Here is a 144179-nt window from a genome sequence, read left to right as displayed (position 1 = left end):
ACTTTGGCCTGACTTCGACCTGCTGAACCTGGTGGCCACCTGCGTCTGTCCTCGATCAGTTGACTCTGTTACTTTCAAGGGCCTCCCCTGTACCTGGTGATCCTGGTCCCCAACTGGACCTCACCTGGACGTGGTGACACTTGTCACCACCGGGGACTCACCTGGACCTGCTTACTGTATTCCATACCTGGGCCCGAAGTCGACCTTTTGTCCATTTTCCCCAAGCCGGCCTCACATGGACCTGTTGGCTCTGATCCCCGCCGGGGCCTCACCTGTATCTGGTAACTCTGATCCTCACCTGGGCCTCATCTGGACCTAGTGACTCTGGTCCCCACCTGGACTTCACCTGGATCTGGTGACTCTGGTCCCCACCTAGACCTCTCCTGGACTTGGTGTCTTTCGTGCCCACTTTGACCTAACTCAGAACTGCTGAATCTTGCCCCACATAATACGCACCCAGACCTGGTGACTCTTGTCCCCAGCTATTCCTCAATTCAACCTGATGAATCTGGTCCTCACGTGGAACTCACATGTACCTGGGACTCAGCTGGATAGAGTGGCTCTGGTTCCCACAAGGGGCTCACCTGATACTGGTGACTGTGGTCTTATTCTATGCCTCAACAGGACATAGTGATTCTGTTCCCCATCTGGGCCTGCATGGCCCTAGTGACTCTGGTTCTCACTCAGGCATCTTTGGGACCTGGATACTCTATTCCACACCTGGGCCTCACTTTGACCACAGACCTCTGGTCCCATTCTGGGCCACAAACTAAACTAGTTACTCTGGTTCGCCTCTGAACCTCACCCTTACCTGGTGACTCTGGTCGACCCTTGGGCTTCACCTGGGCCTGGTGAGTCTGGTCCTTAGCTGGTCCGCACATGGATGGTGACTGGTTGCCAAGTGGGCCTCACCTGGACTTGGTGAATCCTGTTGCCACTGCGCCTCACCTGGACCTATGACTGTGGACCCACCTGCACCTCACCTGGATCTGGTGGCTCTGGTTCCCATATGGGGCTCTCCTGGACCTGGTTCCTCTGGTCTCCATCTGGCCTCACCTGGAACACAATGACTCTGATCCATATTTGGGCCTCTCCTGGACCTGTTGTCTCTGGTCCTTACCTGGGCATCATTGGGACCTGGATACTCTCTTATATGCCTGGGCCTCACCTGGAACTGTTGACTGTGGTCCCACCTGCGCCTCCCCGAGACGAGGTGACTGATTCCCACAGGGACCTCACCTGGTCCTGGTGACTCAGGTCCTCATATGGGCATCATGGGACCTGGTTTCTCAGTTCCACATCGGGGCCTCACCTGGACCTAGTGATTCTTGTCCCCCTCTGGGCCTCACACTGACGTGGTGACCCTGGTCCCCATCTGGATGTCACCTGGAACAGGTGATTCTAGTACCCCTCTAGGACTCAACCAGATCTGGTGACTCTGGTCCTCAAATGGGCGTCACCTGGACCTAGTGAATATGCTCCATCTGGGCCTCATTTGGACCTGGTGACTCTGGTCCCTCCCTGGGCATCTGCAGGACATGGTTCCACTGCATGGCCTGCAAGTTGGCCTCACCTGGACCTGGTAACTCAGGTCCCTACCTGGGCATCATCGGGACACTCTTCTTCTGCATTGCCTGCAGGGTGGCCTCACCTGGACCTGGTGAGTAGGGTTGCCACTTGGGCCTCACCCATACCTGGTGACACCGGTCCCCACGTGGGCTTCACTTGGATCTGGTGAATCTGGTCCTTACCTGGTCTTCACCCGGAACTGGTAACTCTGGTCACAACCTGGGAATCACCTGGGCCTGGTGAATCTGATCCCCATCTGGGCCTCACCCAGTCCTGGTGACTTTGTTCCCCACCCGGACCTGATTGCTGTGGACACCTTCTTGGCCTTACCGGGAAGTGGTGACTTTGATTGTAGCTGGGCCTCCCGCAGATCTGGTGACTCTGGTCCCCACCTGTGGACCATTATGACCTGGATACTCTGTTTCACACCTGAGCCTCACCTGGACATGATGACTCTGGATCCCCTCTGGGCCTCACCCTGACATGGTGACTCTGGTTCCCATCTGGATATCACCAGAACCGGGTGACTCTGGTCCCCACCTGGAACTCACCTCTATCTGGTGACTCTGGTTCTCAGTTTGGCCTCACCTGGGCCTGGTGTCTCTCGTCCCCACGTTGACCTAACTCAGAACTGCTGAATCTTGCCCCACCTAGGCCGCACCCAGACCTGGTGACTCTTGTCCCCAGCTATGCCTCAATTCGACCTGATGAATCTGTTCCTCACGTGGGCCTCACATGGACCTGGGACTCAGCTGGATAGAGTGGCTCTGGTACCCAAAAGGCGCTCACCTGATACTGGTGACTCTGGTCTTATTCTATGCCTCACCAGGACCTAGTGATTCTGTTCCCCATCTGGGCCTGCATGGCCCTAGTGACTCTGGTCCTCACCCAGGCATCATTGGGACCTGGATACTCTATTCCACACCTGGGCCTCACTTTGACCACGGACCTCTGGTCCCATTCTGGGCCTCAAACTAAACTGGTTACTCAGGTTCCCCCTCTGGGCCTCACCCTTACCTGCTGACTCTGGTCACCCCTTGGGCTTCACTTGAGCCTGGTAAATCTGGTCCTTACCTGGTCCGTACCTGGATGTGGTGACTGGTCGCCACCTGGGCCTCACCTGGAATTGGTGAATCCTGTTGCCACCTGCGCCTCACCTGGACCTTGTGCCTGTGGTCCCACGTGGACCTCACCTGGATCTGGTGGCTCTGGTTCCCATATGGGGCTCTCCTGGACCTGGTTCCTGTGGTCTCCATCTGGCCTCACCTGGAACACAATGACTCTGATCCATATTAGGGCCTCTCCTGGACCTGTTGACTCTGCTCCTTACCTGGGCATCATTGGGACCTGGATACTCTCTACATACATGGGCCTCACCTGGACCTGGTGACTGTGGTCCCACCTGGGCCTCACCTGGACGAGGTGACTGGTTCCCACAGGGACCTCACCTGGACCTGGTGACTCAGGTCCGCATATGGGCATCATGGGACCAGGGTTCTCAGTTCCACCTCGGGGTCTCATCTGGACCTAGTGATTCTCGTCCCCCTCTGGGCCTCACCCTGACGTGGTGATTCTGGTCCCCACCTGGATATCACCAGAACCGGGTGACACTGGTCCCCCTCTGGGACTCACCTGGAGCTGGGGACACCGGTCCACAACTGGGCCTCAACAGGACCTGGTGAATCTACTCCTCACTAAGGCCTCGTCTGGACCTTGTGACTCTTTTCCCACCTGGCATCAATGGGACATGGTTACTCTTCCCCACCTGGGCCTCACATGGACATGATAACTTTGCTCCACACTATGGCCTCAACTGGTCGTGATGACTCTGGCCCCCGACCTAGGCCTCAATCTGGACCTGGTGACTGTGGTCCCCACCTGGGTCTCACCTGGACCTGGTGACTCTCGTTCCCACATGAACCACACCATGTCCTGGTGACTGTGTTGTTCTTGTAGAATCACTTTTAACTGGTGACTCCAGTCCCCACTAGGGCCTCACGTGTATCGGGTGACTTGGCCTGCAGGTTGGCCTCACATGGACCTGGTTAGTGGGGATGCCACTTGGGCCTCACCCATAGCTGTTGACTCAGGTCTCCACGTGGGCCTCTTGGACCTGGTGAATCTGGCCCTTACCTGGTCATTCCCAGACCCGGGGACTCTGGTCACCACCTGGGCCTCACCTGGAACCTGGTGAATCCGGTCCCATTCTGGGCCTCACTCAGTCCTGGTGACTTTGTTCCCCACCTTGACCTGATTGCTGTGGTCTCTTTCATGGCCTCACCTGGACCTGGTGACTCTGATCCTATCTGCGTGTCACCCAGACCTGGTGACTCTGGTCCTCACCTGGGCATCATTGGTACCTGGTGACTCTGTTCCACACCTGAGCCTCACCTGGACATGAAGCTCTGGACTCTCGAACCACTCTGGGCCTAACCCTGACCTGGTGACTCTGGTCTCCATCTGGATGTCACCTGGACCAGGTGATTCTGGTACCCCTCTCGACCTCAACCAGTTCTGGTGACTCTGGTCCTCAACTGGGCCTCACCTGGACCTATTGAATATGCTCCATCTGGGCCTCATTTGGACCTGGTGACTCTGGTCCCTACCTGGGCATCATCGGAACATGGATCCACTGCATGGCCTGTAGGTGGTACTCAGCTGGACCTGGTAACTCTGGTCCCTACCTGGGCATCATCGGGACACGGTTCCTCTGCATGGCCTCCAGGTTGGCCCCACCTGGACATAGTGAGTGGGGTTGCCACCTGAGGCTCACCCATGCCTGGTGACACAGGTCCCCACGTGGGCCTCACATGGACGTGGTGTATCTGGTCCTTACCTGGTACTCTCCCGGAACTCCTAACTCAGGTCCCCACCTGGGAATCACATGAACCTGGTTAATCTGGTCCCCATCTGGTCCTCATCCAGTCCTGGTGACTTTGTCACCCCACCTGGACCTGATTGCTGTGGACTCCTTCTCGGCCTCACCTGGAACTGGGGACTCTGATCCTAACTGGGCCTCACCCAGATCTGGTGACTCTGGTCCTCACCTATGGACCATTATGACCTGGATACTCTGTACCACACCTGAGCCTCACCTGGACATGATGACTCTGGATCCCCTCTGGGCCTCACCCTGACATGATGACTCTGGTCCCCATCCGGATGTCACCTAGACTAGGTGAATCTGGTATCCCTCTAGGCCTCAACTTGACATGGTGACTCTGGTCCTCACCTGGGCCTCACCGGGACCTAGTGAACATGCTCCCCACCTGCGCCTCATCTGGACCTGGTGACTCTGTTTCTACCTGGGCATCATCGAGACATGGTTACTGTATTCCCCACTGGGACTTACCTGATCCTGGTAACTCTGGTCCTGACTTTGGCCTCTTCTCTACCAGGTGACTCTGGCTCCACCTGGGCCTCACCTGTAACTGGTGACTCTGATCCTAAGCATGGCCTCACCTGACCTGGTCTCTCTGGTTCCATCGGGACCTCACCTGGACCTCATGTCTCTGGTTCCACCTGGGCCTCACCAGGACCTGGTGTCTCTGGTACCCACCTGGGTACCATCAGGATGTGGTTACACTGTTCACTAACAGTGACCCAGCTGGACCTATTAACTCTGGTCTTTTCCTGGGCCACACCTGTACATGGTGACACTGGTGCCCACATGGGCCTCACCTGGACATGGTAAGTTGGATCCCCACCTGGTCCTCACCTGTAACTGGTGATTCTCGTTCCCACATGGAATCATGTGGACCTGGTGGCTGCAGTGTTTCTAGCTTCTCATGTACCTCGTGACTCTGGTCCCCACCAGGGCCTCACTGGGACCTGGTGAGTGTGGTTGCCCCCTGCACCTCACCTGGACCTGTTGATTCTGGTCTGCACCTGAGTCTACCTTGGATCTGGTGACTGGGGTCCCCACCTGGGCTTCACCTGGAATTGGGGACCCCGGTCCCCATCTGGGCCTCACCTGGCCCTGTTGACCATGGTCCTCAACTGGGCAAAATTTGGGATCCGGTGACTGTGTTCCACAACTGGACCTCACCTGGACCAGGTGACTCTGGTCCGCCTCTGGGTGTCACCGTGCCCTAGTGACTGTGAACCCAACTTTGGCCTGACTTGGACCTGCTGACCCTGGTTGCCACCTGCGCCTGACCTCCAACTGTTGACTCTGGTTCTTTCAAGGGCCTCCCCTGTACCCGGTGATCCTGGTCCCCACCTGGGCCTCACGTGGACGTGGTGACTCTAGTCACCGCCGCGGACTCACCTGGACCTGCTTACTGTGTTCCACACCTGGGCCTCAAGTAGACCTGTTGACCATGGTCCCCAAGCCGGCCTCACATGGACCTGTTGCATCTAATCCCCACCGGTGCCTCACGTGTACCTGGTAACTCTGGTCCTCACCTGGGCCTCATCTGGACCCAGTGACTCTGGTGTCCACCTGGGCTTCACCTGGATCTGGTGGCTCTGGTCCCCACCTGGATTACACCTGGATTGGTGACTCTGGTCCCCACCTGGACCTCTCCTGGACTTGGTGACTCTCTTTCCAACATGGACTTCACTTGGATCTGGTGACTCTGATCCTCAGTTTGGCCTCACCTGGACATCGTGTCTCTCGTCCCCACTTTGACCTAACTCAGAACAGCTGCATCTTGCCCCACCTAGGCCGCACCGAGACCTGGTGACTCTTTCCCCAGCTATGCCTCAATTCGACCTGATGAATCTGGTCCTCACGTGGGCCTCACATGGACCTGGGACTCAGCTGGATACAGTGGCTCTGGTTCCCACAAGGGGCTCACCTGATACTGGTGACTGTTGTCTTATTCTACGCCTCACCAGGACTTAGTGATTCTGTTCCCCATCTGGGCCTGCATGGCCCTAGTGACACTGGTCCTCACCCAGGCATCATTGGACCTGGATACTCTATTCCACACCTGGGCCTCACATTGACCTGGGACCTCTGGTCACATTCTGACCTCAAACTAAACTGGTTACTTTTGTTCCCCCTCGGGGCCTCACCCTTACCTGGTGACTCTGGTCACCCCTTGGTTTTCACTTGGGCTAATTGAATCTGGTCCTTAGCTGGTCCGCACCTGGATGTGGTGACTGGTCGCCACCTGGGCCTCACCTGGACTTGGTGAATCCTGTTGCCAACTGCGCCTCACCTGGACCTTCTGACTGTGGTCCTACCTGGACCTCACCTGGATCTGGTGGCTCTGGTTCCCATATGGGGCTCTCTACGAACTGGTGCCTTGGTCTCCATCTGGCTTCACTTAGAAAACAATGACTCTGATCCATATTTGGGCCTCTCCTGGATCTGTTGACTCTGGTCCTTCCCTGGGCATCATTGGGACCTGGATACTCAATATACCTGGGCCTTACCTGGACCTGGTGACTGTGGTCCCACCTGGGCCTCACCTGGACGAGGTGACTGGTTCCCACAGGGACCTCACCTGGACCTAGTGACTCAGGTCCTCATATGGGCATCATGGGACCTGGTTTCTCAGTTCCACATCGGGGCCTCACCTGGACCTAGTGATTCTCGTCCCCCTCTGGGCCTCTCCCTGACGTGGTGACTCTGGTCCCCACCTGGATATCACCAGAACCGGGTGACTCTGCTCCCCCTCTGGGTCTCACCCGGAGCTGGGGACACCGGTGCTAAACAGGGCCTCAACAGGACCTATTGAATCTACTCCTCACTTTGGCCTCGTCTTGACCTTGTGACTCTTTTCCCACCTGGCATCAATGGGACATGGTTAGTCTGTTCCCCACCTGGGCCTCACCTGGACATGATAACTTTGCTCCACACTTTGGCCTCAACTGGTCCTGATGACTCTGATCCCCCGACCTAGGCGTCAATCTGGACCTGATTGCTGTGGACTCCTTCTTAGCCTCAACTGGACCTGGTTACTCTGATCCAGATTGAGGATCCCCAATCTGGGCCTCACCTGGCCCTGTTGACCATGGTCCTCAACTGGCAAAATTGGGACCCGGTGACTGTGTTCCACCCCTGGACCTCACCTGGACCAGGTGACTCTGGTCCCCCTCTGGGTCTCACCATGCCCTAGTGACTGTGAACCCCACTTTGGCCTGACTTGGACCTGCTGTTTCTGGTTGCCACCTGCGCCTGACCTCGAACTGTTGACTCTGGTACATTCAAGGGCTTCCCCTGTACCTGGTGATCCTGGTCCCCCCTGGGACTCACCTGGACGTGGGGACTCTTGTCACCACCGGGGACTCACCTGGACCTGGTTACTGTGTTCCACACCTGGGCCTCTAGGGGACCTTTTGACCATGGTACTGAAGCCGGCCTCATATGGACCTGTTGCCTCTGATTCCCACCGGGGCATCACGTGTACCTGGTAACACTGGTCCTCATTTGGGCCTCATCTGGACCTAGTGACTCTGGTCCCCACCTTGGCTTCACCTGGATCTGGTGACTCTGGTCCCAAATTGGACCTCTCCTGGGCTTGGTGTCTCTCTTGCCCACTTTTTTTTTTAATTTTATTTATTTATGATAGTCACAGAGAGAGAGAGAGGCAGAGACACAGGCAGAGGGAGAAGCAGGATCCATGCACCGGTAGCCTGATGTTGGATTCGATCCCAGGTCTCCAGGATCGCGCCCTGGGCCAAAGGCAGGCGTCAAACCACTGCGCCACCTAGGGAACCCCTCTCTTGCCCACTTTGATCTAACTCAGAATTGCTGAATCTTGCCCCACCTATTACGCAACCAGACCTGGTGACTCTTGTCCCTAGCTATGCCTCAATTCGACCTGATGAATCTGGTCCTCACATGGACCTCACATGTACCTGGGACTCAGCTGGAAAGAGTGGCTCTGGTTCCCACAAGGGGCTCACCTATACTGGTGACTGTGGTCTTATTCTATGCCTCACCAGGACCTAGTGATTCTGTTCCCCATCTGGGCCTGCATGGCCTTAGTGAATCTGGTCTTCACTCAGGCATCATTGGGACCTGGATACTCTATTCCACACCTGGGCCTCAACTTTGGCCAGGGACCGCTAGTCCCTTTCTGGGCCTCAAACTAAACTGGTTACTCTGGTTCCCCCTCTGAACCTCACCCTGACCTGGTGACTCTGGTCACCCCTTGGGCTTCACCTGGGCCTGGTGAATCTGATCCTTAGCAGGTCCGCACCTGGATGGTGACTGGTCGCCACCTGGGCCTCACCTGGACTTGGTGAATCCTGTTGCCACCTGCGCCTCACCTGGTCCTTGTAAGTGTGGTCCCACCTGGACCTCACCTGGATCTGGTTCCTCTGGTTCCCATATGGGGCTCCCCTGGACCTGGTTCCTGTGGTCTCCATCTGGCCTCACCTGGATCACAATGACTCTGATCCATATTTGTGCCTCTCCTGGACCTGTTGACTCTGGTCCTTACATGGGGATCATTGGGACCTGGGTACTCTCTTATATACTTGTGCCTCACCTGGACCTGGTGACTGTGGTCCCACCTGGGCCTCACGTGGACGAGGTGACTGGTTCCCACAGGGACCTCACCTGGACCTTGTGACTCAGGTCCTCATATGGGCATATTGGGACCTGGTTTCTCAGTTCCACATCGGGGCCTCTCCTGGACCTAGTGACTCTCGTACCCCTCTGGGCCTCACCCTGACGTAGTGACTCTTGTCCCCACCTGGATATCACCAGAACCGGATGACTCTGGTCCCCCTCTGGGACTCACCCGGCGCTGGGTACACTGGTCCTCAACTGGACCTCAACAGAACCTGGTGAATCTACTCTTCACTTAGGCCATGTCTGGACCTTGTGAATCTTTTCCCACCTGGCATCAATGGGACATGGTTACTCTGTTCCCCAACTGGGACTCACCTGGATATGATAACTTTGCTCCACACTTTGGCCTCAACTGGTCCTGATGACTCTGGTCCCCCCACCTAGGCCTCAATCTTGACCTGGTGACTGTGGTCCCCACATGGTTCTCACCTGGACCTGGTGACTCTCGTTCCCACATAAACAACACCTGGACCTGGTGACTGTGGTATCCTTGTGGACTCACATTTACCTGGTGACTCCGGTCCCCACAAGGGCCTCACCTGGATCTGGTGACTCTGGCCTGCAGGTTGGTCTCACATGGACCTGGTGATTGGGGTTGCCACCTGGCCTCACCCATACCTGGTGCCTCAGGTCTTCACGTGGGCCTCTTGGACCTAGTGAATCTGGTCCTTACCTGGTCCTCTCCCAGACCCGGGGACTCTGGTCACCACCTGGAACTCACTTGGACCTGGTGAATCTGGTCCCCTTCTGGGCCTCCCCCAGGCCTGGTGACTTTGTTCCCCACCTGGACCTGATTGCTGTGGACTCTTTCTTGACCTCACCTGGAACTGGTGACTCTGATCCTATCTGCGCATCACCCAGACCTGGTGACTCTGGTCCTCCACTGGGCATCATTGGTACCTGGTGACTCTGTTCCACACCTGAGCCTCACCTGGACATGATGACTCTGGAACCTCTCTGGGCCTCACCCTGACCTGGTGACTCTGGTCCCCATCTGGATGTCACCTGGACCAGGGAATTCTGGTACCCCTCTAGGCCTCAACCAGATCTGGTTACTTTGGTCCTCAACTCGGACTCACCTGGACCTAGTGAATATGCTCCATCTGGGCCTCATTTGGACCTGGTGATCTGGTCCCTACCTGGGCATCATCGGGACATGGTTCCACTGCATTGCATGCAGGTTGGCCTCACCTGGACCTCGTAACTCTGGTCCCTACATGGCCGTCATCGGGACACGGTTCCTCTGCATGGCCTTCAGTTTGGCCTCCCCTGGACCTGGTGAGTGAGGTTGCAACCTGGATCTCCCCATACCTGGTGACACAGGTCCCACGTGGGCTTCACTTGGACCTGGTGAATCTGGTCCTTACCTTGTCCTCACCCATAACTGGTAACCCTTGTCACCACCAGGAATCACCTGGACCTGGTGAATCTGGTCCCCATCTGGGCCTCACCCAGTCCTGGTGACTTTGTTCCCCACCTGGACCCGATTTCTGTGGACTAATTCTTGGCCTCACCAGGACCTGGTGACTCTGAGCCTATCTGAGCGTCACCCAGACCTGGTGATTCTGGTCCTCACCTGTGCATCATTGGTACCTGGAGACTCTGATCCACACCTGAGCCTCACCTGGACATGATGACACTGGAACCTCTCTGGGCCTCACACTAACCTGGTTACTGTGGTCCCCATCTGGATGTCCCCTGGACCAGGTGACTCTGGTACCGCTCTAGGCCTCAACCAGTTCTGGTGACTCTGGTCTTCAACTGGGCCTCACCTGGACCTAGTGAATATGCTCCATCTGGGCCTCATTTGGACCTGGTGACTCTGGTCACTTCCTGGCATTCATCGGGAAATGGTTCCACTGCATGGCCTGCAGGTTGGCATCAGCTGGACATGGTAACTCTGGTCCCGACCTGTGCATCATTGGGACATTGTTCCTCTGCGTTGCCTGCAGGTTGTCCACATCTGGACCTGGTGAGTGCGGTTGCCAACTGGGCCTCACCCATACTTGGTGACACAGGACCCCACGTCGGCCTCAGTTAGACCTGGTGAATCTGGTCCTTACCTGGTCGACACCCAGAACTAGTAACTCTGCTCACCACCTGGAAAACAGCTGGACTTGGTGAATCTGGTCCCCATCTGGGCCTCACCAAGTCCTGGTGACTTTGTTCCCCACATGGACCTGATTGCTGTGGACTCCTTCTTGGCCTTACCTGAAACTGGTGACTCTGATCCTAACTGGGCCTCACCCAGATCTGGTGACTGTGGACCTCACCTGTGGACCATTATGACCTGGATACTCTGTTCCACACCTGAGCCTCACCTGGACATGATGACTCTGGATCCACTCTGGGCCTCAGCCTGATATGTTCACTCTGGTCCCCATCTGGATGTCACCTAGACCAGGTGAATCTGGTACGCCTCTAGGCCTCAACTAGAACTGGTGACTCTGGTCATCAACTGGGCCTCACGGGGACCTAGTGGACAAGCTCCCCACCTGCGCCTCATCTCGACCTGGTGACTCTGGTTCTACCTGGGCAAATTCGGGACATGGTTACTCTATTCCCCACTGGGACTGACCTGATCCTGGTAACTCTGGTCCTGATTTGGCCTCTTCTGTACCAGGTGACTCTGGCTCCACCTGGGCCTCACCTGTAACTGGTGACTCTGATCCTAAGCATGGCCTCACCTGACCTGGTCTCTCCGGTTCCCATCGGGACCTCACCTGGACCTCATGTCTCTGGTCCCACCTGGGCCTCACCAGGGCCTGGTGTCTCTGATACCCAACTGGTTAGCATCAGGATATGGTTACACTGTTCACTAACAGTGACACAGCCGTACCTATTAGCTCTGGTCTTCACCTGGGCCACACCTGGACGTGGTGTCTCTTGTCACCACCGGGCACTCACCTGGACCTGCTTACTGTGTTCCACACCTGGGCCTCAAGTAGACCTGTTGCCCATGGTCCCCAAGCCGCCCTCACATGGATTGTTGCCTCTGATCTCCACCAGGGTCTCATGTGTACCTGGTATCTCTGGTCCTCATCTGGCCTCATCTGGACCCAGTGACTCTGGTCCCCACCTGGGCTTCACCTCGATCTGTTGACTCTGGTCCCCTCCTGGACTTCACCTGGATCTGGTGACTCTGGTCCCCACCTGGACCTCTCCTGGACCTGGTGACTCTCTTTCCAACATGGACCTCACCTGGATCTGGTGACTCTGGTCCTCAGTTTGGCCTCACCTGAACCTGGTGTCTCTCGTCCCCACTTTGACCTAACTCAGAACTGCTGAATCTTGCCCCACATAATACGCACCGAGACCTGGTGACTCTTGTCCCCAGCTATGCCTCAATTCGACCTGATGAATCTGGTCCTCACGTGGGTCTCACATGGACCTGGGACTCAGCTGGATAGAGTGGCTCTGGTACCCAGAAGGGGTTCACCTGATACTGCTGACTGTGGTCTTATTCTATGCCTCACCAGGACCTAGTGATTCTGTTCCCCATCTGGGCCTGCATGGCCCTAGTGACTCTGGTCCTCACCCAGGCATCATTGGGACCTGGATACTCTATTCCACAACTGGCCCTCACTTTCACTAGGGACCTCTGGTCCCATTCTGGGCCGCAAAGTAAGCTGGTTACTCTGGTTCCCCCTCTGGGCCTCACCCTTACCTGGTGACTCTGGTCACCCCTTGGGCCTGGTTTCTGGTCCTTAGCTGGTCCGCACCTGGATCTGGTGACTGGTCGCCACCAGGGCCTCACCTGGACTTGGTGAATGCTGTTGTCACCTGCGCCTCACCTGGACCTTGTGACTGTGGTCCCTCCTGGACCTCACCTGGATCTGGTGGCTCTGGTTCCCATATCGGGCTCTCCTGGACCTGGTTCCTGTGGTCTCCATCTGGCCTCACTTGGAACACAGTGACTCTGATCCATATTTGCGCCTCTCCTGGACCTGTTGACTCTGCTCCTTACCTGGGCATCATTGGTACCTGGATTCTCTCTTATATACCTGGGCCTCACCTGGACCTGGTGACTGTGGTCCCACCTGGGCCTCACCTGGACGAGGGGACTGGTTCCCACAGGGACCTCACCTGGACCTGGTGACTCAGGTCCTCATATGGGCATCATGGGACCTGGTTTCTCAGTTCCACATCGGGGCCTCACCTGGACCTAGTGATTCTCCTCCCGCTCTGGGCCTCACCCTGACCTGTTGACTCTGGACACACCTGGATATCACCAGAACCGGATGACTCTGGTCCCCTTCTGGGACTCACCCGGAGCTGGGGACAGTGGTTCTAAACTGGGCCTCAACAGGACCTGGTGAATCTACTCCTCACTTAGGCCTCATCTGGACCTTGTGACTCTTTTCTCACCTGGCATCAATTGGACATGGTTACTCTGTTCCCCACCTGGGCCTCACCTGGACATGATAACTTGGCTCCACACTTTGGCCTCAACTGGTCCTGATGACTCTGGTCCCCACACTTAGGCTTCAATCTGGACCTGGTGACTGGTCCCCACCTGTTTCTCACCTGGACCTGGTGACTCTCGTTCCCACAGGAACCACACCTGGACCTGGTGACTGTGGGGTTCTTGGAACTCACATTTACCTGATGACTCCAGTCTTCACTTGGGCCTCACCTGGATCTGGTGACTCTGGCCTGCAGGTTGGCCTCACCTGGACATGGTGTGTGGGGTTGCCACCTGGGCCTCATCCATACCTGTTGACTCAGGTCCCCACGTGGGTCTCTTGGACCTGGTGAATCTGGGCCTTACCTGGTCCTCTCCCAGAAATGGGGACTCTGGTCACCACCTGGGCCTCACCTGGACCTGGTGAATCTGGTCCCCTTCGGCCTAACCCAGTCCTGGTGACTTTGTTCCCCACCTAGACCTGATTGCTGTGGACTCCTTCTTGACCTCACCTGGAACTGCTGACTCTGATCCTAACTGGGCCTCAACCAGATCTGGTTACTCTGGTCCTCACCTGTGGACATATGACCTGGATACTCTCTTCCACACCGGAGCCTCAACTGCACATGATGACTCTGGAACCTCTCTGGGCCTCACCCTGACCTGGTGACTATGGACCCATCTGGATGTCACCTGCACCAGGTGATTCTGGTACCCCTCTAGGACTCAACCAGATCTGGTGACTCTGGTCCTCAACTGGGCCTCACCTGGACCTAGTGAATATGCTCCATCTGGGCCTGATTTGGACCTGGTGACTCTGGTCCCTACCTGGGCATCATCGGCACATGGTTCCACTGCATGGCCTGTAGGTTGGCCTCACCTGGACCTGGTGAGTGGGGTCGCCACCTGGTCCTCACCCATACCTGGTGACACAGGTCCCCACGTGGGCCTCACTTGGACCTGGTGAATCTGGTCCTTACGTGGTCCTCACCCGGAACTGGTAACCTGGTCACCACCTGGGAATCACCTGGGCCTGGTGAATCTTCCCCATCTGGGCCTCACACACTCCTGGTGACTTTGTTCCCCACCTGTACCTGATTGCTGTGGACTCTTCTTGTCGTCACCTGGACCTGGTGACTCTGATGCTAACTGGGCCTCACCCAGATCTGGTGACTCTGGTCCTCACCTGTGGATCATTATGACCTGGATACTCTGTACCACACCTGAGCCTCACCTGGACATGATGACTCTGGATCCCCTCTGGGCCTCACCCTGACATGGTGACTCTGGTCCCCATTGGATGTCACCAGACCAGGTGAATCTGGTACCCGTCTAGGCCTCAACTAGACCTGGTGACTCTGGTCCTCAACTGGGCCTCACCGGGATCTAGTGTATATGCTCCCCACCTGCGCCTCATCTGGACACGGTGACTCTGGTTCTCGTGGGCATCATCGGGACATGGTTACACTATTCCCCACTGGCACTGACCTGATCCTGGTAACACTGGTCCTGACTTTGGCTTTTTCTGTTCCAGGTGACTCTGGCTCCACCTGGGCCTCACCTGTAACTGGTGACTCTGATCCTAAGCATGGCCTCACCTGACCTGGTGACTGTGGTTCCCATCGGGACCTCACCTGTCCCTCATGTCTCTGGTCCCAATTGGGCCTCAACGGGACCTGGTGTCTCGGTACCCACCTCGGAAACATCAGGATATGGTTACACTGTTCAATAACAGTGACCCAGCTGGACGTATTTACTCTGGCCTTCACCTGGGCCACAACTGGACATGGTGACACTGGTTCCCACCTGGGTCTCACCTGGACATGGTGAGTCAGATCCCCACCTGGTCCTCACCTGTAACTGGTGATTCTCGTTCCCATATGGACATCATATGGACCTCGTGGCTGTAGTGTTTCAAGCTTCTCATGTAACTCGTGACTTTGGTCCGCACCAGGGTCTCACCGGGACCTGGTGAGTGTGGTTGCCACCTGCACCTCACCAGGACCTGGTGATTCTGGTCTGCACCTGAACTACCCTGGATCTGGTGACTGTGGTCCCCACCTGCGCTTCACCTGGATTTGGGGACTCCGGTCCCCATCTGGGTCTCACCTGGCCCTGTTGACCATGGTCCTCAACTGGGCAAAATTGTGACCCTGTGACTGTGTTCCACAACTGGAACTCACCTGGACCACTTGACTCTGGTCCCCCTCTGGGTCTCACTGTGCCCTAGTGACTGTGAACCCCGCTTTGGTCTGACTTGGACCTGCTGACCCTGGTTGCCACCTGCGCCTGACCTCGAACTGTTGACTCTGGTTCTTTCAAGGGCCTCCCCTGTACCTAGTGATCATGGTCCCCAACTGTGCCTCAACTGGACGTGGTGACCCTTGTCACCACCGGGGCTCACCTGGACCTGCTTACTGTGTTCCACACCTGGGCCTCAAGTAGACCTGTTGCCCATGGTCCGCAAGCCGGCCTCACATGGACCTTTTGGCTCTGATCCCCGCTGGGGCCTCACGTGTATCTGGTAACTCTAATCCTCACCGGGGTCTCATCTAGACCTAGTAACTCTGGTCCCCACCTGGGCTTCACCTGGTCTGGTGACTCTGGTCCCCACCTGGAAATCACCTGGATCTGGTGACTCTGGTCCCCACCTGGACCTCTCCTGGACCTGTTGACTCTCTTTCCAACATGGACCTCACCTGGATCTGGTGCCTCTGGTCCTCAGTTTTGCCTCACCTGGACCTGGTGTCTCTCGTCCCCACTTTGACCTAACTCAGAACTGCTGAATCTTGCCCCACCTAGGTCGCACCCAAACCTGGTGACTCTTGTCCCTAGCTATGCCTCAATTCGACCTGATGAATCTGGTCCTCACGTGGGCCACACATGAACCTGGGACTGAGGTGGATAGAGTGGCTCTGGTTCCCACAAGGGGCTCACCTGATACTGCTGACTGTGGTCTTATTCTATGCCTCACCAGGACCTAGTGATTCTGTTCCCCATCTGGGCCTGCATGGCCCTAGTGACTCTGGTCCTCACCCAGGCATCTTTGGGACTTGGATACTCTATTCCACACCTGGGCCTCACTTTGACCAGGGACCTCTGGTCCCATTCTGGGCCTCAAACTAAACTGGTTACTCTGGTTCCCCCTCTGGACCTCACCCTGACCTTGTGACTCTGGTCACCTGTTGGGCTTCACTTGGGCCTGGAGTTTCTGGTCCTTAGCTGTTCCCCACCTGGATCTGGTGACTGGTCGCCACCTGGGCCTCACCTCGACTTGGTGAATCCTGTTGCCACCTGCGCCTCACCTGGACCTTCTGACTGTGGTCCCACCTGGACCTCACCTGGACGAGGTGACTGGTTCCCACAGGGAACTCACCTGGACCTGGTGACTCAGGTCCTTATATGGGCATCATGGGACCTGGTTTCTCAGTTCCACATAGGGGCGTCACCTGGACCTAGTGATTCTTGTCCCCCTCTGGGCCTCACCCTGACGTGGTCACTCTGGTCCCCACCTGGATATCACCATAACCGGGTGACACACCCGGAGCTGGGGACACTGGTCCTCAGCTGGGCCTCAACAGGACCTGGTGAATCTACTCCTCACTTAGGCCTCATCTGGACCTTGTGACTCTTTTCCCACCTGGCATCAATGGGACATTGTTACTCTGTTCCCAACCTGGGCCTCACCTGGACATGATAACTTTGATCCACACTTTGGCCTCAAATGCTCCTGATGACTCTCGTCCCCCCACCTAGGCCTCAATCTGGACCTGGTGACTGTGGTCCCCACCTGGGTCTCACCTGGACCTGGTGACTCTCATTCCCACATGCACCACAACTGGACCTGGTGACTGTGGTGTTCTTGTAGACTCACATTTACCTGGTGACACCGGTCCCCACCAGGGCCTCAACTGGATCTGCTGACTGTGGCCTGCAGGTTGGCCTCACCTGGACCTGGTGATTGGGGTTGCCACCTGAGCTTCATCCATACCTGGGGACTCAGGAACCCACGTTGTCCTCTTGGACCTGGTTAATCTGGTCCTTACATTGTCCTCTCCCAGACCCGGGGATTCTGGTCACCACCTGGGCCTGACCTGGACCTGGTGAATCTCTTCCCCATCTGGGCCTCACCCAGTACTGGTGACTTTGTTCCCCTCCTGGACCTGATTGCTTTGGACTCTTTCTTGGCCTCACCTGGAACTGGTGACTCTTATCCTCTCTGCACGTGACTCAGGCCTGGTGACTCTGGTCCTCACCTGGGCATCATTGGTACCTGGTGACTCTGTTCCACACCTGAGCCTCACCTGGACATGATGACTCTGGAAACTCTCTGGGCCTCACCCTGACCTGGTGACTCTGGTCCCCATCTGGATGTCACCTGGACCAGGTGATTCTGGTACCCTTCTAGGCCTCAACCAGATCTGGTCTCTGGTCCTCACCTGGGCCTATGCTGGACCTAGTGAATATGCTCCATCTTGGCCTCATTTGGACCTGGTTACTCTGGTCCCTACCTGGGCATCATGGGGACCTCGTTCCACTGCATGGCCTGCAGGTTGGCCTCACCTGGACATGGTAACTCTGGTCCCTACCTTGTCATTATCGGGACCCGGTTACTTTGCATGGACTGCAGGTAGGCCTCACCTGAACCTGGTGAGTGGGGTTGCCACTTGGGCCTCACCCATACCTGGTGACACAGGCCCCTACGTGGGCCTCACTTGGACCTGGTGTATCTGGTAATTCTGGTCACCACCTGGGAATCACCTGGACCTGGTGAATCTGGTAACTCTGGTCACCACCTGGGAATCTCCTGGACCTGGTGAATCTGTGTCCTCATCTGGGCCTCACCCAGTCCTAGTGACTTTTTTCCCCTCCTGGACCTGATTGCTGTGGACTCCTTCTTAGCCTCACCTGGAACTGTTGACTCTGATCCTAACTGGGCCTCACCCAGATCTGTTGACTCTGGTCCTCACCTGCTGGATCAATATGACCTGGATACTCTGTTCCACACCTGAGACTCACCTGGACATGATGACTCTGGATCCGCTCTGGGCCTCTCCCTGACATGGTGTCTCTGGTCCCCATCTGGACGGCACCTAGACCAGGTGAATCTCGTAGCCCCTCTAGACCTCAACTAGACCTGGTGACTCTTGTCCTCTACTGGACCTCAACGGGGCGTAGTGAATATGCTCCCCACTTTCGCCTCATCTGGACCTGGTGACTCCGGCTCCACCTTGGCCTCACCTGTAACTGGTGAATCTGATCCTAAGCATGGCCTCACCTGACCTGGTGACTGTGGTTCCCATCGGGACCTCACCTGGACCTCATGTCTCTGGTCCCAACTGGGCCTCAACTGGACCTTGTGACTGTGGTCCCACCTGGACCTCACCTGGATCTGGTGGCTCTGGTTCCCATATGGGGCTCTCCTGGACCTGTTTACTGTGGTATCCATCTGGCCTCGCCTGGAACACAATGACTCTGATCCATATTTGGGTCTCTCCTGGACCTGTTGACTCTGGTCCTCACCTGGACATCTTTGGTACTTGGTGACTCTGTTCCACACCTGAGCCTCACCTGGACATGATGACTCTGGAACCTCTCTGAGCCTCACCCTGACCTGGTGACTCTGGACCCATCTGGATGTCACCTGGACCAGGTGATTCTGGTACCCCTCTAGGCCTCAACCAGGTCTGGTGACTCTGGTCCGCAACTGGGCCTCACCTGGACAGATTGAATATGCACCATCTGGGCCTCATTTGGACCTGGTGACTCTCTTCACTACCTGGGCATCATCGGGACATGGTTCCACTGCATGGCCTTAAGGTTGGCTGCACCTGGACCTGGTAACTCTGGTTCTACCTGGGCATCATCGGGACGTGGTTACTCTATTCCCAGTGGGACTGACCTGATCGTGGTAACTCTGGTCCTGACTTTGGCTTCTTCTGTGCCATGTGACTCTGGCTCCCCCTGGACCTCACCTGTAAGTGGTGACTCTGATCCTAAGCATGACCTCACCTGACCTGGTGACTCTGGTTTCCATCGGTACCTCACCTGGTCCTCATGTCTCTGGTCCCAACTGGGACTCACCAGGACCTTGTATCTGGTACCCACCTGAGTAGCATCAGGATATGGTTACACTGTCCACTAACAGTGACCCGGCCGGACTTATTAACTCTAGTCCTCACATGGTCCACACTTGGGCATGGTGACACTGGTTCCCCCCATGGTCTCACCTGGACATGGTGACTCAGATCCCTACCTGGTCCTCACCTGTAACTTGTAATTCTCGTTCCCACATGGACATCATGTGGACCTGGTGGCTGCAGTGTTTCTAGCTTCTCATGTACCTCGTGACTCTGGTCCCCACCAGGGCCTCACCGGGACCTGGTGAGTGTGGTTGCCACCTGCACCTCACCAGGACCTGGTGATTCTGGTCTCCACCTGAGACTACCCTGGATCTGGTGACTGTGGTCCTCACCTGGGCTTCACCTGAATTTGGGGACCCCGGTCCCCATCTGGGCCTCAACTGGCCCTGTTGACGATGGTCCTCAACTGGGCAAAATTGGGACCCGGTGACTGTGTTCCACAACTGGACCTCACCTAGACCAGGTGACTCTCGTCCCCCTCTGGGTCTCACTGTGCCCTAGTGACTGTGAACCCCACTTTGGCCTGACTTGGACCTGCTGACCCTGGTTGCCACCTGCGCCTGACCTCGAACTGTTGACTCTGGTTCTTTCAAAGGCCTCCCCTGTCCCTGGTGATCCTGGTCCCCAATTCGGCCTCAACTGGACGTGGTGACTCTTGTCACCACCAGGGACTCACCTGGACATGATTACTGTGTTCCACATTGGGCCTCAGGTAGACCTGTTGACCATGGTCCCCAAGCCGGCCTCACGTGGACCTTTGGCTCTGATCCCACCGGGGAATCACGTGTACCTGGTAACTCTGGTCCTCACCTGGGCCTCATCTGGACCTAGTGACTCTGTGCCCACCTGGGCTTCACCTGGATCTGGTGACTCTGGTGCCCACCTGGACTTCACCTGGATCTGCTGACTCTGGTCCCCTTCTGGACCTGTCCTGGACCTGGTGACTCTCTTTCCAACACGGACCTCACCTGGATCTGGTGACTCTGATCCTCAGTTTGGCCTCACATGTACCTGGTGTCTCTCGTCCCCACTTTGACCTAACTCAGAACTGCTGAATCTTGCCCCACCTAGGCCGCACCCAGACCTGGTGACTCTTGTCCCCAGCTATGCCTCAATTCGACATGATGAATCTGGTCCTCACGTGGGCCTCACATGGACTTGGGACTCAGCTCGATAGAGTGGCTTTGGTTCCCTCAAGGGGCTCACCTGATACTGCTGACTGTGGTCTTATTCTATGCCTCACCAGAACCTAGTGATTCTGTTCCCCATCTGGGCCTGCATGGCCCTACTGACTCTGGTCCTCACCCAGGCATCATTGGGACCTGGATACTCTATGCCACACCTGGGCCTCACTTTGACCAGGGACCTCTGGTCCCATGCTGGGCCTCAAACTAAACTGGTTACTCTGGTTCCCCTCTGGGCCTCACCCTTACCTGGTGACTCTGGTCAACCCTTGGGCTTCACTTGGGCCTGGTGAATCTGGTACTTAGCTGGTCCGCAGCTGAATCTGGTGACTGGTCGCCACCTGGATCTCACCTGGACTTGGTGAATCCTGTTGCCACTTGCGCCTCACCTGGACCTTGTTACTGTAGTCCCACCTGGACCTCACCTGGATCTGGTGGCTCTGGTTCCCATATGGGGCTATCCTGAATCTGGTCGTTGTTGTCTCCATCTGGCCTCCCCTGGAACACAATGACTCTGATACATATTTGGGCCTCTCCTGGACCTGATGACGCTGGTTCTTACCTGGGCATCACTGGGACCTGGATACTCTCTTATATACCTGGGCCTCACCTGGACCTGGTGACTGTGGTCCCACCTGGGCCTCACGTGGACGAGGTGACTGGTTTCCACAGGGACCTCACCTGGACCCGGTGACTCTGGTCCTCATATGGGCATCATGGGACCTGGTTTCTCAGTTCCACATTGGGGCCTCACCTGGACCTAATGATTCTTGTCCCCCTCTGGGCCTCACCCTGACGTGGTGACTCTGGTCCCCACCTGGATATCACCAGAACCGGGTGACTCTGGTCCCCCTCTGGGACTCACCTGGAGCTGGGGACACTGGTTCTCAGCTGGTTCTCAACAGGACCTGGTGAATCTACTCTTCACTTATGCCTCGTCTGGTCCTTGTGACTCTTTTCCCCCCTGGCATCAATGGGACATGGTTACTCTGTTCCCCACCTGGGCCTCACCTGAACATGATAACTTTGATGCACACTTCGGCCTCAACTGCTCCTGATGACTCTCGTCCCACCAGCTAGGCCTCAATCTGGACCTGGTGACTGTGGTCCCCACCTGGGTCTCACCTTGACCTGTTGACTCTCGTTCCCACAGGAACCACACCTGGACCTGGTGACTGTGGTGTTCTTGTAGACTCACATTTACCTGGTGATCTCGGTCCCCACTAGGGCCTCACCTGGATCTGCTGACTGTGGCCTGCAGGTTGGCCTCACCTGGGCCGGGTGAGTGGAGTTGCCACCTGAGCTTCACCCATACCTGGTGACTCAGGTACCCACGTGGTCCTCTTGGACCTGGTGAATCTGGTCTTTACATGGTCCTCTCCCAGACCTGTGGATTCTGGTCACCACTTGGGCCTCACCTGGACCTGGTGAATCTCTTCCCCATCTGGGCCTCACCCAGTCTTGGTGACTTTGTTCCCCACCTGGACATGATTGCTTTGGACTCTTTCTTGGCCTCACCTGGAACTGGTGACTCTTATCCTCTGTGCGCGTGACTCAGGCCTGGTGACTCTGATCCTCACCTGGGCATCATTGGTACCTGGTGACTCTGTTCCACACGTGAGCCTAACCTGGACATGATGACTCTGGAACCTCTCTGGGCCTCACCCTGACCTGGTGACTCTGGTCCCCATCTGGATGTCACCTGGACCAGGTGATTCTGGTACCCCACTAGGCCTCAACCAGATCTGGTGTCTCTGGTCCTCAACTGGGCCTCGGCTGGACTTAGTGAATATGCTCCATCTTAGCCTCATTTGGACCTGGTTACTTTGATTCCTACCTGGGCATCATGGGTCCTGGTTCCACTGCATGGCCTGCAGGTTGGCCTCACCTGGACCTGGTAATTCTGTTCCCTACATTGGCATTATCGGTACCCGGTTACTTTGCATGGCCTGCAGGTAGGCCTCACCTGGACCTGATGAGTGGGGTTGCCACTTGGGCCTCACCCATACCTGGTGACACAGGCCCCTACGTGGGCCTCACTTGGACCTGGTGTATCTGGTAACTCTGGTCACCACCTGGGAATCACCTGGACCTGGTGAATCTGGTAACTCTGGTCACCACCTGGGAATCACCTGGACCTGGTGAATCTGTGTCCCCATCTGGGCCTCACCCAGTCCTCGTGACTTTTTTCCCCACCTGGACCTGATTGCTGTGGACTCCTTCTTAGCCTCACCTGTAACTGTTGACTCTGATCCTAACTGGGCCTCACCCAGATCTGTTGACTCTCGTCCTCACCTGTGGACCATTATGACCTGGATACTCTGTTCCACACCTGAGACTCCCTGGACATGATGACTCTGGATCCGCTCTGGGACTCTCCCTGACATGATGACTCTGGTCCCCATCTGGAAGGCACCTAGACCAGGTGAATCTGGTACCCCTCTAGGCCTCAACTAGTCCTGGTGACTCTGGTCCTCTACTGGGCCTCAACGGGACGTAGTGAATATGCTGCCCACCTTCGCCTCATCCGGACCTGGTGACTCTGGCTTAACCTGGGCCTCACCTGTAACTGGTGAGTCTAATCCTAAGCATGGCCTCACCTGACCTGGTGACTGTGGTTCCCATCGGGATCTCACCTGGACCTTTGTCTCTGGTCCCCACCTGGGTAACATCAGGATATGGTTACACTGTTCACTAACAGTGACCCATCTGGACCTATTAACTCTGGTTTCACCTGGGCCACACCTGGACATGGCGACACTCGTTCCCACCTGGGTCTCACCTGGACCTGGTGACTCTCGTTCCCACATGAACCACACCAGGTCCTGGTGAATGTGTTGTTCCTGTAGAATCACTTTTAACTGGTGACTCCAGTCCCCACTAGGGCCTCACGTGAATCGGGTGACTTGGCCTGCAGGTTGGCCTCACATGGACCTGGTTAGTGGGGATGCCACTTGGGCCTCACCCATAGCTGGTGACTCAGATCTCCACCTGGGCCTCTTGGACCTGGTGAATCTGGTCCTTACCTGGTCCTCTCCCAGACCCGGGGACTCTGGTCACCACCTGGGCCTCACCTGGACCTGGTGAATCTGGTCCCCATCTGGGCCTCACTCAGTCCTGGTGACTTTGTTCCCCACCTTGACCTGATTGCTGTGGACTCTTTCATGGCCTCACCTGGACCTGGTTACTCTGATTCTATCTGCGTGTCACCCAGACCTGGTGACTCTGGTCCTCACCTGGGCATCATTGGTACCTGGTGACTCTGTTCCACACCTGAGCCTCACCTGGACATGAGGCTCTGGACTCTCGAACCACTCTGGGCCTAACCCTGACCTGGTGACTCTGGTCTCCATCTGGATGTCACCTGGACCAGGTGATACTGGTTCCCCTCTCGGCCTCAACCAGTTTTGGTGACTTGGGTCCTCAACTGGGCCTCACCTGGACCTATTGTATGTGCTCCATCTGGGCCTCATTTGGACCTGGTTACTCTGGTCCCTACCTGGGCATCATGGGGACCTGGTTCCACTTCATGGCCTGCAGGTTGGCCTCACCTGGACCTGGTAACTCTTGTCCCTACCTGGGCATCATCGGGACATGAATACACTGCATGGCCTGCAGGTTGGCCTCAGCTGGACCTGGTAACTCTGGTCCCTACCTGGGCATCATCGGGACACGGTTCCTCTGCATGGCCTCCAGGTTGGCCTCACCTGGACCTAGTGAGTGGGGTTGCCACCTGGGGCTCACCCATACCTGGTGACACAGGTCCCCACGTGAGCCTCACTTGGACGTGGTGAATGTGGTCCTTACCTAGTCCTCACCCGGAACTCCTAACTCGGTTCCCCACCTGGGAATCACATGAACCTGGTTAATCTGGTCCCCATCTGGTCCTCATTCAGTCCTGGTGTCTTTGTCACCCCACCTGGACCTGATTGCTGTGGACTCTTTCTTGGCCCTCACCTGGAACTGGTGACTCTGATTCTAACTGGGCCTCACCCAGATCTGGTAACTCTGGTCCTCAGCTATGGACCATTATGACCTGGATACTCTGTTCCACACCTGAGCCTCACCTGGACATGATGACTCTGGAACCTCTCTGGGCCTCATCCAGACCTGGTGACTCTAGTCCTTACCTGGGCGTCATTGGGACCATGATACTCTCTTATATACCTGGGCCTCACCTGAACCTGGTGACTGTGGTCCCACCTGGGCCTCACCTGGACGAGGTGACTGGTTCCCACAGAGACATCACCTGGACCTGGTGACTCAGGTCCTCATATGGGCATCATTCACCTGGTTTCTCAGTTCCACATCGGGGTTTCACCCGGTCCTAGTGATTCTCGTCCCGCTCTGGGCCTCACCGTGACGTGGTGACTCTGGTCCCCACCTATATATCACCAGACCCGGGTGACTCTTGTCCCCCTCTGGGACTCACCCGGAGCTGGGGACAGTGGTCCTCAACTGGTCCTCAACAGGACCTGGTGAATCTACTCCTCACTTACGCCTCGTCTGGACCTTGTGACTCTTTTCCCACCTGGCATCAATGGGACATGGTTACTCTGTTCCCCACCTGGTCCTCACCTGGACATGATAACTTTGCTCCACACTTTGGCCTCAATTGGTCCTGATGACTCTGGTCCCCCCACCTAGGCCTCAATCTAGATCTGGTGACTGTGGTCCCCAGCTGGGTCTCACCTGGACTGGTGACTCTGGTTCCCACATGAACGACACTGGCACTGGTGACTGTGGTGTTCTTGTTGACTCATATTTACCTGGAGACTCCAGTCACCACTAGGTCCTCACATGGATCGGGTGACTCTGGCATGCAGGTTGGCCTCACCTGGACCTGGTGAATGGGGTTGCCACCTGGGCCTCACCCATACCTGGTGACGCACGTAGCCACGTGGGCCTCTTGGACCTGGTGAATCTGGTCCTTACCTGGTCCTCCCCCAGACCCGGGGACTCTGGTCCCCAACTGGGCCTCACCTGGACCTGGTGAATCCGGTCCCCATCTGGGACTCACCCAGTCCTGGTGACTTTGTTCCCCACCTGGACCTGATTGCTGTGGACTCTTTCTTGGCCTCACCTGGAAATGGTGACTCTGATCTTTTCTGCGCGTCCCCCAGACTCTGTACCTCACCTGGGCATCATCGGGACATGGTTCCACTGCATGAACTATAGGTTGGCCTTACCTGGACCCGGTAATTCTGGTCTCTACCTGGGCATCATAGGGATATGGTTCCACTGCATGGCATGCAGGTTGGATTCACCAGGACCTGGTGACTCTGGGCACTTCCTGGGCATCATCCGGACATGGTTCCACTGCATGGCCTGCAGGTTGGCCTCACCTGGACCTGGTAACTCTGGTCCCTACCTGGGCATCATCGGGACACGGTTCCTCTGCAAGGCCTGCAGGCTGGCCTCACCAGGACCTGGTGAGTGTGGTTGCCACCTGGGCCTCACCCATATCTGTTGAACCAGGTCCCCACGTGGGCCTCTTGGACCTGGTGAATCTGGTCCTTACCTGGTCCTCTCCTAGACCCGGGGACTCTGGTCACCACCTGGGCCTCAGGTGGCCCTGGTGAATCTGGTCCCCATCTGGGCCTCACCCAGTCCTGGTGACTTTGTTCCCCACCTGGACCTGATTGCTGTGGACTCCTTCTTGGCCTCACCTGGAACTGGTGACTCTGATCCTAACTGGGCCTCATCCAGATCTGGTGACCCTGGTCCTCACCTGTGGACCATTATGACCTGGATACTCTGTTCCACACCTGAGCCTCACCTGGACATGATGACTCTGGATCCCCTCTGGGCCTCAGCCTGACATGGTGACTCTGGTCCCCATCTGGATGTCACCTAGACCAGGTGAATCTGGTGCCACTCTAGGCCTCAACTTGACTTGGTGACTCTGGTCCTCAACTGGGCCTCACCGTGACCTAGTGTTTATGCTCCCCACCTGCACCTCATCTTGACCTGGTGACTCTGGTTCTACCTGGGCATCATCGGGTCATGCTTAATCTATTCCCCAATGGGACTGACCTGATGCTGGTAACTCAGGTCCTGACTGTGGCCACTTCTCTACCAGGTAACTCTGGCTGCACCTGGGCCTCACCTGTAACTGGTGACTCTGATCCTAAGCATGGCCTCACCTGACCTGGTGACTGTGGTTCCCTTCGGGACGTCACCTGGAACTCATGTCTCTGGTTCCACCTGGGCCTCACCAGGACCTGGTGTCTCTGGTACCCACCTGGGTAGCATCAGGATATGGTTACATTGTTCACTAACAGTGACCCAGCCGGACCTATTAACTCTGGTCTTCACCTGGGCCACACCTGGACATGGTGACACTGGTTCCCACCTGGGTCTCACCTGGACATGGTGAGTCGGATCCCCACGTGGTCCTCACCTGTAACTGGTGATTCTCGTTCCCACATGGACATCATGTGGACCTGGTGGCTGCAGTCTTCTAGCTTCTTATGTAACTCGTGACTCTGGTCCCCACCAGGGCCTCACCGGGACCTGGTGAGTGTGGTTGCCACCTGTACCTCACCTGGACCTGGTGATTCTGGTCTGCACCTGAGAATACCCTGGATCTCGTGACTGTCGTCCCCACCTGGGCTTCACCTGGATTTGTAGACTGCGGTCCCCATCTGGGCCTCACCTGGCCCTGTTGACCATGGCTCTAAACTGGTCAAAATTGGGACCCGGTGACTGTGTTCCACAACTGGACCTCACCTGGACCAGGTGACTCTGGTCCCACTCTGGGTCTCACCGTGCCCTAGTGACTGTGAACCCCACATTGGGCAGACTTGGACCTGCTGACCCTGCTTGCCACCTGCGCCTGACCTCGAACTGTTGACTCTGGCTCTTTCAAGGGCCTCCACGGTACCTGGTGATCCTGTTCCCCACCTGGGCCTCACCTGGACGTGGTGACCCTTGTCACCACCGGGGACTCACCTGGATCTGCTTACTGTGATCCACACCTTAGCCTCAAGTAGACCTGTTGACCATGGTCCCCAAGCTGTCCTCACATGGACCTTTTGCCTCTGATCCCCGCCGGGGAATCACGTGTACCTGGTAACTCTGGTCATCACTGGGCCTCATCTGGACCTAGTGACACTAGTCCCCACATGGGCTTCACATGGATCTGGTGACTCTGGTCCCCACCTGGACTTCACCTGGATCTGGTGACTCTGGCCCCCTTCTGGACCTCTCCTGGACCTGGTGACTCTCTTTCCAGCATGGACCTCACCTGGATCTGGTGACTCTGGTCCTCAGTTTCGCCTCACATGGACCTGGTGTCTCTCGTCTCCACTTTGACCTAACTCAGAACTGCTGAATCTTGCCTCACCTAGGCCGCACCCAGACCTGGTGACTCTTGTCCCCAGCTATGCCTCAATTCGACCTGATGAATCTGGTCCTCACGTGGGCCTCACATGGACCTGGGTCTCAGCTGGATAGAGTGGCTCTGGTTCCCTCAAGGGGCTCACTTGATACTGGTGGCTGTGGTCTTATTCTATGCCTAACGAGGACCTAGTGATTCTGTTCCTCATCTGGGCCTGCATGGCCCGTGTGACTCTAGTCCTCACCCAGGCATCATTGGGACTTGGATACTCTATGCCACACCTGGGCCTACATTTGACCAGGGACTTCTGGTCCCATTCTGGGCCTGAAACTAAACTGGTTACTCCGGTTCACCCTCTGGGCCTCACCCTTACCTGGTGACTCTGGTCAACCCTTGGGCTTCACTTGGGCCTGGTGAATCTGGCCCTTAGCTGGTCCGCAGCTGTATCTGTTGACTGGTCGCCACCTGGATCTCACCTGGACTTGGTGAATCCTGTTGCCACCTGCGCCTCACCTGGACCTTGTGACTGTGTTCCCACCTGGACCTCACCTGGATCTGGTTGCTCTGGTTCCCATATGGGGCTCTCCTGAACCTGGTCCGTGGTGTCTCCATCTGGCCTCACCTGGAACACCATGACTCTGATACATATTTGGAGCTCTCCTGGACCTGATGACGCTGGTCCTTACCTGGGCATCATTGGGACCTGGATACTCTCTTATATACCTGGGCCTTTCCTGGACCTGGTGACTGTGGTCCCACATGGGCCTCACCTGGACGAGGTGACTGGTTCCCACAGGGACCTCACCTGGACCTCGTGACTCAGGTCCTCATATGGGCATCATAGGACCTGGTTTCTCAGTTCCACATCGGGGCCTCACCTGGACCTAGTGATTGTCATCCCCCTCTGGGCCTCACCCTGACGTGGTGACTCTGGTCACCCCTGGATATCACCAGAACCGGGTGACTCAGGTCCCCCTCTGGGACTCACCCGGAGCTGGGGACACTGGTCCTCAACTGGGCCTCAACAGAACCTGGTGAATCTACTCCTCACTTAGTCCTCGTCTGGACCTTGTGACTCTTTTCCCACCTGGCATCAATGGGACATGGTTACTCTGTTCTCCACCTGGGCCTCACCTGGACATGATCACTTTACTCCACACTTTGGACTCAACTGGTCCTGGTGAATCTGGTCCCCCCACCTAGGCCTCAATCTGGACCTGGATACTGTCGTCCCAACCTGGGTCTCACCTGGACCTGGTGACTCTCGTTCCCACATGAACCACACCTGACCCTGGTGAGTGTGGTGTTCTTGTAGACACATATTTACCTGGTGACTCGGGTCCCCACTAGGGGATCACTTGGATCTGGTGACTCTGGCCTGCAGGTTCGCCTCACTTGGACTTGGTGAGTGGGGTTGCCACCTGGGCCTCACCCAAACCTGGTGACTCAGGTCCCCACGTGGGCCTCTTGGACCTGTTAATCTGGTCCTTACCTGGTCCTCTCCCAGACCCGGGGACTCTGGTCCCCAAATGGGCCTCACCTGGACCTGGTGAATCTGTTTCCCATCTGGGCCTCACCCAGTCCTGGTGACTTTGTTCCCCACCTGGACCTGATTGCTGTGGACTCTTCTTGGCCTCACCTGGAACTGGTGACTCTGATCCTATCTGCGAATCACCCGGACCTGGTGACTCTGGTCCTCACCTGGGCATCATTGGTACCTGGTGACTCTATTCCACGCCTGAGCCTCACCAGGACATGATGACTCTGGAACCACTCTGGGCCTCATCCTGACCTGGTGACTCTGGTCTCCATCTGGATGTCACCTGGACCAGGTGATTCGGGTACCCCTCTAGGCCTCAACCAGATCTGGTGACTCTGGTCCTCAACTGGGCCTCACCTGGACCTAGTGAATATGCTCCATCTGGGCCTCATTTGGACCTGGTGACTCTGGTCCCTACCTGGGCATCATCGGGACATGGTTCCACTGCATGGCCTGCACGTTGGCCTCACCTGGACCTGGTAACTCTGGTCCCTACCTGGGCATCATCGGGACATGGTTCCATACATGGCCTCCAGGTTGGCCTCACATGGACTTGGTAATTCTAGTCCTTACCTGGGCATCATCGGGACATGGTTCCTCTGCATGGCCTGCAGGAAGGCCTCACCTGGACCTGGTGAGTGGCGTTGTCACTTTGGCCTCACCCATGCCTGTTGACACAGGTCCCCACGTGGGCCTCAATTTGACCTGGTGAATCTGGTCCCTACCTGGTCCTCACCCGTAACTCCTAACTCGGGTCACCACCTGGGAATCACATGAACCTGGTTAATCTGGTCCCCATCTGACCTCATCCAGTCCTGGTGACTTTGTCACCCCATCTGGACCTGATTTCTGTGGACTCCTTCTTGGCCTCACCTGGAACTGGTGACTCTGATCCTAACTGGGCCTCACCCAGATCTGGTGACTCTGGTCCTCACCTGGGCATTATTGGTACCTGGTTACTCTCTTCCACACCTGAGCCTCAACTGGACATGATGACTCTGGAACCTCTCTGGGCCTCAGTCTGACATGGTGACTCTGCTCCCCATCTGGAAGTCACCTAGACCAGGTGAATCTGGTACCCCTCTTGGCCTCAACTTGACCTGGTGACTCTGGTCCTCAACTGGGCCTTACCGGGCCCTAGTGAACATGCTCCCCACTGCGCCTCATCTGGACCTGGTGACTCTGGTTCTACCTGGGCATCATCGGGACATGGTTACTCTATTCCACACTGGGACTGACCTGAACCTGGTAACTCTGGTCCTGACTTTGGCGTCTTCTGTACCAGGTGATTCTGGCTCCACCTAGGCCTAACCTGTAACTGGTGACTCTGATCCTATGCATGGCCACACCTGACCTGGTGACTGTGGTTCTCATCGTGACCTCACCTGGACCTCATGTCTCTGGTCCCAACTGGGCCTCAACAGGACCTGGTGTCTCTGGTATCCACTGGGTAGCTTCAGGATATGGTTACACTGTTCACTATCAGTGACCCAGCTGGACCTATTTACTCTGGCCTTCACCTGGGCCACACCTGGACATGGTGACACTGGTTCCCACCTGGGTCTCACCTGGACATGGTGAGTCAGATTACCACCTGGTCGTCACCTGTAACTGGTGATTCTCGTTACCACATGGACATCATATGGACCTGGTGGCAGCAGTGTTTCTAGCTTCTCATGTACCTCGTGACTTTGGTCCCCACCAGGGCCTCACCGGGACCTGGTGAGTGTGGTTGCCACCTGCACCTCACCAGGACCTGGTGATTCTGGCCTTCACCTGAGACTATCCTGGATCTGGTGACTGTGGTCCCCACCTGTGCTTCACCTGGATTTGGGGACTCCGGTCCCCATCTGGGCCTCACCTGGCCCTGTTGACCATGGTCCTCAACTGGGCAAAATTGGGACGCGGTGACTGTGTTCCACAACTGGACCTCAACTGGACCAGGTGACTCTGGTTCCCCTCTCGGTCTCACTGTGCCCTAGTGACTGTGAACCCCGCTTTGGCCTGACTTGGACCTGCTGACCCTGGTTGCCACCTGCGCCTGACTTCCAACTGTTGACTCTGGTTCTTTCAAGGGCCTCCGCTGTACCTAGTGATCCTGGTCCCCAACTGGGACTCAACTGGACGTGGTGACTCTTGTCACCACCGGGGACTCACCTGGACCTGCTTACTGTGTTCCACACCTGGGCCTCAAGTAGAACTGTTGCCCATGGTCCCCAAGCCGGCCTCACATGGACCTGTTGGCTCTGAACCCCGCCGGGGCCTCACGTGTATCTGGTAACTCTGATCCTCACCTGGGCCTCATCTGGACCTAGTGACTCTGATCCCCACCTGGGCTTCACCTGGATCTGGTGACTCTGGTCCCCACCTCGACCTCTCCTGGACCTGGTGACTCTCTTTCCAACATGGACCTCACCTGGATCTGGTGCCTCTGGTCCTCAGTTTGGCCTCACCTGGACCTGGTGTCTCTCGTCCCCACTTTGACCTAACTCAGAACTGCTGAATCTTGCCCCACCTAGGCCGCACCCAGACCTGGTGACTCTTGTCCCCAGCTATGCCTCAATTCGACCTGATGAATCTGGTCCTCACGTGGGCCTCACATGTACCTGGGACTCAGCTGGATAGAGTGGCTCTGGTTCCCACAAGGGGCTCACCTGATGCTGCTGACTGTGGTCTTATTCTATGCCTCACCAGGACCTAGTGATTCTGTTCCCCATCTGGGCCTGCATGGCCCTAGTGACTCTGGTCCTCACCAGGCATCATTGGGACCTGGATACTCTATTCCACACCTGGGCCTCACTTTGACCAGGGACCTCTGGTCCCATTCTGGGCCTCAAACTAAACTGGTTACTCTGGTTCCCCTCTGGGCCTCACCCTTACCTGGTGAACTGGTCACCCCCTTGGGCTTCATTTGGGCCTGGTGAATCTGGTCCTTAGCTGGTCCGCACCTGGATCTGGTGACTGGTCGCCACCTGGGCCTCACCTGGACTTGGTGAATCCTGTTGCCTCCTGCGCCTCACCTGGACCTTGTGACTGTGGTCCCTCCTGGACCTCACCTGGATCTGGTGGCTCTGGTTCCCATATGGGGCTCTCCTGGACCTGGTTCTTGTGGTCTCCATCTGGCCTCACCTGGAACACAATGACTCTGATCCATATTTGGGCCTCTCCTGGACCTGTTGACTCTGGTCCTTACTTGGGCATCATTGGGACCTGGATACTCTCTTATATACCTGGGCCTCACCTGGACCTGGTGACTGTGGTCCCACCTGGGCCTGACCTGGACGAGGTGACTGGTTCCCACAGGGACCTCACCTGGACCTGGTGACTCAGGTCCTCATATGGGCATCATGGGACCGGGTTTCTCAGTTCCACATTGGGGCCTCCCCTGTACCTAGTGATTCTCGTCCCCCTCTGGGCCTCACCCTGACTGGTGACTCTGGTACCCACCTGGATATCACCAGAACCGGGTGACACACCCGGAGCTGGGGACACTGGTCCTCAACTGGGCCTCAACAGGACCTGGTGAATCTACTCCTCACTTAGGCCTCGTCTGGACCTTGTGACTCTTTTCCCACCTCGCATCAATGGGACATGGTTACTCTGTTCCCCACCTGGGTCTCACCTGGACATGATAAATTTGCTCCACAGTTTGGCCTCAACTGGTCCTGATGACTCTGGTCCCCCCACCTAGGCCTCAATCTGGACCTGGGGACTGTCGTCCCCAACTGGGTCTCAGCTGGACCTGGTGACTCTCGTTCCCACATGAACCACACCTGGACCTGGCGACTGTGGTGTTCTTGTATACTCACATTTACCTGGTGACTCCGGTGCCCACTAGGGCCTCAGGTGGATCTGGTGACTCTGGCCTGCAGGTTGGCCTCCCCTGGACATGGTGAGTGGGGTAGCCACCTGGGCCTCACCCGTACCTGGTGACTCAGGTCCCCACGTGGGCCTCTTGGACCTGGTGAATCTGGTCCTTACTTGGTCCTCTCCCAGAGCCGGGGACTCTGGTCACCACCTCGGCCTCACCTGGACCTGGTGAATCTGGTCCCCATCTGGGCCTCACCCAGTCCTGGTGCCTTTGTTCCCCACCTGGACCTGATTGCTGTGGACACTTTCTTGGCCTAACCTGGAACTGCTGACTATGATCCTATCTGCGCGTCACCCAGATCTGGTGACTCTGGTCCTCACCTGGGCATCTTTGGTACTTGGTGTCTCTGTTCCACACCTGAGCCTCACCTGGACATGATGACTCTGGAACCTCTCTGGGCCTCACCCTGACCTGGTGACTCTGGACCCATCTGGATGTCACCTGCACCAGGTGATTCTGGTAACCCTCTAGGCCTCAACCAGATCTGGTGACTCTGGTCCTCAACTGGGCCTCACCTGGACCTAGTGAATATGCTCCATCTGGGCCTCATTTGGACCTGGTGACTCTGGTCCCTACCTGGGCATCATTGGGACATGGTTCCAGTGCATGGCCTGCAGGTTGTCCTCACCTGGACCTGGTGAGTGTGGTTGCCACCTGGGCCTCACCCATACCTGGTGACACAGGTCCCACGTGGGCTTCACTTGGACCTCGTGAATCTGGTCCTTACCTGTTCCTCACCCAGAACTGGTAACTCTGGTCATCACCTGGGAAATACCTGGACCTGGTGAATCTGGTCCCCATCTGGGCCTCACCCAATCCTGGTGACATTGTTCCCCACCTGGACCTGATTGCTGTGGACTCCTTCTTGGCCTCACCTGGAACTGGTGACTCTGATCCTAACAGGACCTCACCCAGATCTGGTGACTCTGGTCCTCACCTGTGGACCATTATGACCTGGATACTCTGTTCCACACCTGAGCCTCAACTGGACATGATAACTTTGCTCCACAGTTGGGCCTCAACTGGTCCTGATGGCACTGGTACTCTCTTAGGCCTCAATCCGGATCTGGTGACTGTTGTCCCCACGTGGTTCTCAGCTGGACCTGGTGACTCTCGTTCCCACATGAACCACACCTGGACCTGGTGACTGTGGTGTTCTTGTAGACTCACTTTTACCTGCTGTCTCCGGTGCCGATTAGGGCCTCACGTAGATCTGGTGACTTTGGCATGTAGGTTGGCCTCACCTGGACCTGGTGAGTGGGGTTGCCACCTGGGCCTCACCCATACCTGGTGACTCTGTCCCCACGTGGGCCTCTTCTAGCTGGTGAATCTGGTCCTTACCTGGTCGTCTCCCAGCCCCGGGGTCTCTGGTCACCACCTGGGATTTACCTGGACCTGGTGAATCTGATCCCCATCTGGGCCTCACCCGGGCCTGTTGACTTTGTTCCCCACCTGTATCTGATTGCTGTGGACTCTTTCTTCGCATCACCTGGAACTGGTGACTCTGATCATATCTGCCCGTCACCAAGACCTGGTGACTCTGGTCCTCACCTGGGCATCTTTGGTACCTGGTGACTCTGTTCCACACCTAGCCTCACCTGGACATGATGACTCTGGAACCTCTCTGGGCCTCATCCTGACCTGGAGACTCTGGTCCCCATCTGGATGTCACCTGAACCAGGTGATTCTGGTACCCCTCTAGGCCACAACCAGGTCTGGTGACTCTTGTCCTCCACTGGACCTCACCTGGACCTAGTGAATATGCTCCATCTGGGACTCATTGGACCTGGTGATTCTGGTCCTTACCTGGACATCATGGGGACATGGTTCCACTATATGGCCTGCAGGTTGACCTCACCTGGACCTGGCAACTCTGGTCCCTACCTGGGCATCATCAGGACATGGTTGCACTGCATGGCCTGCAGGTTGGCCTCACCTGGAGCTGGTGAGTGGGGTTGCCACATGGGCCTCCCCCATGCCTGGTGACACAGGTCCCCAAGTGGGCCTCAGTTGGACTTGGTGAATCTGGTCCTTACCTGGTCCTCAACCAGAATTGGTAAGTCTGGTCACCTTGGAACATTATGGTCTGGATACTCTGTTCCACACCTGAGCCTCATCTGGACATGATGACTCTGGATCCCCTCTGGGCCTCAGCCTGACATGGTGACTCTGTTCCCCAACTGGATGTCACCTAGACAAGGTAAATCTGGTACCCCTCTAGGCCTCAACTAGACCTGGTGGCACTGGTCCTCAACTGGGCCTCACCGGGACCTAGTGAATATGCTCCCCTCCTGCGCCTCATCTGGACCTGCTCACTCTGATTCTACCTGGGCATCATCGGGACATGGTTACTCTATTCCCCACAGGACCTGACCTGATCCTGGTAACTCTAGTCCTGACTTTGGCCTCTTGTGTACCAGGTGACTCTGGCTCCACCTGGGCTTCACCTGTAACCTGTGACTCTGATCCTAAGCATGGGCTCACCTGACCTGGAGACTGTGGTTCTACCTGGGCATCATCGGGACATGGTTACACTATTCCCCACTGGGACTGATCTGATCCTGGTAACTCTGGTCCTGACTTTGGTCTCTTCTGTAACAGGTGAATCTGGCTCCACCTGAGCCTCACCTGTAAATGGTAACTCTGATCCTAAGCATGGCCTCACCTGACCTGGTGACTGTGGTTCCCATCGGGACCTCACTTGGACCTCATGTCTCTGTTCCCACCTGGGCCTCACCAGGACCTGGTGTCTCTGGTGCCCACCCGGGTAGCATCAGGATATCGTTACACTGTTCACTAACAGTGACACAGCCGGACCTATTAACTCTGGTCTTCACCTGGGCCACACTTGGACATGGTGACACTGGTTCCCACCTGGGTCTCACCTGGACATGGTGAGTCGGATCCCCACCTGGTCTTCACATGTAACTGGTGATTCTCGTTTCCACATGGACATCATGTGGACCTGGTGGCTGCAGTGTTTCTAGCTTCTAAAGTACCTCGTGACACTGGTCCCCACCAGGGCCTCACCGGGATCTGGTGAGTGTGGTTGCCACCTGCACCTCACCTGGACCTGGTGATTGTGGTCTGAACCTGAGACTACCCTGGATCTGGTGACTGTGGTCCCCACCTGGGCTTCACTTGGATCTGGTGACTCTGGTCCCCACCTGGGCTTCACCTGGATTTAGGGACTCTGGTCCCCATCTGGGTCTCACCTGGCCCTGTTGACCATGGTCCTCAACTGGGCAAAATTGGGACCCGGTGACTGTGTTCCACAACTGGCCCTACCTGGACCAAATGACTCTGGTCCCCCTCTTGGTCTCACCGTGCCCTAGTGACTGTGAACCCCACTTTCGCCTGTCTTGGCCCTTCTGACCATGGCTGCCACCTGCGCCTGACCTCGAACTGTTGACTCTGGTTCTTTCCAGGGCCTACTTGGACCTGGTGATCCTGGTGCCCACCTGGGCCTCTCCTGGACGTGATGACACTTGTCACCACCGGGGACTCACCTGGACTTGGTTACTGTGTTCCAAACCTGGGCCTCAAATAGACCTGTTGACCAAGGTCCCCAAGCCGGCCTCACAAGGACCTGCAGCCTCTGATCCCCACCGGGGTCTCACGTGTACCTCGTATCTCTGGTCCTCACCTGGGCCTCATCTGGACCTAGTGACTCTGGTCCCCACCTGGGCTTCACATGGATCTAGTGACTCTGGACCCCACCTGGAAGTCACCTGGATCTGGTGACACTGGTCCCCACATGGACCTCTCCTGGACCTGGTGACTCTCTTTCCAACATGGACCTCACCTGGATCTGGTGACTCTGGTCCTCAGTTTGGCCTCACCTGGACCTGGTGTCTCTCGTCCCCACTTTGACCTAACTCAGAACTGCTGAATCTTGCCCCACCTAGGCCACACCCAAACCTGGTGACTCTTGTCCCCAGCTATGCCTCAATTCGACCTGATGAATCTGGTCCTCACGTGGGCCTCACATGGACCTGGGACTCAGCTGGATAGAGTGGCTCTGGTTCCCACAAGGGGTTCACCTGATACTGGTGACTGTGGTCTTATCCTATGCCTCACCAGGACCTAGTGATTCTGTTCCCCATCTGGGCCTGCATGGCCCTAGTGACTCTGGTCCAAACCCAGGCATCATTGGGACCTGGATACTCTATTCCACAGCTGAGCCTCACTTTGACCAGGGACCTCTGGTCGTTTTCTGGGCCTCAAACGAAACTGGTTACTCTGGTTCCCCCTCTGGGACTCACCCTTACGTGGTGACTCTGGTCACCCTTTGGTTTTCAATTGGACCTGGTGAATCTGGTCCTTAGCTGGTCCGCACCTGGATGTGGTGACTGGTCGCCACCTGGGCCTCACCTGGACTTGGTGAATCCTGTTGCCAACTGCGCCTCATCTGGACCTTCTGACTGTGGTCCTACCTGGACCTCACCTGGATCTGGTGGCTCTGGTTCCCATATGGGGCTCTCCTCGACCTGGTGCCTTGGTCTCCATCTGGATTCACTTGGAAAACAATGACTCTGATCCATATTTGGGCCTCTCCTGGATCTGTTGACTCTGGTCCTTCCCTGGGCATCATTGGGACCTGGATACTCTCTTATATACCTAGGCCTTACCTGGACCTGGTGACTGTGGTCCCACCTGGGCCTCACCTGGACGAGGTGACTGGTTCCCACAGGGACCTCACCTGGACCTGGTGACTCAGGTCCTCATATGGGCATCATGGGACCTGGTTTCTCAGTTCCACATCGGGGCCTCACCTGGACCTAGTGATACTCGTCCACCTCTGGGCCTCTCCCTGACGTGGTGACTCTGGTCCCCACCTGGATATCACCAGAACCGGGTGACTCTGGTCCCCTTCTGGGTCTCACCCGGAGCTGGGGACACCGGTGCTAAACAGGGCCTCAACAGGACCTATTGAATCTACTCCTCACTTTGGCCTTGTCTTGACCTTGTGACTCTTTTCCCACCTGGCATCAATGGGACATATTTAGTCTGTTCCCCACCTGGGCCTCACATGGACATGATAACTTTGCTCCACACTATGGCCTCAACTGGTCCTGATGACTCTGGCCCCCGACCTAGGCCTGAATCTGGACCTGGTGACTGTGGTCCCCACCTGGGTCTCACCTGGACCTGGTGACTCTCGTTCCCACATTAACCACACCAGGTCCTGGTGACTGTGTTGTTCTTGTAGAATCACTTTTAACTGGTGACTCCAGTCCCCACTAGGTCCTCACGTGTATCGGGTGACTTGGCCTGCAGGTTGGCCTCACATGGACCTGGTTAGTGGGGATGCCACTTGGGCCTCACCCATAGCTGGTGACTCAGGTCTCCACGTGGGCCTCTTGGACCTGGTGAATCTGGTCCTTACCTGGTCCTCTCCCAGTCCCGGGGACTCTGGTCACCACCTGGGCCTCACCTGGACCTGGTGAATCCGGTCCCCATCTGGGCCTCACTCAGTCCTGGTGACTTTGTTCCCCACCTTGACCTGATTGCTGTGGTCTCTTTCATGGCCTCACCTGGACCTGGTGACTCTGATCCTATCTGCGTGTCACCCAGACCTGGTGACTCTGGTCCTCACCTGAGCCTCACCTGGACATGAAGCTCTGGACTCTCGAACCACTCTGGGCCTAACCCTGACCTGGTGACTCTGGTCTCCATCTGGATGTTACCTGGACCAGGTGATTCTGGTACCCCTCTCGACCTCAACCAGTTCTGGTGACTCTGGTCCTCAACTGGGCCTCACCTGGACCTATTGAATATGCTCCATCTGGGCCTCATTTGGACCTGGTGACTCTGGTCCCTACCTGGGCATCATCGGAACATGGATCCACTGCATGGCCTGTAGGTTGTCCTCAGCTGGACCTGGTAACTCTGGTCCCTACCTGGGCATCATCGGGACACGGTTCCTCGGCATGGCCTCCAGGTTGGCCTCACCTGGACATAGTGAGTGGGGTTGCCACCTGGGGCTCACCCATGCCTGGTGACACAGGTCCCCACGTGGGCCTCACATGGACGTGGTGTATCTGGTCCTTACCTGGTACTCTCCCGGAACTCCTAACTCAGGTCCCCACCTGGGAATCACATGAACCTGGTTAATCTGGTCCCCATCTGGTCCTCATCCAGTCCTGGTGACTTTGTCACCCCACCTGGACCTGATTGCTGTGGACTCCTTCTCGGCCTCACCTGGAACTGGTGACTCTGATCCTAACTGGGCCTCACCCAGATCTGGTGACTCTGGTCCTCACCTGTGGACCATTATGACCTGGATACTCTGTTCCACACCTGAGCCTCACCTGAACATGATGACTCTGGATCCACTCTGGGCCTCAGCCTGATATGTTCACTCTGGTCCCCATCTGGATGTCACCTAGACCAGGTGAATCTGGTACGCCTCTAGGCCTCAACTAGACCTGGTGACTCTGGTCATCAACTGGGCCTCACGGGGACCTAGTGGACAAGCTCCCCACCTGCGCCTCATCTCGACCTGGTGACTCTGGTTCTACCTGGGCAAATTCGGGACATGGTTACTCTATTCCCCACTGGGAGTGACCTGATCCTGGTGACTCTGGTCCTGACTTTGGCCTCATCTGGACCTGGTGACTCTGGCTCCACCTGGGCCTCACCTGTAACTGGTGAATCTGATCCTAAGCATGGCCTCACCTGACCTGGTGACTGTGGTTCCCATCGGGACCTCACCTGGACCTCATGTCTCTGGTCCCAACTGGGCCTCAACTGGACCTTGTGTCTGTGGTCCCACCTGGACCTCACCTGGATCTGGTGGCTCTGGTTCCCATATGGGGCTCTCCTGGACCTGTTTACTGTGGTATCCATCTGGCCTCGCCTGGAACACAATGACTCTGATCCATATTTGGGCCTCTCCTGGACGTGTTGACTCTGGTCCTCACCTGGGCATCTTTGGTACTTGGTGACTCTGTTCCACACCTGAGCCTCACCTGGACATGATGACTCTGGAACCTCTCTGGGCCTCACCCTGACCTGGTGACTCTGGACCCATCTGGATGTCAACTGGACCAGGTGATTCTGGTACCCCTCTAGGACTCAACCAGGTCTGGTGACTCTGGTCCGCAACTGGGCCTCACCTGGACAGATTGAATATGCACCATCTGGGCCTCATTTGGACATGGTGACTCTCTTCACTACCTGGGCATCATCGGGACATGGTTCCACTGCATGGCCTTAAGGTTGGCTGCACCTGGACCTGGTAACTGTGGTTCTACCTGGTCATCATCGGGACGTGGTTACTCTATTCTCAGTGGGACTGACCTGATCGTGGTAACTCTGGTCCTGACTTTGGCTTCTTCTGTGCCATGTGACTCTGGCTCCCCCTGGACCTCACCTGTAAGTGGTGACTCTGATCTTAAGCATGGCCTCACCTGACCTGGTGACTGTGGTTTCCATCGGTACCTCACCTGGTCCTCATGTCTCTGGTCCCAACTGGGACTCACCAGGACCTTGTATCTGGTACCCACCTGAGTAGCATCAGGATATGGTTACACTGTCCACTAACAGTGACCCGGCCGGACTTATTAACTATAGTCCTCACCTGGTCCACACTTCGGCATGGTGACACTGGTTCCCCCCATGGTCTCACCTGGACATGGTGACTCAGATCCCCACCTAGTCCTCACCTGTAACTTGTAATTCTCGTTCCCAGATGGACATCATGTGGACCTGGTGGCTGCAGTGTTTCTAGCTTCTCATGTACCTCGTGACTCTGGTCCCCACCAGGGCCTCACCGGGACCTGGTGAGTGTGGTTGCCACCTGCACCTCACCAGGAACTGGTGATTCTGGTCTCCACCTGAGACTACCCTGGATCTGGTGACTGTGGTCCCCACCTGGGCTTCACCTGAATTTGGGGACCCCGGTCCCCATCTGGGCCTCAACTGGCCCTGTTGACCATGGTCCTCAACTGGGCAAAATTGGGAACCGGTGACTGTGTTCCACAACTGGACCTTACCTGGACCAGGTGACTCTGGTCCCCCTCTGGGTCTCACTGTGCCCTAGTGACTGTGAACCCCGCTTTGGCCTGTCTTGGACCTGATGACCCTGGTTGCCACCTGCGCCTGACCTCGAACTGTTGACTCTGGTTCTTTCAAAGGCCTCCCCTGTCCCTGGTGATCCTGGTCCCCAATTCGGCCTCAACTGGACGTGGTGACTTTTGTCACCACCGGGGACTCACCTGGACATGATTACTGTGTTCCACACCTGGGCCTCAGGTAGACCTGTTGACCATGGTCCCCAAGCCAGCCTCACGTGGACCTTTGGCTCTGATCCCCGCCGGGGGCTCACGTGTATCTGGTAACTGTGATCTTCACCTGGGTCTCATCTGGACCTAGTGACTGTGGTCCCCACCTGGGTCTCACCTGGACCTGGTGACTCTCATTCCCACATGAAACACACCTGGCCCTGTTGACTGTGGTGTTCTTGTAGAGTCACATTTACCTTGTGACTCCGGTCCCCACTAGGGCCTCACCTGGATCTGGTGACTCTGGCCTGCAGGTTGGCCTCACCTGGACCTGGTGAGTGGGGTTGCCACTTGGGCTTCACATATACCTGGTGACTCACGTCCCCACGTGGGCCTCTTGGACCTGGTAAATCTGGTCCTTTCCTGGTCCTCTCCCAAACCCGGGGACTCTTGTCACCACCTGGGCCTCACCTGGACCTGGTGAATCTGGTCCCCATCTGGATGTCACCTGGACCAGGTGATTCTTGTAACCCTCTAGGACTCAACCAGTAGTGGTGACTATGGTCCTCAACTGGGCATCACCTGGACCTAGTGAATATGCTCCATCTGGCCTCATTTGGACCTGGTGACTCTGGTCCCTACCTGGGCATCATCGGGACATGGTTCCCCTGCATGGCTTGCAGGTTAGCCTCATTTGGACCTGGTGACTCTGGTTCTTACCTGGGCATCATCGGGACATGGTTCCACTGCATGGCCTGCAGGTTGGCCTCACCTGGACCTGGTAAATCTAGTCCCTACCTGGGCATCATCGGGACATGGTTCCTCTGCATGGCCTGCAGGTTGGCTTCACCTGGACCTGCTGAGTTAGGTTGCCACCTGGGTCTCCGCATAACTGGTGACACAGGTCCCACGTGGGCTTTGCCTGGACCTGGTGAATCTGGTCCTTACCTGGTCCTCACCCGGAACTGCTAACGCTGGTCACCACCTGGGAATCACGTGGGTCTGGTGAATCTGGTCCCCATCTGGGCCTCACCCAGGCTTGGTTACTTTGCTCCCCACCTGGACCTGATTGCCGTGGACTCCTACTTGGCCTCACCTGGAACTGCTGACTCTGATCCTTACTGGGCCTCACCCAGATCTGGTGAATCTGGTCCTCACCTGTGGAGCATTATGACCTGGATACTCTGTTCCACACCTGAGCCTCACCTGGACATGATGACGCTGGATCCCCTCTGGGCCTCACCCTGACATGGTGAGTCTGGTCCCCATTTGGATGTCACCTAGACCAGGTGAATCTGGTACCCCTCTAGGCCTCAACTTGACCTGGTGTCTCTGGTCCTCAACTGGGCCTCACCGGGACCTAGTGTTTATGCTCCCCACCTGCGCCTCATCTGGACCTGGCGACTATGTTTCTTCCTGGGAATCATTGGGACATAGATACTCTATTCCCCACTAGGACTGCCCTGATCCTTGTAACTCTGGTCCTGACTTTGGCTTCTTCTATACCAGGTGACTCTGGCTCCACCTGGGCCTCACCTGTAACTGGTGACTCTGATTCTAAGCATGGCCTCACCTGACATGGTGACTGTGGTTCCCATCGGGACCTCAACTGGACCTCATATCTCTGTTCCCATCTCGGGGTTACCAGGACCTGGTGTCTCTGGTATCCACCTGTGTAGCATCAGGATATCGTTACACTGTTCACTAACAGTGTCCCAGCCGGACCTATTAACTCTAGTCTTCACCTGGGCCACACCTGGACATGGTGACCCTGGCTCCCACTTGGGTCTCACCTGGACATGGTGAGTCGGATCCCCACCTGTTCCTTACCTGTAACTGGTGATTCTTGTTCCCACATGGACATCATGTGGACCTGGTGGCTGCAGTGTTTCTAGCTTCTCATGTACCTTGTGACTCTGGTCCTCACCAGGGCCCCACCGGGTCCTGGTGAGTGTGGTTGCCACCTGCACCTCACATGGACCTGGTGATTCTGGTCTGCACCTGAGACTACCCTGGATCTGGTGATTGTGGTCCCCACCTGGGCTTCGCCAGGATTTGGGGACTCCGGTCCCCATCTTGGCCTCACCTGGCCCTGTTGACCAATGTCCTCAACTGGGCAAAATTGGGACCCGGTGACTGTGTTCCACAACTGGACCTCACCTGGACCAGTTGACTCTGGTCCCCTCCTGGACTTCACCTGGATCTGGTGAATCTGGTCGCCACCTGGACCTCTCCTGGACCTGGTGACTCTCTTTCCAACATAGACCTCACCTGGATCTGGTGACTCTGGTCTTCCGTTTGGCCTCACCTGGACCTGGTGTCTCTCGTCCCCACTTTGACCTAACTCAGAACTGCTGAATCTTGCCCCACCTAGGCCGCACCCAGACCTGGTGACTCTTGTCCCCAGCTATGCCTCAATTTCACCTGATGAATCTGGTTCTTACGGGGGCCTCACATGAACCTGGGACTCAGCTGTATAGAGTGGCTCTGGTTCCCACAAGGGGCTCACCTGATACTACTGACTGTGGTCTTCTTCTATGCCTCACCAGGACCTAGTGATTCTGTTCCCCATCTGGGCCTGCATGGCCCTAGTGACTCTGGTCCTCACCCAGGCATCATTAGGACCTGGATACTCTATTCCACACCTGGGCCTCACTTTGACCAGGAACCTCTGGTCCAATTCTGGGCCTCAAACTAAACTGGTTACTCTGGTTCCCCTCTGGGCCTCACCCTTACGTGGTCTTCACTTGAGCCTGGTGAATCTGGTCCTTACCTGGTCCGCACCTGGATATGGTGACTGGTCGCCACCTGGGCCTCACCTTGACTTGGTGAATCCTGTTGCCACCTGCGCTTCACCTGGACCTTGTGACTGTGTTCCCACCTGGAACTCACCGGGATCTGGTGGCTCTGGTTCCCATATGGGGCTCTCCTGGACCTGGTTCCTGTGGTCTCCATCTGCCCTCACTGGGAACACAATGACTCTGATCCATATTTGGGCCTCTCCTGGACTTGTTGACTCTGGTCCTTACCTGGGCATCATTGGGACCTGGATATTCTCTTATATAACTTGGCCCCACCTGGCCCTGGTGACTGTGGTCCCACCTGGGCCTCACCTGGACTAGGTAACTTGTTCCCACAGGGACCTCACCTGGACCTGGTGACTAGGTCATCATACGGGCATCCTGGGACCAGGTTTCAGTTCCACATCGGGGCCTCACCTGGACGTAGTGATTCTCGTCCCACTCTGGGCCTCACCCTGACGTGGTGACTCTGGTCCACACATTGATATCACCAGAACCGGGTGACTCTGGTCCCCCTCTGGGCCTCACCCTGACTTGCTGACTCTGTTCCCCACCTGATATCACCAGAACCGGGTGACTCTGGTCCCCGTCTGGGACTCACCCGGAGCTTGGGACACTGTTCCTCAACTGGGCCTCAACAGGACCTGGTGAATCTACTCCTCACTTAGGCCTCTTCTGGACCTTATGACTCTTCCCACCTGGCATCAATGGGACATGGTTACTCTGTTCCCCACCCTGGCCTCAACTGGACATGATAACTTTGCTCCACACTTTGGCCTCAGCTGGTCCTGATGACTCTGGTCCACCTCCTAGGCCTCAATCTGGAACTGGTGACTGTGGTCCCCACCTGGGTCTCACCTGGACCTGGTGACTCTCGTTCCCACATGAACAACAACTGGACCTGGTGACTGTGGTGTTCTGGTAGACTCACATTTACATGGTGAATCTGGTTCCCGCTAGGGTCTCACCTGGATCTGGTGACTCTGGCCTGCAGGTTTGCCTCACCTGGACCTGGTGAGTGGGGTTGCCACCTGGGCCTCACCCATACATGGTGACTCAGTTCCCCACGTGGGCCTCTTGGACCTGGTGAATCTGGTCCTTACATGGTCCTCTCCTAGACCCGGGGACTCTGGTCACCACCTGGGCCTCACCTAGACCTGGTGAATCTGGTCCCCATCTGGGCCTCACCGGTCCTGGTGACTTTGTTCCCCACCTGGACCTGATTGCTGTGAACTCTTTCTTGGCCTCACCTGGAAGTGGTGACTCTGATCCTATCTGCGTGTCACCCAGACCTGGTGATTCTGGTCCTCACCTTTGCATCATTGGAACCTGGTGACTCTGTTCCACACCTGAGCCTCACCTGGACATGATGACTCTGGAACTTCCTTGGACCTCACCCTAACCTGGTGACTCAGGTCCCCATATGGATGTGACCTGGACCAGGTGATTGTCATACCCCTCTAGGCCTCAACAGATCTGGTGACTGTGGTCCTCAACTGGACCTAACCTGGACCTAGTGAATATGCTCCATCTGGGCCTCATTGTGACCTGGTGACTCTGGTCGCTACCTGGGCATCATAGGGACATGGTTCCACTGCATGACCTGCAGGTTGGCCTCACCTGGACCTGGTAACTCTAGTCGTCACCTGGGCCTCATCTGGACCTAGTGACTCTGGTCCCCACCTGGGCTTCACCTGGATCTGGTGACTCTGGTCCCCACCTGAAATTCACCTGGATCTGGTGACACTGGTTCCCACCCGGACGTCTCCTGGACCTGGTGACTCTCTTTCCAACATGGACCTCACCTGGATTTGGTGACTCTCGTCCTCAGTTTGGCCTCACCTGGACCTGGTGTCTCTCGTCCCCACTTTGACCAACTCAGAACTGCTGAATCTTGCCCCATCTAGGCCGCACCCAGACCTGGTGACTCCTGTCCCCAGCTATGCCTCAATTCGACCTCAGGAATCTGGTCCTCACGTGGGCCACACATGGACCTGGGACTCAGCTGGATAGAGTGGCTCTGGTTCCCACAAGGGGCTCACCTGATACTGGTGACTGTGGTCTTCTTCTATGCCTCAACAGGACCTAGTGATTCTGTTCCCCATCTGGGCCTGCATGGCCCTAGTGACTCTGGTCCTCACCCAGGCGTCATTGGGACCTGGATACTCTATTCCACACCTGGGCCTCACTTTGACCAGGGACCTCTGGTCCCATTCTCAGCCTCAAACTAAACTGGTTACTCTGGTTCCCCCTCTGGGCCTCACCCTTACCTGGTGATTCTGGTCACCCCTTGGGCTTGACTTGGGCCTGTTGAATCTTGTCCTTACTGGTCCGCACCTGGATGTGGTGACTGGTCGACACCTGGGCCTTACCTGGACTTGGTGAATCCTGTTGCCACCTGCGCCTCACCTGGACCTTGTGACAGTGGTCCCACCTGGACCTCACCTGGACCTGGTTGCTCTGGTTCCCAAATGGGGCTCTCCTGTACCTGGTTCCTGTGGTCTCCATCAGGCCTCACCTGGAAAACAATGACTCTGATCCATATTTGGGCCTCTCCTGGACATGTTGACTCAGGTCCTTACCTGGGCATCATTTGGACCTGGATACTCTCTTATATACTTGGACCTCACTTGGACCTGGTGACTGTGGTCCCACCTGGGCCTCCCCGGAACGAGGTGACTGGTTCCCACAGGGACCTCACCTGGACCTGGTGACTCAGGTACTCATATGGGCATCATGGGACCTGGTTTCTCAGTTCCACATCGGGGCCTCACATGAACCTAGTGATTCTCGTCTCCCTCTGGGCCACACACTGACGTGGTGACTCTGGTCCCCACCTGGATATCACCAGAACCGGGTGACTCTAGTCCCCCTCTGGGACTCACCCGGAGGTGGGGACACTGGTCTTCACCTCGGCCTCAACAGGACCTGGTGAATCTACTCCTCACTTAGGCCTCGTCTGGGCCTTGTGACACTTTTCCCACCTGGCATCAATGGGACATGGTTATTCTGTTCCCAACGTGGGCCTCAACTGGACATGATAACTTTGTTACACAGTTTGCCCTCAACTGGTCCTGATGACTCTGGTCCCCCCACCTAGGCCTCAATCAGCACCTGGTGACTGTGGTCCCCATCTGTGTCTCACCTGGACCTGGTGACTCTCGTTCCCACATGAACCACACCTGGACCTGGTGACTGTGGTGCTTTTGTAGACTCACATTTACCTGGTGACTGCGGTCCCCACTAGGGTCTCACCTGGATCTGGTGACTCTGGCCTGCAGGTTGCCCTTACCCGGGTTGGTGAGTGGGGATTCACCTTGGCCTCACCCATACCTGGTGACTCAGGTCCCCACGTGGGCCTCTTGGACGTGGTGAATCTGGTCCTTACCTGGTCCTCTCCCAGACCCGGGGACTCTGGTCACCACCTGGGCCACACCTGGACCTGGTGAATCTGGTCCCCATCTGGGCCTCACCCAGTCCTGATGACTTTGTTCCCCACCTGGACCTGATTGCTGTGGACTCTTTCTTGGCCTCACCTGGAACTTGTGACTCTGATCCTATCTGCGCGTCACCCAGATCTGGTGACTCTGGCCCTCACCTGTGGACCATTATGACCTAGATACTCTGTTCCACACCTGAGCCTCACCTGGACATGATGACTCTGGATCCCCTCAGGGCCTCAGCCTGACATGGTGACTCTGGTCCCCATCTGGATGTCACCTAGACCAGGTGAATCTGGTACCCCTCTAGGCTTCACCAAGACCTGGTGACTCTGGTCTTCAACTGGGTCTCACCGGGACCTAGTGAACATGCTCCACACCTGCGCCTCATCTGGACATCGTCACTCTGGTTCTACCTGGGCATCATCGGGAATGGTTACTGTCTTCGCCACTGGGACTGACCTGATCATGGCAACTCTGGTCCTCACTTTGGCCTCTTCTGTACCTGGTGACTCTGGCTCTACCTGGGCCTCACCTGTAACTGGTGACTCTGATCCTAAGCATGGCCTCACCTGACCTGGTGACTATGGTTCCCATCGGGACCTCACCTGGAACTTTGTCTCTGGTCCCCACCTGGGTAACTTCAGGATATGGTTACACTGTTCACTAACAGTGACCCAGACGGACCTATTAACTCTGGTCTTCACCTGGGCCACACCTGGATATGGTGACACTGGTTCCCACCTGGATCTGACCTGGACATGGTGAGTTGGATCCCCACCTGGTCCTCACCTGTAACTGGTGATTGTCGTTCCCACATGGATATCATGTGGATCTGGTGGCTGCAGTGTTTCTAGCTTCTCATGTACCTCATGACTCTGGTACCCACCAGGGCCTCACCGGGACCTGGTGAGTGTGGTTGCCACCTGCACCTCACCTGGACCTGGTGATTCTGGTCTGCATCTGAGACTACCCTGGATCTGGTGACTCTGGTCTCCACCTGGGCTTCACCTGGATTTGGGGACTCCGGTCCCCTTCTGGGCGTCACCTGGCCCTGTTGACCATGGTCCACAACTGGGCAAAATTGGGACCCGGTGACTGTGTTCCACAACGGGACCTCACCTGGACCAGGTGACTCTGGTCCCCCTCTGGGTCTCACCGTGCCCTAGTGACTGTGAACCCCACTTTGGACTGACTTGGACCTGCTGACCCTGGTTCCCACCTGCGACTGACGTCGTACTGTTGACTCTGGTACATTCAAGGGCCTCCCCTGTACCTGGTGATCCTGGTCCCCCCTGGGCCTCACCTGGACGTGGTAACATTTGTCACCACCGGTTACTCACCTAGACCCGGTTACTGTGTTCCACACCTGAGCCTCAAGTAGACCTGTTGACCATGGTCCCAAAGCCGGCCTCAAATGGACCTGTTGCCTCTGATCCCCACCAGGGACTCTCGTGTACCTGGTAACTCTGGTCCTCAACTGGCCTCATCTGGACCTAGTGACTCTGGTCCCCACCTGGGCTTCACCTGGATCTGGTGACTCTGGTCCCCACCTGGATTACACCTGGATCTGGTGACTCTGGTCCCCACATGGACCTCTCCTGGACCTGTTGACTCTCTTTCCAACATGGACTTCACCTGGATCTGGTGACCCTGGTCCTCAGTTTGGCCTCACCGGGACCTCGTGTCTCTCGTCCCCTCTTTGACCTCACTCAGAACTGCTGAATCTTGCCACACCTAGGCCGCACCCAGATATGGTGACTCTTGTCCCCAGCTATGCCTCAATTCGACCTGATGAATCTGGTCCTCACGTGGGCCTCACATGGACCTGGGACTCAGCTGGATAGAGTGGCTCTTGTTCCCACAAGGGACTCACCTGATACTGGTGACCTATTCACCAGTTGTCTTATTCTATGCCTCACCAGGACCTAGTGATTCTGTTCCCCATCTGGGCCTACATGGCCCTAGTGACTCTGGTCCTCACCCAGTCATCATTGGGACCTGGATACTCTATTCCACAATTGGGCCTCACTTTGACCAGGGACTTCTGGTCCCATTCTGGGGCTCAAACTAAACTGGTTACTCTGGTTCCCCCTCTGGGCCTCACCCTTACCTGGTGACTCTGTTCATCCCTTGGGCTTCACTTAGGCCTGGTGAATCTGTTCCTTGTGTGGTCCGCACCTGGATCTGGTGACTGGTCGCCAACTGGGCCTCACCTGGACATGGTGAATCCTGTTGCCCTCTGTGCTTCACCTGCACCTTGTTACTGTGGTCCCACCTGGACCTCACCTGGATCTTGTGGCTCTGGTTCCCATATGGGGCTCTCCTGGACCTGGGTCCTGTGGTCTCCTATGGCCTCACCTGGAACACAATGACTCTGATCCATATTTGTGCCTCTCCTGGACCTTGACTCAGGTCCTTATCTCGGCATCATTGGGACCTGGATACTCTCTTATATACCTGGGCCTCACCTGGACCTAGTGACTGTGGTCCTACCTGGGCCTCACCTGGACGAGGTGACTGGTTCCCACAGGGACCTCACCTGGGCCTGGTGACTCAGGTCCTCATATGGGCATCATGGGACCTGGTTTCTCAGTTCCACATCGGGGCCTCACCTGGACCTAGTGATTCTCGTCCCCCTCTGGACCTCACCCTGACGTGGTGATTCTGGTCCCCACCTGGATATCACCAGAACCGGGTGACTCTGGCCCCCCTCTGGGATCACCCGGAGCTGGGGACACTAGTCCTCAGCTGGGACTCAACAGGACCTGGTGAATCTACTCCTCACTTAGGCCTCGTCTGGACCTTGTGACTCTTTTCCCACCTGGCATCAATGGGACATGGTTACTCTGTTTCCGGCCTGGGCCACACCTGGACGTGATAACTACTCCACACTTTGGCCTCAACTGGTCCTGATGACTCTGGTCCCCCCACCTAGGCCTCAATCTGGACCTGGTGACTGTGGTCCCCACCTGGGTCTCACCTGGACCTGGTGACTCTCGTTCCCAGATGAACCACACCTGGACCTGGTGAATGTGGTGTTCTTGTAGACTCACATTTTCCTGGTGACTCCGGTACCCACTAGGGCCTCACTTGGATCTGGTGACTCTGGCCTGCAGGTTGGCCTCACCTGGACCTGGTGAGTGGGGTTGCCACCTGGGCCTCAGCCATAATTGGTGACTCAGGTCCCCACGTGGGCCTCTTCTACCTGGTGAATCTGGTCCTTACCTGGTCCTCTCCTAGACCCGGGGACTCTGGTCACCACCTGGGCCTCACCTGGACTGGTGATTCTGGTCCCCATCTGGGCCTCACCCAGTCCTGGTGCCTTTGTTCCCCACCTGGACCTGATTGCTGTGGACTCCTTCTTGGCCTCACCTGGAACTGGTGACTCTGATCCTATATGCGCGTCACTCACCTGGTGAATCTGGTCCTCAACTGGGCATCATTGGTACTTTGTGACTCTGTTCCACACCTGAGACTCACTTGGACATGATGACTCTCGAACCGCTCTGGGCCTCACCCTGACCTGGTGACTCTGGTCCCCATCTGGATGTCACCTGGACCAGGTGATTCTTGTACCCTTATAGGGCTCAACCAGATCTGGTGACTCTGGTCCTCAACTGGGCCTCACCTAGACCTAGTGAATATGCTCCATCTGGGCCTCATTTGTACATGGTGATTCTGATCCCTACCTCGACATTACCGGGACATGGTTCCACTGCATGGCCTGCAGGTGTGCCTCACCTGGACCTGATAACTCTAGACCCCACCTGGGCATCATCGGGACATGGTTCCTCGGCATGGACTGTAAGTTGGCCTCACTTGGACCTAGTGAGTGGGCTTGTCACCTGAGACTCACCCATGCCTGGTGACAAGGTCCCACGTGGGCCTCACGTGGACCTGGTGAATCTGGTCCTTCCCTTGTCCTCACCCGGAACTGGTAACTCTGGTCATTACCTGGGAATCACCTGGACATTGTGATTCTGGTCCCCATTGGGCCTCATCCAGTCCAGGTGACTTTGTTCCGACCTGGACCTGATTGCTGTGTCCTCCTTGGCCCTCACTTGGAACTAGTGACTCCGTTCCTAACTGGGCCTCACCCAGATCTGGTGACTCTGGTCCTCACCTGTGGACCATTATGACCTGGATACTCTGTTCCACACCTGAGCCTCACCTGGACATGATGACTCTGGATCCCCTCTGGGCCTCAGCCTGACATGGTGCCTCTGGTCCCCATCTGGATGTCATGTAGACCAGGTGAATCTGGTACGCCTCTAGGCCTCAACTAAACCTGGTGACTCTGGTCCTCAAGTGGGCCTAACCGGGACCTAGTGAATATGCTCCCCACCTGCACCTCATCTGGACCTGGTAACTCTGGTTCTACCTGGGCATCATCGGGACATGGTTACTCTATTCCACACTGGGACTGACCTGATCCGGTATCTCTGGTCTTGACTTTGGCCTTTTCTGTACCAGGTGACTCTGGCTCCACCTGGGCCTCTCCTGTAACTGGTGACTCTGCTCCAAAGCATGGCCTCACCTGACCTGGTGACTGTGGTTCCCATCGGGACCTCACCTGGACCTCGTGTCTCTGGTCTCACCAGGGCCACACCAGGACCTGGTGTCTCTGGTACCGACCTGGGTAGAATCAGGATATGGTTACCCTGTTCACTAAACGTGACCCAGCCAGACCTATTAACTCTGGTCTTCACCTGGGCCACACCTGGACATGGTGACACTGGTTCCCACCTGGGTCTCACCTGGACATGGTCAGTCGGATCCCCACCTGGTCCTCACCTGTAACTGGTGTTTCTCATTCCAGCATGGACATCATGTTCACCTGGTGGCTGCAGTGTTTCTAGCTTCTCATGTACCTCGTGACTCAGGTCCCCACCAGGGCCTCACCGGGACGTGGTGAGTGTGGTTGCCACCTGCACCTCACCAGGACCTGGTGATTCTGGTCTGCACCTGAGACTACCCTGTATCTGGTGACTGTGGTCCCCACCTGGGCTTCACCTGGATTTGGGGATCCCGGTCCCCATCTGGGTCTCACCTGGCCCTGTTGACCATGGTCCTCAACTGGGCAAAATTGGGACCCGGTGACTGTGTTCCACAACTGGGACTCACCTGGATCAGGTGACTCTGGTCCCCCTCTGGGTCTCACCGTGCTCTAGTGACTGTGAACCCCTCTTCGGCCTGATTTGGACCTGCTGACCCTGGTTGAAACCTGCGCCTGACCTCGAACTGTTGACTCTGGTTCTTTCAAGGGCCTCCCCTGGACCTGGTGAACTGGTCCCCACCTGGTCTTCACCTGGATCCGGTGACTCCGGTCCCCACCTGGACCTCTCCTGGACCTGGTGACTCTCTTTCCAACATGGACCTCACCTGTATCTGGTGACTCTGGTACACATTTTGGTCTCACCTGGACCTGGTGTCTCTCATTCCCACTTTGACCTAACTCAGAACGGCTGAATCTTGCCCCAACTAGGCCGCACCCACACCTGTTGACTCTTGTCCCCAGCTATGCCTCAATTCGACCTGATGAATCTCGTCCTCACGTGGGCCTCACATGGACCTGGGACTCAGCTGGATAGAGTGGCTCTGGTTCCCAGAAGATGCTCTCCTGGACCTGGTGACTGTGGTCCCACCTGTGCCTCACCTGGACGAGGTGACTGGTTCCCACATGGAACTCATCTGGACATGGTGACTCAGGTCCTCATATGGGCAACATGGGACGTGGTTTCTCAATTCCACATCGGGGCCTCACCTGGACCTAGTGATTCTCGTCCCTCTCTGGGCCTCACCCTGACGTTGTGACTCAGGTCCCCACCTGGATATCACCAGAACCGGGTGACTCTGGTACCCCTCTGGGACTCACCCGGAGATGGGGACACTGGTCCTCAACTGGGCCTCAATAGGACCTGGTGAATCTACTCACACTTAGGCCTCGTCTGGACCTTGTGACTCATTTCCCACCTTGCATCAATGGGACATGGTTACTCTGTTCCCCACCTTGGCCTCACCTGGACATGATAACTTTGCTCCACACTTTGGCCTCAACTGGTCCTGATGACTCTGGTCCCCACACATAGGCCTCGTCTGGACCTGGTGAGTGTGTTCCCAACCTGAGTCTCACCTGGTCCTGGTGACTCTCGTTCCCACAAGAACCACACCTGGACCTGGTAACTGTGGTGTTCTTGTAGACTCACATTTACCAGGTGACTCCGGGCCCACTAGGGCCTAACCTGGATCTGGTGACTCAGGCCAACAGGTTGGCCTCACCTGGACCTGGTGAGTGGGGTTGCCACCTGGGCCTCACCCATACCTAGTGACTCAGGTCACCACCTGGGCCTCTTGGAACTGGTGAATCTGGTCCTTACCTGGTCCTCTTCCAGACCCAGGGACTCTGGTCACTACCTTGGCCTCACCTGGATCTGGTGAATCTGGTCCCCATCTGGACCTCACCCGGTATTGGTGACTTTGTTCCCCACCTGGACTTGATTGCTGTGGACTCTTTCTTGGCCTCACCTTGAAGTCTTGACTCTGATCCTATCTGCGCGTCATCCAGAAATTGTGACTCTGGTCCTCACCTGGGCCTCATTGGTACCTGGTGACTCTGTTACATACCAGAGCCTCACCGGGACATAATTACTCTGGAACCTCTCTGGGACTCACCCTCACCTGGTGACTCTGGCCCCCATCTGGATGTCACCTGGACCAGGTGTTTCTGGTACCCCTGTAGGCCTCAACCAGATTTGGTGACTCTGGTCCTCAACTGGGCCTCACCTGGACCTAGTGAATATGCTCCATGTGGGCCTCATTTGGACCTCGTGACTCTGGTCCCTACCTGGGCATCTTCGGGACATGGTTCCACTGCATGGCCTGCAGGGCCTCACCTGGACCTGGTAACTCTGGTCCCTACCTGGGCATCATGGGGACACTGTTCCTCTGCATGGCCTACAGGTTGGCCTCAACTGGATCTGTTGAGTGGGTTTGCCACCTGTGCCTCACCCATACCTGGTGATACAGGTCCCCACGTGGGGCTCACTTGGAACTGGTGAATCTGGTCCTTACCTGGTCCTCACCCGGAACTGGTAGTTCTGGTCACCACCTGGGAATCACCATGACCTGGAGAATCTGGTCCCCATCTGGGCCTCATCCAGTCCTGGTGACTTTGTTCCCCACCGGGACCTGATTGCTGTGGACTCCTTCTTGGCCTCACCTGTAACTGGTGACTCTGATCCTAACTGGGCCTCATCCAGATCTGGTGACTCTGGTCCTCACCTGTGGATCATTATGACCTGGATACTCTGTTCTACACCTGAGCCTCACCTGGACATGATGACTCTGGATCCCCTCTGGGCCTCACCCTGACATGATGACTCTGGTCCCCATCCGGATGTCACCTAGACTAGGTGAATCTGATATCCCTCTAGGCCTCAACTTGACCTGGTGACTCTGGTCCTGAACTGGGCCTCACGGGGCCCTTGAAAATGCTCCCAACCTGCGCCTCATCTGGACATGGTGACTCTGGTTCTACCTGGCATCATCGCGACATGGTTACTCTATTCCCCACTGGGACTGACCTGATCCTGGTAACTCTGGTCCTGACTTTGGCCTCTTCTGTACCAGGTGACTCTGGCTCCACCTGGGCCTCACCTGTAACTGGTGACTCTGATCCTAAGCATGGCCTCACCTGACCTGGTGACTGTGGTTCCCATCGGGACCTCACCTGGACCTCATGTCTCTGGTTCCACCTGGGCCTCACCAGGACCTGGTGTCTCTGGTACCCACCTTGGTAGAATCAGGATATGGTTACACTGTTCACTAACAGTGACCCAGCCGGACCTATTAACTCTGGTCTTCACCTGGGCCACACCTGGACATGGTGACACTGGATCCCACAAGTGCCTCACCTGGACATTGTAATTCGGATCCCCACCTGGTCCTCACCTGTAACTGGTGATTCTCGTTCCCACATGGACATCATGTGGACCTGGTGGCTGCAGTGTTTCTAGCTTCTCATGTACCTCGTGACTCTGGTCCCCACCAGGGCCTGACCGGGACATGGTGAGTGTGGTTGCCACCTGCACATCACCTGGACCTGATGATTCTGGTCTGCACATGAGGCTACCTTGGATCTGGTGACTGTGGTCCCCACCTGGTCTTCACCTGGAATTGGGGATCCCGGTCCCCATCTGGGCCTCACCTGGTCCTGTTGACCATGGTCCTCAACTGGGCAAAATTTGGGAACAGGTGACTGTGTTCCACAACTGGACCTCACCTGGACCAGGTGACTCTGGTCCCCCTCCGGGTCTCACCGTGCCCTAGTGACTGTGAAGCCCACTTTTGCCTGACTTGGACCTGCTGACCCTGGTTGCCACCTGCGCCTGACCGCCAACTGTTGACTCTGGTTCTTTCAAGGGCCTCCCCTGGACCTAGTGATCCTAGTCCCCAACTGGGCCTCAACAGGACGTGGTGACTCTTGTCACCACGGGGGACTCACCTGGACCTACTTACTGTGTTTCACACCTGGGCCTCATGTAGACCTGTTGACCATGGTCCCCAAGCCGGCCTCATAGGGACCCGTTGCCTCTGATTTCCACCGGGGCCTCACGTGTACCTGGTAACTCTGGTCCTTACTTGGGCCTCATCTGGACCTAGTGACTCTGGTCTCCACCTGGGCTTCACTTGGATCTGGTGACTCTGGTCCCCACCTGGACTTCACCTGGATCTGGGGACTCTGGTCCCCACCTCGACTTCACCTGGATCTGGTGCCTCTGGTCCTCATGTCTCTCATCCCCACTTTGACCTAACTCAGAACTGCTGAATCTTGCCCCACCTAGGCCGCACCCAAACCTGGTGACTCTTGTCCCCAGCTATGCCTCAATTCGACCTGATGAATCTGGTCCTCACGTGGGCCTCACATGGACCTGGGACTCAGCTGGATAGAGTGGCTCTGGTTCCCACAAGGGGTTCACCTGATACTGGTGACTGTGGTCTTATCCTATGCCTCACCAGGACCTAGTGATTCTGTTCCCCATCTGGGCCGCAAGGCCCTAGTGACTCTGGTCCTCACCCAGGCATCATTGGGACCTGGATACTCTATTCCACACCTGGGCCTCACTTTGACCTGCGACCTCTGGTCCCATTCTGGGCCTCAAACTAAACTGGTTACTCTTGTTCCCCCTCTAGGACTCACCCTTACGTGGTGACTCTGGTCACCCCTTGGTTTTCACTTGGGCCTGGTGAATCTGGTCCTTAGCTTGTCCGCAAATGGATCTGGTGACTGGTCGCCACCTGGGCCTCACCTGGACTTGGTGAATCCTGTTGCCAACTGCGCCTCACCTGGACCTTCTGACTGTGGTCCTACCTGGACCTCACCTGGATCTGGTGGCTCTGGTTCCCATATGGGGCTCTCCTCGACCTGGTGCCTTGGTCTCCATCTGCATTCACTTGGAAAACAATGACTCTGATCCATATTTGGGCCTCTCCTGGATCTGTTGACTCTGGTCCTTCCCTGGGCATCATTGGGACCTGGATACTCTCTTATATACCTGGGCCTTACCTGGACCTGTTGACTGTGGTCCCACCTGGGCCTCACCTGGACGAGGTGACTGGTTCCGACAGGGACCTCACCTGGACCTGGTGACTCAGGTCCTCATATGGGCATCATGGGACCTGGTTTCTCAGTTCCACATTGGGGCCTCACCTGGACCTAGTGATTCTCGTCCCCCTCTGGGCCTCACCCTGACGTGGTGACTCTGGTACCCACCTGGATATCACCAGAACCGGGTGACTCTGGTCCCCCTCTGGGACTCACCCGGAGCTGGGGACACTGGTCCTCTGCTGATCATCAACAGGACCTAGTGAATCTACTCCTCACTTAGGGCTTGTCTGGACCTTGTGACTCTTTTCCCACCTGGCATTAATGGGACATGGTTACTCTGTTCCCCACCTGGGCCTCACCTGAAAATGATAACTTTTCTCCACACTTTGGTCTCAAGTGCTCCTGATGACTCTCGTCACCCCAACTAGGCCTCAATCTGGACCTGGTGACTGTGGTCCCCACCTGGGTCTCACCTGGACCTGGTGACTCTCGTTCCCACATGAACCACACCTGGACCTGGTGACTGTGGTGTTCTTGTATACTCACATTTACCTGGTGAAACCGGTCCCCACTAGGGCCTCACCTGGATCTGCTGACTGTGGCCTGCAGGTTGGCCTCACCTGGACCTGGTGAATCTCTTCCCCATCTGGGCCTCACCCAGTCCTATTGACTTTGTTCCCCACCTGGACCTGATTGCTTTGGACTATTTCTTGGCCTCTCCTGGAACTGGTGACTCTTATCCTCTCTGCGCGTGACTCAGGCCTGGTGACTCTGGTCCTCACCTGGGCATCATTGGTACCTGGTGACTCTGTTCCACACCTGAGCCTCACCTGGACATGATGACTCTGGAACCTCTCTGGGCCTCATCCTGACCTGGTGACTCTGGTCCCCATCTGGATGTCACCTGGACCAGGTGATTCTGGTACCCCTCTAGGCCTCAACCACATCTGGTGTCTCTGGTCCTCAACTGGGACTCGGCTGGACCTAGTGAATATGCTCCATCTTGGCCTCATTTGGACCTGGTTACTCTGGTCCCTACCGGGGCATCATGGGGACCTGGTTCCACTGCATGGCCTGCAGGTTGGCGTCACCTGGACCTGGTAACTCTTGTCTCTACCTTGTCATTATCGGGACCCGGTTACTTTGCATGGCCTGCAGGTAGGCCTCACCTGAACCTGGTGAGTGGGGTTGCCACTTGGGCCTCACCCATACCTGGTGACACAGGCCCCTACGTGGGCCTCACTTGGACCTGGTGTATCTGGTAATTCTGGTCACCACCTGGGAATCACCTGGACCTGGTGAATCTGGTAACTCTGGTCACCACCTGGGAATCACCTGGACCTGGTGAATCTGTGTCCCCATCTGGGCCTCACCCAGTCCTAGTGACTTTTTTCCCCACCTGGACCTGATTGCTGTGGACTACTTCTTAGCCTCACCCGGAACTGTTGACTCTGATCCTAACTGGGCCTCACCCAGATCTGTTGACTCTGGTCCTCACCTGCTGGACCATTACGACCTGGACAATCTGTTCCACACCTGAGACTCACCTGGACATGATGACTCTGGATCCCCTCTGGGCCTCTCCCTGACATCGTGACTCTGGTCGCCATCTGGACGGCACCTAGACCAGGTGAATCTGGTAGCCCCTCTAGACCTCAACTAGACCTGGTGACTCTGGTCCTCTACTGGGCCTCAACGGGACGTAGTGAATATGCTCCCCACCTTCGTCTCATCTGGACCTGGTGACTCTGGCTCCACCTGGGCCTCACCTGTAACTGGTGAATCTGATCCTAAGCATGGCCTCAACTGACCTGGTGACTGTGGTTTCCATAGGGACCTCAACTGGACCTCATGTCTCTGGTCGCACCTGGGCCTCACCAGGACCTGGTGTCTCTGGTTACCACCTGGGTAGCATCAGGATATGGTTACACTGTTCACTAACAGTGACTCAGCCAGACCTATTAACTCTGGTCTTCACCTGGGCCACAGCTGGACATGGTGACACTCGTTCCCACCTGGGTCTCACCTGGACATGGTGAGTCGGATCCCCACCTGGTCCTCACCTGTAACTGGTGATTCTCGTTCCCACATGGACATCATGTGGATCTGGTGGCTGCAGTGTTTCTAGCTTCTCATGTAACTCGTGACCCTGGTGTCACGGGGACCTGGTGACTGTGGTTGCCCCCTGCTCCTTTCTTGGACCTGGTGATTCTGGTCTGCACCTGAGACTACTCTGGATCTGGTGACTGTGGTCTCCACCTGGGCTTCACCTGGATTTGGGTACTCCGGTCCCCATCTGGGCCACACCTGGCTCTGTTGACCATGGTCCTCAACTGTGCAAAATGGGGACCCGGTGACTTTCTTCCACAACTGGAACTCACCTGGACCAGGTGACTCTGGTCCCCCTCCGGGTCTCACCGTGCCCTAATGATTCTGAACCCCACTTTGGCCTGACTTGGACCTGCTGACCTTGGTTGCCACCTGTGCCTGACCTTGAACTGTTGACTCTGGTTCCTTCAAGGGCCTCCCCTGTACCTGGTGATCCTGGTCCCCACCTGGGTCTCACCTGGACGTGGTGACTCTTGTCACCACCAGGGACTCACCTGTACCTGGTTACTGTGTTCCACACATGGGCCTCAAGTAAACCTGTTGACCATGGTCCCCAAGACGACCTCACATGTAGACGTTGCCTCTGATCCCCACCGGGGCCTCACGTGTACCTGGTAACTCTGGTCCTCACATGGGCCTCATCTGGACCTAGTGAAACTGGTCCCCACCTGGGCTTCACTTGGATATGGTGACTCTGGTCCCCACCTGGACTTCACCTGGATCTGGTGACTCTGGTTCCCACCTGGACGTCTCCTGGACCTGGTGACTCTCTTTCCAACATGGACCTCACCTGGATCTGTTTACTCTGGTCCTCAGTTTGGCCTCACATGGAACTGGTGTCTCTCGTCCCCACTTTGACCTAACTCAGAACTGCTGAATCTTGCCCCACCTAGGCCGCACCCAGACCTGGTGACTCTTGTCCCCAGCTATGCCTCAATTCGACCTGATGAATCTGGTCCTCACGTGGGGCTCACACGGACCTGGGAATCAGCTGGATAGAGAGGCTCTTTTTCCCACAATGGCCTCACCTGATACTGGTGACTGTGGTCTTATTCTATGCCTCACCAGGACCAAGTGATTCTGTTCCCCATCTGGGCCTGCATGGCCCTAGTGACTGTGGTCCTCGCCCAGGCATCATTGGGACCTGGATACTCTATTCCACACCTGGGCCTCACTTTGACCAGGGACCTCTGGTCCCATTCTGGACCTCAAACTAAACTGGTTACTCTGGTTCCCCCTCTGAGCCTCACCCTTACCTGGTGGCGCTGGTCACCCCTTGGGCTTCACCTGGGCCTGGTGAATCTGGTCCTTAGCTGGTCCTCACCTGGATCTGGTGACTGGTCGCCACCTGGGCCTCACCTGGACTTGGTGAACCTGTTGCCACCTGCGCCTCACCAGGACCTTGTGACTGTGGTCCCACCTGGACCTCACCTGGAACTGGTGGCTCTGGTTCCCATATGGGGCTCTCCTGGACCTGGTTCCTGTGGTCTCCATCTGGCCTCACCTGGAACACAATGACTCTGATCCATATTTGGTCCTCTCCTGGACTTGTTGACTCTGGTCCTTACCTCGGCATCATTGGGACCTGGATACTCTCTTATATACCTGGGCCTCACCTGGACCTGGTGACTGTGGTCCCACCTGGGCCTCACCTGGACGAGGTGACTGGTTCCCACAGGGACCTCAACTGGACCTGCTGACTCAGGTCCTCATATGGGCATCATGGGACCGGGTTTCTCAGCTCCACATTGGGGCCTCATCTGGACCTAGTGATTCTCGACCCCCTCTGGGCCTCACTCTGACGTGGTTACTCTGGTCGCACCTGGATATCACCAGTATCGGATGACTCGCCCCTTCTGGTAACCCCCGTACCTGGGGACACTGGTCTTCAACTGGGCCTCAACAGGACCTGGTGAATCTACTCCTCACTTAGGCCTCGTCTGGACCTTGTGACTGTTTTCGCACCTGGCATCAATGGGACATTGTTACTCTGTTCCACACCTGGGCCTCACCTGGATATTATAACTTTGCTCCACACGTTGGCCTCAACTGGTTCTGATGACACTGGTCGCCCCTCCTTGTCCTCAATCTGGACCTGGAGACCTTGGTCCCCACCTGGGTCTCACCTGGACCTGGTGACTAAGTTCCCACATGAACCACACCTGGAACTGGTGACTGTGGTGTTCTTGTAGACTCACATTTACCTGGTGACTCCTGTACCCACTAGGGCCTCACCTGGATCTGGTGACTCTGGCCTGCAGGTTGGCCTCACCTGGACCTGGTGAGTGGGGTTGCCACCTGGGCATCACCCATACCTGGTGACTCAGGTCCCCACGTGGGCCTCTTGGACCTGGTGAATCTGGTCCGTACCTGGTCCTCTCCCAGACCCGGGGACTCTGGTCACAACCTGGGCCTCACCTGGTCCTGGTGAATGAATCTGTTCCCCATCTGGGCCTCACCCAGTCCTGGTGACTTTGTTCCCCACCTGGACCTGATTGCTGTGGACTCTTTCTTGGCCTCACCTGGAACTGGTGACTCTGATCCTATCTGCGCGTCACCCAGACCTGGTCACTCTGGTCCTCACCTGGGCATCATTGGTACCTGGTGACTCTGTTCCACACCTGAGCCTCACCTGGACATGATGACTCTGGAACCACTCTGGGCCTAACCCTGACCTGGTGACTCTGGTCTCCATCTGGATGTCACCTGGACCAGGTGACTCTGGGACCCCTCTAGGCCTCAACCAGTTCTGGGGTTCTGGTCCTCAACTGGGCCTCACCTGGCCCTAGTGAATATGCTCCATCTGGGCCTCAGTTGGACCTGGTGGCTCTGGTCCCTACCTGGGCATCATCGGGTCATGGATCCACTGCATGGCCTGCAGGTTGGCCTCAGCTGGACCTGGTAACTCTGGTCCCTACCTGGGCTTCACCGGGACACGTTTCCTCTGCATGGCCTCCAGGTTTGCCTCACCTGGACCTTGTGAGTGGGGTTGCCACCTGGGGCTCACCCATACCTGGTGACACAGGTCCCCACGTGGGCCTCACTTGGACCTGGTGAATCTGGTCCTTTCCTGGTACTCACCCGGACCTGGTAACCCTGGTCACCACCTGGGAATCACCTGGACCTGGTGAATCTGGTCCCCCTCTGGGCCTCACCCAGTCCTGTTGACTTTCTTCCCCACCTGGACCTGATTGCTGTGGACTCCTCTTGGCCTCAACTGGAACTGGTGACTCTGATCCTAACTGGGCCTCACCCAGATCTGGTGACTCTGGTCCTCACCTATGGACCATTATGACCTGGATACTCTGTTCCACACCTCAGCCTCACCTGGACATGATGACTCTGGATCCCCTCTGGGACTCACACTGACCTGGTGACTCTGGACCCATCTGGATAGCACCTGGACCAGGTGATTCTGGTACCCTTCTAGGACTCAACCACGTCTGGTGACTCTGTTCCTCAACTGAGCCTCACCTGGACCTAGTGAATATGCTCCATCTGGGCCTCATTTGGACCTGGTGACTCTGGTCCCTAACTGGCATCATCGGGACATGGTTCCACTGCATGGCCTTCAGGTTGGCCTCACCTGGACCTGGTAACTCTGGTCCCTACCTGGGCATCATCGGGACATGTTTCCACTGCATGGCCTGCATGTTGGCCTCACCTGGAACTTGTGAGTGTGGTTGACACCTGGGCCTCACCCATACCTGGTGACACAGGTCCCCACGTGGGCCTCACTTGGACCTGGTGAATCTGGTTTTTCCTGGTACTCACCCGAAACTGGTAACTCTGGTCGTCACCTGGGAATCACCTGGACCTTTTGAATCTGGTCCCCATCTGGGCCTCACCCAGTCCTGGTGAATTTGTTCCGCACCTGGACCTGATTGCTGTGGACTCCTTCTTGGCCAAACCTGGAACTGGTGACTCTGATCCTACCTTGGCCATCCCCCAGGTCTGCTACTTGGTCCTCACCGGTGGACCATTATGACCTGGATACTCTGTTCCACACGTGTGCCTTACGTGGACATGATAACTCTGGATGCCCTCTGGGCCTCATCCTGACATGGTGACTCTGGTCCCCATCTGGATGTCACCTAGACCAGGTGAATCTGGTACCCTTCTATGCCTCAACTTGACCTGGTGACTCTGGTCCTCAACTGGGCCTCACCGGGACCTAGTGAACATGCTCCCCACCTGGGCCTCTTCTAGACCTGGTGACTCTGGTTCTACCTGGGCATCATCGGGACATAGTTACTCTATTTCCCACTGAGACTGACCTGATCCTGGTAACTCTGATCCTGACTTTGGCCTCTTCTGTACCAGGTGACTGTCGCTCCACATGGGCCTCCCCTGTAACTGGTGACTGATCCTAAGCATGGCCTCACCTGACCTGGTGACTGTGGTTCCCATCGGGACCTCACCTGGACATGATGTCTCTGGTCCCACCTGGGCCTACCAAGACCTGGCCCAGAGTCATCATGTCCCAGTGAGGCTGACATGGTGACTCTGGTCCCCATCAGGATGTCACCTAGACCAGGTGAATCTGGTACCCCTCTAGGCCTCAAGTAGACCTGGTAACTCTGGGACGCAACTGGGCCTCACAGGGACCTAGTGAATATGCTGCCACCTGCGCCGATTCTGGACCTGGTGACTCTGGTCCCTACCTTGGCATCATCGGGACACTGTTCCTCTTCATGGCCTGCAGGTTGGCCTCACCTGGACCTGGTGATTGGGGGTGCCTACTGTGCAATTGCTGTGGACTCCTTCTGGGGCTAACCTGGAACTGGTGACACTGATCCTAACTGGGCCTCACCAAGATCTAGTGACTCTGGTCCTCACCTGTGGACCATTATGACCTGGATACTCTGTTCCACACCTGAGCCTCACCTGGACATGATGACTCTGGATCCCCTCTGGGCCTCAGCCTGACATGGTGACTCTGGTCCCCATCGTGATGTCACCTAGACCAGGTGAATCTGGTACCCCTCTAGGAGTCAACTAGACCTCGTGACACTGGTCCTCAATTGGGCCTCACAGGAACCTAGTGAATATGCTCACTACCTGCTCCTCATCTGGCCCTTGTGACTCTCTTTCTACCTGGGCATCATCGGGACATTGTTACTGTATTCCCCACTGGGACTGACCTGATCCTGGTAACTCTGGTCCTGACTTTGGCCTCTTCTGTACCAGGTGACTCTGGCTCCAACGGGGCCTCACTTGTAACTTGTGACTCTGATCTTAAGCATGGCCTCACCAGACCTGGTCTCTGTGGTTCCCATTTGGACTTCACCTGGACCTCATGTCTCTGGTCCCACCTGGGCCTCACCAGGACCTGGTGTCTCTGGTACCCACCTGGGTAGCATCAGGATATGGTTACAATGTTCACTAAAAGTGACCCAGCTGGACCTATTATCTCTGGTCTTCACCTTTGCCACACCTGGATATGGTGACACTGGTTCCCACCTGGGCCTCACCTGGACATTGTAAGTCGGATCCCTCCCTTGTCCTCACGTATAACTGGTGATTCTCGTTCCCACATGGACATAATGTGGAATTGGTGGCTGCAGTGTTTATAGCTTCTCAGGTACCTCGTGATTCTGGTCCCCACCAGGGACTCACCGTGACCTGGTGAGTGTGGTTGCCACCTGCATTTCTCCTGGACCTGGTGATTCTGGTCTGCACCTGAGGTTACCCTGGATCTGGTGACTGTGGTCCCCACCTGGGCTTCACCTGGAATTGGGGACCCCGGTCCCCATCTGGGCTGCACCTGGCCCTGTTGACCATGGTCCTCAACTGGGCAAAATTGGGACTCGGTGACTGTGTTCCACAACTGGACCTCACGTGGACAAGGTGACTCTGGTCCCCCTCTGGGTCTCACCGTGCCCTAGTGACTGTGAAACCCACTTTGGCCTGACTTGGACCTGCTGACCCTGGTTGCCACCTGCGCCAGACCTCCAACTGTTGACTCTGGGTCTTTCAACGTCCTCCCCTGGACCTGGTGATCCTTGTCCCCATCTGGGCCGCACCTGGATGTGGTGACCCGTTAACCACCGGGGACTCACCTGGACCTGCTTATTGTTTTCCACACCTGGGCCTCAAGTACATTCTTGACCATGGTCCCCAAGCCGGCCTCACATGGACCTGTTGCCTCTGATCCCCGCCGGGGAATCACGTGTACCTGGTAACTCTGGTCCTCACCTGGGCCTTATCTGGACCTAGTGACCCTGGTCCCCACCTGGGCTTCACCTGGATCTGGTGACTCTGGTCCCCACCTGGACTTCTCCTGGATCTGGTGACTCTGGTCCACACCTGGACCTCTCCTGGACCTGGTGTCTCTCTTTCGAACATGGACCTCACCTGGATCTGGTGACTCTGGTCCTCAGTTTGGTCTCACCTGGACCTGGTGTCTCTCGTCCACACTTTGACCTAACTCAGAACTGCTAAATCTTGCCAAACCTAGGACGCACCCAGACTTGGTGACTCTTGTCCCCAGCTATGCCTCAATTCGACCTGATGAATCTGGTCCTCACGTGGGCCTCAAATGGACCTGGGACTCAGCTGGATAGAGTGGCTCTGGTTCCCACAAGAGTCACCTGATACTGCTGACTGTGTTCTTATTCTATGCCTCAACAGGACCTAGTGATTCTGTTCCCAATCTGGGCCTGCATGGACCTAGTGACTCTGGTCCTCACCCAGGCATCATTGGGACCTGGATACTCTATTTCACACCTGGGCCTCACACTGACAAGGGACCTCTGATCCCATTCTGGGCCTCAAACTAAACTGGTTACTCTGGTTCCCCCTCTGGGCCTCACCCTTAACTGGTGACGCTGGTCACCCCTTGGGCTTCACTTGGCCCTGGTGAATCTGGTCTTTTCCTGGTCCTCACCTGGATGTGGTGACCGGTCGCCACCTGGGTCTCACCTGGACTTGGTGAATCCTGTTGCCACCTGTGCCTCAACTGGACCTTGTGACTGTGGCTCACCTGAACCTAACCTGGATCTCGTTGCTCTGGTTCCCATATGGGGTTCTCCTGGACCTGGTTCCTGTGGTCTCCATCTGGCCTCACCTGGAACACAATGACTCTGATCCATACTTGGGCCTCTCCTGGACCTGTTGACTCTGGTCTTTACCTGGGCATCATTGGGACCTGGATACTCTCTTACATACCTGGGCCTCACCTGGACCTGGTGACTGTGGTCCCACATGGGCCACATCTGGACGAAGTGACTGGTTGCCACAGGGACCTCACCTGGACCTGGTGACTCAGGTCCTCATATGGGCATCATGGGACCAGGTTTCTCAGTTCCACATCGGGGCCTCACCTGGACCTAGTGATTCTGGTCCCCCTCTGGGCCTCACCCTGATGTGGTGACTCTGGTCCCCACCTGGATATCACCAGAACCGGGTGTCTCTGGTCCCCCTCTGAGATCAGCCGGAGCTGGGGACAGTATTCCTCAGCTGGGACTCAACAGGACCTGGTGAATCTACTCCTCACTTAGGCCTCGTCTGGACCTTGTGACTCTTTTCCCACCTGGCATCAATGGGACATGGTTACTCTGTTCCCCACCTGGGCCTCACCTGGACATGATAACTTTGCTCCACACTTTGGCCTCAACTGGTCCTGATGACTCTGGTCCCCGCACCTAGGCCTCAATCTGGACCTGGTGACTGTGGTCCCCAAGTGGGTCTCACCTGGACTTTGTGACTCTCGTTCCCACATGAACCACACCTGGACCTGGTGACTGTGGTGTTCTTGTAGACTCACATTTACCTGGTGACTCTGGTACCCACTAGGGCCTCACTTGGATCTGGTGACTCTGGCCTGCAGGTTGGCCTCACCTGGACCTGGTGAGTGGGGTTGCCACCTGGGCCTCACCCATAATTGGTGACTCAGGTCCCCACGTGGGCCTCTTCTACCTGGTGAATCTGGTCCTTACCTGGTCCTCTCCGGGACCTGGTAACTCTGGTCACCGCCTGGGAATCACCTGGACCGGGTGAATCTGGTCCACATCTGGGCCTCCCCCAGTCCTGGTGACTTTGTTCCCCACCTGGACCTGATTGCTGTGGACTCTTTCTTGGCCTCACCTGGAACTGGTGACTCTCATCCTAACTGGGCCTAACTCATCTGCTGACTCTGGTCCTCCCCTGTGGACCATTATGAACTGGATACTCTGTTCCACACCTGAGCCTCACCTGGACATGATGACTCTGGATCCACTCTGGGCCTCACCTTGACGTGGTGACTCTGGTCCCCATGTGGATGTCATCTAGACGAGGTGAATCTGGTACCCCTCTAGGCCTCAACTAGACCTGGTGACTCTGGTCCCCCTCTGGGTCTCACCGTGCCCTAGTGACTGTGAACCCCACTTTGGCCTGGTTTCGACCTGCTGACCCTGGTTGCCACCTGCGGCTGACCTCGAAATGTTGACTCTCGTTCTTTCAAGGGCCTCCCCTGTACCTGGTGATCCTGGTGCCCACCTGGGCCTCAACTTGACGTGGTGACTCTTGTCACCACCGGGGACTCACCTGGACCTGCTTACTGTGTTCCACACCTGGGCCTCAAGTACACCTCTTGACCATGGTCCCTAAGCCCGCCTAACATGGACCTGTTGCCTCTGATCCCCACCGGGGCCTCACGTGTACCTGGTAACTCTGGTCCTCACCTTGGCCTCATCTGCACCTAGAGACTCTGGTCCCCACCTGTACTTCACCTGGATCTGGTGACTCTGGTCCCCACCTGGAACTCACCTCGATCTGGTGACTCTGGTCCTCAGTTTGGCCTCTTCTGGACCTGGTGTCTCTCGTCCCCACTTTGACCTAACTCAGAACTGCTGAATCTTGCCCCACCTTGGCCGCACCCAGACCTGGTGACTCTTGTCCCCAGCTATGCCTCAATTCGACCTGATGAATCTCGTCCTCACGTGGGCCTCACATGGACCTGGGACTCAGCTGGATAGAGTGGCTCTGGTTCCCACAAGGGGCTCACCTGATACTGCTGACTGTGGTCTTATTCTATGCCTCACCAGGACCTAGTGATTCTGTTCGCCATCTGGGCCTGCATGGCCCTAGTGACTCTCGTCCTCACCCAGGCATCATTGGGAACTGGATACTCTATTCCACACCTGGGCCTCACTTTGACGAGGGACCTGTGGTCCGATTCTGGGTCTCAAACTGAACTGGTTACTCTGGTTCCCCCTCTGGGCCTCACCCTTACCTGGTGACTCTGGTCTTCCATTGGTCTTCACATGGACCTGGTGAATCTGGTACTTAGCTGGTCCGCACCTGGATCTGGTGACTGGTCGTCACCTGGGCCTCACCTGGACTTGGTGAATCCTGTTGCCACCTGCGCCTCAACTGGACCTTGTGACTGTGGTCCCACCTGGACCTCACCTGGATCTGGTGGCTCTGGTTCCCATATGGGGCTCTCCTGGACCTGGTTCCTGTGGTCTCCATCTGGCCTCACCTGGAACACAATGACTCTGATTCATATTTGGGCTTCTCCTGGATCTGTTGACCCTGGTCCTTACCTGGGCATCATTGGGACCTGGATACTCTCTTATATACCTGGGCCTCACCTGGACCTGGTGACTGTGGTCCCACCTGGGCCTCACCAGGACGAGGTGACTGGTTCCCACAGGGACCTCACCTGGACCTGGTGACTCAGGTCCTCATTTGGGCATCATGGGACCTTTTTTCTCAGTTCGACATCGGGGCCTCACCTGAAACTAGTGATTCTCGTCCCTCTCTGGGCCTCAACCTGACGTGGTGAGTCTTGTCCCCACCTGGATATCACCAGAACTGGGTGACTCTGATCCCCCTCTGGGACTCACCCAGAGCTGGGGACACTGGTGCTCAACTGGGCCTCAACAGGACCTGGTGAATCTAGTCCTCACTTAGGCCTCTGCTGGACCTTGTGACTCTTTTCCCACCTGGCAACAATGGGACATGGTTACTCTGTTCCCCCCCTGGGTCTCACCTGGACATGATAACTTTGCTCCACACTTTGGCCTCAACTTTTCCTGATGACTCTGGTCCCCCCTCATAGGCCTCAATCTGGACCTGGTGACTATGGTCCCCACCTGGGTCACACCTGGACCTTGTGACTCTCCTTCCCACATGAACCACACCTGGACCTGGTGACTGTGGTTTTCTTGTACACTCACATTTACCCGGTGACTCCGGTCCCCACTTGCGCCTCACCTGGATCTGGTGACTCTGGCCTGCAGGTTGGCATCACCTGGACTTGGTGAGTAGGGATGCCACCTGGGCCTCACCCATACCTGGTGACTCAGTTCCACACGTGGGCCTCTTGGACCTGGTGAATCTCGTCCTTACCTGATCCTCTCCCAGACCCGGGGACTCTGGTCACCACCTCGCCTCATCTGGACCTGGTGAATCTGGTCCCCATCTGGGCCTCACCCAGTCCTGGTGACTTTGTTCCCCACCTGGACCTGATTGCTGTGGACTCTCTCTTGGCCTCCACTGGAACTGCTGACTCTGATCCTATCTGAGCGTCACCGAGATCTGGTGACTCTGGTCCTCACCTGGGCATCATTGGTACCTGGTGACTCTGTTCCACACCTGAGCCTCACCTGGACGTGATGACTCTGGAAGCTCTCTGGGCCTCACCCTGACCTGGTGACCCTGGTCCTCGCCTGTGGACCATTATGACCTGGATAATTTGTTCCACACCTTAGGCTCACCTGGACATGATGACTCTGGAACCTCTCTGGGCCTCACCCTGACCTGGTGACTCTGGTCCCCATCTGGATGTCACCTGGACCAGGTGATTCTGGTACCCCTCTAGGCCTCAACCAGATCTGGTGACACTGGTCCTCAACCTGGGCCTCACCTGTAACTGGTGACTCTGATCCTAAGCATGGCCTCACCTGACATGGTCTCTGTGGTTCCCCTCGGGACCTCACCTGGACCTCATGTCTCTGGTCCCAACTGGGCCTCAACAGGACCTGGTGTCTCGGTACCGACCTCGGTAGCATCAGGATATGGTTACACTGTTCAATAACAGTGACCCAGCTGGACCTATTTACTCTGGCCTTCACCTGGGCCACACCTGGACATGGTGACACTGGTTCCCACCTGGGTCTCACCTGGACATGGTGAGTCATATCCCCACCTGGTCCTCACCTGTAACTGGTGATTCTCGTTCCCACATGGACATCATATGGACCTGGTGGCTGCAGTGTTTCTAGCTTCTCATGTACCTCGTGACTCTGGTCTGCACCAGGGCCTCACCGGGACCTGGTGAGTGTGGTTGCCACCTGCACCTCACCAGGACCTGGTGATTCTGGTCTGCACCTGAGACTACCCTGGATCTGGTGACTGTGGTCCCCACCTGTGCTTCACCTGGATTTGTAGACTCCGGACCCCATCTGGGCCTCACCTGGCCCTGTTGACCATGGTCCTCAACTGGGCAAAATTGGGACCCGGTGACTGTGTTCCACAACTGGACCTCACCTGGACCAGGTGACTCTAGTCCCCCTCTGGGTCTCACTGTGCCCAGTGACTGTGAAGCCCGCTTTGGCCTGACTTGGACCTGCTGACCGTGGTTGCCACCTGCGCCTGACCTCGAACTGTTGACTCTGGTTCTTTCAAGGGCCTCCCCTGTACCTAGTGATCATGGTCCCCTACTGGGCCTCAACTGGACGTGGTTACTCTTGTCACCACCGACGACTCACCTGTACCTGCTTACTGTGTTCCACACCTGGGCCTCAAGTAGACCTGTTGCCCATGGTCCCCAAGCCGGCCTCACATGGACCTGATGGCTCTGATCCCCGCCGGGGCCTCACGTGTATCTGGTAACTCTGATCCTCACCTGGGCCTCATCTGGACCTAGTGACTCTGGTCCCCACCTGGACTTCACCTGGATCTGGTGACTCTGGTCCCCACCTGGACCACTCCTGGACCTGGTGACTCTGGTCCCCACCTGGACCTTTCCAGGGCCTGGTGACAATCTTTCCAACATGGACCTCACCTGGATCTGGTTCCTCTGGTCCTCAGTTTGGCCTCACCTGGACCTGGTGTATCTCATCCCCACTTTGACCTAAATCAGAACTGCTGAATATTGCCCCACCTAGGCCGCACCCAGACCTGGTGACTCTTGTCCCCAGCTATGCCTCAATTCGACATGATGAATCTGGTCCTCACGTGGGCCGCACGTGGACCTGGGACTCAGCTGGATAGAGTGGCTCTGGTTCCCACAAGGGGCTCACCTGATACTGCTGACTGTGGTCTTATTCTATGCCTCACCAGGACCTAGTGATTCTGTTCCCCATCTGGACCTGCATGGCCCTAGTGACTCTGGTCCTCACCCAGGCATCATTGGGACCTGGATACTCTATTCCACACCTGGGCCTCACTTTGACCAGGGACCTCTGGTCCCATTCTGGGCCTCAAACTAAACTGGTTACTCTGGTTCCCCTCTGGGCCTCACCCTTACCTGGTGATCTGGTCACCCCTTGGGCTTCACTTGGGCCTGGTGAATCTGGTCCTTAGCTGGTCCGCACCTGGATCTGGTGACTGGTCGCCACCTGGGCCTCACCTGGACTTGGTGAATCCTGTTGCCACCTGCGCCTCACCTGGACCTTGTGACTGTGGTCCCTCCTGGACCTCACCTGGATCTGGTGGCTATGGTTCCCATATGGGGTTCTCCTGGACCTGGTTCCTGTGGTCTCCATCTGGCCTCACCTGGAACACAATGACTGTGATCCATATTTGGGCCTCTCCTGGACCTGTTGACTCTGGTCCTTACCTGGGCATCATTGGGACCTGGATACTCTCTTATATAACGGGGCCTCACCTGGACCTCGTGACTGTGATCCCACATGGGCCTCACCTGGACGAGATGACTGGTTCCCACAGGGACCTCACCTGGACCTGGTGACTCAGGTCCTCATATGGGCATCATGGGACCGGGTTTCTCAGTTCCACATTGGGGCCTCACCTGGACCTAGTGATTCTCGTCCCCCTCTGGGCCTCACCCTGACTGGTGACTCTGGTCCCCACCTGGATATCACCAGAACCGGGTGACACACCCGGAGCTGGGGACACTGGTCCTCAGCTGGGGCTCAACAGGACCTGGTGAATCTACTCCTCGCTTAGGCCTCGTCTGGACCTTGTGACTCTTTTCCCACCTGGCATCAATGGGACATGGTTACTCTGTTCCCCACCTGGGCCTCACCTGGACATGATAACTTTGCTCCACACTTTGGCCTCAACTGGTCTTGATGAATCTGGTCCCCCCACCTAAGCCTCAATCTTGACCTGGTGACTGTGGTCCCCACCTGGGTCCACCTGGACCTGGTGACTCTCGATCCCACTTGAAACACACCTGGCCCTGTTGACTGTGGTGTTCTTGTAGACTCATATTTACCTGTGACTCCAGTCCCCACTAGGGCCTCACCTGAATCTGGTGACTCTGACCTGCAGGTTGGCCTCACCTGGACCTGGTGAGTGGGGTTGCCACCTGGGCCTCACCCATACGTGTTGACTCAGTTCCACACGTGGGCCTCTTGTACCTGGTGAATCTGGTCCTTACCTGGTCCTCTCCGAGACCCGGGCAATCTGGTCACCACCTGGGCCTCACCTGTATCTGGTGAATCTGGTCCCCATCTGGGCCTCACCCAGTCCTGGTGACTTTGTTCCCCAACTGGACCTGATTGCTGTGGACTCTTTCTTGGCCTCACCTGGAACTGGTGACTCTGATCCTATATGCGCGTCACCCAGACCTGGTGACTCTGGTCCTCACCTGGGCATCATTGGTACCTGGTGACCCTGTTCTACACCTGAGCCTCACCTGGACATGATGACTCTGGAACCTCTCTGGGCCTCACCCTTCCCTGGTGACTCCGGTCCCCATCTGGATGTCACCTGGACCAGGGGATTCTCGTACCCCTCTAGGCCTCAACCAGATCTGGTGACTCCGGTCCTCACCTGGGCATCATTGGTACCTGGTGACTCTGTTCCACACCTGAGCCTCACCTGGATATAGTGACTCTAGAACCACTCTGGGCCTCACCCTGACCTGGTGACTCTCGTCCCCATCTGGATGTCACCTGGACCAGGGGATTCTGGTACCCCTCTAGGTCTCAACCAGATATGGTGACTCTGGTCCTCAACTCGGCCTCATCTGGACGTAGTGAATATGCTCCATCTGGGCCTCATTTGGACCTGGTGTCTCTGGTCCCTACCTGGGCATCATCGGGACATGGTTCCACTGCATTGCATGCAGGTTGGCCTCACCTGGACCTCGTAACTCTGGTCCCTACATGGCCATCTTCGGGACACGGTACCTCTGCATGGCCTTCAGGTTGGCCTCTCATGGACCTGGTGAGTGAGGTTGCCACCTGGGTCTCCCCATAACTGGTGACACAGGTCCCACGTGGGCTTCACTTGGACCTGGTGAATCTGGTCCTTACCTGGTCCTCACCCAGAAATGGTAACCCTTGTCCCCACCTGGGCCTCACCTGGGTCTGGTGAATCTGGTCCCCATCTGGGCCTCACCCAGGCTTGGTTACTTTGCTCCCCACCTGGACCTGATTGCTGTGGACTCCGACTTGGACTCACCTGGAACTGCTGACTCTGATCCTTACTGGGCCTCACCCAGATCTGGTGACTCTGGTTCTCACCTGTGGACCATTATGACCTGGATACTCTGTTCCACACCTGAGCCTCACCTGGACATGATGACTCTGGATCCCCTCTGGGCCTCACCCTGACATGGTGAGTCTGGTCCCCATCTGAATGTCACCTAGACCAGGGGAATCTGGTACCCCTCTAGGCCTCAACTTGACCTGGTGACTCTGGTCCTCAACTGGGCCTCACCCGGACCTAGTGATTATGCTCCCCACCTGCGCCTCATCTGGACTTGGCGACTCTGTTTCTACCTGGGAATCATCGAGACATGGTTACTCTATTCCCCACTGGGATTGACCTGATCCTGGTAACTCTGGTCCTGACTATGACCTCTTCTCAACCAGGTGACTCTGGCTCCACCTGGGCCTCATCTGTAACAGGTGACTCTGATCCTAAGCATGGCCTCACCTGACCTGGTGACTGTGGTTCCCATCGGGACCTCACCTGAACCTCATGTCTCTGGCTCCACCTGGGCCTCACCAGGACCTGGTGTCTCTGGTACCCACCTGGGTAGCATCAGGATATGGTTACACTGTTCACTAACAGTGACCCAGCTCGACCTATTAACTCTCGTCTTCACCTGGGCCACACCTGGACATGGTGACACTGGTGCCCACATGGGCCTCACCTGGACATTTTAAGTCGGATCCCCACCTGGTCCTCACCTGTAACTGGTGATTCTCTTTCCCACATGGAATTATATGGACCTGGTGGCTGCAGTGTTTCTAGCTTCTCATGTACCTCGTGACTCTGGTCCGCACCAGGGCCTCACCGGGACCTGGTGAGTGTGGTTGCCACCTGCACCTCACCTGGACCTGGTGATTCTAGTCTGCACCTGAGTCTACCCTGGATCTGGTGACTGTGGTCCCCACCTGGGCTTCACCTGGATTTGGGGACCCCGGTCCCCATCTGGGCCTCAAATGGCCCTGTTGACCATGGTCCTCAACTGGGCAAAATTTGGGACCCGGTGACTGTGTTCCACAACTGGACCTCACCTGGACCAGGTGACTCTGGTCCCCCTCTGGGTCTCACCGTGTCCTAGTGACTGTGAACCCCACTTTGGCCTGACTTGGACCTGCTGACCCTGGTTGCCACCTGCGCCTGACCTCGGACTGTTGACTCTGGTTCTTTCAAGGGCCTCCCCTGTACCTGGTGATCCAGGTCCCCACCTGGGCCTCACCTGGACGTGGTGACACTTGTCACCACCGGGGACTCACCTGGACCTGGTTACAGTGTTCCACACCTGGGCCTCAAGTAGACATTTTGACCATGTTCCCCAAGCCGGCCTCACATGGACCTGTTGCCTCTGATCCCCACCGGGGCCTCACGTGTACCTGGTAACTCTGGTCCTCATTGGGCCTCATCTGGACCTAGTGACTCTGTTCCACACCTGGGCTTCACCGCGATCTGGTGACTGGTCCCCACCTGGGCTAAACCTGGATCTGGTGACTCTGGTCCCCACCTGGACCTCTCTTGAACCTGGTGACTCTCTTTACAACATGGACCTCACCTGGACCTGGTGACTCTGGCCCTCAGTTTGGCCTCACCTGGACATCGTGTCTCTCGTCCCCACTTTGACCTAACTCAGAACTGCTGAATCTTGCCCCACCTAGGCCGCACCCAGACCTGGTGACACTTGGCCCCAGCTATGCCTCAATTCGACATGATGAATCTGGTCCTCACATGGGCCTCACATGGACCTGGGACTCAGCTGGATAGAGTGGCTCTGGTTCCCACAAGGGGCTCACCTGATCCTGCTGACTGTGGTCTTATCTATGCCTCACCAGGACCTAGTGATTCTGTTCCCCATCTGGGCCTGCATGGCTCTATTGACTCTGGTCCTCACCCAGGCATCATTGTGACCTGGAAACTATATTCCACACCTGGTCCTCACTTTGACCAGGGACCTCTGGTCCCATTCTCGGCCTCAAACAAAACTGGTTACTCTGGTTCCCCCTCTGTGACTCACCCTTACCTGGTGACTCTGGTCACCTTTGGGCATCACTTCGGCCTGGTGAATCTGGTCCTTAGCTGGTCCACACCTGGTTCTGGTGACTGGTCGCCACCTGGTCCTCACCTGGACTTGGTGAATCCTGTTGCCACCTGCGCCTCTACTGGACCTTGTGACTGTGGTCCCACCTGGACCTCACCTGGATCTGGTGGCTCTGGTTCCCATATGGGGCTCTCCTGGACCTGGTTACTGTGGGATCCATCTGGCCTCACCTGGAACACAATGACTCTGATCCATATTTGGGCCTCTCCTGGACCTGTTGACTCTGGTCCTCACCTGGGCATCTTTGGTACTTGGTGACTCTGTTCCACACCTGAGCCTCACCTGGACATGATGACTCTGGAACCTCTCTGGGCCTCACCCTGACCTGGTGACTCTGGACCCATCTGGATGTCACCTGGACCAGGGGATTCTGGTACCCCTCTAGGCCTCAACCAGGTTTGGTGACTCTGGTCCGCAACTGGGCCTCACCTGGACAGATTGAATATGCACCATCTGGGCCTCATTTGGACCTGGTGACTCTCTTCCCTACCTGGATATCATCGGGACATGGTTCCACTACATGACCTTTAGGTTGGCTGCACCTAGACCTGGTAACTGTGGTTCTACCTGGGCATCATCGGGACGTGGTTACTCTATTCCCAGTGGGACTGACCTGATCGTGGTAACTCTGGTCCTGACTTTGGCCTCTTCTGTGCCATGTGTCTCTGGCTCCCCCTGGACCTCACCTGTAAGTGGTGACTCTGATCCTAAGCATGGCCTCACCTGACCTGGTGACTGTGGTTTCCATCGGTACCTCACCTGGTCCTCATGTCTCTGGTCCCAACTGGGACTCACCAGGACCTTGTATCTGGTACCCACCTGAGTAGCATCAGGATATGGTTACACTGTCCACTAACAGTGACCGGCCGGACCTATTAACTCTCCTCTTCTCCTGGTCCACACTTGGGCATGGTGACACTGGTTCCCCCGATGGTCTCACCTGGACATGGTGACTCAGATCCCCACCTGGTCCTCACCTGTAACTTGTAATTCTCGTTCCCACATGGACATCATGTGGACCTGGTGGCTGCAGTGTTTCTAGCTTCTCATGTACCTCGTGACTCTGGTCCCCACCAGGGCCTCACCGGGACCTGTCAGTGTGGTTGCCACCTGCACCTCACCAGGACCTGGTGATTCTGGTCTCCACCTGAGACTACCCTGGATCTAGTGACTGTGGTCCCCCCCTGGGCTTCACCTGAATTTGGGGACCCTGGTCCCCATCTGGGCCTCAACTGGCCCTGTTGACCATGGTCCTCAACTGGGCAAAATTGGGACCCGGTGACTGTGTTCCACAACTGGACTTCACCTGGACAAGGTGACTCTGGTCCCCCTCTGGGTTTCACTGTGCCCTAGTGACTGTGAACCCCACTTTGGCCTGACTTGGACCTGCTGACCCTGGTTGCCACCTGCGCCTGACCTCGAACTGTTGACTCTGGTTCTTTCAAGGGCCTCCCTTGTACCTGGTGATCCTGGTCCCCAATTGGGCCTCATCTGGACGTGGTGACTCTTGTCACCACCGGGGACTCACCTGGACATGATTACTGTGTTCCACACCTGGGCCTCAGGTAGACCTGTTGACAATGGTCCCCAAGCCGGCCTCACGTGGACCTTTGGCTCTGATCCCCGCCAGGGGCTCACGTGTATCTGGTAACTCTGATCCTCACCTGGGCCTCATCTGGACCTAGTGACTCTTGTCCCCACCTGGGCTTCACATGGATCTGGTGACTCTGGTCCCCACCTGGAATTCACCTGGATCTGGTGACTCTGGTCCCCACCTGGACCTCTCCTGGACCTGGTGACTCTCTTTCCAACATGGACCTCACCTGGATCTGGTGACTCTGGTCCTCAATTTGGCCTCACCTGGACCTGGTGTCTCTCGTCCCCACTTTGACCTAACACAGAACTGCTGAATCTTGCCCCACCTAGGCCGCACCCAGACCTGGTGACTCTTGTCCCCAGCTATGCCTCAATTCGACCTGATGAATCTGGTCCTCACGTGGGCCTCACATGGACCTGGGACTCACCTGGATAGAGTGGCTCTGGTTCCCACAAGGGGCACACCTGATACTGCTGACTGTGGTCTTATTCTATGCCTCACCAGGACCTAGTGATTCTGTTCCCCATCTGGGCCTGCATGGCCCTAGTGACTCTGTTCCTCACCCAGGCATCATTGGGAACTGGATACTCTATTCCACATCTGGGCCTCACTTTGACCAGGGACCTCTGGTCCCATTCTGAGCCTCAAACTAAACTGGTTACTCTGGTTCCCCCTCTGGGACTCACCCTTACCTGGTGAATCTGGTCACCCCTTGGGCTTCAATTGGGCCTGGTGAATCTGGTCCTTAGCTGGTCCTCACCTGGATCTGGTGACTGGTCGCCACCTGGGCCTCACCTGGACTTGGTGAATCCTGTTGCCACCTGCGCCTCACCTGGACCTTGTGACTGTGGTCCCACCTGGACCTCACCTGGATATGGCGGCTCTGTTTCGCATAAGGGGCACTCCTGGACCTGGTTCCTGTGGTCTCCATCGGGCCTCACCTGGAACACAATGACTCTGATCCATATTTGGGCCTCTCCTGGACCTGTTGACTCTGGTCCTTACCTGGGCATCATTGGGACCTGGATACTCTCTTATATACCTGGGCCAAACCTTGAGCTGGTGACTCTGGTCCCACCTGGCCTCAACTGGACGAGGTGACTGGTTCCCACAGGGGCCTCCCCTAGACCTGGTGACTCAGGTCCTCATATGTGCATCATGGGTCCTGGTTTCTCAGTTCCACATCGGGGCCTCACCTGGACCTAGTGATTCTTGTCCCCTTCTGGGCCTCACTCTGTCGTGGTGACTCTGGTCCCCACCTGGATATCACCAGAACCGGGTGACTCTGGTTCCCCTCTGGGACTCACCCGCAGCTGGGGACACTGGTCCTCAACTGGGCCTCAAAAGGACCTGGTGAATTTACTCCTCACTTAGGCCTCGTCTGGGCCTGTGACTCTTTTCCCACCTGACATCAATGGGACATGGTTACTCTGTTTCCCAACGGGGCCTCACCTGGACATGATAACTTTGGTCCACACTTTGGCCTCAGCTGGTCCTGATGACTCTGGTCCCCCCACCTAGGTCTAAATCTGGATCTGGTAACTGTGGTCCCCACCTGGGTCTCTCCTGGACTTGGTGACTCTTGTTCCCACATGAACCACACCTGGACCTGGTGACTGTGGTGTTCTTGTAGACTCACATTTACCTAGTGACACTGGTCCCCACTAGGGCCTCACGTGGATCTGGTGACTCTGGCCTGCAGGTTGGCCTCACCTGGACCTGGTGAGTGGGGATGCCACCTGGGCCACACCCATACCTGGTGACTCAGGTCCCCACGTGTGCCTCTTGGACCTGGAGAATCTAGTCCTTACCTGGTCCTCTACTAGACCCGGGGACTCTGGTCACCACCTGGGCCTCACCTGGACCTGGTGAATGAATCTGGTCCCCATCTGGGCCTCACCCAGTACTGGTGCCTTTGTTCCCCACCTGGACCTGATTGCTGTGGACTCTTTCTTGGCCTTACCTGGAACTGGTGGCTCTGATCCTATCTGCACGTCACCCAGATCTGGTGACTCTGGTCCTCACCTGGGCATCTTTGGTAGTTGGTGAATCTGTTCCACACCTGAGCCTCACCTGGACATGATGACTCTGGAACCCCTCTAGGCCTCACCCTGACCTGGTGACTCTGGACCCGTCTGGATGTCACCTGTACCAGGTGATTCTGGTACCCTCTAGGCCTCAATCAGATCTGGTGTCTCTGGTCCTCAACTGGGCCTCACCTGGACCTAGTGAATATGCTCCTTCTGGGCCTCATTTGGGCCTGGTGACTCTGGTCAATAAATGGGCATCATCGGGACATGGTTCCTCTGCATGGCCTTCAGGTTGGCCTCACCTGGACCTGGTAACTCTGGTCCCTACCTGGGCATCATCGGGACATGGTTCCTCTACATTGCTTGCAGGTTGGCCTCACATGGACCTGGTGAGTGGGGTTGCCACCTGGGCCTCACCCATACCTGGTGACAAAGGTCCCCACGTGGGCCTAAATTGGACCTTGTGAATCTGGTCCTTACCTTATCCTACCCGGAACTGGTAACCGTTTTCACCACCTGGGCCTCAACTGGACCTGGTGAATCTGGTCCCCATCTGTGCCTCACCAGGTCCTGGTGTCTTTGTTCCCCACCTGGACCTGATTGCTCTGCACTCCTTCTTGGCCTCACCTGGAACTGGTGACTCTGATCCTAACTGGGCCTCAGCCAGATCTGGTGACTCTGGTCTTCACTTGTGGACAATTATGACCTGGATACTCTGTTCCACGCCTGAGCCTCACCTGCCCATGATGACTCTCGATCCCCTCTGGTTCTCACCCTGACTTGGTGACTCTGGTCCCCATCTGGGTGTCACCTAGACCAGGTGAATCTGGAACACCTCTAGGTCTCAACTAGACCTGGTGACTCTGGTCCGTACCTGGGCATCATTGGGACCATGATACTCTCTTATATACCTGGGCCTCACCTGGACCTGGTGACTGTGGTCCCACCTGGGCCTCACCTGAACGAGGTGACTGGTTCCCACAGGGGCATCACATGGAACTGGTGACTCAGGTCTTCATATGGGCATCATTCACCTGGTTTCTCAGTTCCACATCGGGGCTTCACCTGGTCCTAGTGATTCTCGTCCCGCTCTGGTCCTCACCGTGACGTGGTGACTCTGGTCCCCACATATATATCACCAGAACCGGGTGACTCTGGTCCCCCTCTGGGACTCACCCGGAGCTGGGGACACTGGTCCTCAACTGGGCCTGAAAAGGACCTGGTGAATCTACTCCTCACAACTGGTGGCTCTGGTCCTATCTGCGCGTCTCCCAGACCTGGTGACTCTAGTCCTCACCTGGGCATTATTGGTACCTGGTGTCTCTGTTCCACACCTTAGGCTCACCTGGACATGATGACTCTGGAACCTCTCTGGGCCTCACCCTGACCTGGTGACTCTGGTACCCATCTAGATGTCACCTAAACCTGGTGATTCTGGTACGCCTCTATGCCTCAACCAGATCTGGTGACTCTGGTCCTCAACAGGGCCTCACCTGGACCTAGTGAATATGCCACATCTGGGCCTCATATGGACCTGATGACTCCGGTCCCTATCTGGGCATCATTGGGACATGGTTCCACTGCAAGGCCTGCAGTTTGGCCTCACCTGGACCTGGTGAGTGGGGTTGCCACCTGGGCCTAACTCATACCTGGTGAGTCAGGTCCCCTCGTGGGCCTCTAGGACCTGGTGAATCTGGTCCTTACCTGGTCCTCTCTCAGCCCCGGGGTCTCTGGTAACCACCTGGGCCTACCTTGACCTGGTGAATCTGATCCCCATCTGGGCCTCACCCAGGCCTGTTGAATTTGTTCCCCACCTGTATCTGATTGCTGTGGACTCTTTCTTCGCCTCACCTGGAACTGGTGACTCTGATCCTATCTGCCCGTCACCCAGAGTGGTGAATCTGGTCCTCACCTGGGCATCTTTGGTACCTGGTGACTCTGTTCCACACCTGACCTTACCTGGACATGATGACTCTGGAACCTCTCTGGGCCTCATCCTGACCTGGTGACTCTGGTACCCATCTGGATGTCACCTGGACCATGTGATTCTGGTACCCCTCTAGGGCTCAACCAGTTCTGGTGACTCTGGTACTTCACTGGACCTCACCTGGACCTAGTGAATATGCTCCATCTCGGCCTCATTGGACCTGGTGATTCTGGTCCCTACCTGGACATCATCGGGACATGGTTCCAGTGCATGGCCTGCAGGTTGGCCTCACCTGGACCTGGTAACTCTAGTCCCTACCTGGGCATCATCGGGACATGGTTCCTCTGCATGGCCTGCAGGTTGGCCTCACCTGGACCTGGTGAGTGGGGTTGTCACCTGGGTCTCACCCATGCCTGGTGACACAGGTCCCCACGTGTGCCTCACTTGGACTTGGTGAATCTGGTCCTTACATGGTCCTCACCCGGAACTCGTAACTCTGGTCACGATCTGGGAATCACCTGGACCTGGAGAATCTGGTACCCATCCGGGCCTCATCCAGTCCTGGTGACTTTGTTCCCCACCTGTACCTGATTGCTGTGGACTCCTTCTTGGCCTCACCTGGAACTGGTGACTCTGATACTAACTTGGCCTCACCCAGATCTGGTGAATCTGGTCCTGCCTGTGGACAATTATGACCTGGATACTCTGTTCCACACCTGAGCCTCACCTGGACATGATAACTCTGGATCCCCTCTGGGCCTCAGCCTGACATGATGACTCTGGTCCCCATCTGGATGTCACCTAGACCAGGTGAATCTGGTACCCCTCTAGGCCTCAACTTGACCTGGTAAATCTGGTACTAACTTGGACTCACCGGGACCTAGTGAACATGCTCCCAGCTGCGCCTCATCTAGACCTGTTGATTTTGGTTCTACCTAGGCATCATCGGGACATGGTGACTCTATTCCCCACTGGGACTGACCTGATCCTGGTAACTCTGGTCCTGACTTTGGCCTCTTCTGTATCAGGTGACTCTGGCACCACCTGGGCCTCACTTGTAACTGGTGACTCTGATCCTAAGGATGGCCTCACCTGAGCTGGTGACTGTGGTTCCCATCGGGACCTCACCTGGACCTCATGTCTCTGTTCCCACCTGGGGCTCACCAGGACCTGGTGTCTCTGGTACCCACCTGGGTAGCATCAGGATCTGGTTACACTGATCACTAACAGTGACGCAGCCGGACATATTAACTCTGGTCTTCACCTGGGCCACACCTGGACATGGTGACACCGGTTCCCACCTGGGTCTCACCTGGACATGGTGAGTCGGAACTCCACCTGGTCCTCACCTGTAACTGGTGATTCTCGTTCCCACATGGACATCATGTGGAACTGGTGACTGCAGTGTTTCTAGCTTCTCATGTACCTCGTGACTCTGGTCCCCACCAGGGCCTGACGGGGACCTGGTGAGTGTGGTTGCCACCAGCACCTCACCTGGACCTGGTGATTCTGGTCTGCACGTGAGACTACCCTTGATCTGCTGACTGTGGTCCCCACCTGAGTTTCACAGGGATTTGGGGACTCCGGTCCCCATCTGTGCCTCACCTGGCCCTGTTGACCATGGTCCTCAACTGGGCAAAATTGGGACCCGGTGACTGTGTTCCACAACTGGACCTCACCTGGACCAAGTGACTCTGGTCCCCCTCTGGGTCTCACCGTGCCCTAGTGACTGTGAACCCCACTTTGGCCTGACTTGGACCTGCTGACCCTGGTTGCCACCTGCGCCTGACGTCGAACTGTTGACTCTGGTTCTTTCAAGGGCCTCCGCTGCACCTGGTGATCCTGGTCCCCACCTGGGCCTCACCTGGACTTGGTGACTCTTGTCACCACCGGGGACTCACCTGGACCTGATTACTGTGTTGCACACCTTGGCCTCAATAGACCTGTTGACCATGGTCCCCACGCCGGCCTCACATGGACCTGTTGCCTCTTATCCCCACCGGGGCCTCACGTGTACCTGGTAACTCTGGTCCTCACCTGGGCCTCATCTTGACCTAGTGACTCTGGTCCCCACCTTTGCTTCACCTGGATCTGGTGACTCTGGTCCCCACCGGGACTTCACCTGGATCTGGTGACTCTGGTCCCCACATGGACCTCTCCTGGACCTGGTGACTCTCTTTCCAACATGGACCTCACCAGGATCTGGTGACTCTGGTCCTCAGTTTGGCCTCACCTGGACCTGGTGTCTCTCGTCCCCACTTTGTCCTAACTCAGAACTGTTGAATCTTGCCTCACCTAGGCCGCAGCCAGACCTGGTGACTCTTGTCCCCAGCTATTACTCAATTCGACCTGAAGAATCTGGTCCTCACGTGGGCCTCACATGGACCTGGGACTCAGCTGGATAGAGTGGCTCTTGTACCCACAAGGGGCTCACCTAATACTGCTGACTGTGGTCTTATTCTATGCTTCACCAGGACCTAGTGATTCTGTTCCCCACCTGGGCCTGCATTGCCCTAGTGACTCTGGGCCTCACCCAGGTATCACTGAGACCTGGATACTCTATTCCACACCAGGGCCTTACTTGGACCAGGGACCACTGGTCCCATTCCGGGCCTCAAACTAAACTGGTCACTCTGGTTCCCCCTCTGGGCCTCACCCTTACTTGGTGACTCTGGACTCTGGTCACCCCTTGGGGTTCACTTGGGCCTGGTGAATCTGGTCCTTTGCTGCTCCTCACCTGAATCTGGTGAATGGTCGCGACCTGAGCCTCACCTGGTCTTGGTGAATCCTGTTGCCACCTGCGCCTCACCTGGACCTTGTGACTGTGGTCCCACCTGGACCTCATCTGGATCTGGTGGCTCTGGTTCCCATATGGGGTTCTCCTGGACCTGGTTCCTGTGGTCTCCATCTGGCCTCACCTGGAACACAATGACTCTGATCCATATTTGGGCTTCTCCTGGACTTGTTGACTATGGTCCTTACCTGGTCATCAATGGGACCTGGATACTTTCTTATATACCTGGGCCTCACCTGGACCTGGTGACTGTGGTCCCACCTGGGCCACACCTGGACGAGGTGACTGGTTCCCACAGGGACCTCACCTGGACCTGGTGACTCAGGTCCTCCTACGGGCATCATGGGACCAGGTTTCTCAGTTCCACATCGGGGCCTCACCTGGACCTAGTGATTCTCGTCCCCCTCTGGGCCTCACCCTGACTTGGTGACTCTGGTCCCCACCTGGATATCACCAGAACCGGGTGACTCTGGTCCCCCTCTGGGACTCCCCCAGAGCTGGGGACACTGGTCCTCAACAGGACCTGGTGAATCTACTCCTCACTTATACCTCCTCTGGATCTTGTGACTCTTTTCACACCTGGCATCAATGGGACATGGTTACTCTGTTCCGCACCTGGGCCTCACATGGACTTGATAACTTTGCTCCGCATTTTGGCCTCAACTGGTCCTGAAGTCTCTGGTCCCCCCACCTAGGCCTCAATCTGGACCTGGAGACTGTCGTCCCAACCTGGGTCTCACCTGGACCTGGTGACTCTCGTTCCCAAATGAACCACACCTGGCCCCGGTGACTGTGGTGTTCTTGTACACTCACATTTACCTGGTGACTCGGGTCCCCACTAGGGCCTCACCTGGATCTGGTGACTCTGGCCTGCAGGTTCGCCTCACTTGGACCTGGTGAGTGGGGTTGCCACCTGGGCCTCAATCAAACCTGGTGACTCAGGTCCCTACGTGGGGCTCTTGGACCTGTTAATCTGTTCCTTACCAGGTCCTCTCCCAGACCCGGGGACTCTGGTCCCCAACTGGGCCTCACCTGGACCTGGTGAATCTGTTCCCCATCGGGGCCTCACCCAGTCCTGGTGACTTTGTTCCCCACCTGGACATGATTGCTGTGGACTCTTTCTTGGCCTCAACTGGAAATGGTGACTCTGATCCTATCTGCGCGTCACCCAGACCTGGTGACTCTGGTCCTCACCTGGGCATCATTGGTACCTGGTGACTCTATTCCACACCTGAGCCTCACCTGTATATGATGACTCTGGAACCTCTCTGGGCCTCACCCTGACCTGGTGACTCTGGTCCCTATCTGGATGTCACCTGTACCAGGTGATTCTGGTACCCCTCTAGGCCTCAACCAGATCTGGTGACTCTGGTCCTCAAGTGGACCTCACCTGGACCTAGTGAATATGCTCCATCTGGGCCTCATTTGGACCTGGTGACTCTGGTCCCTACCTGCGCATCATCGGGACATGGTTCCACTGTATGGCCTGCAGGTTGGCCTCACCTGGACCTGGTAACTCTGGTCTCTACCTGGGCATCATCGGGACATGTTTCCACACATGGCCTGCAGGTTGGCCTCACCTGGACCTGGTAATTCTATTCCCTACCTGGGCATCATCGGGACATGGTTCCTCTGCATGGCCTGCGAGTGGGCCTCACCTGGACCTGATGAGTGGCGTTGTCACCTTGGCCTCACACATGCCTGGTGACACAGGTCCCCACGTGGGCCTCAATTAGACCTGGTGAATCTGGTCCCTTCCTGGTCCTCACCCTGAACTCCGAACTCGTGTCACCACCTGGGAATCACATGAACCTGGTTAATCTGGTCCCCATTTGGTCCTCATCCAGTCCTGGTGACTTTGTCACCCCACCTGGACCTGATTGCTGTGGACTCCTTCTTGGCCTCACCTGGAACTGGTGACTCTGATCCTATCTGGGCCTCACCCAGATCTGGTGACTTTCGTCCTCACCTTGGCATCATTGGTACCTGGTTACTCTGTTCCACACCTGAGCCTCAACTGGACATGATGACTCTGGAACCTCTCTGGGCCTCAGTCTGACATGGTGACTCTGCTCCCCATCTGGAAGTCACCTAGACCAGGTGAATCTGGTACCCCTCTTGGCCTCAACTTGACCTGGTGACTCTGGTCCTCAAATGGGCCTCACCGGGACCTAGTGAACATGCTCCCCACCTGCGCCTCATCTGGACCTGGTGACTCTGGTTCTACCTGGGCATCATCGGGACATGGTTACTCTATTCCCCACTGGGACTGACCTGAACCTGGTAACTCTGGTCCTGACTTTGGCCTCTTCTGTACCAGGTGACTCTGGCTCCACCTGGGCCTCACCTGTAACTGGTGACTATGATCCTAAGCATGGCCTCACCTGACCTGGTGACTGTGGTTCACATCGGGACCACACCTTGACCTGATGTCTCTGTTCCCCACCTGGGTAGCATCAGGATATGGTTACACTGTTCACTAACAGTGATCCATACAGACCTATTAACTCTGGTTTTCACCTGAGCCACACCTAGACATGGTGACACTGGTTCCCACCTGGGTCTCACCTGGACATGGTGAATCGGATCCCCACCTGTAACTGGTGATTGTCGTTCCCACATGGACATCATGTGGACCTAGTGGCTGCAGTGTTTCTAGTTTGTCATATACCTCGAGACTCTGGTCCCCACCAGGGCCTCACCGGGAACTGCTGAGTATGGTTGCCACCTGCACCTCACCTGGACCTTGTGATTCTGGTCTGCACCTGAGACTACCCTGGATCTGGTGACTGGGGTCTCCACCTGGGCTTCACCTGGATTTGGGGACTCCGGTCCCCATCTGGGCCTCAACTGGCCCTGTTGACCATGGTCCTCAACTGGGCAAATTGGGACGCGGTGACTCTGTTCCACAACTGGACCTCACCTGGACCAGGTGACTCTGGTCCCCCTCTGGGTCTCACCGTGCCCTAGTGACTGTGAACCCAACTTTGTACTGACTTGGACCTACTGAACCTGGTTGCCACCTGCGACTGACGTCGAAATGTTGACTCTGGTTCTTTCAAGGGCCTCCCCTGAACCTGTTGATCCTGGTCCCCCCCTGGGCCTCACCTGGACGTGGTGACTCTTGTCACCACCGGTTACTCACGTGGACCTGGTTACTGTGTTCCACGCCTGGGCCTCAAGTAGACCTTTTGACCATGGTCCCCAAGCCGGCCTCACATGAACCTGTTGCCTGTGATCCCCACCGGGGCCTCACGTGTACCTGATAACTCTTGTCTTCACCTGGCCTCATCTGGACCTAGTGACTCTGGTCCCCTCCTGGGCTTCACCTGGATCTGGTGACTCTAGTCCCCGTTGGGCTTCACCTGGATCTGGTGACTCTGGTCCCCACCTGGATTTCACCTGGATCTGGTAACTCTGGACCCCATCTGGACCTCTCCTGGAACTCGTGACTCTCTTTCCAACATGGAACTCATCTGGATCTGGTGACTCTGGTCCTCAGTTTGGCCTCACCTGGACCTGGTGTCTCTCGTCCCCACTTGGACCTAACTCAGAAATGCTGAATCTTGCCCCACCTAGGCTGCACCCAGACCTGGTGACGCTTGTCCCCAGCTATGCATCAATTCGACCTGATGAATCTGATCCTCACGTTGGCCTCACCTGGTCCTGTGATTCAGCTGGATAGAGTGGCTCTGGTTCCCACAAGGGGCTCACCTGATACTGCTGAATGTGGTCTTATTCTATGCCTCTCCAGGACCTACTGATTCTGTTCCCCATCTGGGCCTGCATGGCCCTAGTGACTCTGGTCCTCACCCAGGCGTCATTGGGACCTGGATACCCTATTCCACACCTGGGCCTCACTTTGACCAGGGACCTTACGTCCCATTGTGGGCCTCAAACTAAACTGGTTACTCTGGTTCCCCCTCTGGGCCTCACCCTGACCTGGTGACTCTGGTCACCCGTTGGGCTTCTCTTGGGCCTGGAGAATCTGGTCCTTAGCTATTCCGCACCTGGATCTGGTGACTGGTCGCCACCTGGGCCTCACCTGGACTTGGTGAATCCTGTTGCCACCTGCGCCTCACCTGGACCTTGTGACTGTGGTCCCACTTGGACCTCAGCTGGACGAGGTGACTGGTTCCCACAGGGACGTCACCTGGACCTGGTGACTCAGGTCCTCATATGGGCATCATGGGACCTGGTTTCTCAGTTCCACATCGGGGCCTCACCTGGACCTAGTGATTCTAGTCCCCCTCTGGGCCTCACCCTGACGTGGTGACTCTGGTCCCCACCTGGATATCACCAGAACCGGGTGACTCTGTTCCCCTTCTGGGACTCACCCGGAGCTCGGGACACTGGTCCTCAGCTGGTCCTCACAGGACCTGGTGAATCTACTCCTCACTTAGGCCTCGTCTGGACCTTGTGACTCTTTTCCCAGCTGGCATCAATGGGACATGGTTACTGTGTTCCCCACCTGGGCCTCAACTGGACATGATAACTTTGCTCCACATTTTGGCCTCAACTGCTCCTGATGACTCTGGTCCCCCCACCTAGGCCTCAATCTGGACCTGGTGACTGTGGACCCCACCTGGGTCTCACCTGGACCTGGTGACTCTCGTTCCCACATGAACCACACCTGGACCTGGTGACTGTGGTGTTCTTGTACACTCACAGTTACCTGGTGACACCGGGCTCCACTAGGGCCTCACCTCGATCTAGTGACTCTGGCCTGCAGGTTGGCCTCACCTGGACCTGGTGAGTGGGGTTGCCACCTGAGCTTCACCCATACCTGGTGAGTCAGGAACCCACGGTGTCCTCTTGGACCTGGTGAATCTGGTCCTTACATGGTCCTCTCCCAGACCCGGGGATTCTGGTCACCACCTGGGCCTAACCTGGACCTGGTGAATCTCTTCCCCATCTGGGCCTCACCGAGTCCTGGTGACTTTGTTCCCCACCTGAACCTGATTGCTTTGGACTCTTTCTTGGCCTCATCTGGAACTGGTGACTCTTATCCTCTCTGCGTGTGACTCAGGCCTGTTGACTCTGTTCCTCACCTGGGCATCATTGGTTCCTGGTGACTCTGTTCCACACCTGAGCCTCACCAGGACATGATGACTCTGGAACCTCTCTGGGCCTCACCCTGACCTGGTGACTCTGCTCCCCATCTGGATGTCACCTGGACCAGAGGATTCTGGTACCCCTCTAGGACTCAACCATATTTGGTGACTCTGGTCCTCAACTGGGCCTCGGGTGGACCTAGTGAATATGCTCCGTCTTGGCCTCATTTGTACCTGGTTACTCTGGTCCCTACCTGGGCATCATCGGGACATGGCTCCACAGCATGACCTACAGGTTGACCTCACCTGGACATGGTAACTCTCCTCCCTACCTGGGCACCATCGGGACATGGTTCCACTGCATGGACTGCAGGTTGGCCTCACCTGGACCTGGTAACTCTCGTCCCTACCTGGGCATCATCGGGACACGGTTCCTCTGCATGGCCTGCAGGTTGCCCTCACCTTGACCTTGTGAGTGGGGTTGACACCTGGGCCTCACCCATGCCTGGTGACACAGGTCCCCACGTGGGTCTCACTTGGACCTGGTGAATCTGGTCCTTACCTGGACCTCACCCATAACTGGTAACTCTGGTCACCACCGGGGAATAACCGGGACCTGGTGAATCTGGTCCCCATCTGGGCCTCACCTAGTCCTGGTGACTTTGTTCCCCACCTGGGCCTGATTGCTGTGGACACCTTCTTGGCCTCACCTTGAACTGGTGACTCTGATCCTAACTGGGTCTCACCCAGATCTGGTGACTCTGGTCCTCACCTGTGGACCATTATGACCTGGATACTTTGTTACACACCTGAGCCTCCTCTGGACATGATGACTCTGGATCCACTCTGGGCCTCAGCCTGATATGTTCACTCTGGTCCCCATCTGGATGTCTCCTGTACCAGGTGATTCTGGTACCCCTGTAGGCCTCAACCAGATCTGGTGACTCTGGTCCTCAACTGGGCCTCACCTGGACCTAGTGAATATGCTCCATCTGGGCCTCATCTGGACCTGGTGACTCTGGTCCCTACCTGGGCATCATCGGGACATGGTTACTCTATTCCACACTGGGAATGACCTGATCCTGGTAACTCTGGTCCTCTCTTTGGACTCTTCTGTACCAGGTAACTCTGGTTCCACCTGGGCCTCCCCTGTAACTGGTGACTCTGATCCTACGAATGGCCTCATCTGATCTGGTGACTGCTTCCCATCGGGACCTCACCTGGACCTCATGTCTCCGATCCCACCTGGGGCTTAGTAGGACCTGGTGTCTCTGCTAACCACCTGGGGAGCATCAGGATATGGTTACACTATTCACTAACAGTGACCCAGCCGGACATATTAACTCTGGTCTTCACCTGAGCCACACCTGGACATGGTGACACAGGTTCCTACCTGGGTCTCACCTGGACATAGTGAGTCAGATCACAACCTGGTCCTCACCTGTAACTGGTGATTCTCGTTCCCACATGGACATCATGTGGACCTGGTGGCTGCAGTGTTTCTAGCTTCTCATGTACCTCGTGACTCTGGTCCCCACCAGGGCCTCACCGGGACCTCGTGAGTGTGGTGGCCATGTGCACCTCACCTGGACCTGGTGATTCTGGTCTGCACCCAAGGCTACACTGGATTGGTGACTGTGGTCCTTACCTGGGCTTCAAATGGATTTGGGGATTCCGGTCCCCATCTGGGCCTCACCTGGCCTTGTTGAGCATGGTCCTCAACTGGCCAAAATTGGGGCCCGTTGACTGTGTTCCACAAATGGACCTCACCTGGACCAGGTGACTCTGGACCCCTCTGGGTCTCACCGTGCCCTAGTGACTGTGAACCCCACTTTGGCCTGACTTGGACCTGCTGACCCTGGTTGCCACCTGCGCCTGACCTCGAACTGTTGACTCTGGTTCTTTCAAGGGCCTCCCCTGTACCTGGTGATCCTGGTCCCCACCTGGGCCACACCTGGACATGGTGACTCTTGTCACCACCGGGGACTCACCTGGACCTGGTTACTGTGTTCCACACCTGGGCCTCAAGTAGACCTGTTAACCATGGTACCCAAGCTGGCATCACATGGTCTGTTGCCTCTGATCCCCACCGGGGCCTCAATTGTACCTGGTAACTCTGGTCCTAACCTGGGCCTAATCTGGACCTAGTGACTCTGGTCCCCATTTGGGCTTCACCTGGATCTGGTGACTCTGGTCCGCACCTGGACTTCACCTCGATCTGGTGACTCTGGTACCGACATGGACCTCTCCTGGACCTGGTGACTCTCTTTCCAACATGGACCTCACCTGGATCTGGTGACTCTGGTCCTCAGTTTGGCCTCACCTGAACCTGGTGTCTCTCGTCCCCACTTTGACCTAACTCAGAACTGCTGAATCTTGCCCCACCTAGGCCGCACCCAGACCTGGTGACACTTGTCCCCTGCTATGCCTCAATTCGACCTGATGAATATGGTCCTCATGTGGGCCTCACATGGACCTGGGACTCAGATGCATAGAATGGCTCTGGTTCCCACAAGGGGTTCACCTGATACTGGTGACTGTGGTCTTATCCTATGCCTCACCAGGACCTAGTGATTCTGTTCGCCATCTGGGCCTGCATGGCCCTAGTGACTCTGGTCCTCAACCAGGCATCATTGGGACCTGGATACTCTATTCCACACCTGGGCCTCACCCATTCCTGGTTACTTTGTTCCCCAGCTGGACCTGATTTCTGTGGACTCTTTCTTGGCCTCACCTGGATCTGGTGACTTTGATCCTATCTGCGCGTCACCCAGTCCTTGTGACTCTGGTCCTCACCTGGGCATCATTGGTACCTGGTGACTCTGTTCCACATCTGAGCCTCACCTGGACATGATGACTCTGGAACCGCTCTGGTCCTCACCCTGACCTGGTGACTCTGCTCCCCATCTGGATGTCACCTGGACCAGGTGATTCCGGTACCCCGCTAGGCCTCAACCAGATCTGGTGACTCTGGTCCTCAACTGGGCCTCACCTGGACCTAGTGAATATGCTTCATCTGCACCACATTTGGACCTGGTGACTCTGGTCCCTACCTGGGCATCATAGGGACATGGTTCCACTGCATGGCCTGCAGGTTAGCCTCACCTGGACCTGGTAACTCTGGTCCCTACATGGCATCATCGGGACATGATTCCTCTGCATGGCCCGAGGTTGGCCTCACCTGGAACTGGTGAGTGTGGTTGCCACCTGGACCTCACCCATACCTGGTGACACAGGTCCCCACGTGGGTCTCACTTGGACCTGGTGAATCTGGTCCTTACCTTGTCTAGAGCCGGAAATGGTAAGTCTGGTCACCTCCTTGGAATCACCTGGGCCTGGTGAATGTGGTCCCCATCTGGGCCTCACCGAGTCATGGTGACTTTGTTCCCCACCTGGACCTGATTGCTGTGGACTCCTTCTTGGCCTCACCTGGAACTGGTGACTCTGATCCTAACTGGGCCTCACCCAGATCTGGTGACTCTGGTCGTCACCTGAGGACAATTATGACCTGGATACTCTGTTCCACACCTGAGCCTCACCTGGACAAGATGACTCTGGATTCCCTCTCTGCCTCAGACTGACATGGTGACCATGGTCCCCATCTGAATGTCACCTAGATCAGGTGAAACTGGTACCCCTCTAGGCCTCAACTAGACCTGGTGACTCTGGTCCTCAACTGGGCCTCACCGGTACCTAGAGAACATGCTCCCCACCTGTGCCTCATCTGGACCTGGTGACTCTGGATCTACCTGGGCATCATCCAGACACGGTTACTCTATTCCCCACTGGGACTGACCTGATCCTGGTAACTCTGGTCCTGACTTTGGCCTCTTTTGTACCAGGTGACTTTGGCTCCACCTGGGCCTCACCAGTAACTGGTGACTCTGATCCTCGGCATGGCCTCACCTGACCTGGTGACTGTGGTTCCCATCGGGACGTCACCTGGACCTCATGTCTCTGGTCCCACCTGGGCCTCACAAGGACCTGGTGTCTCTGGTACCCACCTGTGTCGCATCAGGATATGGTTACACTGTTCACTAACAGTGACCCACAAGGACCTATTAACTCTGGTCTTCACCTGGGCCACACCTGGACATGGTGACACTTGTTCCCACCTGGGTCTCACCTGGACATCGTGAGTCGGATCCCCACCTGGTCCTCACCTGTAACTGGTGATTCTCCTTCCCACATGAACATCATGTGGACCTGGTGGCCGCAGTGTTTCTAGCTTCTCATGTACCTCGTGACTCTGGTCCCCACCAGGGCCTCACCGGGACATGGTGAGTGTGGTTTACAACTGCACCTCACCTGGACCTGGTGTTTCTGGTCTGCTCCTGAGACGACCCTGGAACTGGTGACTGTGGTCCCCACCTGGGTTTCACCTGGATTTGGGGACTCCGGTCCCCATCTGGGCCTCACCTAGCCCTGTTGACCATGGTCCTCAACTGGGCAAAATGGGGACCCGGTGACTGTGTTCCACAACTGGACCTCACCTGGACCAGGTGACTCTGGTCCCCCTCTAGGTCTCACCGTGCCCTAGTGACTGTGAACCCCACTTTGGCCTGACTTGGACCTGCTGACCCTGGTTGCGACCTGCGCCTGACCTCGAACTGTACACTCTGTTTCTTTCAAGGGCCTTCCCTGGACCTGGTGATCCTCATCCCACGTGGGCCTCACCTGGACGTGGTGACCCTTGTCACCACTGGGGACTCACCTGGACCTGCTTACCTTGTTCCACACCTGGGCCTCAAGTAGAGCTTTTGACCATGGTCCCCAAGCCTTCCTCACATGGATCTGTTGCCTCTGATCACCACCGGGGCCTCCCGTGTACCTGGTAATTCTGGTCCTCACCTGGGCCTCACCTGGACCTAGTGACTCTGGTCCCCACCGGGTTTCACCTGAATCTGGTGACTCTGGTCCCCACCTGGACTTCACCTGAATCTGGTGACTCTGGTCCCCACCTGGACCTCTCCTGGACCTGGTGACTCTCTTCCCAACATTGACCTCACCTGGATCTGGTGAATCTGGTCCTCAGTTTGGCCTCACCTGGACCTGGTGTCTCTCATCCCCTCTTTGACCTAACTCAGAACTGCTGAATCCTGCTCCACCTAGGCCGCAGCCACACCTGGTGACTCTTGTCCCCAGCTATGCCTCAATTCGACCTGATGAATCTGGTCCTCACGTGGTTCTCACATGGACCTGGGACTCAGCTGGATAGAGTGGCTCTGGTTCCCACAAGGGGCTCACCTGATCCTGCTGACTGTGGTCTTATTCTATGCCTCACCATGACCTAGTGATTCTGTTCCCCATCTGAGCCTGCATGGCCCTAGTGACTCTGGTCTTCACCCAGGCATCATTGGGACCTGGATTCTCTATTCCACACCTGTGCCTCACTTTGACCAGGGAACTCTGATCCCATTCTGGGCCTCAAACTAAACTGGTTACTCTGGTTCCCCCTCTGGGCCTCACCCTTACATGGTGACTCTGGTCACCCCTTGGGCTTCACTTGGGTCTGGTGATTCTGGTGCTTAGCAGGTCCGCACCTGGATCTGGTGACTGGTCACCACCTGGGCCTCACCTGGACTTGGTGAACCCTGTTGCCACCTGCACCTCAACTGGCCCTTTAGACTGTGCTCCCTCCTGTACCTCACCAGGATCTGGTGGCTCTGGTTCCCATATGGGGCTCTCCTGGACCTGGTTCCTGTGGTCTCCATCTGGCCTCACCTGGAACACAATGACTCTGATCCATATTTGGGCTTCTCCTCGACCTGTTGACTCTCTTCCTTACCTGTGCATCAGTGAGACCTGGATATTCTCTTATATACCTGGACCTCACCTGACCTGGTGAATCTGGTCCCCATCTGGGCCTCACCCAGTCCTGGTGACTTTGTTCCCCACCTGGACCTGATTGCTGTGGACACTTTCTTGGCCTCACCTGGAACTGGTGACTCTGATCCTATCTGCGCGTCACCCAGACCTGGTGACTCTGGTCTTCACCTGGGCATCATTGGTACCTGGTGACTCTGTTCCACACATGAGCCTCACCTGGACATGATGACTCTGGAACCTCTCTGGTCCTCACCCTGACCTGGTGACACTGGTCCCCATCTGGATGTCACCTGGTCCAGGTGATTCTGGTACCACTCTAGGCCTCAACAAGATCTGGTTACTCTGGTCCTCAACTGGGCCTCACCTGGACCTAGTGAATATGCTCCATCTGGACATCATTTGGACCTGGTGACTCTGGTCTCCACCGGGCATCATCTGGACATGGTTTCACTGCATGGCCTACAGGTTGGACTCACCTGGACCTGGTGAGAGGGGTTGCCACCTGGGCCTCACCCATACCTGGTGACACAGGTCCCCACGTGGGCATCACTTGGAACTGGTGAATCTGGTCCTTACCTGGTCCTCACCCGGAACTGTAACTCTGGTCACCACTTGGGAATCACCTGAACCTGGTGAATCTGGTCCCGATCTGGGCCTCACCCAGTCCTGGTGACTTTGTTACCCACCTGGACCAGATTCCTGTGGACTCCTTCTTGGCCTCACTTGAAAATGGTGAGTCTGATCCTTACTGGGCCTCACCCAGATATGGTGACTCTGGTCCAAACCTGTGGACCATTATGACCTGGATGCCCGGTTCCACACCTGAGCCTCACCTAGACATGATGACTCTGGATCCCCTCTGGGCCTCACCTTGACATGGTGACTCTGGTCCCCATGTGGATGTCACCTAGACCAGGTGAATCTGGTTCCCCTCTAGGCATCAACTCGACCTGGTGACTCTGATCCTCAACTGGGCCTCACCGGGACCTAGTGAATATGCTCCCCACCTGCGACTCATCTGGACCTTTTGTCTCTGTTTCTACCTGGGCATCATCGCACATGCTTACTCTATTCCCCACTGGGACTGACCTGATCCTGGTAACTCTGGACCTGACTTTGACCTCTTCTGTACCAGGTGACTCTGGCTCCACCTGGGCCTCACCTGTAACTGGTGACTCTGATACTAAGCATGGCTTCACTTGACCTGGTGACTGTGGTTCCCATCGGGACCTCACCTGGACCTCATGTCTCTGGTCCAACCTGGGCCTCACCAGGACCTGATGTCTCTGGTACCCACTAGGGTAGCATCAGGATATGGTTATATTGTTCACTGACAGTGACCCAGCCGGACCTATTAACTCTTGTCTTCACCTGGGCCACACCTGGTCATGGTGACACTGGTTCCCACTTGGGGCTCACCTGGACAGGGTGAGTCGGATCCCCACCTGGTCCTCACCTGTAACTGGTGATTCTCGTTCCCACATGGATATCATGTGAACCTGGTGGCTGCAGTGTTTCTAGCTTCTCATGTATCTCGTGACTCTGGTCCCCACCAGGGCCTCACCGAAACCTGGTGAGTGTGGTTGCCACCTGCACCTCACCTGGACCTGGTGATTCTGGTCTGCACTCGAGACTACCCTGGATCTGGTGACTGTGGTCCCCACCTGGGCATCACCTGGATTTGGGGACTCCGGTCCCCATCTGGGCCTCACCTGGCCCTGTTGACCATGGTCCTCAACTGCGCAAAATTTGGACCCGGTGACTGTGTTCCACAACTGGACCTCACCTGGACCAGGTGACTGTGGTCACCTTCTTGGTCTTACCGTGCACTCAGACTATGAACCCCACTTTGGCCTGACTTGTACCTGCTGACCCTGGTTGCCACCTGCGCCTGACCTCGAACTGTTGACTCTGGTTCTTTCAAGGGCCTCCCCTGTACCTAGTGATCCTGGTCCCCACCTGGGCATCACGTGGACGTGGTGACACTAGTCACCAACGAGGACTCACCTGGACCTGCTTACTGTGTTCCACACCTGGGCCTCAAGTAGACCTGTTGACCATGGTCCCCAAGCCGGCCTCACATGGACCTGTTGCCTCTACTCCCCACCGGGGCCTCACGTGTACCTGGTAACTCTGGTCCTCACCTGGGCCTCATCTGGTCCTAGTGACTCTGGTCCCCACCTGGGCTTCACCTGGATCTGGTGGCTCTGGTCCCCACCTGGATTTCACCTGGAACTGGTGACTCTGGTCCCCACCTGGACCTCTCCTGGAACTTGTGACTCTCTTTCCAACATGGACTTCACTTGGATCTGGTGACTCTGATCCTCAGTTTGGCCTCACAAGGACATCGTGTCTCTCGTCCCCACTTTGACCTAACTCAGAACTGCTGCATCTTGCCCCACCTGGCCGCACCGAGACCTGGTGACTCTTGTCCCCAGCTATGCCTCAATTCGACCTGATGAATCTGGTCCTCACGTGGGCCTCACATGGACCTGGGACTCAGCTGGATACAGTGGTTCTGGTTCCCACAAAGGGCTCACCTTATACTGGTGACTGTTGTCTTATTCTATGCCTCACCAGGACCTAGTGATTCTGTTCCCCATCTGGGCCTCCATGGCCCTAGTGACACTCGTCCTCACCCAGGCATCATTGGGACCTAGATACTCTATTCCACACCTGGGCCTCACTTTGACCAGGGACCTCTGGTCCCATTCTGGGCCTCAAACTAAACTGGTTACTCTGGTTCCCCCTCTGGGCCTCACCCTTACCTGGTGACTCTGGTCACCCCTTTGGCTTCACTTGGGCCTGTTGAATCTGGTCCTTAGCTGGTCCGCACCTGGATGTGGTGACTGGTCGCCATCTGGGCCTCACCTGGTCTTGGTGAATCCTGTTTCCACCTGCGCCTCACCTGGACCTTGTGACTGTGGTCCCACCTGGACCTCACCTGGATCTTGTGGCTCTGGTTAACATATGGGGCTTTCCTGGACCTGGTTCCTGTGGTCTCCATCTGGCCTCACCTGGAACACAATGACTCTGATCCATATTTGGGCCTCTTCTGGACTTGTTGACTATGGTCCTTACCAGGTCATCAATGGGACCTGGATACTCTCTTATATATCTGGGTCTCACTTGTACCTGGTGACTGTGGTCCCACCTGGGCCTCACCTGGACGAGGTGACTGGTTCCCACAGGGACCTCACCTGGAACTGCTGACACAGGTCCTCATCTGGGCATCATGGGACCTGGTTTCCCAGTTCCACATCGGGGCCTCACCTGGACCTAGTGATTCTCATCCCCCTCTGGGCTTCACCCTGACGTACTGACACTGGTCCCCACCTGGATATCACCAGAACCGGGTGACTCTGGTCCCCCTCTGGTACTCTCCCGGAGCTGGGGACACTGGTCCTCAACTGGACCTGAACAGAACCTGGTGAATCTTCTCCTCACTTAGGCCTCGTCTGGACCTTGTGACTCTTTTCCCACCTGGCATCAATGGGACATGGTTACTCTGTTCCGCACCTGGGCATCACATGGACATGATCACTTTGCTCTGCACTTTGGCCTCAACTGGTCCTGATGACCCTGGTCCCCCCACCTAGGCCTCAATCTGGACCTGGAGTCTCATCCCAAACTGGGACTCACCTGGACCTGGTGACTCTCGTTCCCACATGAACCACACCTGGACCTGGTGACTGTGGTGTTATTGTAGACTCACATTTACCTGGTGACTCGGGTCCCCACTAGGGTCTCACCTGGATCTGGTGACTCTGGCCTGCAGGTTCGCCTCACTTGGACCTGGTGAGTGTGGTTGCCACCTGGGCCTCACCCAAACCTGTTGACTCAAGTCCCCACGTGGGCCTCTTGGACCTGTTAATCTGGTCCTTACCTGGTCCTCTCCCAGACCCGGGGACTCTGGTCCCCATCTGGGCCGCACCCATTCCTGGTGACTTTGTTCCCCACCTGGGCCTGATTGCTGTGGACTCCTTCTTGGCCACACCTGGAACTGGTGACTCGGATCCTATCTGGGTCTCACCCAGATCTGGTGACTCTGGTTTTCACCTGTGAAACATTATGACCTGGATACTTTGTTACACACCTGAGACTCACCTGGACATGATGACACTGGATCCCCTCTGGGCCTCAGCCAGACATGGTGACACTGGTCTCCATCTGGATGTCACCTAGACCAGGTGAATCTGGTACCCCTCTAGGCCACAACTTGCCATGGTGATTCTGGTCCTCAACCGGGCCTCACCGGGACATAGTGAACATGCTCCAAACCTGCGCCTCATCTGGACCTGGTGACTCTGGTTCTACCTGGGCATCATCGGGACATGGTTACGCTATTCCCCTCTGGGACTGACCTGATCCTGCTAACTCTGGTCGTGACATTGGCCTCTTCTCTACCAGGTGACTCTGGCTCCACCTGGGTCTCACCTGTAACTGGTGACTCTGATCCAAAGCATGGCCTCACCTGACCTGGTGACTGTGGTTGCCATCGGACCTCAAGTGGACCTCATGTCTCTGGTTCAACCTGGGCCTCACCGGGACCTGGTGTCTCTGGTACCCACCTGGGTAGCATCAGGATATGGTTACACTGTTCACTAACAGTGACCCAGACGGACCTATTAACTCTGGTCTTCAACTGTGCCACACCTGTCATGGTGACACTGGTTCCCACCTGGGTCTCACCTGGACATGGTGACTCGGATCGCCACCTGGTCCTCACCTGTAACTGGTGATTCTCGTTCCCACATGGACATCATGTGGACCAGGTGGCTGCAGTGTTTCTACCTTCTCATGTACCTTGTGACTCTGTCCCCACCAGGGCCTCACTGGGACCTGGTGAATTTGGTTGTCACCTGAACCTCACCTGGACCTGATGATTCTGGTCTGCTCGTGAGACTACCCTGGATCTGGTGACTGTGGTCCCCACCTGGGTTCACCTGGATTTGGGGACTCCGGTCCCCATCTGTGCCTCACCTGGCCCTGTTGACCATGGTCCTCAACTGGGCAATATTGGGACCCGGGGACTGTGTTCCACAACTGGACCTCACCTGGACCAGTTGACTCTGGTCCCCCTCTGGGTCTCACCGTGCCCTAGTGACTGTGAACCCCACTTTGGCCTGACTTGGACCTGCTTACCCTGTTTGCCACCTGAGCCTGACCTCGAACTGTTGACTCTGGTTCTTTCAAGGGCCTCCCCTGATCCTGGTGATCCTCGTCGCATCTGGGCCTCACCTGGACGTGGTGACACTTGTCACCACCGGGGACTCACCTGGACCTGCTTACTGTGTTCCACACCTGGGCCTCAATTAGACCTGTTGACCATGGTCCCCAAGCCGGCCTCACATGGACCTGTTGCCTCTGATCCCCACCGGGGCCTCACGTGTACCTGGTAACTCTGGTCCTCACCTGGGCATCATTGGTCCTGGTGACTCTGTTCCATACCTGAGGCTCCCCTGGACATGATGACTCTGGAACCTCTCTGGCTATCAACCTGACCTGGTGACTCTGGTCCCCATAGGGATGTCACCTGGACCAGGGGATTATGGTACCCCTCTGGGCCTCAACCAGGTCTGGTGACTCTGGTCCTCAACTGGGCCTCACCTGGACCTAGTGAATATGCTCCATCTGGGCCTCATTTGGACCTGGTGACTCTGGTCCCTACCTGGGCATCATCGGTACATGGTTCCACTGCATGACCTGCAGGTTGGCCTCACCTGGACCTGGTGACTCTGGTCCCTACCTGGGCATCATCGGGACATGGTTCCACTGCATGGCCTTCAGGTTGGCCTCACCTGGACCTGGTAACTCTCGTCCCTACCTGAGCATCATCGGGACCTTGTTCCTCTGCATGGCCTGCAGGTTGCCCTCACCTGGAACTGGTGAGTGGGTATGTCCCCTCGCCTCACCCATACCTGGTGACAAAGGTCCCCACGTGGGCCTAGATTGGACCTGGAGAATCTGGTCCTTACCTGGTGGTCACCCGGAACTGGTAACCCTGGTCACCACCTGGGCCTCACCTGGACCTGTTGAATCTGGTCCCCATCTGTGCCTCACCAAGTCCTGGTGTCTTTGTTCCCCACCTGGACCTGATTGCTGTGGACTCCTTCTTGGCCTCACCTGGAACTGGTGACTCTGATCATAACTGGGCCTCATCCAGATCTGCTGACTCTGGTCTTCACCTGTGGACCATTATGACCTGGATACTCTTTTCCACGCCTGAGCCTCACCTGGACATCATGACTCTGGATCCCCTCTGGGCCTCAGCCTGACATGGTGACTCTGGTCCCCATCTGGATGTCACCTAGACCAGGTGAATCTGGTACCACTCTAGGCCTCAACTTGACTTGGTGACTCTGGTCCTCAACTGGGCCTCACCGGGACCTAGTGAACATGCTCCCCACCTGCGCCTCATCTTGACCTGTTGACTCTGGTTCAACCTAGGCATCATCGGGACATGCTTAATCCATTCCCCTCTGGGACTGACCTGATGCTGGTAACTCTGGTCCTGACTGTGGCCACTTCTCTACCAGGTAACTCTGGCTCAACCTGGGCCTCACCTGTAAATGCACACTCTGATCCTAAGCATGGCCGCACCTGACCGGTGACTGTGGTTCCCATCGGGACCTCACCTTGACCTCTTGTCTCTCTTCCCATCTCGGGGTCACCAGGACCTGGTGTCTCTGGTACACAACTGGGTAACTTCAGGATATGGTTACACTGTTCACTAACAGTGACCCAGCCGGACCTATTAACTCTCGTCTTCAACTCGGCCACACCTGGACATGGTGACACTGGTTCCCACCTGGGTCTCACCTGGATATGGTGAGTCGGATCCCCACCTGGTCCTCACCTGTACCTGGTGATTCTCCTTCCCACATGGACATCATGTGGACCTGGTGGCTGCAGTGTTTCTAGCTTCTCATGTACCTCGTGACTCTGGTCCTCACCAGGGCCCCACCGGGACATGGTGAGTGTGGTTGCAACCTGCACCTCACCTGGACCTGGTGATTCTGGTCTGCACCTGAGAATACCCTGGATCTGGTGACTGTGGTCCCCACCTGGGCTTCGCCAGGATTTGGGGACTCCGGTCCCCATCTTGGCCTCACCTGGTCCTGTTGACCATGGTACTCAACTGGGCAAAATTGGGACCCGGTGACTGTGTTCCCAACCTGAACCTGATTGCTGTGGACTCTTTCTTGGCCTATCCTGGAACTGGTGACTCTGATCCTATCTGCGCGTCACCCAGATCTGGTCACTCTGGTCCTCACCTGTGGACCATTATGACCTGGACACTCTGTTCCACACCTGAGCCTCACCTGGACATGATGTGTCTGGAGCCTCTCTGGGCCTCACCCTGACCTAGTGACTCTGGTCCCCACATGGACTTCACCTGGATCTGATGACTCTGGTCCCCACCTGGACCTTTCCTGGACCTGGTGACTCTCTTTCCAACATGGACCTCACCTGGACCTGGTGTCTCTCGTCCCCACTTTGACCTAACTTAAAACTGCTGAATCTTGCCCCACCTAGGCCGCACCCAGACCTGGTGACTCTTGTCCCCAGCTCTGCCTCAATTCGACCTGATGAATCTGGTCCTCACGTGGGCCTCACATGGACCTGGGACTCAGCTGCATAGAGTGGCTCTGGTTCCCACAAGGGGCTCACCTGATACTGCTGACACTGGTCTTATTCTATGCCTCACCAGGACCTAGTGATTATGTTCCCCATCTGGGCCTGCATGGCCCTCGTGACTCTGGTCCACACCCAGGCATAATTGGGACCTGGATAGTCTATTCCACAGCTGGGCCTCTCTTTGACCAGGGACCTCTGGTCCCATTCTGGGCCTCAAACTAAACTGGTTACTCTGGTTCCCCCTCTAGGCCTCACCCTTACCTGGTGACTCTGGTCACCCCTTGGGCTTCACTTGGGCCTGGTGAATCTGGTCCTTAGCTGGTCCTCACACGGAACTCATAACTCTGGTCACCACCTGGGAATCACCTGGACCTGGTGAATCTGGTCCCCATTCGGGCCTCACCCAGTCCTGGTGACTTTGTTCCCCACCTGGACCTGATTGCTGTGGACTCCTTCTTGGCCTCACCTGGAACTGGTGACTCTGATCCTACCTGGGCCATCCCCCATATCTGCAGAATTGGTCCTCACCTGTGGACCATTATGACCTGGATACTCTGTTCCACACGTGTGCCTCACGTGGACATGATAACTCTGGATCCCCTCTGGGCCTCAGCCTGAAATGGTGACTCTCGTCCCCATCTAGATGTCACCTAGACCAGGTGAATCTGGTACCCCTCTAGGCCTCAACTTGACCTGGTGACTGTGATCCTCAACTGGGCCTCACCGGGACCTAGTGAACATGCTCCCCACCTGCGCCTCTTCTGGACCTGGTGACTCTGGTTCTACCTGGGCATCATCGGGACATAGATACTCTATTCCCCAAAGGACTGACCTGACCTGGTAACTCTGATCCTGACTTTGGCCTCTTCTGTACCAGGTGACTGTTGCTCCACATGGGCCTCACCTGTAACTGGTGACTCTGATCCTAAGCATGGCCTCACCTGACCTGGTGACTGTGGTTCCCATCGGGACCTCACCTGGACCTCATGTCTCTGGTCTCACCTGGGCCTCAAAGAGACCTGGCCCAGAGTCATCATGTCCAGGTGAGGCTGACATGGTGACTCTGGTCCCCATAAGGTTGTCACCTAGACCAGGTGAATCTGGTACCCCTCTAGGCCTCAAGTAGACCTGGTGACTCTGGTCCACAACTGGGCCTCACAGGGACCTAGTGAATATGCTCCCACCTGCGCCGGTTCTGGACCTGGTGACTCTGGTCCCTTCCTTGGCATCATCGGGACATGGTTCCTCTTCATGGCCTGCAGGTTGGCCTCACCTGGACCTGGTGATTGGGGGTGCCTCCTGTGTGATTGCTGTGGACTCCTTCTGGGGCTCACCTGGAACTGGTGACTCTGATCCTAACTGGGCCTCACCAAGATCTAGTGACTCTGGTCTTCACCTGTGGATCATGACCTGGATACTCTGTTCCACACCTGAACCTCACCTGGACATGATGACTCTGGATCCCCTCTGGGCCTCAGCCTGACATGACTCTGGTCCCCATCGTGATGTCACCTAGACCAGGTGAATCTGGTACCCCTCTAGGAGTTAACTAGACCTCGTGACACTGGTCCTCAACTGGGCCTCACTGGAACCTAGTGAATATGCTCACTACCTGCTCCTCATCTGAACCTGGTGACTCTGGTTCTCCCTGGGCATCATTGGGACATGTTTATCGTATTCCCCACTGGGACTGACCTGATCCTGGTAACTCTGGTCCTGACTTTGGCCTCTTCTGTACCAGGTGACTCTCGCTCCACCTGGGCCTCACCTGTAACTGGTGACTCTGATCCAAAGCATGGCCTCACCTGACCTGGTGAATGTGGTTCCCATCGGGACCTCACCTGGACCTCATGTCTCTGGTCCAACCGGGGCCTCACCGAGACCTGGTGTCTCCGGTACCAACCTGGGTAGCATCAAGATACGGTTACACTGTTCACTAACAGTGACCCACCCGGACATATTTACTCTGGTATTCACCTGCTCCACACCTGGATATGGCGACACTGGTTCCCACCTGGATCTGACCTGGACATGGTGAGTTGGATCCCCACCTGGTCCTCACCTGTAACTGGTGATTGTCGTTCCCACATGGATATCATGTGGATCTGGTGGCTGCAGTGTTTCTAGCTTCTCATGTACCTCGTGACTCTGGTACCCACCTGGCCCTCACAGGGATCTGGTGAGTGTGGTTGCCACCTGCACCTCACCTGGACCTGGTGATTCTGGTCTGCATCTGAGACTACCCTGGATCTGGTGACTGTGGTCTCCACCTGGGCTTCACCTGGATTTGGGGACTCCGGTCCCCTTCTGGGCGTCACCTGGCCCTGTTGACCATGGTCCTCAACTGGGCAAAATTGGGACCCGGTGACTGTGTTCCACAACTGGACCTCACCTGGACCAGGTGACTGTGGTCCCCCTCTGGGTCTCAACGTGCCCTAGTGACTGTGAACCCCACTTTGGACTGACTTGGACCTGCTGACCCTGGTTCCCACCTGCGACTGACGTCGTACATTTGACTCTGGTACATTCAAGGGCCTCCCCTGTACCTGGTGATCCTGGTCCCCCCTGCGCCTCACCTGGACGTGGTAACATTTGTCACCACCGGTTACTCACCTAGACCCGGTTACTGTGTTCCACACCTGAGCCTCAAGTAGACCTGTTGACCATGGTCCCCAAGCCGGCCTCACATGGACTTGTTGCCTCTGATCCCCACCGGGGCCTCTCGTGTACCTGGTAACTCTGGTCCTCAACTGGCCTCATCTGGACCTAGTGACTCTGGTCCCCACCTGGGCTTCACCTGGATCTGGTGACTCTGGTCCCCAGCTGGGCTTCACCTGGATCTGGTGACTCTGGTCCCCACATGGACCTCTCCTGGACCTGTTGACTCTCTTTCCAACATGGACCTCACCTGGATCTGGTGACTCTGGTCCTCAGTTTGGCCTCACCGGGACCTCGTGTCTCTCGTCCCCTCTTTGACCTCACTCAGAACTGCTGAATCTTGCCACACCTAGGCCGCACCCAGACATGGTGACTCTTGTCCCCAGCTATGCCTCAGTTCGACCTGATGAATCTGGTCCTCACGTGGGCCTCACATGGACCTGGGACTCAGCTGGATAGAGTGGCTCTTGTTCCCACAAGGGGCTCACCTGATACTGGTGACCTATTCACCAGTTGTCTTATTCTATGCCTCACCAGGACCTAGTGATTCTGTTCCCCATCTGGGCCTACATGGCCCTAGTGACTCTGGTCCTCACCCAGTCATCATTGGGACCTGGACACTCAATTCCACAATTGGGCCTCACTTTGACCTGGGACTTCTGGTCCCATTCTAGGCCTCAAACTAAACTGGTTACTCTGGTTCCCCCTCTGGGCCTCACCCTTACCTGGTGACTCTGTTCATCCCTTGGGCTTCACTTAGGCCTGGTGAATCTGTTCCTTGTGTGGTCCGCACCTGGATCTGGTGACTGGTCGCCAACTGGGCCTCACCTGGACATGGTGAATCCTGTTGCCCTCTGCGCCTCACCTGGACCTTGTGACTGTGGTCCCACCTGGACCTCACCTGGATCTTGTGGCTCTGGTTCCCATATGGGGCTCTCCTGGACCTGGTTCCTGTGGTCTCCTATGGCCTCACCTGGAACACAATGACTCTGATCCATATTTGTGCCTCTCCTGGACCTTGACTCAGGTCCTTATCTCGGCATCATTGGGACCTGGATACTCTCTTATATACCTGGGCCTCACCTGGACCTAGTGACTGTGGTTCTACCTGGGCCTCACCTGTACGAGGTGACTGGTTCCCACAGGGACCTCACCTGGACCTGATGACTCTGGTCCTCTTATGGGCATCAATGGACCTGGTTTCTCAGTTCCACATCGGGGCCTCACCTGCACCTAGTGATTCTTGTCCCGCTCTGGGCCTCACCCTGACGTGGTGACTCTGGTCCTTACCTGGATATCACCAGAACCGGGTGACTCTGGTCCCCCTCTGGGACTCACCCGGAGCTGGGGACACCGGTCCACAACTGGGCCTCAATAGGACCTGGTAAATCTACTCCACACTTAGGCCTCGTCTGGACCTTGTGACTCTTTTCCCACCTGGCATCAATGGGACATGGTACTCTGTTCCTCACCTGGGCCTCACCTGGACATGATAACTTTGCTCCACACTTTGACCTCAGCTGGTCCTGACGACTCTGGTCCCCCCACCTAGGCCTCAATCTGGACCTGGTGTCTGGTCCCCACCTGGGTCTCACCTGGACCTCGTGACTCTCGTTCGCAGATGAACAACACCTGGACCTGGTGCCTGTGGTGTTCTTGTAGACTCACATTTACCTGGTGACTCCGGTCCCCACTAGTTCCTCACCTGGATCTGGTGACTCTGGCCTGCAAGTTGGCCTCACCTGGACCTGGTGAGTGGGGTTGCAACCTGGGACTCACCCATACCTGGTGACTCAGGTCTCCACGTGGTCCTCTTGGACCTGGTGAATCTGTTACTTACCTGGTCCTCCAGACCCGGGGACTCTGGTCAGCACCTGGGCCTCACCTGGACCTGGTGAATCTGGTCCCCATCTGAGCCTCACCCGGTCCTGGTTACTTTGTTCCGCACCTGGACCTGATTGCTGTGGACTCTTTCTTGTCCTCACCTGGAACTGGTGACTCTGATCCTATCTGAGTGTCACCCAGACCTGGTGACTCTGGTCCTCACCTGGGCATCATTGGTACATGGTGACTCTGTTCCACACCTGAGCCTCACCTGGATGATGACTCTGGAACCTCTCTTGGCCTCACCCTGACTTGGTGACTCTGGTCCCCATTAGGATGTAACCTGGACCAGGTGATTCTGGTACCCCTCTAGGCCTCAAACAGATCTGGTGACTCTGGTCCTCAATTGGGCTTCACCTGGACCTAGTGAATATGCTCCATCTGGGCCTCATTTGGACCTGGTGACTGTCGTACCTACCTGGGCATCATCGGGACATGGTTCCGCACATGGCCTGCATGTTGGCCTCACCTGGAACTGGTGAGTGGGATTGCCACCTGTGGCTCACCCATACCTGGTGACACAGGTCCCCACATGGGCCTCTTGGACCTGGTGAATCTGGTCCTTACCTCATCTTATCCCAACCTGGGGACTCTGGTCATCACCTGGGCCTCACTTGGACAAGGTGAACTGGTCCCCATCTGGGCCTCACCCAGTCCTGTTTACTTTGTTCCCCACCTGGAACTGATTGCTGTGGACTCTTTCTTTGCCTCACCTGGAAATGGTGACTCTGATCCTATCTGCGCGTCACCCAGATCTGGTGACTCTGGCCCTCATCTGGGCATCATTGGTACCTGGTGACTCAGTTCCACACCTGAGCCTCACCTGGACATGATGACTCTGGAACCTCTCTGGGCCTCACCCTGTCCTGCTGACTCTGGTCCCCATCTGGATGTCACCTTGACAAGGTGATTCTGGTAACCCTCTGGGCCTCAACCAGATCTGGTGACTCTGGTCCTCAACTGGGCCTCACCTGGACCTAGTGAATATGCTCCATCTGGGCCTCATTTGGACCTGGTGACTCTGGTCCCTCCATGGGCATCATCAGGACATGGTTCCACTGCATGGCCTGCAGGTTGGCATCACCTGGACCTGGTTACTCTGGTTCCTACATGTAAATCATCGGGACATGGTTCCTCTGCATGGCGCGAAGGATGGCTTCTCCTGGACCTGGTGAGTGTGGTTGCCACCTGTGCCTCACCCGTACCTGGGGACACAGGTCCCCGATTGGGCCTCTTGGACCTGGTGAATCTGGTCCTTACCTGGTCCTCTCCCAGCCCCGGGGTCTCTGGTCACCATCTGGGCCTCACCTGGACCTGGTGAATCTGGTCCCCATCTGGGCCTCACCCAGTCCTGGTGACATTGTTCCCCACCTGGATCTGATTGCTGTGGACTCTTTCTTGGCCTCACCTGGAACTGGTGACCCTGATCCTATCTGCGCAATACCCAGACCTGGTGACTCTGGTCCTCACCTGGGCATCTTTGGTACCTGGTGACTCTGTTCCACACCTGAGCCTCACCTGGATGATGACTCTGGAACCTCTCTTGGTCTCACCCTGACTTGGTGACTCTGGTCCCCATTAGGATGTAACCTGGACCAGGTGATTCTGGTACCCCTCTAGGCCTCAACTAAACCTGGTGACTCTGGTCCTCAACTGGGCCTAACCGGGACCTTGTGAATATGTTCCCCACCTGCACCTCACCTGGACCTGGTAACTCTGGTTCTACCTGGGCATCATCGGGACATGGTTACTCTATTCCACACTGGGACTGACCTGATCCGGTATCTCTGGTCCTGACTTTGGCCTTTTCTGTACCAGGTGACTCGGTCTCCACCTGGGCCTCTCCTGTAACTGGTGACTCTGATCCTAAGCATGGCCTCACCTGACCTGGTGACTGTGGTTCCCATGGGGACCTCAACAGGACCTCGTGTCTCCGGTCTCACCAGGGCCACACCAGGACCTGGTGTCTCTGGTACCCACCTGGGTAGAATCAGGATACGGTTACACTGTTCACTAATAGTGACCCAGCCAGACCTATTAACTCTGGTCTTCACCTGGGCCACACCTGGACATGGTGACACTGGTTCCAACCTGGGTCTCACATGGACATGGTGAGGCGGATCCCCACCTGGTCCTCACCTGTAACTGGTGTTTCTCATTCCAGCATGGACATCATGTTCACCTGGTGGCTGCAGTGTTTCTAGCTTCTCATGTACCTCGTGACTCAGGTCCCCACCAGGGCCTCACCGGGACGTGGTGAGTGTGGTTGCCACCTGCACCTCACCAGGACCTGGTGATTTTGGTCTGCACCTGAGACTACCCTGGATCTGGTGAGTGGTCCCCACCTGGGCTTCACCTGGATTTGGGGACTCCGATGCCCATTTGGGCCTCACCTGGCCCTGTTGACCATGGTCCTCAACTGGGCATAATTGGGACCCGGTGACTGTGTTCCACAACTGGACCTCACATGGATCAGGTGACTCTGGTCCCCCTCTGGGTCTCACCGTGCCCTAGTGACTGTGAACCCCTCTTCGGCCTGACTTGGACCTGCTGACCCTGGTTGAAACCTGCGCCTGACCTCGAACTGTTGACTCTGGTTCTTTCAAGGGCCTCCCCTGGACCTGGTGAACTGGTCCCCACCTGGTCTTCACCTGGATCTGGTGACTCCGGTCCCCACCTGGACCTCTCCTGGACCTGGTGACTCTCTTTCCAACATGGACCTCACCTGTATCTGGTGACTCTGGTACACATTTTGGCCTCACCTGGACCTGGTGTCTCTCGTTCCCACTTTGACCTAACTCAGAACGGCTGAATCTTGCCCCACCTCGGCCGCACCCACACCTGTTGACTCTTGTCCCCAGCTATGCCTCAATTCGACCTGATGAATCTCGTCCTCACGTGGGCCTCACATGGACCTGGGACTCAGCTGGATAGAGTGGCTCTGGTTCCCAGAAGATGCTCACCTGGACCTGGTGACTGTGGTCCCACCTGGGCCTCACCTGGACGAGGTGACTGGTTCCCACATGGAACTCATCTGGACATGGTGACTCAGGTCCTCATATGGGCAACATGGGACCTGGTTTCTCAATTCCACATCGGGGCCTCACCTGGACCTAGTGATTCTCGTCCCTCTCTGGGCCTCACCCTGACGTTGTGACTCAGGTCCCCACCTGGATATCACCAGACCGGGTGACTCTGGTCCCCCTCTGGGACTCACCCGGAGATGGGGACACTGGTCCTCAACTGGCCCTCAAAAGGACCTGGTGAATCTACTCACACTTAGGCCTCGTCTGGACCTTGTGACTCATTTCCCACCTGCGCGTCTCCCAGACCTGGTGACGCTGGTCCTCACCTGGGCATTATTGGTACCTGGTGACTCTGTTCCACACCTTAGGCACACCTGGACATGATGACTCTGGAACATCTCTGGGTCTCACCGTGACCTGGTGACTCTGGTCCCCATCTGGATGTCACCTGAACCAGGTGATTCTGGTACCCCTCTAGGCCTCAACCAGATCTGGTGACACTGGTCCTCAACTGGGCCTCACCTGGACCTAGTGAATATGCCCCATCTGGGCCTCATTTGGACCTGATGACTCCGGTCCCTACCTGGGCATCATCGGGACATGGTTCCACTGCATAGCCTGCAGGTTGGCCTCACCTGGACCTGGTGAATGGGGTTGCCACCTGGGCCTCACCCATACCTGGTGACACAGGTCCCACGTGGGGTTCACTTGGACCTGGTGAATCTGGTCCTTACTTGTTCCTCACCCGGAACTGGTAACTCTGGTCATCACCTGGGAATCACCTGGACCTGGTGAATCTGGTCCCCATCTGGGCCTCACCCAATCCTGGTGACATTGTTCCCCACCTGGACCTGATTGCTGTGGACTCCTTCTTGGCCTCACCTGGAACTGGTGACTCTGATCCTAACAGGACCTCACCCAGATCTGGTGACTCTGGTCCTCACCTGTGGACCATTATGACCTGGATACTCTCTTCCACACCTGAGCCTCAACTGGACATGATAACTTTGCTCCACAGTTGGGCCTCAACTGGTCCTGATGGCACTGGTACCCTCTTAGGCCTCAATCCGGACCTGTTGACTGTCGTCCCCACCTGGTTCTCACCTAGAACTGGTGACTCTCGTTCCCACATGAACCACACCTGGACCTGGTGACTGTGGTGTTCTTGTAGACTCACTTTTACCTGCTGTCTCCGGTGCAGACTAGGGCCTCACGTGGATCTGGTGACTTTGGCATGCAGGTTGGCCTCACCGGGACCTGGTGAGTTTGGTTGCCACCTGCACCACACCCGGACCTGGTGATTCTGGTCTGGACCTGAGACTACCCTGGATCTGGTGACTGTGGTCGCCACATGGGCTTCACCTTGATTTGGGGACTCCGGTCCCCATCTGGGCCTCACCTGGCCCTGTTGACCATGGTCCTCAACTGGGCAAAATTGGGACCCGGTGACTGTGTTCCACAACTGGACCTCACCTGCACCAGGTGACTCTGGTCCCCCTCTGGGACTTACCGTGCCTAGTGACTGTGAACCCCACTTTGGCCTGACTTGGAGCTGCTGAACCTGGTTGCCACCTGCGCCTGACCTCGAACTGTTGACTCTGCTTTATTCAAGGACCTCCCCTGTACCTGGTGATCCTGGTCACCACCTGGGCTTCACCTTGACGTGGTGACTTTTGTCACCACCGGAGACTCACCTGGACCTGGTTACTGTGTTCTACACCTGAGCCTCAAGTAGACCTGTTGACCATGGTCCCCAAGCCGTCCTCACAAGTACCTGTTGCCTCTGATACCCATCGGGGCCTCACGTGTACCTGGTAACTCTGATCCTCACCTGGACCGCATCTGGACCTAGTGACTCTGGTCCCCACCTGGACTTCACCTGGATCTGGTGACTCTGGTCCCCACCTGGACCTCACCTCGATCTGGTGACTCTGGTCCTCAGATGGCCTCACCTCGACCTGGTGTCTCTCGTCCCCATTTTGACCTATCTCAGAACTGCTGAATCTTGCCCCACCTAGGCCGCACCCAAACCTGGTGACCCTTGTCCCCAACTATGCCTCAATTCGACCTGATGAATCTGATCCTCACATGGACCTCAAATGGACCTGGGACTCAGCTGGATAGAGTGTCTCTGGTTCCAACAAGGCGCTCACCTGATACTGGTGACTCTGGTCTTATTCTATGCCTCACCAGGACCTAGTGATTCTGTTCCCCATCTGGGCCTGCATGGCCCTAGTGACTCTGGTCCACACAAAGGCATCATTGGGACCTGGATACTCTATTCCACAATTGGGCCTCACTTTGACCAGGGACCTCTTGTCCCATTCTGGGCCTCAAACTAAACTGGTTACTCTGGTTCCCCCTCTGGGCCTCACCCTGACCTGGTGACTCTGGTCACCCGTTGGGCTTCACTTGGGCCTGGAGAATCTGGTCGTTAGCTGTTCCGCACCTGGATCTGGTGACTGGTCGCCACCTGGGCCTCACCTGGACTTGGTGAATCCCGTTGCCACCTGCGCCTCACCTGGACCTTGAGACTGTTGTCCCACCTGGACCTCACCTGGACGAGGTGACTGGTTCCCACAGGGACCTCACCTGGACCTGGTGACTCAGGTCCTCATATGGGCATCATGGGACCTGGTTTCTCAGTTCCACATCGGGGCCTCACCTGGACCTAGTGATTCTTGTCCCCCTCTGGGCCTCACCCTGACGTGGTGACTCTGTTCCCCACCTGGATATCACCAGAACCGGGTGACTCTGGTCCCCCTCTGGGACTCACCCGGAGCTGGGGACACTGGTCCTCAGCTGGTTCTCAACAGGACCTGGTGAATCTACTCCTCGCTTAGGCCTCGTCTGGTCCTTGTGACTCTTTTCCCACCTGGCATCAATGGGACATGGTTACTCTGTTCCCCACCTGGGCCTCACCTCAACATGATAACTTTGATCCACACTTCGGCCTCAACTGCTCCTGATGACTCTCGTCCCACCACCTAGGCCTCAATCTGGACCTGGTGACTTTGGTCCTCACCTGGTCTCACCTTGACCTGTTGACTCTCGTTCCCACAGGAACCACACCTGGACCTTGTGACTGTGGTGTTCTTGTAGACTCACATTTACCTGGTGAAACCGGTCCCCACTAGGGCCTCACCTGGATCTGCTGACTGTGGCCTGCAGGTTGGCCTCACCTGGGCCTGGTGACTGGGGTTGCCACCTGAGTTTCACCCATACCTGGTGACTCAGGAACCCACGTGGGCCTCTTGGACCTGGTGAATCTGGTCCTTACATGGTCCTCTCCCATACCTGGGGATTCTGTTCACCACCTTGGCCTCACCTGGACCTGGTGAATCTCTTCCCCATCTGGGCCTCACCCAGTCTTGGTGACTTTGTTCCCCACCTGGACCTGATTGCTTTGGACTCTTTCTTGGCCTCACCTGGAACTGGTGACTCTTATCCTCTGTGCCGTGACTCAGGCCTGGTGATTCTGATCCTCACCTGGGCATCATTGGTACCTGGTGACTCTGGGCATCATTGGTACCTGGTGACTCTGTTCCACACCTGAGCTTCACCTGGACATGATGACTCTGGAAACACTCTGGGCCTCACCCTGACCTGGTGACTATGGTCCCCATGTGGGTGTCACCTGGACCAGGTGATTCTTGTACCCCTTTAGGCCTCAACAAGATCTGGTGACACTGGTCCTCAAATGGGCCTCACCTGAACCTAGTGAATATGCTCCATTTAGGCCTCATTTGGACCTGGTGTCTCTGGTACCTACCTGGGCATCATCGGGACATGGTTCCACTGCATGGCCTGCAGGTTGGCCTCACCTGGACCTCGTAACTCTGGTGCCTACCTGGGCATCATCGGGACATGGTTCCGCACATGGCCTGCATGTTGGCCTCACCTGGAACTGGTGAGTGGGATTGCCACCTGTGGCTCACCCATACCTGGTGACACAGGTCCCCACATGGGCCTCTTGGACCTGGTGAATCTGGTCCTTACCTCATCTTATCCCAACCTGGGGACTCTGGTCATCACCTGGGCCTCACTTGGACAAGGTGAACTGGTCCCCATCTGGGCCTCACCCAGTCCTGTTTACTTTGTTCCCCACCTGGAACTGATTGCTGTGGACTCTTTCTTTGCCTCACCTGGAAATGGTGACTCTGATCCTATCTGCGCGTCACCCAGATCTGGTGACTCTGGCCCTCATCTGGGCATCATTGGTACCTGGTGACTCAGTTCCACACCTGAGCCTCACCTGGACATGATGACTCTGGAACCTCTCTGGGCCTCACCCTGTCCTGCTGACTCTGGTCCCCATCTGGATGTCACCTTGACAAGGTGATTCTGGTAACCCTCTGGGCCTCAACCAGATCTGGTGACTCTGGTCCTCAACTGGGCCTCACCTGGACCTAGTGAATATGCTCCATCTGGGCCTCATTTGGACCTGGTGACTCTGGTCCCTCCCTGGGCATCATCAGGACATGGTTCCACTGCATGGCCTGCAGGTTGGCATCACCTGGACCTGGTTACTCTGGTTCCTACATGTAAATCATCGGGACATGGTTCCTCTGCATGGCGCGAAGGATGGCTTCTCCTGGACCTGGTGAGTGTGGTTGCCACCTGTGCCTCACCCGTACCTGGGGACACAGGTCCCCGATTGGGCCTCTTGGACCTGAAGAATCTGGTCCTTACCTGGTCCTCTCCCAGCCCCGGGGTCTCTGGTCACCATCTGGGCCTCACCTGGACCTGGTGAATCTGGTCCCCATCTGTGCCTCACCAAGTCCTGCTGTCTTTGTTCCCCACCTGGACCTGATTGCTGTGGACTCCTTCTTGGCCTCACCCGGAACTGGTGACTCTGATCCTAACTGGGCCTCAGCCAGATCTGGTGACTCTGGTCTTCACCTGTGGACCATTATGACCTGGATACTGTGTTCCACGCCTGAGCCTCACCTGCACATGATGACTCTGGATCCCCTCTGGGCCTCACCCTGACATGGTGACTCTGGTCCCCATCTGGATGTCACCTAGACCAGGTGAATCTGGAACCCCTCTAGGCCTCAACTAGACCTGGTGACTATGGTCCTCAACTGGGCCTCACCGGAACCTAGTGAATATGCTTCCCACCTGTGCCGCATCTGGACCTGTTGACTCTGGTCCTTACCTGGGCATCATTGGGACCATGATACTCTCTTATATACCTGGGCCTCACCTGGAACTGGTGACTGTGGTCCCACCTGGGCCTCACCTGGACGAGGTGACTAGTTTCCACAGGGACATCACCTGGACCTGGTGACTCAGGTCCTCATATGGGCATCATTCACCTGGTTTCTAAGTTCCACATCGGGGCTTCACCTGGTGTTAGTGATTCTCGTCCGCTCTGGACCTCACCGTGACGTGGTGACTCTGGTCCCCACCTATATATCACCGGAACCGGCTGACTCTTGTCCCCCTCTGGGACTCACCCGGAGCTGGGGACACTGGTCCTCAACTGGTCCTCAAAAGGACCTGGTGAATCTACTCCTCACTTAGGCCTCGTCTGGACTTTCTGACTCTTTTTCCACCTGGGATCAATGGGACATGGTTACTCTGTTCCCCACCTGGTCCTCACCTGGACATGATAAATTTTCTCCGCACTTTGGCCTCAACTGGTCCTGATGACTCTGGTCCCCCCACCTAGGCCTCAATCTGGACCTGGTGACTGTGGTCCCCAGCTGGGTCTCACCTGGACTTGTGACTCTGGTTCCCACATGAACGACACTGGTACTGGTGACTGTGGTGTTCTTGTAGACTCATATTTACCTGGAGACTCCAGTCCCCACTAGATCCTCACATGGATCTGGTGATTCTGGCCTGCAGGTTGGCCTCACCTGGACCTGGTGAGTGGGGTTGACACCTGGGCCTCACCAATACCTGGTGACCCACGTAGCAACGTGGGCCTCTTGGACCTGGTGAATCTGGTCCTTACATGGTCCTCTACCAGAACCGGGGACTCTGGTCCCCAACTGGACCTCACCTGGACCTGGTGAGTCTGGTCCCCATCTGGGACTCACCCAGTCCTGGTGACTTTGTTCCCCACCTGGACCTGATTGCTGTGGACTCTTTCTTGGCCTCACCTGGAAATGGTGACTCTGATCTTTTCTGCGCGTCCCCCAGGCCTGGTGACTCTGTTCCTCACCTGGGCATCATCGGGACATGGTTCCACTGCATGAACGGCAGGTTGGCCTCACCTGGACCTGGTAATTCTGGTCTCTACCTGGGCATCATAGGGATATGGTTTCACTGCATGGCATGCAAGTTGGACTCACCAGGACCTGGTGACTCTGGGCACTACCTGGGCATCATCCGGACATGGTTCCACTGCATGGCCTGCAGGTTGGCCTCACCTGGACCTGGTAACTCTCGTCCCTACCTGGGCATCATCGGGACACGGATCCTCTGCAAGGCCTGCAGGCTGGCCTCACCTGGACCCGGTGAGTGTGGTTGCCACCTGGGCCTCACCCATACCTGTTGAACCAGGTCCCCACGTGGGCCTCTTGGACCTGGTGAATCTGGTCCTTACCTGATTCTCTCCTAGACCAGGGGACTCTGGTCACCACCTGGGCCTCACCTGGACCTGGTGAATCTGGTCCCCATGTGGGCCTCACCCAGTCCTGGTGACTTTGTTCCCCACATGGACCTGATTGCTGTGGACTCCTTCTTGGCCTCACCTGGAACTGGTGACTCTGATCCTAACTGGTCCTCATCCAGATCTGGTGACTCTGGTCCTCACCTGTGGACCATTATGACCTGGATACTCTGTTCCACACCTGAGCCTCACCTGGACATGATGACTCTGGATCCCCTTTGGGCCTCAGCCTGACATGGTTCCTCTTGTCCCCATCTGGATGTCACCTAGACCAGGTGAATCTGGTACCACTCTAGGCCTCAACTTGACTTGGTGACTCTGGTCCTCAACTGGGCCTCACCGGGACCTAGTGAACATGCTCCCCACCTGCGCCTCATTTGACCTGGTGACTCTGGTTCTACCTAGGCATCATCGGGACATGCTTAATCTATTCCCCACTGGGACTGACCTGATGCTGGTAACTCTGGTCCTGACTGTGGCCACTTCTCTACCAGGTAACTCTGGCTCCACCTGGGCCTCACCTGTAACTGGTGACTCTGATCCTAAGCATGGCCTCACCTGACCTGGTGACTGTGGTTCCCTTCGGGACCTCACCTGGACCTCATGTCTCTGGTCCCACCTGGGCCTCACCAGGACCTGGTGTATCTGGTACCCACCTGGGTAGCTTCAGGATATGGTTACACTGTTCACTAACAGTGACCCAGTCGGACCTATTAACTCTGGTCATCACCTGGGCCACACCTGGACATGGTGACACAGGTCCCCACCTGGGTCTCACCTGGACATGGTGAGTCGGATCCCCACCTGGTCCTCACCTGTAACTGGTGATTCTCGTTCCCACATGGACATCATGTGGACCTGTTGGCTGCAGTGTTTCTAGCTTCTCATGTAACTCGTGACTCTGGTCCCCACCAGGGCCTCACCGGGACCTGGTGAGTGTGGTTGCCACCTGTACCTCACCTGGACCTGGTGATTCTGGTCTGCACCTGAGAATACCCTGGATCTGGTGACTGTGGTCCACACCTGGGCTTCACCTGGATTTGTGGACTCCGGTCCCCATCTGGGCCTCACCTGGCCCTGTTGACCATGGCCCTCAACTGGGCAAAATTTGGACCCGCTGACTGTGTTCCACAACTGGACCTCACCTGGACCAGGTGACTCTGGTCCCCCTCTGGGTCTCACCGTGCCCTAGTGACTGTGAACCCCACTTTGGCCTGACTTGGACCTGCTTACCCTGTTTGCCACCTGCGCCAGACCTCGAAATGTTGACTCTGGCTCTCTCAAGGGCTTCCAAGGTACCTGGTGATCCTGTTCCCCACCTGGACCTCACCTGGACGTGGTGACCTTTGTCACCACCGGGGACTCACCTGGACCTGCTTACTGTGTTCCACACCTGGGCCTCAAGTAGACCTGTTGACCATCGTCCCCAAGCTGTCCTCACATGGACCTGTTGCCTCTGATCCCCGCCGGGGAATCACGTGTACCTGGTAACTCTGGTCCTCTCCTGGGCCTCATCTGTACCTAGTGACTCTGGTCCCCACATGGGCTTCACCTGGATCTGGTGACTCTGGTCCCACTTGGACTTCACCTGGATCTGGTGACTCTGGCCCCCTTCTGGACCTCTCCTGGACCTGGTGACTCTCTTTCCAGCGTGGACCTCACCTGGATCTGGTGACTCTGGTCCTCAGTTTGGCCTCACATGGACCTGGTGTCTCTCGTCCCCACTTTGACCTAACTCAGAACTGCTGAATCTTGCCCCACCTAGGCCACACCCAAACCTGGTGACTCTTGTCCCCAGCTATGCCTCAATTCGACCTGATGAATCTGGTCCTCACGTGGGCCTCACATGGACCGGGGTCTCAGCTGGATAGAGTGGCTCTGGTTCCCTCAAGGGGCTCATCTGATACTGGTGACTGTGGTCTTTATTCTATGCCTAACCAGGACCTAGTGATTCTGTTCCCCATCTGGGCCTGCATGGCCCGAGTGACTCTAGTCCTCACCCAGGCATCATTGGGACTTGGTTACTCTATGCCACACCTGGGCCTACTTTTGACCAGGGACCTCTGGTCCCATTCTGGGCCTCAAACTAAACTGGTTACTCTGGTTCCCGTTCTGGGCCTCACCCTTACCTGCTGACTCTGGTCACCCCTTGGGCTTCACTTGGGCTTGGTGAATCTGGTCCTTAGCTGGTCCGCAGCTGAATCTGGTGACTGGTCGCCACCTTGATCTCACCTGGACTTGGTGAATCCTGTTGCCACCTGCGCCTCACCTGGACCTTGTGACTGTGGTCCCACCTGGACCTCACCTGGATCTGGTTGCTCTGGTTCCCATATGGGGCTCTCCTGAACCTGGTCCGTGTTGTCTCCATCTGGCCTCACCTGGAATACAATGACTCTGATACATATTTGGGCCTCTCCTGGACCTGATGACGCTGGTCCTTACCTGGGCATCATTGGGACCTGGATACTCTCTTATATACCTGGGCCTCACCTGGATTGGTGACTGTGGTCCCACATGGGCCTCACCTGGACGAGGTGACTGGTTCCCACAGGGACCTCACCTGGACCTCGTGACTCAGGTCCTCATATGGGCATCATGGGACCTGGTTTCTCAGTTCCACATCGGGGCCTCATCTGGACCTAGTGATTCTCATCCCCCTCTGGGCCCCACCCTGACGTGGTGACTCTGGTCACCCCTGGATATCACCAGAACCGGGTGACTCTGGTCCCCCTCTGGGACTCACCCGGAGCTGGGGACACTGGTCCTCAACTGGGCCTCAACAGGACCTGGTGAATCTACTCCTCACTTAGGCCTCGTCTGGACCTTGTGAATCTTTTCCCACCTGGCATCAATGGGACATGGTTACTCTGTTCCCCACCTGGGCCTCACCTGGACATGATCACTTTGCTCCACACTTTGGACTCAACTGGTCCTGGTGAATCTGGTCCCCCCACCTAGGCCTCAATCTGGACCTGGTGACTGTGGTCCCCAGCTGGGTCTCACCTGGACTTGTGACTCTGGTTCCCACATGAACGACACTGGTACTGGTGACTGTGGTGTTCTTGTAGACTCATATTTACCTGGAGACTCCAGTCCCCACTAGATCCTCACATGGATCTGGTGATTCTGGCCTGCAGGTTGGCCTCACCTGGACCTGGTGAGTGGGGTTGACACCTGGGCCTCACCAATACCTGGTGACCCACGTAGCAACGTGGGCCTCTTGGACCTGGTGAATCTGGTCCTTACATGGTCCTCTACCAGAACCGGGGACTCTGGTCCCCAACTGGACCTCACCTGGACCTGGTGAGTCTGGTCCCCATCTGGGACTCACCCAGTCCTGGTGACTTTGTTCCCCACCTGGACCTGATTGCTGTGGACTCTTTCTTGGCCTCACCTGGAAATGGTGACTCTGATCTTTTCTGCGCGTCCCCCAGACCTGGTGACTCTGTTCCTCACCTGGGCATCATCGGGACATGGTTCCACTGCATGAACGGCAGGTTGGCCTCACCTGGACCTGGTAATTCTGGTCTCTACCTGGGCATCATAGGGATATGGTTTCACTGCATGGCATGCAAGTTGGACTCACCAGGACCTGGTGACTCTGGGCACTACCTGGGCATCATCCGGACATGGTTCCACTGCATGGCCTGCAGGTTGGCCTCACCTGGACCTGGTAACTCTCGTCCCTACCTGGGCATCATCGGGACACGGATCCTCTGCAAGGCCTGCAGGCTGGCCTCACCTGGACCCGGTGAGTGTGGTTGCCACCTGGGCCTCACCCATACCTGTTGAACCAGGTCCCCACGTGGGCCTCTTGGACCTGGTGAATCTGGTCCTTACCTGATTCTCTCCTAGACCAGGGGACTCTGGTCACCACCTGGGCCTCACCTGGACCTGGTGAATCTGGTCCCCATGTGGGCCTCACCCAGTACTGGTGACTTTGTTCCCCACATGGACCTGATTGCTGTGGACTCCTTCTTGGCCTCACCTGGAACTGGTGACTCTGATCCTAACTGGTCCTCATCCAGATCTGGTGACTCTGGTCCTCACCTGTGGACCATTATGACCTGGATACTCTGTTCCACACCTGAGCCTCACCTGGACATGATGACTCTGGATCCCCTCTGGGCCTCAGCCTGACATGGTTCCTCTTGTCCCCATCTGGATGTCACCTAGACCAGGTGAATCTGGTACCACTCTAGGCCTCAACTTGACTTGGTGACTCTGGTCCTCAACTGGGCCTCACCGGGACCTAGTGAACATGCTCCCCACCTGCGCCTCATTTGACCTGGTGACTCTCGTTCTACCTAGGCATCATCGGGACATGCTTAATCTATTCCCCACTGGGACTGACCTGATGCTGGTAACTCTGGTTCTGACTGTGGCCACTTCTCTATCAGGTAACTCTGGCTCCACCTGGGCCTCACCTGTAACTGGTGACTCTGCTCCTAAGCATGGCCTCACCTGACCTGGTGACTGTGGTTCCCATCGGGACCTCACCTGGACCTCATGTCTCTGGTCCCACCTGGGCCTCACCAGGACCTGGTGTATCTGGTACCCACCTGGGTAGCTTCAGGATATGGTTACACTGTTCACTAACAGTGACCCAGCCGGACCTATTAACTCTGGTCATCACCTGGGCCACACCTGGACATGGTGACACAGGTCCCCACCTGGGTCTCACCTGGACATGGTGAGTCGGATCCCCACCTGGTCCTCACCTGTAACTGGTGATTCTCGTTCCCACATGGACATCATGTGGACCTGTTGGCTGCAGTGTTTCTAGCTTCTCATGTAACTCGTGACTCTGGTCCCCACCAGGGCCTCACCGGGACCTGGTGAGTGTGGTTGCCACCTGTACCTCACCTGGACCTGGTGATTCTGGTCTGCACCTGAGAATATCCTGGATCTGGTGACTGTGGTCCACACCTGGGCTTCACCTGGATTTGTGGACTCCGGTCCCCATCTGGGCCTCACCTGGCCCTGTTGACCATGGCCCTCAACTGGGCAAAATTTGGACCCGCTGACTGTGTTCCACAACTGGACCTCACCTGGACCAGGTGACTCTGGTCATCCTCTGGGTCTCACCGTGCCCTAGTGACTGTGAACCCCACTTTGGCCTGACTTGGACCTGCTTACCCTGTTTGCCACCTGCGCCTGACCTCGAAATGTTGACTCTGGCTCTCTCAAGGGCCTCCAAGGTACCTGGTGATCCTGTTCCCCACCTGGACCTCACCTGGACGTGGTGACCTTTGTCACCACCGGGGACTCACCTGGACCTGCTTACTGTGTTCCACACCTGGGCCTCAAGTAGACCTGTTGACCATCGTCCCCAAGCTGTCCTCACATGGACCTGTTGCCTCTGATCCCCGCCGGGGAATCACGTGTACCTGGTAACTCTGGTCCTCTCCTGGGCCTCATCTGTACCTAGTGACTCTGGTCCCCACATGGGCTTCACCTGGATCTGGTGACTCTGGTCCCACCTGGACTTCACCTGGATCTGGTGACTCTGGCCCCCTTCTGGACCTCTCCTGGACCTGGTGACTCTCTTTCCAGCATGGACCTCACCTGGATCTGGTGACTCTGGTCCTCAGTTTGGCCTCACATGGACCTGGTGTCTCTCGTCCCCACTTTGACCTAACTCAGAACTGCTGAATCTTGCCCCACCTAGGCTACACCCAAACCTGGTGACTCTTGTCCCCAGCTATGCCTCAATTCGACCTGATGAATCTGGTCCTCACGTGGGCCTCACATGGACCGGGGTCTCAGCTGGATAGAGTGGCTCTGGTTCCCTCAAGGGGCTCATCTGATACTGGTGACTGTGGTCTTATTCTATGCCTAACCAGGACCTAGTGATTCTGTTCCCCATCTGGGCCTGCATGGCCCGAGTGACTCTAGTCCTCACCCAGGCATCATTGGGACTTGCTTACTCTATGCCACACCTGGGCCTACTTTTGACCAGGGACCTCTGGTCCCATTCTGGGCCTCAAACTAAACTGGTTATTCTGGTTCCCGTTCTGGGCCTCACCCTTACCTGCTGACTCTGGTCACCCCTTGGGCTTCACTTGGGCTTGGTGAATCTGGTCCTTAGCTGGTCCGCAGCTGAATCTGGTGAGTGGTCGCCACCTTGATCTCACCTGGACTTGGTGAATCCTGTTGCCACCTGCGCCTCACCTGGACCTTGTGACTGTGGTCCCACCTGGACCTCACCTGGATCTGGTTGCTCTGGTTCCCATATGGGGCTCTCCTGAACCTGGTCCGTGTTGTCTCCATCTGGCCTCACCTGGAATACAATGACTCTGATACATATTTGGGCCTCTCTGGACCTGATGACGCTGGTCCTTACCTGGGCATCATTGGGACCTGGATACTCTCTTATATACCTGGGCCTCACCTGGATTGGTGACTGTGGTCCCACATGGGCCTCACCTGGACGAGGTGACTGGTTCCCACAGGGACCTCACCTGGACCTCGTGACTCAGGTCCTCATATGGGCATCATGGGACCTGGTTTCTCAGTTCCACATCGGGGCCTCATCTGGACCTAGTGATTCTCATCCCCCTCTGGGCCTCACCCTGACGTGGTGACTCTGGTCACCCCTGGATATCACCAGAACCGGGTGACTCTGGTCCCCCTCTGGGACTCACCCGGAGCTGGGGACACTGGTCCTCAACTGGGCCTCAACAGGACCTGGTGAATCTACTCCTCACTTAGGCCTCGTCTGGACCTTGTGAATCTTTTCCCACCTGGCATCAATGGGACATGGTTACTCTGTTCCCCACCTGGGCCTCACCTGGACATGATCACTTTGCTCCACACTTTGGACTCAACTGGTCCTGGTGAATCTGGTCCCCCCACCTAGGCCTCAATCTGGACCTGGTGACTGTGGTCCCCACCTGGGTCTCACCTGGACCTGGTGACTCTCATTCCCACATGAAACACACCTGACCCTGTTGACTGTGGTGTTCTTGTAGAGTCATATTTCCCTGGTGACTCCGGTCCCCACTAGGGCCTCACCTGGATCTGGTGACCCTGGCCTGCAGGTTGGCCTCACCTGGACCTGGTGAGTGGGGTTGCCACATGTGCTGTCCCATACCTGGTGACTCAGGTCCCTACGTGGGTCCCTTGGACCTGGTAAATCTGGTCCTTACCTGTTGCTCGCCCAGACCCGGGGACTCTGGTCACCACCTGGGCCTCACCTGGACCTGGTGCATCTGGTCCCCATCTGGATGTCACCTGGAACAGGTGATTCTGGTAACCCTCTAGGACTCAACCAGATCTGGTGACACTGGTCCTCAACTGGGCCTCACCTGGACCTAGTGAATATGCTCCATCTGGCCTCATTTGGACCTGGTGACTCTGGTCCCTCGCTGGGCATCATCGGGACATGGTTCCACTGCATGGCCTGCAGGTTGGCCTCACCTGGACCTAGTAACTCTAGTCCCTACCTGGGCATCATCGGGACATGGTTCCTCTGCATGGCCTGCAGGTTGGCCTCACCTTGACCTGGTGAGTGGGGTTGTCAACTGGGCCTCACACATGCCTGGTGACACAGGTACCCACGTGGGCCTCACTTGGAACTGGTGAATCTGGTCTTTACCTGGTCCTCACCCGGAACTCGTAACTCTGGTCACCACCTGGGAATCACCTGGACCTGGTGAATCTGGTCCCCATCTGGTCCTCATCCAGTCCTGGTGACTTTGTTCCCCACCTAGACCTGATTGCTGTGGACTCTTTCTTGGCCTCACCTGGAACTGGTGACTCGGATCCTAACTGCGTCTCACCCAGATCTGGTGACTCTGGTCCTCACCTGTGGACCATTATGACCTGAATACTCTGTTCCACACCTGACCTCACCTGGACATGATGACTCTGGATCCCCTCTGGGCCTCAGCCTGACATGGTGACTCTGGTCCCCATCTGGATGGCACCTAGACCAGGTGAATCTGGTACCCATCTAGGCCTCAACTTGACCTGGAAATCTGGTCCTCAACTGGGCCTCACCGGGACTTAGTGAACATGCTCCCCATCTGTGACTAATCTGGACCTGGTGACTCTGGTTCTACCTGGGCATCATAGAGTCGTGGTTACTCTATTCCTCAGTGGGACTGACCTGATCGTGGTAACTCTGGTCCCGACTTTGGCCTCTTCTGTACCAGGTGACTCTGGCTCCACCTGGGCCTCACCTGTAACTGGTGAGTCTGATCCTAAGCATGGCCTCACCTGACCTGGCGACTGTGGTTTCCATCGGTACCTCACCTTGACCTCATGTATCTTGTCCCACCTGGGCCTCACCAGGACCTTGTATCTGGTACCCACCTGAGTAGCATCAGGGTATGGTTACACTGTTCACTAATAGTGACCCAGCCAGACCTATTAACTCTTGTCTTCACCTGGTCCACACCTGGACATGGTGACACTGATTCCCACCTGGGTCTCACCTAGACATGGTGAGTCAGATCCCCACCTGGTCCTCACCTGTAACTGGTGATTCTCGTTCCCACATGGACCTGATTGCTCTGGACTCTGATCCTCACCTGGGCCTCTTCTGGACCTAGTGACTCTGGTCCCAACCTGGACTTCACCTGGATCTGGTGACTCTGGTCCCCACCTGGACCTCACCTGGATCTGGTGACTCTGGTCCCCATATGGGGCTCTCCTGGACCTGGTTCCTGTGGTCTCCATCTGGCCTCACCTGGAACACAATGACTCTGATCCATATTTTTGCCTCTCCTGTACCTATTGACTCTGGTGCTTACCTGGGCATCATTGGGACCTGGATACTCTCTTATATATCTGGGCCTCGCATGGACCTGGTGAATGTGGTCCACCTGCGCCTCATCTGGACCTCGTGACTCTAGTTCTACCTGGGCATCATCGGGACATGGTTACTCTGTTCCCCACTGGGACTGACCTGATCCTGGTAACTCTGGCCATGAGTTTAACCTCTCTGTACCAGGTGATTCTGGCTCCAACTGGGCCTCACCTGTAACTGGTGGCTTTGATCCTAAGCATGGCCTCACCTGACATGGTGACTGTGATTCCCATCGGGACCTCACCTTGACCTCTTGTCTCTGGTCCCATCTCGGGGTCACCAGGACCCGGTGTCTCTGGTACACAACTGGGTAGCATCAGGATATGGTTACACTGTTCACTAACAGTGACCCAGCCGGACCTATTAACTCTGGTCTTCAACTCAGCCACACCTGGACATGGTGACACTGGTTCCCACCTGGGTCTCACCTGGATATGGTGAGTCGGATCCCTACCTGGTCCTCACCTGTAGCTGGTGATTCTCCTTCCCACATGGACATCATGTGGACCTGTTGGCTGCAGTGTTTCTAGCTTCTCATGTACCTCGTGTCTCTGGTCCTCACCAGGGCCCCACCGGGACCTGGTGAGTGTGGTTGCAACCTGCACCTCACCTGGACCTGGTGATTCTGGTCTGCACCTGAGACTACCCTGAATCTGGTGACTGTGGTCCCCTCCTGGGCTTCGCCAGGATTTGGGGACTCCGGTCCCCATCTTGGCCTCACCTGGTCCTGTTGACCATGGTACACAACTGGGCAAAATTGGGACCCGGTGACTGTGATCCCAACCTGGACCTGATTGCTGTGGACTCTTTCTTGGCCTCTCCTGGAACTGGTGACTCTGATCCTATCTGCGCGTCACCCAGATCTGGTCACTCTGGTCCTCACCTGTGGACCATTATGACCTGGACACTCTGTTCCACACCTGAGCCTCACCTGGACATGATGAGTCTGGAGCCTCTCTGGGCCTCACCCTGACCTGGTGACTCTGGTCCCCACATGGACTTCACCTGGAACTGGTGACTCTGGTGCCCAACTGGACATTTCCTGGACCTGGTGACTCTCTTTCCAACATGGACCTCACCTGGACCTGGTGTCTCTCGTCCCCACTTTGACGTAACTCAAAACTGCTGAATCTTGCCCCACCTAGGCCGCACCCAGACCTGGTGACTCTTGTCCCCAGCTCTGCCTCAATTCGACCTGATGAATCTGGTCCTCACGTGGGCCTCACATGGACCTGGGACTCAGCTGCATAGAGTGGCTCTGGTTCCCACAAGGGGCTCACCTGATACTGCTGACTGTGGTCTTATTCTATGCCTCACCAGGACCTAGTGATTAGTTCCCCATCTGGGCCTGCATGGCCCTCGTGACTCTAGTCCACACCCAGGCATAATTGGGACCTGGATACTCTATTCCACAGCTGGGCCTCTCTTTGACCAGAGACCTCTGGTCACATTCTGGGCCTCAAACTAAACTGGTACTCTGGTTCCCCCTCTGGGCCTCACCCTTACCTGGTGACTCTGGTCACCCCTTCGGCTTCACTTGGGCCTGGTGAATCTGGTCCTTAGCTGGTCCTCACCCGGAACTCGTAACTCTGGTCACCACCTGGGAATCACCTGGACCTGGTGAATCTGGTCCCCGTCAGGGCCTCACCCAGTCCTGGTGACTTTGTTCCCCACCTGGACCTGATTGCTGTGGACTCCTTCTTGGCCTCACCTGGAACTGGTGACTCTGATCCTACCTGGGCCATCCCCCATATCTGCAGAATTGGTCCTCACCTGTGGACCATTATGACCTGGATACTCTGTTCCACACGTGTGCCTCACGTGGACATGATAACTCTGGATCCCCTCTGGGCCTCAGCCTGATATGGTGACTCTCCTCCCCATCTGGATGTCACCTAGACCAGGTGAATCTGGTACCCTCTAGGCCTCAACTTGACCTGGTGACTGTGGTCCTCAACTGGGCCTCACCGGGACCTAGTGAACATGCTCCCCATCTCCGCCTCTTCTGGACCTGGTGACTCTGGTTCTACCTGGGCATCATCGGGACATAGATACTCTATTCCCCACAGGGACTGACCTGACCTGGTAACTCTGATCCTGACTTTGGCCTCTTCTGTACCAGGTGACTGTCGCTCCACATAGGCCTCACCTGTAACTGGTGACTCTGATCCTAAGCATGGCCTCACCTGACCTGGTGACTGTGGTTCCCATCGGGACCTCACCTGGACCTCATGTCTCTGGTCCCTCCTGGGCCTCACCAGGACCTGGACCAGATCATCATGTCCCGGTGAGGCTGACATGGTGACTCTGGTCCCCATCAGGTTGTCACCTAGACCAGGTAAATCTGGTACCCCTCTAGGCCTCAAGTAGACCTGGTGACTCTGGACCACAACTGGGCCTCACAGGGACTTAGTGAATATGCTCCCGCCTGCGCCGATTCTGGACCTGGTGACTCTGGTCCCTTCCTTGGCATCATCGGGACATGGTTCCTCTTCATGGCCTGCAGGTTGGCCTCACCTGGACCTGGTGATTGGGGGTGCCTCCTGTGTGATTGCTTGGACTCCTTCTGGGGCTCACCTTGAACTGGTGACTCTGATCCTATCTGCCCGTCACCCAGATCTGGTCACTCTGGTCCTCACCTGTGGACCATTATGACCTGGATACTCTGTTTCACACCTGAGCCTCAACTGGACATGATGTCTCTGGATCCACTCTGGGCCTCACCCTGACATTGTGACTCTGGTCCCCATCTGGATGTCACCTAGACCAGGTGAATCTGGTACCCCTCTAGGTCTCAACTAGACCTGGTGACTCTAGTCCTCAACTGGGTCTCACCGGGACCCAGTGAACATACTCCCCACCTGCGCCTCATCTGGACCTTGTGACTCTGGTTCTACGTAGGCATCATCGGGTCATGGTTACTGTATTCCCCACTGGAACTGACCTGATCTTGGTAACTCTGGTGCTGACTTCGGCCTCTTCTGTACCAGGTGACTCTGGCTCCACCTGGGCCTTACCAGTAACTGGTGATTCTTATCCTAAGCATGGCCTCACCTGACCTGGTGACTGTGGTTCCCATCGGGACCACACCTTGACCTGATGTCTCTGTTCCCCACCTGGGTAGCATCAGGATATGGTTACACTGTTCACTAACAGTGACCCATACAGACCTATAAACTCTGGTCTTCACCTGAGCCACACCTAGACATGGTGACACTGGTTCCCACCTGGGTCTCACCTGGACATGGTGAATCGGATCCCCACCTGTAACTGGTGATTGTCGTTCCCACATGGACATCATGTGGACCTAGTGGCTGCAGTGTTTCTAGTTTGTCATGTACCTCGAGACTCTGGTCCCCACCAGGGCCTCACCGGGAACTGGTGAGTATGGTTGCCACCTGCACCTCACCTGGACCTTGTGATTCTGGTCTGCACCTGAGACTACCCTGGATCTGGTGACTGTGGTCTCCTCCTGGGCTTCACCTGGATTTGGGGACTCCAGTCCCCATCTGGGCCTCAACTGGCCCTGTTGACCATGGTCCTCAACTGGGCAAATTGGGACCCGGTGACTGTGTTCCACAACTGGACCTCACCTGGACCAGGTGACTCTGGTCATCCTCTGGGTCTCACCGTGCCCTAGTGACTGTGAAACCCACTTTGTACTGACTTGGACCTACTGAACCTGGTTGCCACCTGCGACTGACGTCGAAATGTTGACTCTGGTTCTTTCAAGGGCCTCCCCTGAACCTGGTGATCCTGGTCCCCACCTGGGCCTCACCTGGACGTGGTGACTCTTGTCACCACCTGTTACTCACGTGGACCTGGTTACTGTGTTCCACGCCTGGGCCTCAAGTAGACCTTTTGACCATGGTCCCCAAGCCGGCCTCACATGAACCTGTTGCCTGTGATCCCCACCGGGGCCTCACGTGTACCTGATAACTCTGGTCTTCACCTGGCCTCATCTGGACCTAGTGACTCTGGTCCCCTCCTGGGCTTCACCTGGATCTGGTGACTCTGGTCCCCTTTGGGCTTCACCTGGATCTGGTGACTTTGGTCCCCACCTGGATTTCACCTGGATCTGGTGACTCTGGACCCCATCTGGACCTCTCCTGGACCTCGTGACTCTCTTTCCAACATGGAACTCATCTGGATCTGGTGACTCTGGTCCTCAGATTGGCCTCACCTGGACCTGGTGTCTCTCGTCCCCACTTGGACCTAACTCAGAAATGCTGAATCTTGCCCCAACTAGGCCGCACCCACCTGGTGACGCTTGTCCCCAGCTATGCATCAATTAGACCTGATGAATCTGATCCTCACGTTGGCCTCACCTGGTCCTGGGATTCAGCTGGATAGAGTGGCTCTGGTTCCCACAAGGGGCTCACCTGATACTGCTGAATGTGGTCTTATTCTATGCCTCACCAGGACCTACTGATTCTGTTCCCCATCTGGGCCTGCATGGCCCTAGTGACTCTGGTCCTCACCCAGGCGTCATTGGGACCTGGATACCCTATTCCACACCTGGGCCTCACTTTGACCAGGGACCTTACGTCCCATTCTGGGCCTCAAACTAAACTGGTTACTCTGGTTCCCCCTCTGGGCCTCACCCTGACCTGGTGACTCTGGTCACCCGTTGGGCTTCTCTTTGGCCTGGAGAATATGGTCCTTAGCTATTCCGCACCTGGATCTGGTGACTGGTCGCCACCTGGGCGTCACCTGGACTTGGTGAATCCTGTTGCCAACTGCGCCTCACCTGGACCTTGTGACTGTGGTCCCACTTGGACCTCAGCTGGACGAGGTGACTGGTTCCCACAGGGACCTCACCTGGACCTGGTGACTCAGGTCCTCATATGGGCATCATGGGACCTGGTTTCTCAGTTCCACATCGGGGCCTCACCTGGACCTAGTGATTCTTGTCCCCCTCTGGGCCTCACCCTGACGTGCTTACTCTGGTCCCCACCTGGATATCACCAGAACCGGGTGACTCTGTTCCCCTTCTGGGACTCACCCGGAGCTGGGGACACTGGTCCTCAACTGGACCTCAACAGGACCTCGTGAATCTACTCCTCACTTAGGCCTCGTCTGGACCTTGTGACACTTTTCCCACCTGGCAACAATGGGACATGGTTACTCTGTTCCCAACCTGGGCCTCAACTGGACATGATAACTTTGTTACACACTTTGGCCTCAACTGGTCCTGATGACTCTGGTCCCCCCACCTAGGCCTCAAACAGGACCTGGTGACTGTGATCCCCACCTGGGTCTCACCTGGACCTGGTGACTCTCGATCCCACATGACCCACACCTGGACCTGGTGACTGTGGTGTACTTGTAGACTCATATTTACCTGGAGACTCCAGTCCCCACTAGGGCCTCACGTGGATCTGGTGACTCTGGCCTGCAGGTTGGCCTCACCTGGACCTGTTGAGTGGGGATGCCACTTGGGCCTCACCCATACCTGTTGACTCAGGTCTCCACGTGGGCCTCTTGGACCTGGTGAATCTGGTCCTTACCTGGTCCTCTCCCAGACCCGGGGACTCTGGTCACCACCTGGGCCTCACCTGGAACTGGTGATTCCGGTCCCCATCTCGGCCTCACTCAGTCTTGGTGACTTTGTTCCCTACCTTTACCTGATTGCTGTGGACGCTTTTATGGCCTCACCTGGACCTGGTGACTCTGATCCTATCTGCGTGTCACCCAGACCTGATGACTCTGGTCCTCAACTGGGCATCATTGGTACCTAGTGACTCTGTTCCACACCTGAGCCTCACCTGGACATGAGGCTCTGGACTCGCGAACCACTCTGGGCTTAACCCTGACCTGGTGACTCTGGTCTCCATCTGGATGTCACCTGGATCAGGTGATTCTGGTACCCCTCTCGGCCTCAACCAGTTCTGGTGACTCTGGTCCTCAACTGGGCCCCACCTGGACCTAGTGACTATGCTCCATCTGGGCCTCATTTGGACCTGGTGACTCTGGTCCCTACCTGGGCATCATCGGGACATAGATCCACTGCATGGCCTGTAGGTTGGCCTCAGCTGGACCTGGTAACTCTGGTCCCTACCTGGGCATCATCGGGATACGGTCCCTCTGCATGGCCTCCAGGTTGGCCTCACCTGGACATAGTGAGTGGGGTTGCCAGCTGGGGCTCACCCATACCTGGTGACACAGGTCCCCACGTGGGCCTCACTTGGATGTGGTGAATCTGGTCCTTACCTTGTCCTCACCCGGAACTCCTAACTCGGGTCCCCACCTGGGAATCACATGAACCTGGTTAACCTGGTCCCCGTCTGGTCCTCATCCAGTCCTGGTGACTTTGTCACCCCACCTGTACCTGATTGCTGTGGACTCCTTCTTGGCCTCACCTGGAACTGGTGACTCTGATCCTAACTGGGCCTCACCCAGATCTGGTGACTCTGGTCCTCACCTATGGACCATTATGACCTGGATACTCTGTTCCACACCTGAGCCTCACCTGGACATGATGACTCTGGTCCCCATCCGGATGTCACCTAGACTAGGTGAATCTGGTATCCCTCTAGGCCTCAACTTGACCTGGTGACTCTGGTCCTCACCTGGGCCTCACGGGGACCTAGGGAACATGCTCCCCACCTGCGCCTCATCTGGACCTGGTGACTCAGGTTCTACCTGGGCATCATCGAGACATGGTTACTCTATTCCCCACTGGGACTTACCTGATCCTGGTAACTCTGGTCGTGACTTTGGCCTCTTCTCTACCAGGTGACTCTGGCTCCACCTGGGCCTCACCTGTAACTGGTGACTCTGATCCTAAGCATGACCTCACCTGACCTGGTATCTCTGGTTCCCATCTGGACCTCACCTGGACCTCATGTCCCTGGTTCCACCTGGGCCTCACCAGGACCTTGTGTCTGTGGTACCCACCTGGGTAGCATCAGGATGTGGTTACACTGTTCACTAACAGTGATCCAGCTGGACCTATTAACTCTGGTCTTCACCGGGTCCACACCTGGACATGGTGACACTGATTCCCACAAGGGTCTCACCTGGACATGGTGAGTCAGATCCCCACATGGTCCTCACCTGTAAGTGGTGATTCTCGTTCCCACATGGACATCATGTGGAACTGGTGGCTGCAGTGTTTCTAGCTTCTCATGTACCTTGAGAATCTGGTCCGCACCTGGGCCTCACCGGGACCTGGTGACTGTGGTTGCCTCCTGCACACACCAGGACCTGGTGATTCTGGTCTGCACCTGAGACTACCCTGGATCTTGTGACTGTGGTCCCCACCTGGGCTTCACCTGTATTTGGGGACTCTGGTCCCCATCCGGGCCTCACCTGGCCCTGTTGTCCATGGTCTTCAACTGGACAAAATTGGGACCCGGTGACTGTTCCACAACTGGACCTCACCTGGACCACATGACTCTGGTGCCCCTCTGCGTCTCACCATGCCCTAGTGAATGTGAAACCCACTTTCGCCTGACTTGGACCTGCTGACCCTGGTTGAAACCTGCGCCTGACCTCGAACTGTTGATTCTGTTTCTTTCAAGGGCCTCCCCTGTACCTGGTGATCCTCGTCCGCAACTGGGCCTCACCTGGACGTGGTGACCCTTGTCAACACTGGGGACTCACCTGTATCTGCTTACTGTGTTCCACACCTGGGCCTCAAGTAGACCTGTTGACCATGGTCCCCAAGCCAGCCTCACATGCACCTGTTGCCTCTGATCCCCACCGGGGCCTCACGTGTACCTGGTAACTCTGGTCCTCACCTGTGCCTCATCTGGACCTAGTGACTCTGGTCCCCACCTGGGCTTCACCTGGATCTGGTGACTCTGGTCCCCAACTGGACCTCACCCGGATCTGGTGACTCTGGTCCTCAATTTGGCTTCACCTGGACCTGGTGTCTCTCGTCCCCACTTTGACCTAACTCAGAACTGCTGAATCTTGACCCACCTAGGCCGCACCGAGATTGGTGACTCTTGTCCCCAGCTATGCCTCAATTCGACCTGATGAATCTGGTCCTCACGTGGGCCTCACATGGACCTGGGACTCAGCTGGATATTGTGTCTCTGGTTCCCACAATGGGCTCACATGATACTGTTGACAGTGGTCTTATTCTATGCCTCACCAGGACCTAGTGATTCTGTTCCCCATCTGGGCCTGCATGGCCCTAGTGACTCTGGTCCTCACCCAGGCATCATTGGGACCTGGATACTCTATTCTACAACTGGGCCTCACTTTGTCCAGGGACCTCTAGTCCCATTCTGGTCCTCAAACTAAACTGGTTACTCTGGTTCCCCCTCTGGTTCTCACCCTTACCTGGTGACTCCGGTCACCCCTTGGGCTTCACTTGGGCCTGGTGAATCTGGTCCTTAGCTGGTCCGCACCTGGATCTGCTGACTGGTCGTCACCTGGGCCCCACGTGGACTTGATGAATCCTCTTGCCACCTGCGCCTCACCTGGACCTTGTGACTGTGGTCTCACCTGGACCTCACCTGGATCTGGTGGCGCTGGTTCCCATATGGGGCTCTCCTGGACCTGGTTCCTGTTGTCTCCATCTGGCCTCACCTGGAACACAATGACTGTGATCCATATTTGGGTCTCTCCTGGACCTGTTGACTCTGGTCCTTACCTGGGCATCATTGGGACCTGGATACTCTCTTATATACCTGTGCCAAACCTTGACCTGGTGACTGTGGTGCACCTGGGGTTCACCTGGACGAGATGACTGGTTCCTACAAGGACCTCACCTGGACCTGGTGACTCAGGTCCTCATATGGGCATCATGGGACCTGGTTTCTCAGTTCCACATCGGGGCCTCACCTGGACCTAGTGATACTCGTCCACCTCTGGGCCTCTCCCTGACGTGGTGACTCTGGTCCCCACCTGGATATCACCAGAACCGGGTGACTCTGGTCCCCTTCTGGGTCTCACCCGGAGCTGGGGACACCGGTGCTAAACAGGGCCTCAACAGGACCTATTGAATCTACTCCTCACTTTGGCCTTGTCTTGACCTTGTGACTCTTTTCCCACCTGGCATCAATGGGACATGGTTAGTCTGTTCCCCACCTGGGCCTCACCTGGACATGATAACTTTGCTCCACACTTTGGCCTCAACTGGTCCTGATGACTCTGATCCCCCGACCTAGGCGTCAATCTGGACCTGATTCCTGTGGACTCCTTCTTAGCCTCAACTGGAACTGGTTACTCTGATCCAGATTGAGGATCCCCAATCTGGGCCTCACCTGGCCCTGTTGACCATGGTCCTCAACTGGCAAAATTGGGACCCGGTGACTGTGTTCCACCCCTGGACCTCACCTGGACCAGGTGACTCTGGTCCCCCTCTGGATCTCACCATGCCCTAGTGACTGTGAACCCCACTTTGGCCTGACTTGGACCTGCTGACCCTGGTTGCCACCTGCGCCTGACCTCGAACTGTTGACTCTGGTTCATTTTAGGGCTTCCCCTGTACCTGGTGATCCTGGTCCCCCCCTGGGACTCACCTGGACGTGGGGACTCTTGTCACCACCGGGGACTCACCTGGACCTGGTTACTGTGTTCCACACCTGGGCCTCAAGGAGACCTGTTGACCATGGTACTGAAGCCGGCCTCATATGGACCTGTTGCCTCTGATTCCCACCGGGGCATCACGTGTACCTGGTAACACTGCTCCTCATTTGGGCCTCATCTGGACCTAGTGACTCTGGTCCCCACCTGGCTTCACCTGGATCTGGTGACTCTGGTCCCAAATTGGACCTCTCCTGGGCTTGGTGTCTCTCTTGCCCACTTTTTTTTTAATTTTATTTATTTATGATAGTCACAGAGAGAGAGAGAGGCAGAGACACAGGCAGAGGGAGAAGCAGGCTCCATGCACCGGTAGCCTGATGTGGGATTCGATCCCAGGTCTCCAGGATCGAGCCCTGGGCCAAAGGCAGGCGCCAAACCACTGCGCCACCTAGGGAACCCCTCTCTTGCCCACTTTGATCTAACTCAGAATTGCTGAATCTTGCCCCACCTATTACGCACCCAGACCTGGTGACTCTTGTCCCTAGCTATTCCTCAATTCGACCTGATGAATCTGGTCCTCACATGGACCTCACATGTACCTGGGACTCAGCTGGAAAGAGTGGCTCTGGTTCCCACAAGGGGCTCACCTGATACTGCTGTCTCTGGTCTTATTCTATGCCTCACCAGGACCTAGTGATTCTGTTCCCAATCTGGGCCGGCATGGCCTTAGTGAATCTGGTATTCACTCAGGCATCATTGGGACCTGGATACTCTATTCCACACCTGGGCCTCACTTTGACCAGGGACCGCTAGTCCCTTTCTGGGCCTCAAACTAGACTGGTTACTCTGGTTCCCCCTCTGAACCTCACCCTTACCTGGTGACTCTGGTCACCCCTTGGGCTTCACCTGGGCCTGGTGAATCTGATCCTTAGCAGGTCCGCACCTGGATGGTGACTGGTCGCCACCTGGGCCTCACCTGGACTTGGTGAATCCTGTTGCCACCTGCGCCTCACCTGGTCCTTGTAAGTGTGGTCCCACCTGGACCTCACCTGGAACTGGTTCCTCTGGTTCCCATATGGGGCTCCACTGGACCTGCTTCCTGTGGTCTCCATCTGGCCTCACCTGGATCACAATGACTCTGATCCATATTTGTGCCTCTCCTGGACCTGTTGACTCTGGTCCTTACCTGGGGATCATTGGGACCTGGATACTCTCTTATATACTTGGACCTCACCTGGACCTGGTGACTGTGGTCCCACCTGGGCCTCACCTGGACGAGGTGACTGGTTCCCACAGGGACCTCACCTGGACCTTGTGACTCAGGTCCTCATATGGGCATATTGGGACCTGGTTTCTCAGTTCCACATCGGGGCCTCAACTGGACCTAGTGACTCTCGTACCCCTCTGGGCCTCACCCTGACGTGGTGACTCTTATCCCCACCTGGATATCACCAGAACCGGATGACTCTGGTCCCCCTCTGGGACTCACCCGGCGCTGGGTACACTGGTCCTCAACTGGACCTCAACAGGACATGGTGAATCTACTCTTCACTTAGGCCTCGTCTGGACCTTGTGAGTCTTTTCCCACCTGGCATCAATGGGACATGGTTACTGTGTTCCCCACCTGGGCCTCACCTGGACATGATAACTTTGCTCCACACTTTGGCCTCAACTGGTCCTGATGACTCTGGTCCCCCCACCTAGGCCTCAATGTGGACCTGGTGACTGTGGTCCCCATCTGGGACTCACCTGGACCTGGTGACTCTCGTTCCCACATAAACCACACCTGGACCTGGTGACTGTGGTATCCTTGTGGACTCACATTTACCTGGTGACTCCGGTCCCCACTAGGGCCTCACCTGGATCTGGTGACTCTGGCCTGCAGGTTGGTCTCACATGGACCTGGTGATTGGGGTTGCCACCTGGCCTCACCCATACCTGGTGCCTCAGGTCCCCACGTGGGCCTCTTGGACCTAGTGAATCTGGTCCTTATCTGGTCCTCTCCCAGACCCGTGGACTCTGGTCACCACCTGGACCTCACTTGGACCTGGTGAATCTGGTCCCCTTCTGGGCCTCCCCCAGGCCTGGTGACTTTGTTCCCCACCTGGACCTGATTGCTGTGGACTCTTTCTTGGCCTCACCTGGAACTTGTGACTCTGATCCTATCTGCGCATCACCCAGACCTGGTGACTCTGGTCCTCCACTGGGCATCATTGGTACCTGGTGACTCTGGTCCCTACCTGGGCATCATCGGGACATGGTTCCACTGCATTGCATGCAGGTTGGCCTCACCTAGACCTCGTAACTCTGGTCCCTACATGGCCGTCATCGGGACACGGTTCCTCTGCATGGCCTTCAGGTTGGCCTCCCCTGGACCTGGTGAGTGAGGTTGCAACCTGGGTCTCCCCATACCTGGTGACACAGGTCCCACGTGGGCTTCACTTGGACCTGGTGAATCTGGTCCTTACCTTGTCCTCACCCATAACTGGTAACCCTTGTCACCACCTGGGAATCACCTGGACCTGGTGAATCTGGTCCCCATCTGGGCCTCACCCAGTCCTGGTGACTTTGTTCCCCACCTGGACCCGATTTCTGTGGACTAATTCTTGGCCTCACCTGGACCTGGTGACTCTGAGCCTATCTGAGCGTCACCCAGACCTGGTGATTCTGGTCCTCACCTGGGCATCATTGGTACCTGATTACTCTGTTCCACACCTGAGCCTCACCTGGACATGATGACACTGGAACCTCTCTGGGCCTCACACTAACCTGGTTACTGTGGTCCCCATCTGGATGTCACCTGGACCAGGTGACTCTGGTACCGCTCTAGGCCTCAACCATTTCTGGTGACTCTGGTCTTCAACTGGGCCTCACCTGGACCTAGTGAATATGCTCCATCTGGGCCTCATTTGGATCTGGTGACTCTGGTCACTTCCTGGCAATCATCGGGAAATGGTTCCACTGCATGGCCTGCAGGTTGGCATCAGCTGGACATGGTAACTCTGGTCCCGACCTGGGCATCATCGGGACATTCTTCCTCTGCGTTGCCTGCAGGTTGTCCACATCTGGACCTGGTGAGTGCGGTTGCCAACTGGGCCTCACCCATACTTGGTGACACAGGACCCACGTGGGCCTCAGTTGGACCTGGTGAATCTGGTCTTTACCTGGTCCACACCCGGAACTCGTAACTCTGCTCACCACCTGGAAATCAGCTGGACTTGGTGAATCTGGTCCCCATCTGGGCCTCACCAAGTCCTGGTGACTTTGTTCCCCACATGGACCTGATTGCTGTGGACTGCTTCTTGGCCTTACCTGAAACTGGTGACTCTGATCCTAACTGGGCCTCACCCAGATCTGGTGACTGTGGACCTCACCTGTGGACCATTATGACCTGGATACTCTGTACCACACATGAGCCTCACCTGGACATGATGACTCTGGATCCACTCTGGGCCTCAGCCTGATATGTTCACTCTGGTCCCCATCTGGATGTCACCTAGACCAGGTGAATCTGGTACACCTCTAGGCCTCAACTAGACCTGGTGACTCTGGTCATCAACTGGGCCTCACGGGGACCTAGTGGACAAGCTCCCCACCTGCGCCTCATCTCGACCTGGTGACTCTGGTTCTACCTGGGCAAATTCGGGACATGGTTACTCTATTCCCCACTGGGAGTGACCTGATCCTGGTAACTCTGGTCCTGACTTTGGCCTCTTCTGTACCAGGTGACTCTGGCTCCACCTGGGCCTCACCTGGAACTGGTGACTCTGATCCTAAGCATGGCCTCACCTGACCTGGTCTCTCTGGTTCCCATCGGGACCTCACCTGGACCTCATGTCTCTGGTCCCACCTGGGCCTCACCAGGGCCTGGTGTCTCTGGGAACCAACTGGGTAGCATCAGGATATGGTTACACTGTTCACTAAAAGTGACACAGCCGGACCTATTAACTCTGGTCTTCACCTGGGCCACACCGGGACGTGGTGTCTCTTGTCACCACCGGGCACTCACCCTGATCTGCTTACTGTGTTCCACACCTGGGCCTCAAGTAAACCTGTTGCCCATGGTCCCCAAGCCGGCCTCACATGGACCTGTTGCCTCTGATCTCCACCGGGGCCTCATGTGTACCTGGTATCTCTGGTCCTCATCTGGCCTCATCTGGACCTAGTGACTCTGGTCCCCACCTGGGCTTCAACTCGATCTGGTGACTCTGGTCCCCTCCTGGACTTCACCTGGATCTGGTGACTCTGGTCCCCACCAGGACCTCTCCTGGACCTGGTGACTCTCTTTCCAACATGGACCTCACCTGGATCTGGTGACTCTGGTCCTCAGTTTAGCCTCACCTGGACCTGGTGTCTCTCGTCCCCACTTTGACCTAACTCAGAACTGCTGAATATTGCCGCACATAATACGCACCGAGACCTGGTGACTCTTGTCCCCAGCTATGCCTCAATTCGACCTGATGAATCTGGTCCTCACGTGGGTCTCACATGGACCTGGGACTCAGCTGGATAGAGTGGCTCTGGTACCCAGAAGGGGTTCACCTGATACTGCTGACTGTGGTCTTATTCTATGCCTCACCAGGACCTAGTGATTCTGTTCCCATCTGGGCCTGCATGGCCCTAGTGACTCTGGTCCTCACCCAGGCATCATTGGGATCTGGATACTCTATTCCACAACTGGCCCTCACTTTCACTAGGGACCTCTGGTCCCATTCTGGGCCGCAAAGTAAGCTGGTTACTCTGGTTCACCCTCTGGGCCTCACCCTTACCTGGTGACTCTGGTCACCCCTTGGGCTTCACTTGGGCCTGGTGTCTGGTCCTTAGCTGGTCCGCACCTGGATCTGGTGACTGGTCGCCACCAGGGCCTCACCTGGACTTGGTGAATCCTGTTGTCACCTGCGCCTCACCTGGACCTTGTGACTGTGGTCCCACCTGGACCTCACCTGGATCTGGTGGCTCTGGTTCCCATATCAGGCTCTCCTGGACCTGGTTCCTGTGGTCTCCATCTGGCCTCACTTGGAACACAGTGACTCTGATCCATATTTGCGCCTCTCCTGGACCTGTTGACTCTGGTCCTTACCTGGGCATCATTGGGACCTGGATTCTTTCTTATATACCTGGGCCTCACCAGGACCTGGTGACTGTGGTCTCCCCTGGGCCTCACCTGGACGAGGTGACTGGTTCCCACAGGGACCTCACCTGGACCTGGTGACTGAGGTCCTCATATGGGCATCATGGGACCTGGTTTCTCAGTTCCACATCGGGGCCTCACCTGGACCTAGTGATTCTCCTCCCGCTCTGGGCCTCACCCTGACCTGTTGACTCTGGTCCCCACCTGGATATCACAGAACCGGGTGACTCTGGTCCCCTTCTGGGACTCACCCGGAGCTGGGGACACTGGTACTAAACTGGGCCTCAACAGGACCTGGTGAATCTACTCCTCACTTAGGCCACGTCAGGACCTTGTGACTCTTTTCTCACCTGGCATCAATGGGACATGGTTACTCTGTTCCCCACCTGGGCCTCACATGGACATGATAACTTGGCTCCACACTTTGGCCTCAACTGGTCCTGATGACTCTGGTCCCCACACCTAGGCCTCAATCTGGACCTGGTGACTGGTCCCCACCTGTTTCTCACCTGGACCTGGTGACTCTCGTTCCCACAGGAACCACACCTGGACCTGGTGACTGTGGGGTTTTTGGAACTCACATTTACCTGATGACTCCGGTCTCCACTTGGGCCTCACATGGATCTGGTGACTCTGGCCTGCAGGTTGGCCTCACCTGGACATGGTGAGTGGGGTTGCCACCTGGGCCTCATCCATACCTGGTGACTCAGGTCCCCACGTGGGCCTCTTGGACCTGGTGAATCTGGTCCTTACCTGGTCCTCTCCCAGATATGGGGACTCTGGTCACCACCTGGGCCTCACCTGCACCTGGTCAATCTGGTCCCCTTCGGCCTAACCCAGTCCTGGTGACTTTGTTCCCCACCTGGACCTGATTGCTGTGGACTCCTTCTTGACCTCACCTGGAACTGCTGACTCTGATCCTAACTGGGCCTCAACCAGATCTGGTTACTCTGGTCCTCACCTGTGGACATATGACCTGGATACTCTCTTCCACACCGGAGCCTCACCTGCACATGATGACTCTGGAACCTCTCTGGGCCTCACCCTGACCTGGTGACTCTGGACCCATCTGGATGTCACCTGCACCAGGTGATTTTGGTACCCCTCTAGGACTCAACCAGATCTGGTGACTCTGGTCCTCAACTGGGCGTCACCTGGACCTAGTGAATATGATCCATCTGGGCCTCATTTGGACCTGGTGACTCTGGTCCCTACCTGGGCATCATCGGGACATGGTTCCACTGCATGGCCTGCAGGTTGGCCTCAGCTGGACCTGGTATCTCTCGTCCCTACCTGGCATCATCGGGACATGGTTCCTCTGCATGGCCTGCAGGTTGGCCTCACCTGGACCTGGTGAGTGGGGTTGCCACCTAGTCCTCACCCATACCTGGTGACACAGGTCCCCACGTGGGCCTCACTTGGACCTGGTGAATCTGGTCCTTACCTGGTCCTCACCCGGAACTGGTAACCTGGTCACCACCTGGGAATCACCTGGGCCTGGTGAATCATCCCCATCTGGGCCTCACACACTCCTGGTGACTTTGTTCCCACCTGTACCTGATTGCTGTGGACTCCTTCTTGTCTTCACCTGGACCTGGTGACTCTGATGCTAACTGGGCCTCACCCAGATCTGGTGACTGTGGACCTCACCTGTGGATCATTATGACCTGGATACTCTGTTCCACGCCTGAGCATCACCTGGACACGATGACTCTGGATCCCCTCTGGTCCTCACCCTGACATGGTGACTCTGGTCCCCATCTGGATGTCACCAGACCAGGTGAATCTGGTACCCGTCTAGGCCTCAACTAGACCTGGTGACTCTGGTCCTCAACTGGGCCTCACCGGGACCTAGTGTATATGCTCCCCACCTGCGCCTCATCTGGACATGGTGACTCTGGTTCTACGTGGGCATCATCCGGACATGGTTACACTATTCCCCACTGGCACTGACCTGATCCTGGTAACACTGGTCCTGACTTTGGCTTTTTCTGTACCAGGTGACTCTGGCTCCACCTGGGCCTCACCTGTAACTGGTGACTCTGATCCTAACCATGGCCTCACCTGACCTGGTGACTGTGGTTCCCATCGGGACCTCACCTGGCCCTCATGTCTCTGGTCTTAATTGGGCCTCAACGGGACCTGGTGTCTCGGTACTCACCTCGGAAGCATCAGGATATGGTTACACTGTTCAATAACAGTGACCCAGCTGGACGTATTTACTCTGGCCTTCACCTGGGCCACACTGGACATGGTGACACTGGTTCCCACCTGGGTCTCACCGGGACATGGTGAGTCAGATCCCCACCTGGTCCTCACCTGTAACTGGTGATCCTCGTTCCCACATGGACATCATATGGACCTCGTGGCTGCAGGGTTTCAAGCTTCTCATGTACCTCGTGACTCTGGTCCGCACCGGGGTCTCACCGGGACCTGGTGAGTGTGGTTGCCACCTGCACCTCACCAGGACCTGGTGATTCTGGTCTCCACCTGAGACTACCCTGGATCTGGTGACTGTGGTCCCCACCTGGGCTTCACCTGAATTTGGGGACCCCGGTCCCCATCTGGGCCTCACCCGGCCCTGTTGACCATGGTCCTCAACTGGGCAAAATTGGGACCCGGTGACTGTGTTCCACAACTGGACCTCACCTGGACCAGGTGACTCTGGTCCTCCTCTGGGTCTCACTGTGCCCTAGTGACTGTGAACCCCACTTTGGCCTGACTTGGACCTGCTGACCCTGGTTGCCACCTGCGCCTGACCTCGAACTGTTGACTCTGGTCTTTCAAAGGCCTCCCCTGTCCCTGGTGATCCTGGTCCCCAATTCGGCCTCAACTGGACGTGGTGACTCTTGTCACCACCGGGGACTCACCTGGACATGATTACTGTGTTCCACACCTGGGCCTCAGGTAGACCTGTTGACCATGTCCCCAAGCCGGCCTCACGTGAACCTTTGGCTCTGATCCCAGAAGGGGCTCACGTGTATCTGGTAACTGTGATCTTCACCTGGGCCTCATCTGGACCTAGTGACTCTTGTCCCAACCTGGGCTTCACATGGATCTGGTGACTCTGGTCCCCACCTGGACTTCACCTGGATCTGGTGACTCTGGTCCCCACCTGGACCTCTCCTGGACCTGGAGACTCTCTTTCCAACATGGACCTCACCTGGATCTGGTGACTCTGGTCCTCAGATTGGCCTCACC

This window comes from Canis lupus, chromosome 32 (genome assembly GCF_011100685.1).
Source record: "Canis lupus familiaris isolate Mischka breed German Shepherd chromosome 32, alternate assembly UU_Cfam_GSD_1.0, whole genome shotgun sequence".
Lineage (NCBI taxonomy): Eukaryota > Metazoa > Chordata > Mammalia > Carnivora > Canidae > Canis > Canis lupus.
Note: the sequence above shows the minus strand (reverse complement) of the source record.